General features: G+C 41.1%; 2 protein-coding genes across 2 annotated transcripts; both read left to right on the forward strand.

Moving 5' to 3' along the window:
• Positions 1-20,748: 20,748 nt before the first annotated feature.
• On the forward strand, positions 20,749-21,531 carry LOC134384394 (transmembrane epididymal protein 1-like). The gene has a single exon (XM_063105918.1). It carries the CDS (start codon positions 20,749-20,751, stop codon positions 21,529-21,531), a length of 783 nt encoding a protein of 260 aa, XP_062961988.1.
• A 5,419-nt stretch (positions 21,532-26,950) lies between these two features.
• RGSL1 (regulator of G protein signaling like 1) lies at positions 26,951-99,225 on the forward strand. The gene is given in 22 exon segments (XM_063106818.1): positions 26,951-26,963; positions 30,074-30,156; positions 37,950-38,024; positions 39,289-39,418; positions 48,423-48,584; positions 49,671-50,638; positions 57,838-57,900; positions 58,318-58,540; positions 60,731-60,838; positions 71,411-71,513; positions 76,861-77,054; positions 78,395-78,512; positions 78,931-79,045; positions 82,029-82,158; positions 90,283-90,457; positions 92,352-92,490; positions 92,726-92,850; positions 95,063-95,172; positions 96,936-97,028; positions 98,196-98,224; positions 98,226-98,263; positions 99,189-99,225. Coding segments are annotated over 22 exon segments (3,231 nt in total).
• Positions 99,226-140,778: the final 41,553 nt, after the last annotated feature.

The raw sequence follows: 140,778 nt of genomic DNA on the forward strand, positions 1-140,778 counted from the left end.
AGGACATTTACCTTTTAGCAAACAGTGGTATCACAATTACTTACACAATTGTTGCATGAATTGTAGTCCAAGTGGAGGGCAAGAGGTTGGAAGAGGAAGTGGTTTTGGTGAATTGATGCTATGGTGACAATAATGATCATAAAAATTGTGGAGTAAGCTGACTCCTTTTGGTGACCTAGAGCTGTGCTGTCCAATGTGGTAGCCACTAACTGCATGTGGCTATTTACATTTAAACTAAAATTAATTAAAATTAAATAAAATTTAAAATTCAGTTTTTCAGTCACATCAACCACGTTTCAAGTGTTCAGTAATTACATGTGACTAGTGGCTACCATATTACAGGACAGCACAGATATAGAACATTTTCATCATTGCAGAAAGTTGTATTGGCCAATGCTACCCAAGAGAGTGTACAGAGTGAAAAGAAAAAATTGAATGCCTTAAATGCTCAATTCAGAAGATGGGTGGAAAATGAGGAAGCCTTTATGCCCACTTTAAAGGAATTTCTCACTTCTTATGGTTGTAGGGCAGATATAGCAAAGAGTCATATCAAGTGCTGGATAGTATGTGCTGTACAGTGGCAGAGCCAATTAAATGCTTTCCCTCAAGTTGAGCCAGTCTCTAATGCTAAAGTCAAGCGCACTGGTGGGAGAAGTGAGGTGTTGAGATATGGAAGGGGGAAACAGGTGAGGCTGTTAACTTTGAACTTTCTAGTTCCCTAGGACCTCTCTTTCTGACTGAGGAAACCCCTCCTCCCACCTGAAAGAGAAAGCCTTCCTCTGCATAAACACCTTTCAATGACTGTGCTTGGGAGAGTTCCATGACAAAGGGATGCCAATCTTTTATAGGACTCACTCCCACCTCTCTGATGACTTCCAGGTATATAGCAAGAGTAGGTCCCTAGCCCAGACAAGGATGTACAAGACCAGGTCTGAGGTGAAAGAGGAAATTAATATACCAAAATAATTATAAGGCCTTATCAATAAGCTTTGTCCAGAATGTGGGGTGCATGGATATGAATTAATTCTAAAGATGTTTGACCATGTACAGGGAAACTGGAGAGTTGGTTAAGTCACATTTAACAATATAAAGGTACTTTCCTGAGATTATGGATTTAATATGTTGGCTTGAGCAAAAGCAGTGGTATAAAGTCTGCTAGGCTGGCCAGTTGAAACCTGGATTCAATGGTGGCCTACAGTCAGTGAAATTAACATACTGGAATTTCCCTGGCAAAGTCTGGAGAAACACTGCCTGTGACTATTGAGCACTTAAAATGTGGCCAGTGCAACTAAGGAACTGAATTTTAAATTTTGTTTTATTTTGATTAATTTAAATTTAACACTTGTGGTCAGTGGCTACTGTATCTAGTGCGGCTGTAGTTTAAGGAGTTGGAAGGCTCAGGGGAATGGCATGTGGGAGTGGACCTATAAAGGGCAACCTGCTCAGCATCTGCTCAATCATAACCCCAGTAGAGCCTGGAAGAGACTTTCTTTTTCATCTGAGTTCACTCTGGATCCATTCTATTTGCATCTATTGAGTTATTATCATTTACTTTTTAATAGTTTTTCCATTTCTATTTTTATTTTCTCTTTAACCCAAAAGTTATCTAGAAGAATGTCTTCTAATTTCCAAATAAATTGTGTTTTTTTCTTTCACTATTCTTTTTATGTTGATATTATTTCTACTTTTTAAAAATGTATTGTTTTTCTTTGTAAATGTTCCTTGAGCAGTATTCAGATCTTTTATACTCCTATTAATTTTTTATATGATATAATCCTTTCTTTCTTTCTTTTTTTTTTTTTTTTTTGGTGGGTGGCTGGTTGGTACAGTGATTGAACCCTGGACCTTGGTGTTATCAGAACCATGCTCTGACCAACTGAGCTAACTGGCCAACCCTGATATGGTTTTTTCTGAGATGAGTGGGTCATGTTTTTTGTCTATGCTTCTAGATTGTTCTTTTCTATTATTATTTCTATTAGTTTTTGTTTTATGCATATGTTCATGTATCCATAAATATAGTGCCACATTGTTAATGCATTAAGATTTATAACATTATATCTTCTTGGTGAACTGAATATAATAGAAAGAAGAAACTATTTGTCCCTCTTAATTGTTAATGCTTCTCCCATTTAGTTTTCTTTTGTCTGATATTAGCATTGTAGCATGTGCTTTCTTTTATCATTTTTCTAGTATAATTTAATGCCTATATTTCAACCTCTTTGTGCTCCATGGTTTTAAGCATACATCTTATAAATATTATACAGTTTGACTTTGTATTTTAATGTGTTCTGAAAATCTGTGTTACTTTGACAGGGAGATTTGAGATGCTTAAATTTATTGTGATCATTCATGTATTCAGACTTACATGGACTTATTATAGCCATTGATGTATTTGGACTTACTGATGTATTTTGGACTCCAGTTCTTCCTCAGAAAACAATTTCATAGGAATGAGTAACTTACATTTACTAGAATTAAAATATCTCCTTAAACAAAGAGAAGTCTGTTAGAATTGAAGATTAGAGGGTCTGAAGTTAATGACACATTACTGTGTTTCTACATTCTCCAACTTTCCTCACCCTTCCAGCTCCAAATTTGTAAAACTTTACAAACAATCCCACTGAATTGTAAGAAACTTGACATACTGTTTAGGTATGTCACACAGGCAAAGTTGTCCTTGGTTTCTCATAGCACCAGTAATTTGTGTGTCAGCCTTTATTATTTTGTTCCTCAAACAAATGAACTTTCATATATGAGACTTAATAAAAAATCAAGGCATCACTTCACTGGTATCTCACTTAGAGCAGTACCATCTAATGCAGCAGTTACTGGTTAGTGTCTTTTCTGCTTGCTAAAAAAGACTGGAACATTTTGAGTTATTCTAAGAAGCAATAGGGTGAGGTGGTTAGTAGAACAGACTGTAGGAATACCCTGCCACGGTTAGTATTTTAACTTTGTCATGTTTTCTGCAATTCAATAGTTGTAAGAGCTCAACATAATAGTGTGATTTCTCTAAGCCCCATTTTCCTCCTATGTAATATGGGGTTGACAACAGTATCCCCTTCTAGAATTACCATGAGGATTAGAAGTGATAATCCATGTAAAAACACTCGGCACAATCCTTGGCATGTAGTAAGAACTCAGAAAATGGTAGCTGATATTATTAGTAATAAGCATCTTAGTCCACGCCCAGGACTCTAGACAAGACTATTTTCACACATTTTGTAGTTTCCTTAAATCTCCAGAGAAGGAGAGCTGTGGAGTTCTCTATGAAGAGATATAATCTACTTCCCTTGGTTTTGTTAGCATCCTCAAAGCTGAGTGAAGATGTCTGTCCGTGAACAAAGCACCCGAAGTTCAAACAGTTGTATTCACTGGCCTTGGACTCACAACCTCTGCCCTATTTTTACCTGTTTTGTCTGCAGTTGCTGCATTAAGAAGACCTGGCTTTAATGAAATATTCAGTTCTGGATCTTTTCCTGTCCCAAATTAACTTTGATGAGCAAACAGGGAAAGATCAAGAGGGCTGCGGCTGGGACTTAGGGGAAACTTTGAAGCAGAGACCAGGATGGGGTAGATGCCCTCTGGCAATTGGCCAGCATTTGCTTTTGATGACAGCAAACCCTCAGATCTCATTCATCTGAGCTGCAAACAAGGAGGCTGTGGTACCAGAATACCAGAGATTTCAGCTTTTGCAATGGCTCAGTGTTCCTTATTCAACAAACAAGTGTCGAACACCTACTATGAGGAAGAAGCTTGCTCTAATGCTTTTATTAAATGCTTTGGGTAAATACTACGGTGAATTAGACACTGTCATCACCTTCAAGGATTTCAAGTTTGATTAGAGGAAATAAGATGGACATACATGGCCATATTTGGAGAAGGACTGTGATCTGTCATAAAAGAGATACAAGTACAGGCCGACCCGATGGCTCACTCAGGAGAGTGTGGCGCTGGGAGCGCCGAGGCTGCAGGTTCGGATCCTATTTAGGGATGGCCAGTGCGCTCACTGGCTGAGCGCAGTGCAGACGACACCAAGCCAAGGGTTACGATCCCCTTACTGGTCACAAAAGAAAAAAAAGAGAGATACAAGTTCTGTTGGGTAAAGGAAGGAGTATTGCTTCCACCTTGGAGGGAACTGAGATGGCTGTACGCAGGAAGTTAGATGGTAGTTGTCCTTCTGAGGATAGTGGGATCTGAGCAGGTGAGCAGGGGTCTTTTAGGTGGAGCACATAGTGTGAGCACTGGTAGGGAAGTCCAGGGAATGTTCTGAGAATGGCAAGTTGTATCTACCCTGTTTCTTCTATCTGTGTTTTTATCGGAAAATCTCTCAATCAAGTTGAGCCTCAGTTTTCCCGTAAGTCAAATGTGGCTAGTTCTATCTGTTCAGAATTATAAAGATTAAATGATTTGTACTGTAACAGGCAGAGTGTGTAGCTCATTGCATGTGATCAAATAAAGGTAATTAGTGTCTCTCACACCTGCTTCTGTTTCTCCCCTTTATTCCAGTCCCTAAGCTGACAAGAAGCAGATCCCCAAGAATTTCTACTGGGATATGGAGTTTGGGGGCAAAAATGGAGAACTGAAGATAACCCCGATGACTAAATAAGAACACTTAGGATTGCCACAGGCAGCTCCCAGCAGGGGTCGTTTCCTCCTGTCATAAAAGGACCCCTGTGTCCTGGAGAAAACAAGCTCTGGTCTGAAACCTTCAGTTTGGCCATCCCCACTGCCCCCTTCCTGGTTACAAACTCCTGGGTGGCATGGTCATCTTTTCCAAGTGTTCTGCCACGTCCACATCCCTAAAGAGCTCTTTTTTCAAAGATATTTCCTTCCCTGCCTCCCCAGTTTTCTGGTTGAAGACTTTCCCAGCAAGGAGCTTAAGAATCATCAGATGTTCTGTTCTTAGCAACATTGGTGTCCTGGACCTGGCTCAGGGTAGTAGGCCTCCTTTAGGGCCATATCTTGTTTTCTATTTTTGGTATTCAGTTCAACAAACATTTGAAATAGAGTCTTAACTGTAACTCATTCTTTTGTTTCTGAGTTTCAGCAGAGGCTTAAAGACTAGTAATGACACTGCTGATGGGAAGTCCCATTGTCATTCCAAGGGGAGGTGTTGGAGAAGTCAGGCAGGACTTTCCAAGGGGAGGCCTTGAATTGATGCTGCCAGCCTTGCTCATCGTCACCCAGCTCTAGCCCACGTAAGAAGCTGAGGTTGACCAAAGATTGGATTTCTCTGCAGAGAACGTCAGTGTCCTGTGTGTTCTCTGCACTCCAGACCCCACCAGATGGTGGGAGGGATGAGGGGCTTTAAGGGTGCTGAGTGGGGAGCAGGGCACATGTTCTCTGAAGCTTGAGGGATTGAGGGGCTACATCTGACCCTCGCTTGGGGAGTCGAGCAGCAAGAGGCTGTCCTGTGGCTGTGCCTCCCTGGGACAGAGAGGGGAGTGGCTCATGGTGGGGGTGAGGTGCATGCCACAGACAGAAGAGCAGGGTGTTCATATGAACCCTGTGGAAGCCAGCAGGACTGGGTTCTTGTTCAAGGGTTCTTCCCGGAGAAGACCCCCTGCAAGGGTGAAAGGGGCCTTAGGGGTCAAGGGGAGGAGTCGAAGGTGGCCATCTGGAGGGGGGGCATGGCAGGCCTGTGTCACTTCAGCGCAGGATCACTGAGGAAACCACAGAGCCACCTCTGGAGGGAGAAGATCACCCAGAGGCCATGGACAAGGGCACCAGCCTCGGAAGACTGTGCTCTTTCCCCAACTTCCTCTTCCCTGGACCCCGGGGAAAGGGGTCAGAAAGGGCAGCTAGAGAGTGGACAGGAGGTAAAGTGAGGAAGAGAGAAGCTGCCCAAGGCTCTGTCATAGCCACCTCCACCACCTCTGTAGACTTCTCAGCCTGAAGCAGCCCCAGCTAGGAGGGGAGGGGGTTTAAGTTAGACAGAAGTTTAAAGTCTAGAAATCACATTGAATTTGGATGAATTATTTGATGCATATACTGAACTGGACCTTTATTATCTGAGTGACTGAGATTTTGGTCCAGGAACAGAGAAAGTCAGTTCCACAGTGTAGGTATGTAAGGGTCGCACCCTAAATTCACACACTGAATTTGAAAGAATAAATTGCTTCCAGCTTGCTCGCTGGCAGGTTGAACTACTTAATCGTGTTAGGAGCTATGGGAAGTCACCAAGGTGAACAAGGCCCCATACCTGCAATCTAGGAGCTGGTGAAGAACAGTAACACTTTTCTAAAAAGCACACCCTTGTGGAGAAAAAGGAATCCTTGTACACTGGTGGGAATGTAGATTGTTACAGCCATTGTGGGAAATAATACAGAGCTTTCTAAAGAAATTAAAAATAGAATTACCATATGACTGAGTAAATCTTCTTCTGGACATCTACCCAAAGGAAATGAAATCACCACCTTGTAAAGATATCTGTGCCCCATGTTTATTGCAGTATTATTCACAATTGACAAGATATGAAAACAACCTAAGTGTTTGCCGATGGATGAATGAATAAAGAACTTGTAGTATACGTATATATGAATATTATTCACCCTTAAAAAATAAAGAGATCCTGCCATTTAGGACAATGTGGATTAACCTGGAGGACATTATGCAAAGTGAAATAAGCCAGACACAGAAATAAAAATACTGCATGATCTCACTTATATGCGGAATCTAACAAAAACAAAAACAAAAAAACAAAACTTGAAAACACAAAGAGTAGAAAGGTGGTTGTTAGTGGTGGGGTGGGAGAAATGGGATGATGGAGGTCAAAGGGGATAAAGTTTTTAGGATAAGTTATGTAGAACAAGTGTGGGGATTTAATGTACAGCCTGAGGATTATAGGTAATGAAATTGTATACTGAAAATTTGCTAAGAGTAGATTTTGGGGTACTTTTACCATTAAAAAGAGGTAACTATGAGATGATGGATATGTTAATTTGCTTGACTGTAGCAATCATTTTGTTATGTATATGTGTATCAAAGCATCATATTGGATCCCTTAAATATATACAATACAATAAATAAAGTCACACCCTGGAAAGCCCTATAGTAGCATTCTCAATGGAATGTAGGAGAATGGGAAAGAAATTCTATGTTAGGACCTGCGAGCCTTTGTACAGGAGGGAATCTGAGCTGGAGCAAATAGACCAGGTTGGCAAAGGCACTTAATACGGACGGTGCTGCTTGAGATAAGGCAGGTGTGTAAGAAAGAACAGGGATACCTGGAGGTCAAGAGCATGTAGGCTGTAACTGTGGCATGAGAATGAAAAATGGGGCATGTTAAAGATAAAAGCCATCAGACTTAAATTGTCACAGTGCTTTACAGTTTTCAAAGCTTTTTTGGACATCCTATTTCATTTGATAGTTACCACAATCCATGGAATGGGTGGGGTATGTGCTCCTAATACTTGCTTGACAAATGAAATAACTTTTTTAAAAATTAAATTCATTTTTTTAAATTTAATAAGTACATTCTAAGATGTTGTTGCAGGGGGGAGTGGGAAGGGGAGGAATGTCTGGCCCATGGATGACTCCATTGCTGGCCTGGTTGCTGGAGAGGGTGCGGGCAGGGGCCAGGGCTGAGACCCTTGGCCTCCCGTCTCAGATTTACCAGGGTTTCTGTTCTGGCTCCATCTCCGGCCTGGTTGTGGCTGGTGGTAGACGAGGGCAAGGCCCATGACCTTATCTTCAGAGCCCTGGGGGCTTCTACTCCCCGACTCTATCTCTGGCCTGGTTGATGAATGAAATAACTTTGGTTCAATGTTATTATCTTACCCAGCAGTATCAGACTAGCAAGTTACACAACTAGGATCTGAACAGTTCAGTGATAAGGTCTATTTAAAATTTTACTTTTGAAATCATAGGGGTATGTTGAGAAGATTATCTTGATTGATCCATTCACTCCACAGATAATTACATTTAAGTGAGAGGAGATAGATGATAATAAATAAACCCACAATTTATATATATAATATTAGATGCCAGTAAAGGCTAGAAAGAGAAATGAAGCAGAGAAACAGAATAGGATGTGCCAGGTATATGAGGGGTAGGGTGGTTGCTAATTTTAAAGGGGATTATCAGTGAAGCCCTATGTGATAATGGTGACATTTGAGCAGAGACCTGAAAAAGGTGAGCTGGTGAGTCATGCAGATATCTGGGAAGATTTGTCCCCAAAGAGGGCACAGCAAGTGCAAGAGCCCTGAGGCAGGAGGGCTCAGCATGTTTTAAGGGAACAATCGGAGTCCAGTTTTAGATATACTGAGTGTGAGATGCCTATTAGACATCTAAATGGAAGCATTGTTGACAGCTGGATGTACATGTCTGGGGTTCAGAAAGAGAGCCTGTGTGCTGGACAGAGTGAGCAAGGGAGAGAAGGGTGGGAGACCAGGACAGAAAGGAGCACAGGGAGCTGGATTACACAGAGATTTGCAAGACATCCTAGGGCTTTGCCTTCTGCCCTGAGTGAGATGGGGAGTCACTGGGTACTTTCAGCAGGGAAGTGACTTAATTAGAGCTACGTTTAAATAAGATCGTTTTGGGTGCTGTGTTAGGAAGCACCCAAATTTTAGGGACTCGGGAAAGAAACCTGGAGACCAGTTAGGAGGCCATGGCAATTATCCAGATGGGAGTTGATGGTGGCATGGACTAGGATGTGAGAAGTGAGGGTGGTGGGAAGTGTCACATTTTGTGTATTTTCTGAAGCAGTGTTGAGAGGATTCAGAGATCCACTAGATGTGTGGTATGGGAGAAAGAGCAACATCAAAGAGGACAGCAAGGTTTTTAGTCTAAGGAACTGGAAAGATGAATTAGCATTTTATTGAGATGGCAAAGGCTTCAGGAGGAATAGGATTTGGGGGAAAGACCAGGAGTTTATTTAGAGCATTTTAAGTTTGATACGGCTATCTGACATCAAGTATAGATGACAGTTGGTTATACACGTCTGGAGTTCAGGGAGATGTGTAAAAGTTGTCAGAATCAAAATGCAGTCCTGTGTGTTAAAAACTGTGACAAATAGAGCTGGGAAGGCCATGAAGGGGCATGGTTCTCACACACCTATGCCTGATAGCAAGAACTATCACAAAGGACTCTGTAAAATCACAGCCTTGCACAAAAGCCATCGCAACCTTACACAAAAAATACTTCTGTGAGGACATCTGTCCAGCAACTGTCTGTCTAAACTTGGACTGGCATCACCCTTGTTATTGATCCTGTAGCCAAGTATGATTATCCCCTCAAAATTATGTAATCCTTCATTATTTTTCCTTTAAAAATCTTTGTCTTCCTTTATCTCCCTGAATATACACACAGTTTACTGCAGTGCATGTGTTCCCATTGCAATGTTTTGTTCCTGATTAAGCTCATTATTCTTTTAGAGAGCCTCTCTGTTTGTTACTTTGGTTGAGAAAGGTCAAGACAAGAATATAGATTTGGGGTCTAGCATATAGTTCTGGTGGTTTTCAGAGGAGTAGTTGACAGGAACTATGAAGCAACCAAGATTTTACCCTATTTACAAGCTAATGAGATAGCCTGCCAGAGTTTCATGGATGCTGGCAGAAGACTAAAGACTCCTAGCTCATAGACAAGGGATCTTCTTACAGCAATGGCAGTAGTCAAAGTGCCTGCATTTTCCTGCCCCAGTTCCTCGAATCTCAGTTCACCAAGGCAGTGTGAAGAGGGCCAGCAGTGCCTGCACGTGCAGTGGTTTGCCTTATAGGAAAGGACTCTCGGGCTTAGGAAACCTGGATCTTTTATTATGGACAGGAAGCAGCCCTACTCTTTGCTCTGACAGGGTCACTATCTACATGTTCCAAAGCTGTTTACTATACAAATATTCTTGAAAAGACAGTCCAGAATAAAGCCAGCCAGTGTCTCTGTTCATGAGCCTTGAAGAAATGAGAGAGCTCCATAGAGAATTATCCCTAAACATGGTATTACGCTCCTAAGGAGCATTGTGGAAATTTTAAGGGGCAGTTTTGGTTTGCACAATGCTGCTGTTGTTTCATGGTCTGGGGCCAGGGGTATTAGATATTTCACAGTATATGGGACAGTATCAAACAAAAAGTATTATCTCATGTCCCGCATAAGTTTTGAACGTTCTGTCAGGCATTCATTCACCTAAGTGAAAACAAAAAACAAAGAAAACCCCTATAGTTATTTGAGTCTAGACCCTATCTCTACAAGGTGTTCTTCGTACAGCTTAATATACACTTAATATTAAATCATTTATATCAAAGGAATATTGTACTTTGTTTTGTTTAAAATTTTCTCAAAAGTTATCCACCATTAGGGGAAAAATACACTGCTGGCAGCAAAACGCATTCTTAAATCAGCACACTCGTGTCAGACTACATTTGTAGCTGACATGATTATAGTAATTTTGTGTATATATAAAAATATACTTATTCAGCCTTTATTTTATAAGGTCAAATATGAAGAAAATATTTTATTGAATATTAATTTATTTCTCTCAAGTAAAACTTCTTCATTAAAAGAAGGTATAATATAGTCAGATGCTTGTATCAAATATTGTTAAGTGGTTAATGAAGAAGAGGACAGAAAATTGACCATTGGATTTAGCAGTGTAGAAATCATTACTGATCTTGAAAAGAACAATTTCCGTAGAGAGGTGGGGTCCAGAGTCTGTTTGAAGTTGGTTCAAAAGAGCACGTGAGGACAGAAATTGAGACATGAGTATAAACAACTTCTCTGAGGAGATTTTCTGTAAAGGGGAGCAGAGAAATAGGGTGGTATGCAAAGCACTTAGTGCCTAGTGCATAGAAAGGGCTCGATGAACACTAGCCAAAGAGGGGCTCGATGACCCATGGGAGGTGCTCAGTAAATGTAGACCTACTGAATACATGCAATGAAGAAGATTGTAGGGGTAGAGGCTAGTCAGGAAAGCCTTTTTTGAGGTTTTTTTAAAATTTTTTTTAATTTTTATTTTTTGTGGTTTTTTTTTTTTTTTTTTTTTTAGTTTGAAAACAAATGATAATGTTAAAGGAAGAACACAGAGGTGGAGAGGGTGTTTCAACATGAGCCAAGGCACAAAGATGGGAGGAGTTTGGGGGAGGGCAGCCTGCCTGCCATAGAAGTAGGGGCAAAGGGGGACTTTGGGGGAGCCACAAAGCTTGAATAGAGAGACAACTGGCAGAAGACCAGATTGTGGCATTTCTGTAGGCTCTGATGAATCAACAGGGAGCCAGAGGTCTTGAGCAGTCAGGGACATAGTGGGAATGGAACACTAATTGTATTTTTCATACTCTGTGCTGTGGTTCTGTTCTGAGGGTTGAATTTGGGCAGGTAATGACTCATGCTCCAAACCATCTACTGGGAAGTGCATGTTTTATGTTTACTACAACCTTCAGTGTCTTCCCTGACTGAGTTAGGGCAGTCCTGGGAATAAAATCCTGGGGATAAAGATTAATGGGAAATAGAAACTCATTGCAAGCATTTAAGGGTGGGGTAGGGGGGAAAGGGACCTCTCAAGTGAATACATTTGATGCTGGCTTGAAAACACACTGTTTCTGTCAGGCAGGGGTGTGTATGACTTAGTGACCCCTCTTCCATTTCCATGAGAAAAAAGTGACCTTGCTGGGTATTTTACAGGCAGGGTAATTCATCTGTAACGTATGACCGGCCATGATGGGCAAAGTCTGTCTACCCAGGGGATGAGTGGTGAGGGTGGGTCCGAGAGCGGTAAGTGCCCAGGCTTTGGCCCTAGCTGGACCTGGGTCTGAATCCTGACTTTTCATCTCCTGGCTGTGTGGCTTTTGACAAGTCCCTAATTGTGAGGATTAGCTACCTACAGTGTTTGTTACATAAGAAGAATGTTTATTACTGCTGTTAATTTTTTAAAATGCCATTCAGTTCTGCCAGTCAGTAAATGATGGAGCAAGTGGAGAACTGTGGGGAGAAGGAGTGACACTTTCTGGCCTGAACTTGACACGTCTGCCCAGTTAAGCCCCCCTTAGCTGCAGAAAACAGTCTACTCTTTGAGAATCCTATTTTGTTCATGTGGTTCAAGTTATAAGCAAAGCTCTAACAGAAGATTGCAGTCATTTCTGCATTCTTTCTATTATGAGTCAATATCTTTTTTGATCCAGGGGCTTTTGACATAGAGAAGTTGGGCAGGTGCATAGCCGAAGGGAAAAAGCAGGCAAAGAAAATATTTGTAAATTGGTAACTTTTGGCTCTATCAGCAAGTTAGACCTACAGCTTTCTATTAGATTAGCAACTGCCTTTTTTTTTCTCTCTCTCTCTCTCTTTTCAAATAAACCTGTTTGACTAGGAATGAAAAATCTAAAGCTATGAATTGTTATCATGAGTAAAAAATTGAAGGCAATTTTAGAAGCTGGGCTATGAAGAAGCCATAGACCTTGGTGGGATGATCTAGAGCCCAGAGATGTTTCCATGAGTGCTATGGCCTTACTTGTACTGCTCCACCTGTGGAATCACCAGGGCTGCCTTGGGGTGTGATCTGAGGGTCCTTTACTAATCTCCTTCCCTAAATCACCTTTTTTCTTTCCCATCATCCCCTCCCCTGCCCCAAGCTAAGATATCTGAATTCTGTCACTGTGTGTAGACTCAGGGCTGGAGTCTGGAATCAGACTGCCTGAATAACACTTTATAAGCATTATTTTCAATTTTCCCAACACCCTAGTAACTAAGAATCATCATCACTCTTTTTAAATAGATGATGATTTTGAGGTTCATAGCAGCTAGATGATTTTCCAAGTTTATGTCATAAGAAAAATTAGGAATTCAACTACTGAGTAATCCAACTTTGAAAGCCAATTTTCTTTCATGACAATATGCTGCCAGCACGAGTGCTTAGAGAGAAGAGGCAGAGCGGAAAACGAAGGCACAGAGAAAGGAAAAATGAAAGGGTGCCCGAATTTACACTCCTATGCATGGAATCAGGTGTTAAATAGCGGAATTTCTGAGAGTAAATATACAGTTGTACTCCACAATCCTTTAGAAGATCTTACATGAGAAACTTCAAGTATCCAGAATATAGAGCATGTTCAAGAAAGAACAAAAGATCACCCTTAAGAATGTCAGCTGGAATCAATGTTCTAAAGTTTCAAGCAATGAAAATTATGCAGAGCCAACTCACTCAGAGCACCACCTCCTTGCCAAGAGTACTGTTTTGTTTTGCCACTGGGAGTGAATTCCAAGAGAATCTAAGTGGTTTGAAAAAAGGAAAAATGGCAGACCTTTCTAAAGCTGTCTGAAAGGTGCCAAAATCACGGTCTACAGGGGCTGGAAAGGACTTAGGAGTCATCGGGTCTATCTTCTCCATTTCATAGCTGAGGCCCAGAGACTCCCCAGGGTCGCACAGCTGGGGCCAGGCCAGGACTCCTGCCCCAACCTCTGTCCATTATTTTTCATTACTTCTCTACTTTCTCCCAGTCAGCTCCCATACAATCTGAATGAGGGGAATGCCGTCTCCCCAGAGGATGTTTGGATTGATGTGAATCTGTGTGAATTTTGCATCCACTCCTTACCAAGGTCACTCTGCAGAATTACTGCCAGGGACCAGGTGGCCTGGCACGAGATCTGAGAGTCGGCATCCTTTGCTTACTTCAAACATCAGCTCCTCATCCCTGAGGGGTCACTGAGGGCAAGGACCCTGTCCATGCACTGATCAGCTCTTGTTAGCATGGTAACAAGAGTAGTGAGGGACTCCCCACCCTGGCCAGTGCCAAGGAAAGTGCAGCACCTACAGGCTGGGTGGACTGCCCATCCCAAGGTGAGATTTGGGAGCTCTTCAAAGGTCTTGAAAGACCTTTGTTCCAGTCTATCCTAGGCTGGCTCTCCAGGTGCCCCCCCCCCGCAACTCTCTCACTTCCAGAATGCTCCTACCCTCACCTGCTCCCCACCCCCAAGTTGTCAGCCTGCTCAACTTCTTCTTTTTTTTTTCTTTTTTTTTTTAAAGATGACCGGTAAGGGGATCTTAACCCTTGACTTGGTGTTGTGAGCACCACGCTCAGCCAGTGAGCGAACCGGCCATCCGTATATGGGATCCGAACCCGGGGCCTTGGTGTTCTCAGCACCACACTCTCCCGAGTGAGCCACAGGCCGGCCCTCAACTTAAACTTCAATGCAAATGTCTACTGCTTTATAAAAATTTCACTGGACCACCACCCCCCCCCCATCAGTATTAACCACATCCTCCTCTAGGTTCCCACTGTACTTTGTTTATAACACCATCATACAATTTAATTCAAAATGGCTTTAGTTGGGTCTTTTCTACTAGTCAATGCTTTTCAAACTAGATGCTTACAAATCAACTGGGGATCTTGCTGAAATACAAATTCCGATTTGGTAGGTCTGGGATAGGGCGTAGGATTCTGTATTTCTAATAAGCTCCCAGATGATAATGACATTGGTAGCCTATGGACCATACAAACTGGCAAACCACTGCTTTTGAGTTCCTTCAGGACAGGTGATATGTCTTATTCATCTTTGTAATTCCTGCTTTTAGCAGAGTGTCTGGCTGATTGTAGGTGGTTAATATATATTTGCTGAATTGCAATGAAGTGGGTTAAGATTTCCAGGGTGTTTCTTTTAAACTCAAATATATGATTGGGCAATATTAGAATACTGTTGTAGCTGAGATGGCAGAAAGTGGGGTGGAAGAGGGTGGGGGGCTCACAAGGGGCAGGATAAATCCTGCGCAGGACCAAGACCTCAGCTTTACAGATCTAGAAACTCAATTGTACCCAACTATTTAGGTTCTGAAGGACTGGATGACACTAATGTATAAACCCGAAGTCCAATTTATTCATGAATATTGAAGGATATGTCTTTCCAGTGACTGAAACACTCATGCCCACTTAAGAGAACCTCCCTGCCACTCAACACACCTACTACGCCACCCACACTCTCCCCTTCCAGGCACCCTGGGGTCAGGGTTGCTGGGGACAACTTAAGTAGCACCTGCTGGTGACCACTGACTCAGAAAATAGATAACTGGATGAATTCATGGGGAAAATGCAGCAGGTAAAGGAAAAGCTTGACAAATTGTTCCTTCTCCAAAAACACTTAACTTCTGTAATAATCAGAGTACCTATTTTCTCCCAAATAAAATCTTTCTCCTTGGGCAGCACTGGGTAAAGTCAGAAAAATCCCTGCTTTTCATTATTTGTGTTTCTAGATCCATATTTACCAGCCTCTCTTCTTCAACCTTCAAAATAACTGATTCACTTATAGCATTTTCCAGTGGTGTTCTAGGCTTGAGAGACACTCAAGTGGGCATTGTAATGGTAGGCATGTGTGTGGCATTGGGTATCTCTCAGTTTGGGACACTTATGCAGCAGGGATGATTGTTCCCCTTGGATGCTGAGTCTTGTGTGTCCCCTAATTCTGGCCTCTCCCCCTGGTGTTGAGGGGTTGGGCAGTGTGGGACGGAAGATCAAGATCCAACCCCTGAGCCCACCTGAGCTCTGTCCTCTCCTTTGAGCTGGGGGCCCCAAGGGCAGATGTGGCTTGCTGGGAAGGAGGGTTTTGGAAGGCTGCAGGGCAATGCTGGCTCACTTATGATTTTGCCTCATGCTGAGCTAGGGTGTTCCTATGCTTTTGTTAACAGTTGTCTTGTGACCGAGCATTTCGTCATTTGTTACCAACTTACCCTCTAACCATGTGACATCCCGTGAGTCACTTTTCTCTGGGTTTCAGTTTCTTCATCTGTAAAAGGAAGAATTTGGAAGAAATGAGCTCCATGGTCTCATCCAGCCCTAAGCTTAACAACTTAAAATATTTATTTATTTAATATATAATATAAAATTTAAGTTAAAAGTATATTTATAATGTGCTCTAAAATACACTATTTCATGGAATCCCCACAATTTCACATTCACATATGAGGAAATTGAGTCTTAGGGAAGGTAAATAACTTGTCTTAAAATACCCACCCTGCAAATGACCAAACTGGCTCTCAAACACTGGTTGGACCCCTCATTCTCTTAATCACTGACTGATGCTATCTCCTGGGGCCTGGACCAGGAGGACTTTTCACTGATCCCCACCCTTGAGAGAGAAAGGACAGTCTCTGTCTCCCTCCCCTTCCCCTTCCTTGCTTCTTTCTCCTCAGGCTCTGGGCTGCTTTCACCCTCTTGGTGTTCTTTCTGAATTCTCCTTTCCTCTTTCAGCCTTCTCCCTCTTCCTCTCTTTCCCCTACCATCCCTCTCTAAGCCTCCTCCTTCTCTGCCCTCTCTCTCCTGCCCTGAGTGCCAGCCTCTCTCGGTAAACATTGCTGGGTCCTGCTTTGGTAAAGATGTGCCCCACACTCCTGGGTAAATATGTGAGTTGGTGAAGGCAGGAAGATGGTGTCCAGGTGTGGTCTAATGACCAGGGTGGTGGTTTCTAAGCATCAAGTGCAGGATAATCTGTATTGAAACCACCAGTGATGGGAGAGGGGTATGATTCAAAATGCAGATTCCTGGACTCCAATCAAGAGACATTATCCACTAGGGTCTGGGTGAAACTTGGTCATCTGCATTTGTAAAAAGCTCCCCCAAGATGATTCTGATGCGTGGCTGTGTTCACACCTTACTGTCAGGACCTGTGTCCACCAGGGCCTGTCTCTGAGGGTGAGCCAGAGAGTGGTGGAGTGTCCACAGGGGTCCAGAAAGGCTGTGTCAGGTGGAGGCCATGTGTGTAGGTCATGGAACGTCAATTAGTGAGTTTGGCACTTGCTCCTTCCCCATCCTGGGTGTCAGTGGCATATCCAGCTCAACAGGGAGAACTCCTTGCCCCTGCCACATGCGGGCAAGCAGAGTGATATTACATTTGCATAAAGAGAAGGTGATAAGAAAAAACATCAAAAAAGCCTTCTTAGGGAGACAAAAATGAAAAAAGCATTGAGAAACACTGGCTTATGCCAAGGAGTTTATGTCTCTGGCTGAGAAGTTATAATTGTGCCAACTCATCCACACCATTTTATTCTGCATCTCTGTGCCCACGGACAAAGGAGTCAAAGATAAGGTTTGAACTTGCACATCGTAGTCTCTCCAGCTTTTCACTGGGAATGATCATTGTATTTGTCCTGACTTCCACAGCCAGGGTAAACTCTCCTGTCATTGCATAGCTCCAGCCTTTTGTGCCTCGCGTTGGTGACCTGGCATCATTCACATGTACCTGTTTCGTCTTCGTAACTAGATTATGAAGCATTTTGTGGTAGAGACCATGTGCTCATTTGATAGTTCATCCATCCATCATATACTCATTGAGAATAATAAGGTATCAATATTGGTTCATAATTATAATAAAAGTGCCAAACTAATATTGTAAGTAAGATGTTAATAAAAGGAGAAACTGTGTGTGTGTTGGGGGTGGGGGGATGTGAACTGTCTGTACTTTCTGCGCAATTTTTCTGTAAAACAAAAACTGCTATAAAAATAGTCTGTTTCTTCAAACAAACAAACAAGCATTCATTGAGCACCTCCAGGCATGGGGCTAGATTCTAAACAAAGTTGACAAGACATGGTCTCTGACTTTAAAGACTTCCCAGTAAGTAAACAGTTATGAAATGACATGACAAGTGTAACGATAGAGACATGTATAGGTTACATAGAGAAGTATCCTGCCCAGCTGAAAGGGAGCAGTGCTTGAGCTGAGCCTTGAAAGAGAAAGGAGGAAGAGGAGTTTCCCAGATAGACAAGGGGTGGGAGACAGGAAGACCATTCCAGGCTGAACTGAAAGCTTCCAATATGCCTGGGAGCAATGGCACATGTGGGAAGGGGCTGGAAATGGACCAGGTCAAAGTATGAGGGGCCTTGAAGCTTACACTAAGAGCATGGGCTTTATCTACAGGCAATGGAATGCCACTGGAGAATTTAAATTAGCCAGTGTGGATAGGAATAGATGAGAATTGGAACCCAGTTGAGAGATGTTTTGATAATGCAGAGTTGGTGATGCTCAAACGAGGGCAGTGAGTGGGGATGGAGTGGAAGAAACTGAATGGAGAATTTACTTGGGAAAGAAAACCCAGAGAATTTGTTGATTAATGGGTTGTGTGAGGGTGAGCGAAAATTAGTACCACCACTGTGAAGGCAGATTTGTCACTACCTATTAATAACACTAGAAAAGGGAATAGTCTGTGGCCCAGAAATTTCATTTATGGCTATCTACCTTAAAGAAGAAATTTACTCAGCATTGTTTGTTAAAAAGAAAAAGTCAGATAGAGCAATATGTCCATTAATAAGGAACAGGATAAAGAAAATGACATTAAAAAGAACAAGAAGCACCTCCATGTAACAAAATGGTGTCTCCAACACATTAGATGATGGAATGAAAAAAAAATAATTAAAAAAAAGCCTGTTACAGAACGATGCATGTGATAAGTGCCCATGCCCTAGAAAAAAGTTCATTCTGGCATTTGGGAGAGCCCCTCTGCAAACGGTTGTCTTCTCATCTTTTCATCCTGCCTTGGGTTGAATGTTCCTCCAAAACTTAGCCCCCACTGTAACTGTTGAGGACGGGCAATCCTATTATGGAAATTGAAAGGTGGGGCCTTGAAGAGGTGATTAGATTGTAGGACCTTGATGTAGTGAATGAATTAATAATGGTGGTCAGGGGTGTGGTTCTGGGGGCTTTAGAAGAAGAGCACATGAGAAGTTCTTTCTCTCTGCTCCACCGTTTTCTGCCATATGAGACCCCTGCATTACTGTAAAGCCACCACTAAGAAGACCCTCACCAGATGTGTTCCCTGAACTTTGCACTTCCCAGCCTCTGAAACTGTAAGCAGTAAATTTTGTTTTCTTATAAATTACACAGTTCTAAGTGTTTTGTTATAAGCAACAGAAATGTACTAATACACACCCTAACCTATTAGACATCAAATCTCACTCACCCACACAGTGTTTCTACTTAGTCTTCTTATTTCCTTAAAAATTTTTAATATTGATTAGATACAAAATAACATTTATAGAATACATGCAGAACATTCAGAGTTGTGATACAATGAATACTGCTGTGCTCACCACTAACTCTAAGAACAGAAAAACATTGTCGTTATTTTCAGTGTCCTGTGTGTCCCTCTCAAATCTATCTTATCCTTCCCGTCTCAGAGGTAACCACTTTCCTGAGTTTTGTTTATAGTTCTGCATGTTTTCATGTTATTTCGTTTTGTGCTTTTGAACTTTATGTAAGGAACCATAAAGTACAAAAGACAAAAATGTATCTACAAGATCATTTTTAACTATTTGTGGATAATATGATTATGTAAAATCATTTAAGAACAGTATGGTAATCCAACAAGATGATTATTATGAAGATCAATATGAAGATTATAGTTTCTTATATCAATAATAATTGTAAAATAAAATAGAAGATCCATTCATAGTAGCAACAAAAGATAATTTACCAATCAATAAACCAAAATGCAAATATGTAGGATCTATATGAAAGAAAATTTGAGACATTCCCTGTACTTGGTTGGCTGTCATGAATAGTAATATAATCACTATATTCTAAATAAATGATTATTTTATGAGAGAAAATATTAGATGGCAAATGCGCACACATTAATGGGCTCTCTTTCTCATCAGTACTTACTGAAATGTAGATGCCCCTGACGGTGTTTCACATGTAGGACTCATTACCTTTGTAAGAATAACCCAGAAGTGTTATTGAAACGCTTATTGAAAAACACCACCCCAAGAGACTCCAAAGCTGTACCTCTGGGTAGAACCTAGGCACCTGCATTTTAACTTGGAAAACCACTGCTTCAGCCCAAAAGAAGGAATCTCAGATGGTGCCATCTCAGTTCTCCCTGGAGATCAGCAGAAGAGAGATTCTCAGGAGTAAACATTTTTCTGGCAATTCTCAAATTACATCAGGATAATTGGACACTCAGTATGTTTACTTGTGGCTCCTAAGGCTATTTATATCTAGAGGAATACACTTGTACCTAGTGTTTGCATGAGGTTATATGTGAGGAATCTTGAGGGATATACCCTACATTGTATGTTCTCTGTGCTTTCTCTGCCTTCTTCCTCATGTTCTGTGAATTTGGGAGGTGCTGTGGTCAGAATGTTTGTGTCCTATCAAATTCATGTGTTGAAATCCTAACTCCAAGATGATGGTATGAGGAGGTGGGGGCTTTTGGCAGAGCCCTCATGAATGGGATTAGTGCCCTTACAAAAGGGGCTCCAGAGAGCTGCCTTGCCCTTTCCACAATATGAGAATACAGCGAGAAGGCACCATCTGTGAGAAAGCAGGTCCTCCCCGTACACTGAATCTGCTGGCACCCTGATCTTGGACTTCCAAGCCTCCAGAACTGTGAGAAATAAATTTCTGTTAATTTATGGTATTACAGTACTCTGTTATAGTAGCCTGAATGAACTAAGACAGGAGAGAAGTAAAGAAGGTGGTGATGGGGTCAAGGAAAAGTGGGAGGAGAGGCAAGACGGGGGCTCTATGGCATAGTCTCTGCAAATGGCAGATGCTCAGGCATTGTGCCGGAGAATGTGTTCATTTCACTGTTTGCAGTGTTTAGCTGGTTATCAGTGAGCCAGAGCAGAAGACCAGAACGGAAACCATGACACCCACCCCAGCATAAGTTTGGGCTTCCTCCAAAACTATTTCCCTTCTGCATGTGAATGCAGTGGGCTGGAGAGAGGACATAAGTAGGCTTCAGGAGGCCACCTCCACACTCTAGAGCCTGAGGTGGCCCTCAGTGAATGGCCATTCCCAAGCATTTTGCTTCTGCCTTCTGTCAGACCCACCACCAGTTTCATGGGAGGGTTTGAGGGTCATCTGTATCCAGGGCTGTCTCTCTTCGTCTATGGAATTTATCATGCACGACTCGTCTCCAGGGCCTTGATATGCAACTCCCCTGTCCAGTATCCGCCACGCCATCCCTGGAGCAAAGGAAGATGGGCAAGGCTTCAGCAAATACACTATGTTGGATTGCTAAAGATCTTGAGTGCCTGCATTTTAGTAGCCCAAGAGTTGCACAGCATTCCTGGACAGTTCGTACTTATCAGCAAGATGTATCATCAGAGAAATTTTATGTACCGCAAACAGTGGCAGCACCTCACTCTCTATGTGGCCTTCTTCCTGACCGGGTGCATAGACTTGGTGAGCCAGAACCTGCTGCCCCAGAGGTGTGCTGTTCTGGAACAAGGTGCCCAAGCCCTGGGCGTGTTTATATTTCTGCCCCTGATGGTGTCTCACATGCAGGACACAGAAGGAGTGGAGCTGCAGTCTCACATCCTGCTCACCCAGGCCATGTTCCTGCTGACGCTGGTGGTGACTGCAGAGCTGTGGGCTCCCAACGTGCCACTGGTCTGGATGATGAAGGCCTTTTTGTACATGATCACAGGTTCTTGGCTGATGCAGATAGGCTTTATGCTGTACAAGCCAGTCTCGGGCTATAAATGGATGGATGATGACACAAATGACATCGCATTTACCACTATCTTCTTCTGCTGGCATGTGGCCTTCAGTGCCATTTTGATGATCTGGATCTATGGCTTTTCCTTTTTGTGGTACTGTTACATTTTTGTTCATGGCTGAACTTAGATGTGCCCCACATGGTTCCCTGTTGCCTGCATATTGTGGAACATCTGGGTGAGAAGTTGTGGGAGGTGGAGCTGTTAGAGAGGAAGATTGGGCGTCCTTCCTTCGGAGGTGTCCCACCCCGAGGCAGCAGACTCTGCTGGGATGGCATACTCCCCTCTCCCCTTCTGGCTTCTCTCAGACTCAGTTGCTGAGCAGTGTGCAGAGGAAAGGTGAATTCAACTACAACCTTCACACCCAGCTCCCCAAGTGTTTCCCTCCCTTCCCCCCACTCAGCTCCAGCCATGATGACCTGCTTGTCCTGCACCTCTGCATCCTTCACCCCCCCTCCTGTGAGAACATTAAATAAATTTACTATACCTTGCCTTTGGGCCTTTTTATTAATATCCTTCACCCTACCACATTGAACACCAACCGCTAGTCACATTTAGCACATCGCAATAATTTACCCTCATAATAACCACCTCTCCATCCTTTCTTGTTCTGGATCTCTTCAATGCTCATACTAAATCTAGACTGCTATTTTAGCTACATAGAACTCATGGAACTGTTCTTGAGTTCCTTCCTTTGATTGCTTTTTGATTTATCAAACAGAAAGACCCTTAAAGACTGCTTCCTTTCCAGGGCCTGGTGGAGCATTGCCCTGCACGTAGTGAGGGCTCACTGTCTGCTTCTGGAACTTTGCCATCCTGTCTCCCCAATTCTGGAGGCTGTCAGAATCTTCCCTCGGGCAATTCAGCCCATTGCTGTGTACACATATCATTCAATTTCCAAGTAGGAGACTCACCTGGACTTGCTCTTTTCTGGTTCTTATGTACGACAAAATCCAAATGGTTTGTTTATTCTGCATATTTTTCTTTTCAATCCTCACTCCTATCAGGGAAGTTTATAGGCAGGTAATCTAAAACTCAAAAATATTAAGAAAGTGGCTTAAGGTAGCTAGATATTTAACTATGTCACATAATGCTGTAGCTGAATATCCAGAGGGATGGAATTCTAAGTAGAGTCAAATTATTGGCGACTTGCAAAAGAATGTCTTTATGCTACCCTTTCTGCTTCTATCCCTGCTTTCCCCAGGATATGGTCAATCTATTAAGCTTCCTTCACTCCTGGTTGAGTCTAAAACATCTAGTTAAAACAGAGTGGGGCTGGGCAAGTATTCTGGAAGGGTCATTATCTTTTTGGTTTGTTTGGTTTTTTCTTCTAGTTCTTAGGAGAACTAGATGTATCCTTTGGTTCTGGCCCAACACTTCCTTGTTAATTTTCTTATTCAAAAGTTAAGGTGAGGGCGGAGCCCGTGGCGCACTCGGAAGAGTGCGGCGCTGGGAGCGCAGCGACTCCTGCCGTGGGTTCGGATCCTATATAGGAATGGCCGGTGCACTCACTGGCTGAGTGCAGGTCACAAAAAAGACAAAAAAAAAAAAAGAAGAAGAAGTTAAGGTGCAGCAGGAATGAGTTGTTTTCTGTTTGTCAGAGACCTTCACCCTCTGGTTTGGGGGAATGGTGAGCATTCTGAGTTATTATCGAGAGAGAAGGTGCTTCCCGGTGTCATTTAGGTGGGGCTCAGCCAGGTCTCAGAGTGCGGGAGGCATGCGTGTGCTGGACGTCTAGTGTGTGACCAGCAGGCAGCCTCCACGGCAGGCTCACACCCCGCATCAGTGGGATGATCAGGTGACAACACTGCTGTCCACCGGAGGTGATGAGGAGTTCCTTGCATGGAAATGAAAAATTCCTCAGGCATAGTTCAGTTTCCATGCTTCTCTCTGGTCCTGGGGACCAATGGAACTCCACGGTGCTCCCTGTAGTTTCTGCCCTTTTCCTCGTTGTCACCTCTGAGTACCATCCCTTGTTTCTCCCTCACAACCTTTGTGTTCTTTTCAGGCCTTGGCCCACCTTGCAGCTCCCCCTCTCCCTGTGCTAGTTGAACCTCATCTGGTGTCCTTGAGGTTGGGATGGTAGGAATCTGATTTTCCTCTACACTCTTTCCTGTTGGTGTGGCAAAACCCTGTTTTCTACTTCACTCAGGCCTCCCCTTTTTGATGCTCAGAGTATATTTTGCATTTTTCTAAACCTAAAAATTGACTTTTTGTTTTCATTTTTTATTTTCACTATTACAATCTGACTTCATCTTGAGGCAGTATCTTTGACTAAATAGAGGGAAAGTCATATTTTTTGTTGTTGATGAACTATTTATTTATTTATTTATTTGTTTTGCCTTTTTAAAAATTTTATTTTGTCAATATACAATGTAGTTGATTTCAAGTCATATTTAAATAGGGAAAAGTGCATATTTAAATAGGAAAAAAGTCATAATAAGGCCTTAAAAACAAAGCCCAAATATTAGCTTTTCAAGATATTATTTCTACACAACAATGAAAGTTGAAGCTATACCAAACCCACTGTTAGCCCTTAGACCTGTTCTGTTTTGAATACTTTTGAAGTCCTGTTAAATATCGATGAACTCACCTCTTGTAGTAAATTAATGCCTCCAAACATTATCATGTCTCACAACATGTATCTCCTAGGTGTATAGAGCCACAAAGAATTATAGCTAAGGCCTGATGTAACGGTGGGATATGCAGGCCTCCTGTCTGTATGATAAGGGCCTTCCTGGACTTCTCACATCACAGTGGGTATGAGCACTGTCACAGTAATCCTAATCACTTTGGAAAGTAAAACCAAATGAAGATAAATTTATGGAAAAACAGTAACAAAAACAACAAATCAATCACAGAGTAGAGTTTTGGGGAGAAGGGTGTAATCTTCACCACCTTCCACCAGAGGGCACCATCTTCACAAGAGCCTTGAAAGGGCACTTGCTCTCTGGTATTGAACTTCCAATCTAAAAGAAGTGAAGCGGGGTGCAGAGTCGGGCAGGAAATACCCATAAGCAAGTATTGTCCAAGCATCCAGTAATCATAATGTAGGTCTGTTTGTTTCCTAATAGACTTAGATGTGCGGAAATGAATAAGCACCGAATTAAATTGATGAGATAGAGATAAGATGTGTGTATATATCTCAAAAACCTCTTGGTCATTCAGTCTCTGACCACCCTTCCTATTGGGGTGAAAAATCATGCTGTGAGTCTTGGATGGACTGTCTCCCACGATGGAGGCAGTTGTTGGGGAAATCTCCATACTGTTTTCCATAATAACTGTACTAATTTACAGTCTCACCAACAGTGTAGGAGGGTTTCTCTGCATCCTCACCAGCATTTATTTTCTGTCCCTTTGATAATGGCCAGTCTAACTGGAATGGGGTGATATCTCATCATGGTTTTGATTTGCCTTTCCCTGGTTAGCAATGTTGAACATTTTTTCACATACCTCATATACCTGTCAGCCATTTGTATTTCTTCCTTTGAGAAATGTCTATTCAGCTCCCTTGCCCATTTTTTAATTGGGTTGTTTGGGTTTTGTTTTGTTTTTTTAGTAGTGAGTTGTTTGAATTCTTTATATACTCTAGATATTAGCCCCTTGTTGGACATGTAGTTTGCAAATATTTTCTCCCATTCTGTAGATTGTCTCCTGACTCTGTTGATTGTTTCCTTTGCTGTGCAGAAGCTTTTTAGTTTGATAAAATCCCATTTATTTATTTTTGCTTTGTAACCTATGCTTTTGAGGTCTTATCAGTAAAATTTTTGCCTATTCCTGTGTCCTGGAATATTTCCCCTGTGTTTTCTTCTGGAAGTTATATAGTTTCAGGTCCTACATGTAAGTCTTTAACTCATTTTGAGTTGGTTTTTGTATATGGTGAGAGATAGGGGTCTAGTTTCATTCTTCTACACATGGATATCCAGTTTTCCCAGCACCATTTATTGAATAAGTTGTCTTTTCCCCAACATGTGTTTTTAGCTCTTTTGTCAAAGATCAATTGGCTGTAACTATGTGGGTTTATTTCTGAGTTTTCTATTCTGTTCTGCTGGTCCACATGTCTGTTTTTATACTAGTGCCATGCTGTTTTGGTTACTATAACTTTGTGGTATAATTTGAGGACTTGATAATTTACATTTTTAACAAGAACCCTAGGTGATTCTTATTATTATAGCAGTTTGGTTGACATCTGGTGCCCTTTCCTTTTGGGAACTACAAAGTCTTGAAAGGGTCGTGGATCCAACCATTATTCACTTTAAGCCACTAGCCAGCGATGTTGGCTTTTCATCATTACCATTATTTGGAGTGATCTCCATTTGGTTGTTAACAGCTCCAATAGTCAGCCTCTTCGAGCTATGGGGGACAGCGGTTAGGACTAGAGAGTAGTTCCACATGGCTTGATTGAACACCAGTCTGAAAGCATGCTCTCTTAAGGAATGTGGGAATATATCACTATGGTATATGCCATTATTTCAGGAAGAGATCACAATTCTATTTCTTTTGCTTAGATTCTGATAACCCTTTTCCAAGGGGTGATAATTCAAGAAATAAAGTGATGTTGTACACCATTTAGAACTTCACCCTGAACTCTATTAAGATGTGTGTATTACACTAACTAGTGAATGAGGTCATTGATAATAGATTGAAGAAATTGCATAGGTTACAAACTCATCTTGGTATGTTAAAACCTCAGTAAGTAAAGAAAGAATCTCTTCTCACTAAAATCATGTTAAAATACAGTATCTGGTTTTTACGTGTACTAAAGAAAGTAAAACACTTTTTCAAATGTAAATGATACTTTATTGACAATTCCTTATTCACAACATTCCTTCCAACTTCCAAAGTTCTTTTTTTCATGAGACAACAAGGTTTTTTAGACATTATTAAGCTTTACAACAATCCTAGGACTTTTGAATTCTTTAAACCTTCTCTTGGGTGTGACAAGAAGAACTCTCTTCTCAGTAATTCTTAACTAAATTATTAACATTTATAGGGCTATTGGTCTTTTACCTTAATAATCACTTTCTGTTACAAGAGGACAAGAAAAACAAAGAATTGTTTAATGAGAAAACCAAGTACCTGACAACCCCTCAGAGAAAGGGCATTCAAGACTCTTACAGGTTGATGTTGTAAGTGGATGGACTAGCCCAGGACCTATAGTTTATTAAAATTATATAAAATGTAATAGCTTACAAGACCCTTGGGTGCCAAGTTTAGTGATGCAAAAGTCACCCTTGGGTGGGAGAGGATAGAGTGGTAAGGAGATCTTGGACATAATTACAAAGAACTTCTCAATGCACACAAACATTAGTACAGACTAAGTATAGGAAGAATTCAGCACGTTCAAGGGAATCCAGGAGATCAGGTAAGATAAGACTTATCCTCAGACTGAGGTCTGCACTAGAGATAAGTAGGCCACTGCTTGATGGAACCTGGAACCCCTCGGAGGCAGTGTCAGTATGTGTGCACAAAGGGTGGGATTCTGTTGGCTGGGGGCTAATTCTGCTCCTAACCCATCACAGTGTAAGGAACAGCATGGCAACATGAGCAACGCAGGTGAGTCTCTCAGAGGGATGACTCCAAGGCTTTGAGCCCCTCCAATAAGGCATACCACTCACCTTCCTAATGGTTAACACATCAGGGTCATCCACGGACACCACAAATTACTTTTATGTTATTCATGCCCTTTGCTTTCCTTCTCTCTCTTCTTCCTCCCCTTCCTCCTTCCTTTCACCACTAGATCTTTAAGAATAGGATAGGGTCTAATTCACAAACTAACACAAGAAGCAGAAAGTAAAACGTAGATAGGGCTATTGTGTGCCTTACCTCCTCCAGGGAGAAGGCTACCATGAGGGCTGGGATTATCCAGTGATTTCTTTTGTTGCCAAGTCCATATTAACGTGGTGTGCAATGAGTGCCGAAAGCCTTCCCAAATTATTAGGAAGTTTGAAGGCAGGACAGGTGAGAATGGGAAAACAGGAATGGAGAAATTGCAGGATGGGGAAGGGGAGGATGTTGAAAGCCTTTTTCCCATACTTCGTTAAGACTGTTTTGTTGATGGCAAGCCCCATCCTATTCAAGCCCTTGCTGCCAGCAGTGTGTGTGGCTATGGAAAACAATTGCTTGGGATATTTCTGCCAAACCCAACTTTCCTGCCCTCAGATGGTCTCAATAACACGGTCATTCAACAAGGCCGTGTCGGGCTCTATTAATGACAAGCAGACAAACAAAAACCCCAAAGACTGAAGATCATCTCTTGAAAGAACAATTCATTCAGCATTTGTAGAACTTAGGCATTGTGCAAACACGTTTAGAGCCTACAGGAAGAAAGATGAAAAAACAATGTCCCTCTACTCACAGAGCTTAGTCTAGTGAGGAAGACAGATATGTTAATGGATGAAACAGTATGACTTGTTAATTGTAATAATGAAAGATGTACATGATGGTGCAGGAAGGTAGTGGTGAATACTACCATTGTGGTAGATTCTACCATTCTTGGGTCACCAGGAAGATTATCTGTAAACCAGTTCTTGATAGGTGTCTAAGTAACTTGTGAAGCCTACTGGAGTTGAGAGGATATTTCAGACAATGGGAATGTGGGAACAAAGACATAGAGGTTTGACGTGAGAGTAGATAGCATGTGCAGGAAACGGCAATGCCTTGGTTTTGGCTTGTAAAACAGGAAGCAGCGTGGTGTGGCATGGCAGGAGATAAGGCTTAGAGCCGTCCCAAAAGCCAGATTGGGTAAAGCCTCAGATACTATACTAAAGAGTTTGGACTTTACCTTGTAGAACACTGAGGAGCCTTTGAAGGGTTTTAACAATAATTATATCAACAGATTATGGTGGCAGTGTGTAGAGGGTACTTGGAAGAGGCTGGAGCTAGGGAGACAGTTTAAGAAACCAATGCAATAGTTTAGACGAGAGATGATAGGGGCCTGAAATAAGAGAGTGACTTTATTAATGGAGAGGAGAGGACAGATAGCAGAGATATGTACAAGAAGAAACCACATAGTGTGGTCCTCCACTGCAAGTGGGTGGTGGAGAAGAGAAAGAGAGACAGAGAGAAGATGAGTCTCAGGTTTCTGGTGTGGACGGTTGAATGGAGTAATGGTTCCAGTAGCTGAGAGTAGGAATACAGGAAAAGGAGCATGTTGGGAAACGTGGACATGTGAACATGTTGAGATGAAAGTGCTTGATGGATGTGCATATAGAGATATCCCATAGCTCACTGGACATTTAAAACCAAGCCAAGGAGAGAAGTCTGGACTGAAAATACAGATTTTGGAATCATTCATATGGAACAGATTAAATAAATCAGGGAAAGGTCATAAAAAGAAGAGTAGAAGGTTGGGGAGGGATGCAGGAAAAACACATGTGAAAATTTAAAACACTAGAGATCAAGAAAAAGGATATCTGTGGACAGAGGGCAAGAACTGACATCAGCTTTGCTACTCAGGATAGTGTTTGGTTGTCTGGGCTTCTGTTTCTATTTTTATTATACAAAGACAACTGGCTGGTGTCAGGAAATGTGATGGAGACAGTTGCTTTTTTTTTCTCATGTTTTCATCCCTGCACTTAGCCACTGTGAGTGGCACTTTCTATCCTATAAGATGCTTAACTAGCCTGAGAGACAGGCCTAGCATATGATATTTAGACTGCTGATTTTATAGTCTTTCATTAGAAACCTTGGATATGATGGAGAAATGTTGGCCATGGAGAAGACAGTTATCTTATTACTCAGTAGTTGAACATTGTGCTCTGAAGAGCGTAGACAATGAATCTGGGTAAGCCTCATCCACCTACAGTCTATATGCTTGGCTTTATGACCTTCGACATTTTTCTCCTTGGGTTAACCTGGGCAGCACAATGATCAGACCTGAGAAGAGTAACAAATACTTGCACGACCAAATTAATATTCCAAAGAGCTCCTGTTAAGCTGTCGTGTTGGGCCCAAATGAACAGGTTGAAATTTGACTGTAATGTAAATTCCTGCTCGTGATTTCTGAAAAGTGACTGTATAAATAAAGTGTGGTAGAGTTAACAGCATAGTGTGAATATCCCGGAAGCTAGCTGCATTTCAGGGCACACTAATATAATATGCAATATAGGCAATGATTCTCTTGTGCTCTGTCCTGGGAAGCATTTGGAGTGCTTTGGTTGTGGACGCCACTCCAGCCAATGAAAGGGGAACCAGACAGAAAGGAGGTCACATGAAGAATGGTTGACACCTTGCTTAGTGACTAGCCAGAGGGGGTGGAGGTAAGCAGAAGGTTGTGATGTCTCTATAAACATTGGAAGAACTTTTTTATTTAAGAATGATGAATTAAGTTAGATGAATTCTGTTAAGCTTCAGATGGCAGAATTTCTACAAATAGAAGGTAAAGGAAGGTAGTTCATACTAGGAAAACATCTTTCTAACCATTTTATCTCTTCGTACTTGAAATCGGCAGCCCTTTGAGGAAGCGAGCTCCCCACGACTGGGAGTCTTTAAGCACAGTGACATTGAAAAGAAGAGTCCTGGAGAAGAGAAGAGATTGAGTGAGAGAACCCTAGAAGCCATCATGATGATGGGATTTGGCCATGTGAAATGATCTATTCAATTGCTTGGTATCCTCAGTCTGAATGCAATCCTAGTTCATGATTTTTTTTTTCCTTTCCATACAGAGATAATCAGTTCTACAAATCTTATAATTCTACTAGAGGATGAAATCTTTGTCGATTTTTTCAACACATTTCTTTCTCTTCCGGTAAGCATTCTCACACTTAAACCTAAAAGTTTCATTGACAACTGAATAGTGGATCTCACTGAGCTGAGTGCCTTTTTTTTGTTTTTCTGTTCTTTGTTATTTTGGTTTTTTACTAAATTTCTTACCAAATTAATAACTTTCAATTTGAGCAAATAAATATGAACCAGAACCACCTCTAAAATCTCCGGGAGCTTCCCATTGTTGATATAATCAAACCTAAATCCTCCACCTCCTTAATTACCTTTGCTTGTCCAGAGTTATTTCCCGTCACACTCTCTAGTGATACCCAATGCTCTACTGATGGTGGCTGTACCCTCGCTGAGTACGCCTGGCTTTCCTCTGCCTCTGGACCTCTTCTTGGGCTGTCTTTTGTTGTTGTTATGGTTGGGAATGCCTTCCCCATGTCCTACCTACCAAAATCTTAACTGTTCTTCAAATTTCTCCTTAAATTCTATTGTCCTTAAGAAATTCCTAGGTCCTCACAATTGGAACCTCCTAATGGGCACTTCTCCCTGCTTTCATGCCCCTTAGCACTTGCAGCTCTCTTGTGGTGTGAGTGTGTGTGTGAGAGTGTGTGTGTGTGTGTGTGTGTGTTTACCACTGGACTGTGAGACTGTGAATTCCTGGAGGACAAGGATGGAGGAGTATTCATTCTCTTGTACTCCCCTTACCAGGTGTTTAGCATATAACAATTGTTGAGTTGTTGACTGAAACCAAACCTATACATTTCCTCAGTCTGTGCAAGTAAAATAAACCTCAAACATCAAAATATTCTTTAAACCTAAGCCAAGACTAATCCCACACCTTTTTTGGTTTAAATCTTTGGTGACATTTTAACACGGATGCCTTATAAATGTGGTTTATCTCAGTGCACTCTTTTCCATGGGATGCCACCTATTAAAAGGTGAAATTTCAGACAAGTAAGAAAAACTCTATATTATCCCACAAATAGTTACTGGGTGGTTCTTTTGTGCCAGCCACTAGGCTCGGTTTTGGGGACACACATATTAATGATACCATCCCGAAAGGCTGGTATTTAAGGTACAGGTGACAGGATAAAAGTTTGTAGGAGGCAGTGGGAGTACAGTATGTAGGAGTGAGAAGCCAGTCTCACTTGGAAGAGTCAGACAAGGCTGACACAAGCCACGTCTTAAAAGAGGAGGAGGTATTGGACAATTGACTGAGGGCCGAAGGTGAGGAGGGAAGGATGGATAAAGAAATAGCATGAAAAGACTAGGGGGGTGAGTAGCAAGAGAAGCAAAGCCCTTATAGACAGAACAGAGAAAATAAAGGCACCAAAGTATACTATCCTGTGGCACTTTGGGGGAAACCCTAAGTAACTAAGTAAGGCCAAAGGAAAAGTGAAAGGGAAACAGCAGAGATAAGGCTGCCAGGCAGGCTAAGCCAAGCCTCTGAGATCAGCAGTCTGTGCTGAGGAGTTTGGACATAATCTTGAAGGCCCTCAAGAGCTATTAGAGGGTTTTAAGTAAAGGAGTAACATGATCATACTTTCACTTGTGAAAATTATTGTGCAGAGTTCTGGCCGAGGGGTTGGGGTGGTAGGTGACAATGATGGAGGAAGGGAGACTGGCTAGGACATCGTTTCAGTAGTATAGGTGGGAGGTGATGAGGGTCGAAAGGGAAAGGAATGAGGAGGATGGGACAACAGGAGAGATTTTTTTTCCTAGAGTTTTATTTACAGTACTTAAATGTCATAAATACAGTCTTTGCAATAAATAAAAAGAAGATAACATCATTTTGAGATGAAGTTAAGTGGTATGCTTAGAGTGAATTTTGTTATTAAATATTTATATTCTAATATAGTCATTGTGATGCATTTATTTATTTATTAGCATAGTCATCATTACAAATCATAATATTTCCCCATGCCCTCCACCTGACCTATCAGTCCCCAACCCACCTCTGTCCCTCCCCCATCTCTAGTATCCATAGCTTTGCTCTATCCTTCTGAAAGTTCAACATGTTATTGTCATCTTTGTCTTCCTTCCTTCCTTCCTTTCTTTCTTTCATTCTTTCGTTCTTTCATTCTTTCATCTTCCTTTCTTTCCTTCTTTCTTAGCACCCAGTTATGAGTGAGAACATATGGTATTTCTCTTTCTGTGTCTGGCTTTTTTCACTTAAGACAGTTTTCTCCGGGTTCATCTGTGTTGCTGCAAATGACAGAATTTTATTCTTTTTTATGGCTAAATAGTATTCCATGGCGTATATACACCACATTTCCCTTATGCAGCCATCCATCAATGGACACTTAGGTTGATTCCATATTTTGGCTATTGTAAATAGAGCTGCTATGAACATGGGAGTGCAGCTATCCCTTTGACATGATGCTTTCCATTCCTTGGGATATACACCCAGTAGTGGGATTGCTGAATCATATGGTAGTTCTATCTGTGATTGTTTGAGAAACCTCCACACTGTTTTCCATGATGGCTGTATTAGTCCCACCAACAGTGTAGAAGAGTTCCCCTTTCCCTGCATCCTTGCCAGCATTTGTTGTTCTCAGTCTTTTTGATAATGGCCAGTTGTGGATTTAATTATGTCCCCCCAAAACTCACTGAAGCTTGAGTTGTGTCTCCCAAGTTTTATGTATTAGAAACTTAGCCCCCACTGTGACTGTTAAGAGGGTGGGAAATACTATTATGACAATTGAAAGGTGGAGCCTTGAAGAGGTGATTAGATCATAGGAATATGATGTAGTGAATGGATTAATAACGGTGTTCATGGGTGTGGTTCTAAGGACTTTAAAAGGAGAGCACATGAGGAACTGTCTCTCTGCTCTACTCTCTCTGCTCTGCCATTTTTGCAATGTGATACCCTGCTGTCTGAAGTCATCACCAAAGAAAGCTTTCACCAGATGTGTTCCCTGGACTTTGGACTTTTTAGCCTCTGAAACTGTAAGCAATAAATTTTGTTCTTTTACAAATCACCCAGCTCCAGATATTTTGTTATAGGTCTAGCTGGGGTGAGATGATATCTCAATGTGGTTTTGATTTGCATTTCCCTGATGACTAGTGATGCTGAGCATTTTTTCGTCTACTTGTTGGCTGTTTGTATGTCTTCCTTTGAAAAATGTCTATTCATCTCCTTTGCCCATTTTTTAATTGTCTTATTTGGTTTTTTACTGTATACTTATTTGAGTTCCTTATATATTCTGGATATTAATTCCTTGTCAAATTTATAGTTGGCAAATATTTTCTTCCATTCTGTAGGTTGTCTTTCTGCTCTGTTGATTGTTTCCTTTGCTATGCAGAAACTTTTTAGTTTGATATAATCCCATTTGTTTATTTTTTCTTGTATTGCTTGTGCTTTTGGGGTCCTGTTCATAGTCTTTGCCCAGTCCTACAATCCTGGAGTGTTTCCCCTGTGTTTTCTTTCAGTAATCTTACAGTTTCAGATTTTATATTTCAATCTTTAATCCATTTTGAGTTGGTTTTGGTTTATGGTGAGAGGTTCAGGTACAGTCTCATTCTTCTGCATATGGATATCCAATTTTCCCAGCACCATTTATTGAATAGGCAGTCTTTTCCCCATTGTATGTTCTTGTTGCCTTTGTCAAAGATCAGTTGGCTGTATGTGGGTTGATTCCCTGTTTTTATATTCTGTTCCATTGAGTGTCTGTTTTTATGCCAGTACTATGCTGTTTTGGTTACAATATCTTTGTAATATAATTTGAAGTTGGGAAGTGTTATGCCTCTGGCTTTATTATTTTTGCTTAGTATTGCTTTGGCTATTCAGGGTCTTTTGTTTCTATTTCTGTGAAGAATGTCATTGGTATTTTGATGGGGATTGCACTGAATCTGTAGATTGCATTGGGTAGAATGGACATTTTCACAATGTTAATTCTTCCAATCCAATAGCATGATATATCTTTCCACCTTTTTGTGTCCTTTTTAATTTCTTTCAATTGTGTTTTGTAGTTTTCATTGTAGAGATCTTTCACTTCCTTGGTTAAATTGATTCCTAGGGTTTTTTGTTTGTTTGTTTTTTGGTGACTATTGTGCTTTATTGATTTCTTTTTCTTCTAGTTCATTATTGGAGTATAAAATCACTACTGACTTCTGGGTGTTGATTTTGTATCCTGAAATATTACCAAAATTGTTAATCAGTTCTAAGAGTTTTTTGGTAGAGTTTTTAGGTTTTTCTCTATATAAGATCATGTTGTCAGCAAACAGGGACAGTTTGACTTCATTCTTTCCAACCTGGATGCCCTTTATTTCTTTCTCTTGCATGATTGCTCTGGCTAATACTTCCAATACTATGTTAAATAAGAGTGATGAGAGTGGGCATCCTTGTCTTGGTCCTGTTCTCAATATCATTTCAGGATAATATTGGTAATTGGTTTGTTATATATGGCTTTTACTGTGTTGATATAATTTCCTTCTATACCTAATTTGCTGAGTCTTTATCATGAAGGGATGTGGAATTTTGTCAAATGCTTCTGCTGCATCTATTGAGATAATTGTGTGGTTTTTGTATTTTATTTTGTTGATGTGGTGTATCACATTTATTGACTTGCATATGTTGAACCATCCTTGCATCCCTGGGATGAATCCCACTTGATCATGGTGTATAATTTTTTGATATGTTTCTATATCCTGCTTGCTAATATTTTGTTCAGAATTTTTGCATCTTTGTTCATCATGGATATTGGCCTGTAATTTTCCTTTTTGTGTGTGTCTATGTCTGGTTTTATTATTGGGTGATGTTGGCCTCATAGAATGAGTTTGGGAGAATGGCTTCTATTTCAATTTTTTGGAATAGCTTGAAGATAATTGGCATTAAATCCTCCATAAAGCTCTGATAGAATTCAGCTGTAAGTCCATCTGGTCCTGGGCTTTTCTCTGTTGGAAGATTGCTGATTACTGTTTCAATCTCATTGCTTGTTACTGGCCAATTAAGGTTTTCTATTTCTTCTTGGTTCAGTCTTGGTAGTTTGTGTCTGTCCAGAAATTTATCCATTTCCTCCACATTTTCTTATTTGTTGGCATGCAGTTGTTTATAATAATCTCTAATGATTCTTCATATTTCTGTGGTATCAGTTGTAATGTCTCCCTTTTCATTTCTGATTTTTGTTATTTGGGTCTTCTCCTTCCTTTTTTTTTTTTTTTTTTTTTCTTTTTTCTTATTTTATTTATTTATTTATTTACTTACTTACTTACTTACTTACTTATTTTGTTAATCTAGCTAATGGTTTGTCTATTTTATTTATTTATCTTCTCAAGAAATCAATGTTTTGTTTTGTTGACCTTTTGTATCATTTTTTGTGTCACTATTTTATTTAGTTATTCTCTGATCTTCGTTACTTCTTTCCATCTACTACTTTTAGGATTGGATTGTTGTTGTTTTTCTAGTTCTTTGAGGTGTAGCATTAGGTCATTTACTTGAAGCTTTTCTATTCTTTTGATGTAAGCATTTATTGCAATAACCTTCCCTCTTCATACTGCTTCTGCAGTATCATACAGGTTTTGGTATGATGTATCTTTATTTTCATTAGTTTCAAGAAATTTTTTGATTTCATGTTTAATTTCTTCTTGGACCCATAGGTCATTCAGGAGCCTCTTGTTTAATTTCCATGAACTTGTATAGTTTCCAGAGTTTTGCTTGTTATTGAGTTCTAGTTTTAATCCATTGTGGTCTGAAAAGATACTTAGAATGATTTCAATTTTTAAAAATTTGCCAAAACTTGATTTGTGACCTAACATGTAGTCTATCCTGGAGAATATTCCGTGGGCTGATGATAAGAATGTGTATTTTGTAGTTGCTGGATGGAATGCTCTGTAGATATCTGCCAGGTCCAATTGGTCTAAAGTGTAATTTAAATCCTGTATTTCTTTGTTGACTTGCTGCCTGGAAAACCTGTCCAATGGTGAGAGAGGGGTGTTCAGGCTACCCACCATTATCCTATGAGGGTCAATTTCCTTTTTAAGGTCTGAATGTTTGCTTTACATATTTGGGTGTTCCAGTGTTGGGTACCTACATATTTATGATTGTTATGTCTTCTAACTGGATAGACCCCTTTATCATTATATAATGGCCTGCTTTGTCTCTTTTTATGGTTTTTGGTTTAAAGTCTATTTTATCTTATATAAGAATAGCTACTCCTGCTTGTTTTTTGTTTCCATTTGCATGGCATGTATTTTTCCATTCCTTCACTTTTAGTCTGTGTGTGTCTCTAAAGGTGAGGCAAGTCTCTTGAAGACAGCACATAGCTGGGTCTAGCATTTTAACACAATCAGTGAGTCTGTATCTTTTGAATGGGGAGTTTAATTCATCTACATTTAGAGTTGTTATTGACAGGTATTGCTCTACTCCTGTCATTTTATTGCTTTTCATTGAGATGTTTTAAATATCTTTTGTTCCTTTCTTCCCCTTTTATTTTTTATCTTTGATGTTAGTTGGATTTTTGAGGTGACATGATTGAGCTTCTTTCTCCTTCTTGTTTGCATTTTTGTTTTAATAGTGGGTTTTGCTCTTTATTATGTATCTGTGACAGTGATCATCATTTTTCAGATTCCAGATGCAGGATTCCTTTGAGAATTTCTTGCAATGCTGGTCATGTGGTGAACTCTCACAATTTTAGTCTCTCTGGGAAATACACTATTCCTCCCTCATTTCTGAAGGATAACCTTGCTGAATATAGTATTCTGGCCTGGCAACTTTTTCTTTTAGTATTTTGAATACAGCTGAGTGCCATGAAGCTGGGGTTGAGAGATGGGTAGCTGCTACTCTGCCAAGAGCTGAAATTGAATGTAGTTAACTGCAATTTACTGTCTAAGCCTTCCCTTGAAAGTTGCACACCTTCAATAGACATTATTCCCTTTTTACCAATGGATCTCAGAAGTTAAATGACTGACAAAATATTGGGGCTGTTAGTTTTGGGGAGATGGTCAGACTGATATAATGTGCTGAAAGCTCAGCTAGGAGTTAGAACTTCAGCGCCTCCAGTTTTCTACAAACACACCTGGGACACTTCGAGACATTTTGGTGGCTATGATGAGACTGTTTAAGCTTAGATACCTAAAATGTAGAAGCCCTTTCTCATCAACTTCAAAGCTGGTTGCCTAGGTGGCAGTCCCTTCTCCACAACAAAAGAGGACAGTAGCCTAGAATTACCTATCAATTTTGAACACTCTTAGTTCCTCCATATGTAATTTGTACCCCTAATCCTCATGTCTTCAGTCCTCTCTACCTTCTTCAGCTCAAGAGTTTAGGTAAATCTAAAGTTATTCCTCATTAGGAAAAGATTTTTGACCTTTGCTTTAACTTTCTGAGTGTGAAAGTGAATAATGCAATACTCAAATATGTTCTAATATCACGGTCCTTGGCATCTGCACATAAGCAAGATAACTCCCAGGTTGGGAGTTATGTCTTCAGTCCTCTCTACCTTCTTCAGCTCAAGAGTTTAGGTAAATCTAAAGTTATTCCTCATTAGGAAAAGATTTTTGACCTTTGCTTTAACTTTCTGAGTGTGAAAGTGAATAATGCAATACTCAAATATGTTCTAATATCACGGTCCTTGGCATCTGCACATAAGCAAGATAACTCCCAGGTTGGGGCAGGGTGGAGCCAATAGATAAATGAATCTTACAATTCAGTCTATTTAGGGCATTTCTAAGCAGAACAGGTTGATTCACTGGTATAAGCTTAAGAATTAATGTTGTTTAAAATAGGGATGCAATGTAACCTTTCCTCTCCTGGGCTACAGATGGACGATGCCATACACATGAAGAGAAGCTGTACCCCTTTGGCTGTTTACTGGCTTTCTTTTGCAGGTCTTTGGCCAGACACCATTTTACACTGTTGAAAATTCACAGTGGAGTTTGTGGCCAGAAGTACCTTGTGACTTGGTGAGTAATATTCTTGAATGGTAGAGGGTTTGGGGAAGAGGAAGGAGGAGCTGCATTTGAAGTGTGAATTGGAAAAGGGAGAGGCAAAGGAGTCCTAGAGATGACTGTAGAAGAAACTATAAAGCAGGTGAGTAGAACAAACAACATCAAGCCAAGTAGACATTTCTTCTTTTTACAATTTTACCTCTTGGGCAAGCAATTGCTGATGAATTCTGGCCTTTATATTCTAGTCCATAGTTAGCAAATGGGATTCATCTCTCATGTACACTGTGATTGTTGGGTAGTACATACTTGGAGTACTGTACTGAGAAGAACTTTGAGGCCACATCTAAGCTAGAAAATTGATTGGCAATGTCTGCCATAGGTGTAGGATAGGAAGTAGCAGCCCCTGGGCCACACAGTTATGATCAGATATGCATTGTTGGTGTAGATCAAGGTAAGATGCCACTCTACAATTTCTAATGACTACTCGACCATTCTCCTCCAGAGTCATGTCTTTCTCCTAATCTTTTTTCCCTTTTCCTGGTATAGCGTGTTTCTCTACTTTTTTCCCCTTCCTGTTCTCCTTTTCCACTGTGTAGACCTTAGACCTACCAATGGCTTCAATATGATCTACCCATGGCATGTGGGATTAGAGAGGTGACTAAGCCCTGCTTACAACAAGGTTTTGTTTTTCTCTGAGTTCTGGGGAGCTGAAAAGAAACACCCTACTCTAATTCTTATATGTGGTTTCCCTAGAATAACCCTGAAACTTAAACATTTTTAATTATTTTTCTCTCTTCTCTGGTGGCTTGATCCCTCAGGGATCTATCCTGTACTACAAATGATGTTACATATGAATCTTTGTGTGTTTTTCTACATGTGGTAGAAAATGCAACTGGTGGGGGTTGGGGGCTTGTGAGAAGTTATGAGTATGTTTACAAAGAAGCAAGTTGAGTAGATTATACCAAATACCACAAACCCAAACCTCTCCTGCTTCTTTTCTGTTAAGCAAGACTTTGATCTTTTTTTAAGCAACTTCACCCAGGAATAAGGAAGAATTTTTGATGAAACATCAAGCTTTTTATTTCCTACCCAGTCATTCACTTCTTTGGGAGCTTCAGGCCAAGTGTCCACTCCCTTTAGATACTATTTTTGATCAACACACCTTTCCTGCTGGCCACATATTGCAAGTTTGAGGTTATTAATTATCCCTTGCTAAGCTGTATTTCTTAGCAATTTGGTTCCATTTTTCTTTTCTGTTTCTATTTTATTTTGACTCTAGATTGCTAAGTACAAAGGATTATTGACCTGGTTGGGAAAATACCGGTTACCTTTCTTCTGTAAAACAAACTTGTGTTTCCATTACATTCTCTGTCAGGAGTTCATCAGTTTCATTAAGTCCCCAGAAGGAGGTAAGCATGGGGGTGTGTGTATGTATGTAGAAATATGGGAAGCCACATTTTATAATGATCTTATGCCTGTCAGTCTTACAATAAGTTACAAACCCTGGCTGCAATTGTAGGTATGCTGTGGCCAAGCCCGTGTTGCGGCAATAGGTAAAATCTTAGGCCGAAAAAATTGGTACCTAGAGCAATAAGCAGGAATCAGATGAGCTGGGCTATCTATCTCACCGTATTCAAAAACAAGACAGTTAATGGTGGCCATGGAATGTGATAAAATTGCCTAAAGTATATCCAGAATCAAAAAAATCTCACCACCTTCATCACTAACATCTAGCTTAAGCCATCATCCTTTTTCACCTGGGTACTGAAATAATCTTTTACTTAGTCACTTTGCTTCTACTCTTTTTTTTTTTTTATTGAATCAAAATTGATTATACATATTTTGGGGGTTCAACATTGAGATATGTTGATCAAATCAATATTACTAGCATATATATTGTTACAAATCATAATTATTCTTTATGCCCCTTGTCTGATCTCTCCCCGTCCCCTTCTCACTCCCCCCTCCTCCCTCTAATTACCCTAGATTTCTTCTCTCCTTCTGAAAGAATAATGGTTCCTCTGTTGATTTGTTGCCTAGATGATCTGTCCAATACTGAGATGTATGATCAGGTCCCCCAATGTTATCATAGAACAGATGCTTCTGTCATGGGCTTTGTGGAGAGAGACATCCTCTTCTTTTCTCTATCTCTGCTGGTGACTTTCCTTGTATCAATGCACTCCAGTGGCTGGTGGACCATCTGCATGGTGGTTGTGGCATCCAGCTGCTTTCACAGCAGCCGCGGTTATTGTGGTGGCTGTGGTGGGCCACCCACATGGAGGTAATGTTTTTGGCATGCTTCTTGGTGCTGGTGCTGTGCCTGGTTGTGGGGAGTGTTTGGTCCCTGGCTCCAAGCTTTGGGTCCCCGGGTGGGCCCCAGGGCACTGGCGTAGTGTGCCTGGTAGTGGGAGGGGAGTCTGGCCCCCAGATCCATGTCTAGGATCCCTGAGTGAACCCCAAGGCACTGGTGTAGTGTGCTTGGCTGGGGGAGTGGGTTCTGGTCCCTGGCTCCATACCCCAAGGCCCCAGGCAGGGCCTTGAGCACTGGCAGTGCACCTGGTTTGGGTGGGGGATCTGGTCCCTGGATCCATGCCCCAGGCCCCTGGGCAGCGCCCCAAGGCACTGGCAGTGTGTCTGGTTGTGGGGGATGTCGTCTGGTCCCTTTCTCTATGCCTCAGGTCCCCAGGTGGGCTTCGAGGTGCTGGCATGGTGTGCCTGGTTGTAGGAGGGGGGTCCGGTCCCTGGTTCCATGCCCCGAGCCTCCAGGTGGGGTCCCGAGGTGCTGGCAGTGCACCTGGTTTCGGCAGGTGCACACCTAGTAACAGATCATCAAAATATATGAAGGAAAATTGGATAGAACTAAAGGGAGAAATAGACAATTCTACAAGAAAACTGGAGACTTCAATATTCCACTCTTACTAGTGACTAGAGCAATGAGACAGAAGATAAATAAGAAAATAGAGGACTAAAACAACACAATAAAACAACAATTTTAAAAGACATACAGAACACTCTGCCCACTAACAACAGCATACACGTTCTTTTCAAGTACACACGGCACATTTTCCAGGATAGACAATATTAGGCCATAAATTAAGTTTCAATAAATTTTAAAAGATATTATACAAAGTATTTTCTCTGACTACAACTGGATGAAGTTAGAAATAAGTAACAGAAGTAAAACTAAAAAATTTACGAAATTGTGGAAATTAAAGAACATACTCTTAAACAACAAATGAATCAACAGAGAACTCACAAAGGAAATTAGAAAATATTCAGAGATGAGTGAAAATGAAAACACAACATATCATAACTTATGGGATGGAGTGAAGCAGTGCTAAGGAGAAAATTTATATCTATAAATGCTTACATTAAAAAAGAAAGACCTGGGGGTTTTCGGTTAAGATGGCAGAATAGATGGTCCCCAGTGTCACTCTCTCCCACAAATCAACCAGTTTGCAACTATTGAAAAGCAACGACAGCCAAGCTGGGGCCACTAGATTTCAGCGGGAGAAGAAAAGAGACCTGTGGAGTTCAAGAAGGCAGGAGAAGCCATGTTGAGAGAAAGGATTGCTCCTACCATTTCACATCCTGGTCACTTCAAGGCTGGAGCTGGAGTGAGCAGCCACAGACAACTGAAAAAAGGAGCCACTCAGAGGCCAGTGAGTCATCACAAGGGAACAGCACACAGCCTGTCCCATGGGAAGTGTTTAGAGTATGGGCGGTGAGGGAGATGGGCCCAGTGGCAGAACCCTGGGGCATAGCAGGGACAGCTGATCTTCCCTCCAATCAGCACAGGCCCACTCTGTGTAGAATGATCAGGAATATAGAACTGTGTGGGGTGCAGTTTGCTGAGAAGTCTCAGGCCCAGGCCAGAGTTTCTACACAATCCAGTTGTACTGAATCTCACACATCCCAGAAGTACCTATAAAGTCAACCATAAAAAGCTTTCCCCAGGGAATCAGCAGCAAAGCAGCAATTTAGCTTAACCACAGGGCTCAAGTGCTGGTCCCACAGGAAGTTCCCCTATTTTAGAAGTAAACAAAGGACAACAAATTAGTTCCTGTGCAGAGTTTAAGTGGTAGGAACAGCAAATAGCTCAACACAGAACTGAAAGAAAAATCAAAATACCCACAGAGACAAAGTTTGATATTAGCAAGTAAAAGTCTCACATCACCAAAGAACACCTATAAAACCTAGAAGGACTGGAATCCCTTTGGGCTCCCAAGCCAGGGACCAGGAAGGGCCAGGGGCTGCAGCCATGCCCCGCAACATCAGCAAACAGCCCAGCAATGACTACCGGGCCACTGCAGGAAGCACCCCAGGCTCCCAAGTCAGGGCAGGGGGGACCTCAGGCCTCAGCCATGCTCCTCCAACACCGACAACCAGACCAGTGACAACCACTGAGCTGCCACAAGAAGCATCCTGACTCCTGAGCCGGGTTGGTGGGGGCCCGAGGACCTTGGCCACACACCCCTGACACCACAACCAACTCAGTGACAACCACCAAGCCACTGCAGGAAGCAGCCCAATTCTTAAGCCAGGGTGGTGGGGGACTGAGGGCCTTGGCCATGCCCCTTTGACACTCGCAACCAGCTTAGTGATGATGACTGAACTACTGCTGGAAGCCCCTGGGTCTCCTAAGCTGGGGTGATGGGGGGCTGTGGGCTTCAGCCACACACCCCTGACATCTGCACCCAGCCCAGGAATGACCAAGCCACCACTGGAAGCCCCCCGGTCTTGCATGCAGGAATGAGGAGAGTGCCACAGGCCTCAATCATGCCCCTCCTCCTTCCTCCTTCTCCCACCCTATTGCCTACCCCCTTCTGTGTCCCCCTCTCCCCAACTGCTCTGCAACAACATCTTAGAATGTAAAAAAAAAAATTAATAAATAAACTTTTAAAAATAATTAACAATAAGAAAAGATCTGAAATAAGTAACTCAACTTTACAACTTAAGAAACTAGGAAAAGAAAAACAAACTAAACCCAAAGCTAGAAGCAGGAAAGAAATAGTTAAGATTAGAGCACATATCAACAAAATAGAGAATAAACAATAGAAAAAAATCAGTAAAGCCAAAAGTTGGTTTCTTGAAAAGATCAACAAAATAAATAAGCCTCCAGCTAGAAAGGATAAGAAAAAAGAGAGAAGACTAAATAATCACTAAAATAACTACAAATTACTAAAACCAAAATGAAAATGGTGGCATTACTACTGATTCTATAGAAATAAAAAGGATTATGAGAATACTATGACCAATTGTACACCAATAAATTGGTTAGCCTAAATGAAATGAATGAATTCTGAGAAACAGAATACTTACCAATACTGAATCAAGAAGAAATAGAAAATTTGAATAGACCTGTAACTTGTAAAGGGATTGAATCAGTAATCAAAAATCTCCTAGAAAAGAAAAGTCCTGAATATGATGGCTTCACTGGCAAATTCCACCAAACATTTAAAGAATTAGCGCCAATCCTTCTCAAACTTTTCCAGAAAATTGAAGAGGAGGGAACACTTTCAAACTCATTCTATGAGGCCAGGATTACCCTAATACCAAAGCCAGATAAAGATACTACAAGAAAAGAAGACTACTGATCAATATCTATGATGAATGTTGATGAAAAAATTTGCAACCAAATATTAGAAAAACCAAAGTTAGCATCATATTAAAAGGATTATATACCATGACTGAATGGGATTTATTCCTGGAATGCAAGGATGATTCAACACACAAAACTGAACAATGTAATATACCACATTAACAAAATGAAGGAAAAACCAATACGATCATCTTAATAGATGCAGAAAATGCATTTGACAAAATTCAACACCCTTTTATGATAAAAACACTCAACAAACTAGAAGTAGAAGTAAACTACCTCAACATAATAAAAGTCATATACGAAAAACACACAGTGAACATCATGGTCAACGGTGAAATACTGAAAACTTTCTTCTAAGATCAGGAACAAGGCAAGAATATCCACTTTCACTGCTTCAATTCAACATGGTACTGGAAGATTTTGCCAGAGTAACTGCGGAAAGAAAAGAGAGAGAGAAAAGGAAGGAAGGAAGGAAGACATCCAAATTGGAATGGAAAAAGTAAAATTATCTCTGTTCTCAGATGATATGAACTTTTGTGTAGAAAACTCTAAAGGTTCCACACACACACAAAAACCTATTAGAATGAATAAATGAATTCAGTAGAGATACAAAATCAATGCACACAAATCAGTTGCATTTTATACATTAACAATGAACAACTTGAAAAGGGAATTATAAAAATTCCATTTACAATAGCATCAGAAAGAATAAAATACTTAGGAGTTAACTTAACCAAGGAGGTAAAAGACTTGCACAATAAAAACTAAAAAACATTACTGAAAGAAATTGAAGAAGACATAAATAAATGGGAAGACCTCCCAGTTCATGGATGGGAAGACTTAATGTTGTTAAGATGTCAATACTGCCCAAAGCGATCTACAGATTCACACAATCCCTATCAAAATCCTAATAACATCTTTTGCAGAAACACAAAAGTCAATATTAAAATTCATATAGAGTCTCAAGGGAACCCAAATAGCCATAGAAATTTTAAAAAAGAGCAAAGCTGGAAGGCTCACACTTCCTAATTTCAACACTTACTATAATGCTATAGTAATCAAAAGAGTATTGTACTGGCATATGGACAGACATATAGACTAAGGGAGTAGAAAGAAAAGCCCAATAATGAACCTTCACTTATGTGGTCAAATGATTTTTGGCAAGGGTGCCAAGACCATTCAATGGAGAAAAAACCATCTTTTCAACAAATGGTGCTGGGAAAACCGTACATCTACATGCAAAAGAATGAAGGTGGACCCTTACATAATGCCCTACACAAAAATTAACCAAAAATGGATCAAAGGCCTAAATGTAAGAACTAAAACTATAACACTCATCAGAAAATGTATAGAAAAATCTACACAACATTGGATTTGACAGTGATTTCTTGGATATAACACCAAACGCAGAGGCAATAAAAGAAAATTGAACTTTATGAAGATTTTTTAAATGTGTGCATCTAAAGATACTTTCAATAGTAAAAAGGCAGCTCACAAAATGGAAGAACACATTTGGAAATCATATATCTGGTAAAGGACTGATATCCAGAATATATAGAGAATTCATAAAACTCAACAATAAAAAACCAATTCAAAAATGGGCAAAAATCTTGAATAGACATTTCTCCAAAAAGGAGTACAAATGACCAATAGCACATGAAAAGGTGCTCAACATCACTAATCATTAGGGCAATTTAAATCAAAGCTACAATGTGATACTACCTCACTCCCATTAAGATGTCTATCAAAAATAATAAATGTTGGTGAGGATGTAAAGAAATGGGAACCCTTGCAAACTGAAGGTGGGAATGTAAAATAGTACAGCCACTGTGGAAAACAGTATGGCAGTTCCTCAAAAATTAAAAATAGAATTACCATATGATCCAGTAGTTTAACTTTTGAATGTATGCTCAAAATAATTGAAGGCAGGGTCTCAAGGAGATATTTGTACACCCATGTTCATAGCAGCATTATTCACAATAGCTCAAATCTGGAAGCAACTCAAGTATCCATCAACAGATGAATGGATAAGCAAAGTGTGGTATTCAAATACGATGGAATATTATACAGTCTGAAGAAGGAAATTCCAACATATGCTACAAAGTGGGTGAAAGCTGAGGACATTAAACTAAGTGAAATAAGCAGTCACAAAAAGACAAACACTGTATGATTTCATTTATATGAGGTACTTAGTCAAAATCACAGAGACAGGAAGTAGAATGGTGGTTGCCAGGGGCTGGGAGGAGGGAAGAATAGGAGTTATTGTTTAATGGACATAGAGTTTCAGTTTTACAAGATGAATAAATTTTGGAGATGGATGTTGGTAGACATTAGATGGTGGTAGGAGATGGTTGCACAACATTATGAATGTATTTAATGCCACTGAACTGTTCACTTAAAAATAGTGAAGATGTTAAATTTTATGTTGTGTGCATTTTAACAGAATAAAAAAAATTGGGAAAAACTGTAATTCAGATCATGTCACTCCTCTGTTCACTGCCCATCCCCATCTGCATCCCCACCAACACCACCACTGGCTCCTGTCTCAGAGTGAAATCACACACCCCTATAGTTACCTTCAAGGTCCTAGAGACCTGGCCCCATTTTCTCTCTCACCTCATCTTCTACTGCCCACACCATTTCAGCCACATTGGCTTCCTTGAAGTTTGTAAAACATGCTAGACACATTCCCACTTCAAGGCTTAGCGCTGGCTCTTCTCTCTACCTGGAGTGCTATTCTTCCAGATATCCACATGGCTCCCTCTCCTACCTCCTCAAATCTTTATGCAAAGCTTTCCTCTTCAATGAAGGCTAATCTGATGCCTGTTTAATACTATACCCTATCCACTCGTTCAATCCCAGCCCCTAGCACTCCCAATCTCCTTTACCTGGCTCTACTTTTTCATTTTATTTTTTCTTTAGTGCTTATAACCTTCAACCTTACTAAATAATGTATTTATGATTACTATTTTTCTGTCTCCTTCACAAGAATATAAGCTCCTTGGGGGCAGAGATACTTGTTCTGTTTGCTGATGTATCCCATGTACTTAGAATGGTACCTGGCACTTAGTAGGCATGTAATAAATGTTCACTGAAAGAATGAGTTAATAAAATTTCCATCTAGGTTTCAATCAGTAACTTTTAGCTCACTAACCAGAGGAAACTAAGCATGTTCCACCACATATTTAGCTAAGATTTGGAGCATGCATGGAGTGAAGTGTTGTAAAAAATCACCTGCTATACTCAACTACCCCCTTCAATGCCTATACATAAAGGTTAAAATGCATAATAAGGGCAAAATCACTGTCAGGTGGGGACTGCAGAAGGGAAGGGGCCTTGGTTGGATGGTGTTTTTGAGCTGCGATTGTATGCATGCTGTGGACCCTTTGCATGTCACTTGACACATGTCACCAAATGGCCTGGTGCCTAGCTTCAAAAGCACCACATAATCAGGACCCAACTCACCTAACTGACCACCATTTTTCCTCACTCACACTGAGCGAATGAGGGTCTGCCTGTGTCCAAGGCTGAGAGAGGGGCTGCAGGCAAGAGCTCATTTCTTTCTCTTACTGTGGACTTTTCCTGGCAGCCAAGATGATGAGATGGAAAAAAGCAGACGAGTGGCTACTCCAGAAGTGCATTGGTGGGGTCAGAGGGATGTGGCGCTTCTGTTCCTACCTCAAGGGCAGTGCAGGTATGTTCTTGGAGTTGTTCCTGGGACCTTTGCAAGTTCTTAACAGTTTCCAGGTCACCCCAGAGCCCCAATAGACAGTTATGTGTGTCTATGATGAATATAAAAAATGTTTAATAATGCAGTTTGGAAAAAACATTTGTTTAAAATGATTTTTAAAACATTTGAAAACAGGGGTCCATACCATGAGGGGTCTTTAAAAGGTTCATGGAAAGATTGTATTATCTTTTAATTCCATTTTTCCATGAACTTTTTGAAATACCTTCATATAGGGTAGGATAAAAGCAATCAGCATCCCTTTCTTTCATTCATTCACTCATTTAACAATATTTGTCAAGCATGACTATGTGGCAGCCACTGTGCTGGTAGGTTGGGATACAAGGTGAGCAAGGGCCGTAAGTTTCTGTTTCATAAAGCTGCCCCTATAGCTGGGAGACAGACAAGGAACAAGTAAATATATCCCTGAAGTGAAAGTGGTGGGAACCACTACATCCTGTTCTACGGGGTCCAGTAGTTTCTCGGTGCTGGGTGGCCAACAGCTGGCACTGGCTAACACTCCAGCAGGATTATATTTCTTTCAGGGACAAGCCCTTATTTTAAGAGTGAAATCCTGGGTCTCCAGGGAGCAGGTAGGGGAGAACTGGACAGACTATATCTTTCACTTTGCCATTCAGAATTCGGCCCTGGCAAAGTTGTAAAAGAAGGAATGTGGTCTTTGGCACCTTTTGGTTCCAGCATCCTTCTGCAGCCTGCTCAGGGTCCATGTTCTTTTCCCCTGATCTTCAATTTTTGAATAAAATCCAAATGTCTCATGATCCATCCTCACAGTCTTGTAGTTTTCCATAAAGTGACAGTTTTCTAATAACAACAGTAACAAAAAGGTCACAAAGGATCACTGTCTGTTAAGTCCCTTCTCCCCGTGCCTCCCATCTTCTCCCACATTAGAACTTTTCTGGAGCTGGTGCCTTAACCCAAAGCAGTGAGTAATGGTGATGTCTGATCAAATAGATCAGGCCGGTGGGGGTGGGGACGGGAGTATCAGCTCCTTCCACAGATGCAGCAACCACAGGGGCAAGATTAGGGTGCAGCTCTGTACCTTCCCCTGTCCGATCTGTAGGTGAAGAGTTGGTGGACTTCTGGATCCTTACTGAGAAGATCCTGAGCATAGACGAGCTGGACCTGGAAGTGAGAGACTATTATCTGTCCCTCCTTCTTGTGCTGAAGGCCACCCATCTGCAGGAGGGCTCCAGGGTGGTAACTCTCTGCAACATGAACATCAGTAAGAATTATAATACATAATTGAGGTGAAATCTTTAGAGGATGCAACCAAAAATCAATCCTGTGCCTGATAATCCTCAGTCTCTTACTTTGCAGGCTTTCACCATCTCCATCCTGTATGTCTCAAGGCTGTCAGTGGGAACCGCAACCCCTAACTGGGGAAGGGTAGAAAGAGACCAGGTGTCTTCAGGCTGGTACTTGCCTCTTCCTGAGACATTACCTGCCAGTGAAGGTTGACTGGAAAGAGGGAAGAAGAATTGGGACAGGGTAACTGAAAAACTCCTGTGTCTTCTAAGCCTGCATAACTCTCAGTTTTTAAAAAAGTTGGGATCCTCTAGAACAAACTACAGCCCGCAGACCAAATGGAGTACATGTGGCCTGTGAGCTGAGAATGCTTTTGCATTTTTAAAGGGTTAAAAAAAAAGAAGACTATGTAATAGAAATTGTGTGTAGTTCACAAAGCTTAAAATATTTCCTATGTGGTTCTTCACATAAAATATTTTGCTGACCCCTTTTTTAGAACATCAGATCATCCGTACTGGTTTGTTTGCTTAAGTGAGGAGACATTGCTAACCCCAATACAAATGTGTTCCAGAAGATTTGTTGTTTGAGGTTAGTCATACTCCTCTCTATTCACATAAGTAATTGAGAACTGTTGACATTAAAATCAAGGCTAATAAGGACCCCCTCGAATTATCCAGCCTAAACCCCTTCCTTCAGTCATATCTGACCCTGAGGAATCTCCTTCAGAAGTACATGTCTTTTGTTCTGAATCATTTTTTCTTGTGCTTTTTGCTTTTCATTATAATAGCATTCACTAGTGTAAAAAGTAAACTGAGGAAGCCCATCAAATGGCATCAGTCTATGGGGAAGAAAGAAGGTAATCAGAGAAAAGAGTCACTGTGCACTGGGCAAACCCTAAAAATGTGTCCACTATGTATTTTACCTGTCCACAGCCCAGGATTGCATGAGGAACTAATGAAATTCTCTACACAGACATTGGGAAAAAATTTAAAATGTCTTCACCATCGTCATTATTGCCATTATCACATCATTTTTACACTTTATCTCTCTGTGTTCTTTCCAGAGTCCCTCCTAAACCTCTCCATCTGGCATCCCAACCAGTCAACCACCACAAGGGAGATCCTGAGCCACATGCAAAAAGTGGCTCTGTTCAAACTCCAGAGCTATTGGCTCCCAAACTTTTACATCCACGCCAAGATGGCCATGGCCAAGGAGAAGGCGTGCCATGGTCTGATGCAGGAATATGAGACTCGATTGTGCAGTGTTTGCTACACCCACGCAGGAGGGCTTCCTCTGAACATGAGCATCAAGGGGTGCCACCACTCCCAGAAGCGGTACTCAAGCAGAAAGGCCAGGAGGAAGATGTGGCAATTGACAGATCCCAGCTCTTGGTCTCTGGAAATGGACTGCAAACTAGATACCAACATTATGCCCCCACAGGAGAAGTGTCCTCAGAAGAAGGTGGTTCTACAAATGCCTTCCCTGAAAGTGCCCTCTTCAAAGGAGAGAATAATCAGTTCCCTGGAAAAGGATATTCACTGTGCCTGGAGGTCCAGCATGAATAAGAAAGCCAAGAGCCACCTCCACATGGAAGGCCTCTTTGAGACGAAGTTCTCTGCCCACCTAAGGACTGTCACCCCCTTCTTTAATCAGTGCTCCCAGATGACAATCAAGAAGGCCATCAAGGAAAGCCCCTCCTCCATGTACACCCACTGGGCCTTGAGTGCTGATGCCTGTGCAGGGAGTCCTTTCCGGGAGCACCTGAAGAAGCTGAATTTGAAAGTAGAGACCCAACTCCTGGACCTCTGGCAGGACCTGCACCATTTCCTCAGTGTCCTGATGAGTAATACGAAGAATGGAAATGCCATCTTTCGTTACATGCTTGGTGACAGAATCTGTGAGCTCTACCTGAATGAGCAGATCGGCCCACCCTTACCACTCAAATCCCAAACCATCCAAGGCCTGAAGGAACTGCTACCTTCTGGGGACATGAACCCCTGGATTCCCAAAGCCCAGAAGGAGATCTGCAAGGTAGGCCGTGCCTCACAGAAATGGGTTAGTATCTGGCAGATTAGGTCAAGACTGACCAAAAATCCTGTCTCGTCATCTACGCTGGCTAAATTAACAGTATAATTACCCAAATAAATCTTGACATAAGAGTTCATTTATCTCTAAGGCAAAAGTTTTACAACTTTCCAAGAACCAGCCAAAACTCTGAAGTATAATGGAGGGGGAGTGATCAATACCCATCTTCTGCTCCTTCTTCACTTCGTCCTTATTTTCAGTTTCCCAAACCATAAACCTCAGAGTATTCTACTGAGAGAAGTTTTAAGACACTGTTATAAGCATTAAGTATTGAAAAGCAGGGTTTTTCTCTTCTCTAGTAGCCATCAAGAAAATGGCCAGTTGGAAGGAGTTTATTCTTATCCTGAAACATTAGGTAAAAGTGAGGGAATGTCCTGAATACTCACAGGAGGTGAGGCCCATAGCATGACTATCATATCGTCAAGTGCATGGCAGAAAACAAATGGCAGAGTCAAGTTGAGTAACTGATGAGCACCAAATAAAAGGGTCAACTCGAAAAGGAATGAGAGGAGGAAAGTGAGAAAACCATAGGCACGGTGTAATGCCACAAGGCCAATAAGGGCAGGACACCTTTATCATCCCTAGGCCTCAAGAATTGAGGAGGGGGTGCAGACACTAGAACCTGGTGAGAAAGATCTGTATGGAGTGGGACACTTGGAAGGAGCTGCAATCTTCAGTTGAGGGATGGAGCCAGTCCACAGTGATCTAGCTGAGAAGGACCAGGAGAATAGATACCCCAAGCTCACTCACCTCCTGCTTTCCTATCTCCTGCCAGGACACCTCAGCTGAGGACCCCAATCAGAAGGCAAGGGAGGCTGTTGGTGTGGTTCATATAGGTTAATCTTCTGAGGCATGAGCAGGGTGAAGAAGGATAGAGAATAGATCTGGAGGAGCAAATGCATAAACAGTAAATTATTCAGTGCTCTATAGTGTATTTACCTCATAAAGCACATTCACACATATTGTGTCCTCTATGCTTTTCATCATCTCCAAGACGCAGACAGAGTGGTATTGATGCCTCTGTTATACAGATGAGAAAAATGAGACTCAGTGAAAGTAAACAATTAGTCCAAAGCCACACAGATGGCTAGTGGATAAACCAGGATCAGAACCCAGAAGTTCTTGGCTCCAAGTCCAGCATGATTTCCAATACATAATAATTATCCAAGCTTGCACATCCAGGTAGTGTCAGACCAGATCAGTCCAGTGGATCTACAGCCAAAGCTCTCCTTTGCAAAATTCTTGAGTAATAAATTCCCAAAGGCCTCCTTCCTTTTTTGGAGGCATTTGGGACTAGATTCTCAGACTGGGATTGCAGCTTCCTGCATTAGCAAAGTCCCACAACAAAGTCCCCTGCTTGAGACTTGGTCTTCTGCAAAGATATTGGAGGTATTTGTATGTAGATGAGACTGACCTATCACAGTTTCTCAGACTAAAAATCTTGACGTCATCCTTGACTCACCTTTTTGTTACACCCATGCCTAGTCTATTGGTGAATCCTGTTGGCTCAACCTTAAAAATTTATCCAGAAGTGAGCACTCCTCCCCTCCATTATTGCAACCACTCCCACCCAAGTCCCATCCTCTCTCACCTGGATTACTGCAGTGGACTTCTAACTGATGATTCTCTGTCTGCCCTTACCCCTCAGCAGGCTCATTTCCACACCAACCCCAGTGTTTCTGCCAAAACATAAACAGTGTAATCTAACTGAAATAGGTAAAAGAAAGTGTGTGAGGACCTTGAAAACAGATGGCTTTCTGACTCAGTAAAGCCATTTTACTTTCAGTAAAATCTAAAGTCCTTGCTAAAACTAACAAGGTCCTAGATGATCTACACTCCACCTTTCCTCCCTGGCTTCATCTACTATTTCTTCCACCCATGCTCATCACTCCAGCTATGCCTGGCACACTGCCAGCTTGGCTGTGCTGCTCCTGCTGTGTGACATACAGATGCCAGCATAGCTTAGTCTCCTGCTCCCCCAGGTCTCTATTCAGGAGTCATCTTCTCAGTGAGGCCTTCCTTGGCCCTTTATATAAAATTTCAACTGTATCCTCATTTTACTTTTCTCTTTAGCACTTATAATTTATCTAAATTCACACATACTCAGAGTGACATCAGCAATATGGTGGAATAGGAGGTCCCCAACCCTTGTTAACCCACAGAAATACTGATTTGGCAACTTTCCAGTGACAAAAGTACCTTTTGGGGAGCTTTGGGGCCAGGTAGGAGTTTGCAGCACCTCACTGGAGTTCAAGACCAAGTAAAACTGCTTTGAAAAGTCAGGTCCATGCCTATAGTAGCAGGCCTACCTGTCGTGGATCTGACCACAGATCCAGAATCAGACCCACTCCTCTTTGGACTGAGCTCCAGCCTCATTTTTCTGCAATCCCACCACCAGCTCCACCTGACCATGGTTCTGGGAGAAATCATGCATTCCTGAGATCCTGGCAATAGGCACATTGGCTGCAGACCTGACTGGACATGGAAGCAGTTTCACCTTGCTCAACTGTCGTCCTAGAAGCCATACTGTCTGCCCAGGGGCCAAATGGGAATTATGCCAACCTATGCCTTCAGTAACAGGCAGTATTAGTCTATTTCTGTTGCCTATAACAAAATACCTGGAACTGGGTAATTTGTAAGAAAATGAAATTTATTGCTTACAGTTTCAGAAGGCAGAAAGTCCAAAATCCAGGGAAAACATCTGATGAGGTGACTCTACAGCAATGCAGGGTGTCACATGGTGAAAATGGTGGAGCAGAGAGAGAGCGCTCCTCATGTACTCTCCTTTTAAAGTCCTCAGAATCATGCTCATGACCACCATTAAGTCATCAACTAATTAATCCATGTCCTAGGGCACTGTCCTCATAATCTAATGACTTCATCAAAGCCCCACCTTTCAATACCATAATAGGATTTTTTACCCTCATAACACTGTCATAATGGGAGCCAAGTTTCTAATACTAAATGTTGGGGGACACAATTTAAGCCTCAGTGAGTTTGAGGGAACATTAAATCCACAGCACAGGCCCACTGACCCTGGACCTGACTGTGGACCCCGAGGCATCCCTGTCTACCCATAGACCTAGAGGCAGCCATACCCAGCCACAGATGTGATGATGGCTCTGTAAGACTGCTGGCAAACCCAGTTTTATCCCTGTCCACTCATGGACTCAGCTCTAGCCCTGAACACCTTCAGACATGGAGGCAACCCCAATTGCCCATGGACCATGCTTCAGCTTCATCTGACCATAGATACAGCTCCAGCCCCATCCACCCACAGACTCAATGGCTTTATCTGGTGATCCAACAGTAGGTCTGCTTGTAGACACAGCCAATACACCAGCCCAGAATCTGATTGGGCTGGGTGCTAAAAGTCTTTATATGCCAAAACCAGCCTGTAAAGAGTGGAAGTGGTGACTGTTCCCTCAAATGCAAAGACACCAATGCATGGCTACAAGGAGCACAAAAAAATCAGACACACATGACACCACCAAAATTAATAAAGTCCAATAATTGGCCATAAAGAAATGGAGATTCATAGACTGCTTGACAAAACTTCAAAATAATCATCTTAAGGAATTTCATTGAGCTACAAGAGAACATAGAAAAACAACTAAACAAAACTAAGAAAAAAAAATAAGTGTACAAAATGAGAAATTCAATAAAGAAGTAGAAACCATAAAAAATGAACCAAACAGAAACCTGGAGCTGAAGATTACAATGACTGAACTGAAAAATTCAATAAAGAGATTCAACAGCAGACTTAATCAAGATGAAGAAAGAAACAATGAACAAAAAGACAGGTCATTTGAAATTATTCAGCTAGAGAAAAAGAATGAAGAAGAGTGAAGAAAGCCTATGGGACTTATGGGACACCATCAAGTAAACCAATATACACATTATGGAAGTGTCAGGAGAAGAGGAAGAGAAAGTGGCAGAGAGCTTATTTAAATAAATAATGGCTGGGGGTGGCCAGTTAGCTAAGTTGGTTAGAATGTGGTATTATAACACCAAGGTCAAGGATTCAGATCCCCATACCAGCCAGCCACACAAAATAAACAAAAATTAAAAAGAAAAAGAAACCTCCACCAGAAAAAGTAGGCCCAACAGATCTGCAGCTCTCTGTGTGTAAACGAAAGAATGGCTAAAAACACGAATCTAGGAAGAGAAATGGACATCCAGGTTCATGAAGCTCAAAGGTACCAAAATAGGTTGAAATCAAAGAGGTTTACATGAAGATACATTATATTTAAATTGTCAAAAGTCAGAGAGAAGGAGAACTTTGAAAGGAGGAAGGGAAAAGTGACTTGCCATATACAAAGGAGCCCTCATAAGACTGTCAGTGGATTTCTCAGCAGAATCCTTGCAGGCCAAGAGAGAGAGGGATGATATATTCAATGTACTGAAAGAAAATAACTGCCACCAAGAATACTTTACCCACAAAGACTGTCCTTTAAGAATAAAGAAGAAATAAAAGCTTTCCCAGACAAACAAAAACTAAGGGAGTTTGTCACCATTAGATCTGCCTTGCAAGAAGTGCTAAAGGGAGTCATTCAAAATGAAAAGATGCTAAACAACATCTTGATATGAAAAGATGCTAAACAGCAACATGAAAGCATATGAAAATATGGGTCTCACCACTTAAGGTAAATATAAGGACAAATACAGAATACAGGTGTACTTCAAAAAGTTTGTGGAAAATGAATTTAAAAGATAATACAATTATTTCCATGATCTTTTTGTAATATTGTGATGAAGGCCATAAATCATCTTTACCACTAGCATATAAATTAGAAGAAAATGTGTTAAGAATAACTGTAGCCACAGAAATTAGTTAATAAAAACACAATACAGAAAGAAGTAAACTTTAACATCTATTACATAAACTTTGGCAGGAGTAGTAAAGTCTGGACTTTCTGAATGCAATTGAAGTTAAGTTTTTATCAGCTTAAAACAGACTTATAACTATTAAATGTTTGTTATGACCCTTATTGCAATCACAAAAAGACACAATAGATACATAAAAGATAAAGAGAATATAATCAAGGTATATTACAAAAAAAAAATAAATCACAAAGGAAGACATCAAGAGAGGAAAAAAAACTATAAAACAGATATAAAACAATTAATGAAGTGGCAATAGTAAGTCCTTACCTATCAATAATCACTTTAAATGTAAATGGTCCAAACTCCCAAATCAAAAGACATAGAGTGGATGAATGGATAAAAATATGAGACCCAATTGTAGATTGTCTACAAGAGAATCATGTTAAAGTTACATACATAGGCTGAAAGTGAAGGGTTGGAGAAAGATTGCCCATGCAAATGTTAACCAGAAAAGAGCTAGGGGTGACTAAACTTATATCAGACAAAATAGACTTTAAGTCAAAAACTGTCAAAAGATATGATGAAGGTTATTATAAGAAAAGTATCAATTCAGCAGAAAGATATAACAAATATAAATATATATGAACCCAACAACAAATCACCAAAATATAGAAAGCAAACATTGACAGGTCTGAAAGGCAAAATAGCAATGTAATAATATTAGGAGACTTTAATACCACTCTCTCTACAATGGGTAGATAATCCATACAGAAACCAAATAAGAAAACAGCAGAACTGAACAACATTATAGACCAGTTAGACCTAATAGACATATATAGAACTTTCCATGCAACAGCAACAGAATACTCATTCTTCTCAAGTGCATACAAACATTCTCCAGGATAGATCACATGCTAAAGCACAAAACAAGTTTTAACAAATTTAATAATATAGAAAATATCTCAAATATCTTTTCTGATCAATGATGGTAAAATAAAGCTAGAAATTAATAATAGAAAATGAGAGATTTAAAAACACATATAATTAAAACACACTCTTAAACAACTAACAATAGTTTTATCAAAGAATAAATCAAAAAGGACATTAAAAAATATCTTGAGACAATGGAAAAAAAACATAACATACCAAAACTTATGAGATGCAGCAAAAACAGTACTAGAAGGGAAGTTTATAGCAATAAATGCCTACATTATAAAAGAAGATCGCAAATAAACCATCTAACTTTACACTTCAAGGAACTAGAAAAAGAACTAAGCCCAAACTTACCAGAAGGAAGGAAAAAATAAAGAGTAGAGAATAAATAAATAAAATTGAGTATAGAAAATCAATAAATCAATTTTTAATAAATGAAACTAAGAGTTGGTTTTTCAAAGACATACACATGACTTCCCCCATTCCTGCACTCTTCACATGAATGCTACATTTCAGCCACTCTGGAGTATTCTTCATTCTCAGACATATTCTTTCCCATCTCTGTGCTTTTGCTTAAGCGCTTCCCACTGCCTGGAATCCCCTTAACTTCCTTATGGAAAGTTATCCTGCAAGGTACAAATTTTACTTTAAATCTCCTTGCCTTTATTAATTCTTCCTGGATTTCCCTGGCTCAATCAGAAATAATTGTTCCCCTTTCTCTGCTCCCAGAAAACTTTGTTCACACCTGCATCGCAGCACGTGTCCTATCCATCTTCATCACACTGGAAGGTGAGCCCCTTAGAACAACACTTGTAGCATATTGATCTCTACATTTCCAGCAATTTGCACAGTACCTGACACACAGGAAATGTTTGTCAACTAAATAAATGAATGAAAGTGAGACTAGGGATAAATAAATCTAGCTAAGCACTAACTCACAGGTTTTGTTGTTGTTTGCTTTAATGTAATGAAATATTCTTCACAAATGGGTTAGATTTTCAAGTGTGAGATATAAGAATAGATACAACAAAAAGAGATGCTTGGTTTTCAGGGTCATTTTGAGAATCAAATGAGATAGTAATTTGGAAAGGAACCAAGTAATAAACAAATGTCAAGTAATTGTCCTGAAAATTATTTTCCTCTTCTTAAGTAAGTATTTATTACTATTCTCTGAAACATACAAAGAGGCTATGTGAGCTGCCATATTCAGAGAAATAAAGGAATGCCTCCTGGTTGGTCATAGCTAATGTTCATTGTTCCATTAGATCTCCAAATTAGAGAATCCAGAATCTGCAGCCTACTGAACTCCCAGGTAAATACAAGCAGGAAAGAGGCAGCAAGCTGAGTAATCACCTCATAATGCTTATGTTCTGTTTGGATTTCAGTTGCTTAGCCCCTGGTATGATGAATTCCTGGACGAAGAGGACTACTGGTTTCTCATTTTTACAGTAGGAGGGACTTTGGGTTGGGGAGGAATCGTGAGAGTGAGGGAAGAAAAGAGAGTAACTGCTGTTTCAGAAGACTTATTTGTTAATCTTATTTGTGAAACTGATTTTTCCTGGAGGCAACTAGAGATTGACATGATCCCTTATGTACTGAAAATAAACCTCTCAAAGAAAAAGACAGTGCATAAGCTGATTTTGAAGAAGTTACAATCCTGTAGAATGTCTTCCTTATAGAAAACAAGTGTGATTAGAAGAGGGAGGGGGTTGGTGTACGAAGGAGCAGTGGTTCTTACCAAATTGGAAACAATCAGCATAAGTCTGTGTGACAGGGAGGCATTGAGAAATGAGTTATTATGAAACTCTTCCTTCTGATCTAGTTTCTATAGCAAATACTGTCTGCTCCCCACTCCCTTCTCTTAGACTCAGACCAGGTTCATCCGTGCCAAGTGGCATAAAAGAGAATCTATAAGCAAAGAAGAGAACATTCTTCTTTATAAAAGAATACAGGAATCTCTGGAGTTGAGCCAGGCTTTGGCTAACATGGATGAAATGGATTCTATGCAGTGGCAAAAGATAGCTACTGAGGACCTGAGACAAGGTGGGTCTCTCCAGGTAGAGGTGAAGTCTCCAGTGTTTCTGTCAGGTAAGAGAAGTCACTTTAATTTTTTTTGACCCTTAGATATAGGCAACTGGGAAATATTAATATTTAACATTTTGTGATTATTTACTATGTGTCAGCACTGTGCAACGCAAAGATTACCTCATTTGATTTTCAAAATAACCTGAGAGATAAATACTAAGTAAATGAGGCACAGAAACCATGTGACCTTCCCAAGGTCACACAGTAAGTGGAAGAGTCAGGATTTGAATCCAGACAGGCTGACTGTAGGGCTCCTACTGAGGGAGCCAGAGCACTCAAATTTGGCCAGACTCTTGCCCACCAAAGCATCACCACAGTTAATGTTGAATAATTCATTTCCTGCATCTGATAAGCATGTTCCACCTCACAAAGCTTCTCCAGAATTAGGTCCAAGCGCATTACAATGAATATATTTTTAGCGGCCACCCCCTTCCTTAACATAACACTTCAGTGCACCCAGACACTGGAGATAAGTGGTTAGGAGTATAAGGCTCTGCTGTCCCAGAAGTCTGGGGTCATATCCTTGCTCTACAGTTGGCTATATATATTTGAGCGATGTATTTAAACTTTCTTTAACCCCAATTTTCTCATCTGTTAAATGGGAATAATAAGCTTGTTGTGAAGGTGCCCTGAGATCATCTATGAAAGCTATTAGCGCAGTGTTTGGCAATAGTAAGCATCCAATAACTGTTAGCCATGATTATTCAAAGTGAGCATACTGCTTTAATTATCTATGTTGAAGCAGTTGGAGTACTGCAGTATTTCTCAAGCTTCGATTCACAATAAACACATTTGACGTCATGATTCTTGTGTAAATATGTGTACATCCCTATTGGAAAAAATTTCGCAAAACAGTACCTGCCATTATTAGATAAGCTGATGTAGTCTAACATTCTCTATTTATTCTATTTCATGTTGTAAAAGCTAATAAGGACCCATTTCATTTTTTGACATACTAATGTTCTACACTTTGAACAATACTGATAGGAGTAAGCAAAAGCTTTGAAAATTCTTTTGTACCACTGACTTACTCTGTGAGCTCAGGCAAGTCACTTCATCTTTCTGAACCTCATTTCTTCATCTGAAGAATGAGAATAATATCCCCTCCTTTACAGGATTGTTGAGAGCATTAGAGATAATATATTTATACAACAAGCAGGTGTTCAATAAAGGGTACTTGTTACATTACCACAAAAATATTAGTACCCAAGATTTTTTTAAACCTCAATGTATACTCTATATACAAAGCAAGATGCCCCGGATGCTTGCCCTTCAGAGCCATGTTTGGGCATGAGTTATTTAAATCTAGCATGAACAGGACCTCTTTTTTACCTAAACGGTCCCGTCTTCTCTCTAAAACCTGAACCTCTTCCAGAACCTCTCCCAGGAATCAAGACAAAAGTAAAGAAAGGATAGCTGGTAAATTTCAACATAAACATGCTGGGCAGTTGGCATTACTTTGGTGGCTATGGAGTGCCAGGGGTGGCCAGGAAGAGTGCGAACCACCCTCCATGGAGACCCTTTCCCTCCCCTCAACACACATCATTGCTTTCTCTACCATTGCTTTTTTGGAGTCTGATAAACAGTCCCTTTTACATTTGCCCAAGCCAGGGCCCTGGCCCCCAGGTAGCATGATGCCTCCACTCAGGCTGTACCATAACACTCATTTGGGTGAGATATTTCTTGTATATGCATTAACAACTAGCTGCTGTTTCAAGTCACATCTCCGTCACCCAAGCACAACTCAAGCAGAAAATCTTCAGGTTTCCCTAAGGGCAGAATCTTCCCATTCTGGAGAAAAGGGGAAGTTATATTTCCTTGCTTCTAATTTGGCTTAAGGAACTTGTATTCTTTATGTAAACATTGTATTAAATAGGACTAGTATTCTATTTAAATAACATTTTATTTTTTTATTTTTTATTTTTTATTTTTTATTTTTTTAAAAGATGACCGGTAAGGGGATCTTAACACCTTGACTTGGTGTTGTCAGCACCACGCTCACCCAGTGAGCTAACTGGCCATCCCTACATGGGATCCAAACCTGTGGCCTTGGTATCATCAGCACCACATGCTCCCGAGTGAGCCACAGGCCAGCCCTTAAATAACATTTTAAAGGCAATACCTTTAACAAAAGTATATGAATCTTTGAACCAAGAATGGACAACTAGACTCTATTTTTTCCTTACTTCACAGACATAAATAAAATGTCCTTTAAGGAATTATGCTATAAGAATCCAAAGACAGCCATAGAGAAGATCAGCGATGACTACAAGCTGTATTGTGAGAAAGCTCCTCAGACAGGCAAGTGTGTAAACTCAGAGACAGATCTGAGCCAACTAGGTCTTCTCAAACCTAAGACAGAATCTCTAAACTCAAGAGGCACAAGCCAAAGAAGACCATGCTTTGTTTGAAATGGAGAGACATTCAGGGGATAATGACCATGTATGTATCTTTTTTTTTTTTTCTCCTATAAAGTTATAGAAGGACATCATGAAAATGAAATGCAGTTGTAAATGAAAGAAGAAGATGATGGTGATGATGAAGATTGTGCACCCCCACTTTCTTATCTAGTTATCACTTGGGGGTTTTAAATAATATGAATTCATCCTCTGCCAAGTTTCCCGGAGTCATAGATTTCTGGAAGGATGTTTGTAAGGGAGTGTTTTAGGGTGTAACACCTGTAAGGGAGTGAGGAAGGAAGGACTGGGCAGAAGTAGATGCTTCACTATGAGGCAGCTACAACAGACCTCAGCAGATATGATAGGAAACCCTGGAGCTAGGATGGCCCTTCAGAGCTGTCCCTCCTTGAAGGAAGGGACATGAGCTTTTATACCTCGACACTGACCCACATGGAATGTGGATGCCCCTGGGGAGGAAATAACCTTGGGTCGGCAGTTTCCTTTAGCTGAGGCAACTCCCAGAGGGGGCCTCAGCTTTGAGCCATCAGTAGCCATCACTCTAGGCAGAGGGGGAATGAGTACTGTGGTCCTAAAGGGAGGAGCTGGGTAGCACCCATTAGCACTCACTACTGTCCACTTGCTTTGTATAGAAATTTCACTCCGTCTTGGAGTAGCTCCTCCAGGAATCTGGTTGGTTTCTTTTCCTGGGGAACTTATTTAAAGAAAGTTGATATACACTACTATAGTTTGTATGTAGGCCACAATTAATACTCCTCTTTCTCTCCTGTGCTTCCCGTCCTAGACTCCCTTCATGCTCAGCTATTATCTCTGCTAGTTTTGGGGGGCTTGCTAAATAGGATGACCTAGACTCTCATCCCTGACGTACCCAAGCCCCTCGTCGTCATGACTTCTTAGGCTGCAGCTGCTTTGCTTGGCAATTTACCATTGAAATTGGGCCAGGAGTACCAAGAGTGGCAAATGAATTCTCCCCTGTCCTTGCTATACAGCTCATGATCCTGATGTTTAGGATCAATCACCCTACCAGTATGGTGACTCCTTTGCTTGCCTTCAGGCCTCTTGGCATAAGGAGCTTAAAGTAACTGAGTGTGTACTATGTCCCCTAGTTGAAGCATTCCTCTGCCAGGAATCAGGATCTCTAGACCAGCATTGTCCATTACAGGAGCCACTGGACCCTATGGCCACTGAGCATTTGAAATGTGACTGCTACAAATGGGTTAAATAAAACATGCTATTAAAATTAATTCTGGAGTTCTTCTGGTCAAGATGGTGGAATAGACAGTCTTTAGCATGACTCTCTCCTACAAATCAACCAATTTACAACTATAAAAAAGCAACAACAGCCAAGCTGGGGCCACTAGTGCTCAGAGGAAGAGGAGGAGAGATCTATGGAGTTCATGAAGGTAGGAGAAGCCATGATGAGAGAAAGAAAAAACTGCTCCCACCATTTCATGCCGTGGTTGCATCCAGGCTGGAGCTGCTGAGCAAACGGAGCTGGAGCTAGCAAAAGCTGCAGCTGTGCCCTTCAGATAAAGTTGCATGGAAGTGGCAGGGGAGAAGAGGTGGCCCTCCAGGCCACCAAGACCATTAATAGGGTTCCTGTGGACCCACATAGGAGCAAGGAGCCACAACAACTGAAAAAAAGGAGTCACTCAGAGGCCAGTGAGTCATTGCAAGGGACCAGTGCACTGCCCATCACATGGGAAGTGTTTGCAGCATGGGCAGTAGGGGAGATGGGCCCAGTGGGGGAACACTGGGGCACAGCAAGGACAGCTGACCAGAACCCCAATCAGTGAAGAACCAGTCAAAGGAGACTGGTCTGGAATATAGAATTGCATGGGGTGCAGTTCGATGAAAAGACTCAGGCCCAGATCAGAGTTTCTACACAACCCACGTGCACCGGGTCTCTGGAGAGCCAGAATTACCTATAAGGTCAACCATTAAAACCTGAGTTGTACAAAAAGCCTTCCCTAGGGAATCAGTTGCAAAGCAACAATTTAGCTAAACCACACAGCTCAAGTACTGGTCTCCACAGGAAGTTCCCCCATTTTAGAAGTAAGCAAAGGACAAAAAATTAGTTCTGGCCCAGACATACCACCAGCACCTCAATGCTGCCCAGGGACCTGAGGCATGGATCCAGGGAATGGACCCCCCCTCCACAACCAGGCACACTGCCAGTGCCAAGGAGCATCACCTCCCTGTGGGTGGCCCACCACAGCCACCGCAGTAACCATGGCTGCTGTGAAAGCAGCTAGATGTCACAACCACCATGCAGACGGTCAGCTAGCCACTTGAGTGCATTAACACAAAGAAAGTCACCAGCAGAAACAAAAGAAAAGAAGAGGAAGTCCCTCTCCACAAAGCCCATTCCAGAGTGACAGAAGAAGCATCTGCTCTACAATAATATTGGGGGACCTGAACACACCTCTCAGCGTTGGACAGATCATCTAGGCAACAAATCAACAGAGTAACCATTACTCTTTCAGAGGGAGAGAAGAAATCTAGGGTAGCAGTGGTGGGAGGGGCGAGGGAGAGGAGGATAGGGAATGATTGGACAAGGAGTATAAAGAATAAGTATGATTTGTAACAATATACATGCTAGTAATATTGATTTGATTAACGTATGTCAACATTGAACCCCCAAAATATGTATAATCAATTATGATTCAATAAAAATTTTAAAAAATTAATTCTCCCCTTTTCCTTTTAGGGTTTTAATGTGACTACTAGCACATTTTAAATTTTATATGTGGCTCACGTTATATTTCAGCTGGAGAGCACTGGTCTAGGCTCACAGAACCTAAAGCTGTGAGAATGACAAGGTTCCCAAAGTTATTCATAATACTGATAGTAAATGGAACACTTCTACTTTCATTCCTTGGTTCCCAGGACCAGGTACTCTACCTGTTGGGGACACAGCACCATATAATGGTCTTTGATTTATCCTAGAGGATGATGCCCCTTTTCTCCAAAGTATCATCTCCAACCTGGTTTCACAGCCACATCTTTAAAAAGCAGCTTCATTACTGTATCACGCCAGCAGCACTCAAAGATAATAGAACCAGTAGATCCCATTCTCGTGGGACACATTGGCCATTGCCACACCTGCTTGCTATAAGTGTGTCCCTTGGTCAGATGCAATGTTATATGAGCTCCCATTGAGGGATCAAACACTTATGAGCCCCTGGGTAGTGATGCTTACTGAGGCCTTGCAGGTAGGAATATATGTCAGTTCCAGTCAAGATGAGTTGCTGCTCCTTAAGAGTAGAAGGGATTCAGTATAATCAATTTGCCATCAAGTGGCTGGATGGTCTTTTTATTAGGTGTATCGGGGGCTCTGAATTTGTCTCTGTTGTTGGCAAGTTGAATGTTTGGCAGCACTGGCAGCTAACTCAGCCTTGGTGAGTATGTGGCACTTGCTGTTGGGGTCCATACATAGCCTCCATCCCTGCTTCCTAGCTACTCTGTTCAGTAGCTCATTGTGCCAGCACGAGGTGGCTTATGACAGAAACTTGCAGACATCAACTGGCCGAGTCATTCTGCCCACTTGGTTGTTTAGTATCTCTTTAATGGTAATTATTTTTTCGTGGGCTTTAAGATACAACATTCTTCACACTTCATGCTTACTCTCATAGATCCATCCACATGTGTCTCCCCAGACCTCCTTGTCCCCAGTATTATAATTTTTCTCCTTTCACCTGCTTGGACAGTTTCTTGTGCCATCTGACTCTGCTCATGACTGATTCCAGGTGCACATTTCCATTTTATGATGGGGTACTGTTGGTCCCACCTATGGCCTGTGGGTCTTGAGGAGCCCACCTTATGATGGGCAGCTCCGTATGCTCACTTGATATCACATGGACAAATTCTTTGACCTTACCATGGCTCAGTAGCACATAGGAATATTTTTTGAACAGTGTAATTTTCTGCTGAAAATGACATGACCTTGCTCCAGAACCCTAGGAATCTATTTCTTGATTCTCCTTTGTAGGTCTGCCATAAACTCCAAACATTGTCTTTTCCCACTGCTGCACTTCTAAGACCATGGGATCTGTTGACTTTTATCGCCTAAGTGGCAGGGCTGTTTACACGAGAGCCAGACCTGCTGCAAGAACATTTTTCTACTCTGAGCCCCCCTAAATGCTGGCAGACTTATGGTTCAAAGCAGCGTTTTCAAGTGTGAGATATGTGACTCAAGAACACAAAGAGTTCTGCTAGGTGTTGTGCTTCATTCTTAGTGGTGGGAGAAGCAAGATGCAATTATTTGTCTTTATTTTGGAGGGGATGTCCAGGTATGCACAAGACCACTGGATTTCAAAAACCTTTATTGATATGGTGGACCCCTCAATCTTGGTAGGATTTATTTACCTTTACAGCACACGTGTCTTACCGAGGTCTCCAAAATCCTTAGCTTTTCTTATTCATTTTCTCCAATTTATATGATATCATTGACAGTATGAATGTACATTGTAATTCTGCAGAATACCCAGGTGTTTCAGTTCCCATTGGATTATATTATAACAGAGGGCAGAAAAAGTTAATACAATAATAGGCAGAATAGTAAATATATATGTTGTTTGTCCATAAACGTGAACTGCTTCTGGTTCTTCTTTATGACAGGAATGGAAAAGATATATATCTTTTATTTATATATATGGGGGGTCTTCAAAAAGTTCATGGAAAGATTAGTATTACCTTTTAATTCTATTTTTCCACAAACTTTTTGAAGTACCCTTGTGTGTACATATATCCTGAAAATAACAACTAACTTATAGAGAACTTTCAAATACAGAAAAATAAAACAGTATTACTGAATGATTTGAGAGTCGTCGTCAACCTAACGCCCCTTCACCCTCAAATACATAGTGTATACCTTCTACAGACAAGGACGTTCTCCCACAAAGCCTCAATACAGTGATCAAAATCAAGAAATGAACACTGATACATTACCATTTAATTTTCATAATTCAAGTTTCACCAAATGTCACCTTACCATCCTTCAGTCTGGAAGAGTCTCTCAGACTTTCTTTGATTTTTATATCCTTGACACTTTTGAAGATTTCAAGGCTATTTTTATAGATGTCCCTCAATTTGTATTTGTCTAATGATTTCTCATGATTGGACTTAATGCATTCAGGGCATTCAGAAATATCATTGCTGTCCTTTTCATTGCAGCAGGTGGTGCTTAATTTTGCTTTGCTCCTTTACAAATGATGTTCCCTTTGATGGCTTGATTACTGTGGCATGCCTGTCAGGATTCTCCACAGTGAATTTAATCTTTTTCCCTTTATAATTAATAAGAATTATGTGGGGGAGGGCTATACTTTGAAATTATGTAAATATCTCACTCTTCATCACACTTTCAAGTTATTCATTTACATATTCATTCCATATGTATGGAATCAATTTCCTTTTTTATTCAATGGGTTATAATCTGTTACTACCATTATTTATTTTGATGTTCAATTTATCTCCAGTTTGGTCAATGGCACACATCTTTTGAGTTGGCTCTGTCTCCTTTTGACATGTTCTATTTATCCATATCTTTAGTCCAGGTAAAGGTTTATAGGTTTTGCTTTATCATTTTGAAAAACTAATACTTTGTTTCATTGACCTTTTGTATTGTTTTTTAAATCTCTAATTCATTTGTTTCTGCTCTGATCTTTGTTGTTTCTCTCCTACAGATTTTGGGTTTGGTTTGTTCTTGTTTTTCTTGTTCCTTGAAATGTATTGTTAGGTTATTTGAAATTTTTCTTCCTTTTTCATGTAGGCATTTATTGCTAACATAGATTCTGGTATGCTGTGTTTTCATTTTCATTTGTCCCCAGGAATTTTTTAATTTCCTTTTTGATTTCTTCTTTGACCCATTCATTGTTTAGGAGCATGTTGTTTAATTTCCATGTATTTGTACAGTTTCCAGTTTCCCTTTTGTTGTTGATTTCTAGTTTTATTCCATTGTAGTTAGACAAGGTATTTCATACGATTCCAATTTTTTAAAATTTGTTGACGTGTTTTGTGACCTAACATATGGTCTATTGTAGAGAATGTTCCATGTGCTGCTGAGAAGAATGTGCCTTCTGCAGCTATTGGATGAATGTTCTATAAGTGTTCATTAAGTCCAAATGGCCTGAAATAGTGATTAATTCTGATGTTTCATGGATAATTTTCTGTCTGGATGAGCCATCTTTTGCCAAAAGTGGGGTATTAAATTCCCCAACTATTATTGTGTTGGAGTCTATTTCTCCTGTTAAGTCCAATAGTAATTGCTCTATATAACTGGGTGCTCCAAAGTTGTGTGCATATCTATTTAGAATTATTATATGCTCTTGTCGAATTGATCTCTTTATCATTATATAACGACCTTCCTTATCTTTTTTTAGTTGCTTTGGCTGGAAGTCTATTTTATCTGATATAAGTATAGCTACTCCTGTTATTCATTTATGTGAAATACCTTTTTCTATCCCTTCATTTTCAGATGGTGTGTGTCTTTATAGGTGAAGTGAGTTTCTTGTAGGCAGCATTTTGTTGGTTCTTGCTTTATAATCCATTAAGCCACTCTTTGTCTTTTAATTGGGCATTTAATCCATTTACAGTTAGAGTTATTATTGATATATAGGAACTTGTTACTGCCATTTTGTTACTTTTTTCTGGCTGTTTTGTTGATCCTTTTTACTTTTTCGTGATCTTACTGTCTTCCTTTATGATTGACTGTATTTTGATTTCTCACTAATTATTTTTAGTATGTCTCTTGTAAGTTTTTGTGTTATGATTACCATGAGGCTTATAAAAACATGTTACAGTTACAACAGATTATTTTAGACTAATAACTTAATTTTGATATCTAAAAGAAAAAAAACAAAGCTTTGACATCATTCTCCCCCCACTTTTTGACAATTCATTGTTTCAAGTTACAGCTTTTAATATTGCCTATCTCTCATATTGTTGTTGTATATGTTAGTATCTTGTTAGGTTTGTCCTTTAGTCTTTATACTAAGGATGTAAACAGTTTATTCACCCCCCTTATGACACTGGAGTATTCTGAAGTTGTCTGTAAATGTACTTTACTGATAAGTTATGTACCTTCAAATGTTATCTTGCTGCTCCTTAGCATTGTCTTCTATCAGATTGAAGAACTTCCTTTAGCATTTCTTGTAAGGCAGGTCTAGTGTTGATGAATTCCCTTGGTTTTTGTAAGACTGGAAAAGACTTTATTTCTCCTTCAAATTTAAAGGTTAGTTTTGCTGGGTATAGAATTCTTGGCTGACAGTTTTTTTCCTTGAGCACTCTTAAGAGGGTTATTCTGAATTCTCTGTTAGACATTTCATAAATCTGCTGTTCCTCTGGGTTGATTGCTGGTGCTTTGTTCCCTTTGTTGGTTTCATATTTCTATGTTCTTTTTCAGTCTTCATGTTCTTACATTGATGCCTGGGAATTTCAACAGACTGCTACCTCTTCTACGTTTTATACATGTTTTTTGGAAGTATTAGACCTTTACTGGTTAATATCAGAGCTTTGTTTCTGGTCTGTGGGGCTTTTCTTTTCCTGTTATTGGTGGATTAATAGTAACTACTAACTCAAGTCCGAGTCTCCACAGAAAGTTCCACCCAATTTGGGATTAACCACAGCAGAGCACATTAGTGGTTTCACAGAACTGACATTGCTTATTAAAAGGAAATATTTCTCTTTTTCCTTGTTGTTTCCCTGATATTTTCTCTTTGTCTGTGCTTTTATGTAATTTTACTATGATGAGTCTAAATATTTATGTTACTTGTGGCTTCAGGACTTCTTTAGTTTTTGGATTTGATGTCCCTTGTCAGTTTTAGGAAATTTCCAGTTATTATATCTTCAAATATTTTTCCTCCTCCATTCTATCTTTTCTCTCCTTCTGATAATCTTATTACACATATTTTCAACATTGTAACCATTTGCCATATGTCTCATATGCACTTTTCTGTATTTTCCTTTTTCTTTTTCTTTATTTGTTTCAGTTGGATATATCCTTTTCTTATAACTTCTAGTTCAACAATTCTCCCTTCAGCTGTGCATAATTTGTCATTAACCTCACCTATTAATTCTTAATTTTATTAATTTCAATCATTATACTTTTGTTTCTAGAATTTCCATTTTTTCTTTTTATAATATTTAGTAATATTCAGTCTATGTCAGTATTTTTCTTCTTGTCTTTTAATTCCTTGAACTATATTAATAATAGTTATTTTTTAGTCCATGTTTGCATTTCTTCTGTCTATTTCAAATGTCGTGGGTTTTTTCCTCTTGTTTTTTGGTCAAGTCCTCTTAAACACCTTTTTATTTCTGCTTGATTTGTGAACATTGTTAGTGAAAATTTATGGAGCTAATTTGAAGCTCTGGGTGAAGTTATTTTCCTTCAGAGAGGATTTGATTTACTTCTGGCATACACTTATCTAACAGCATCCAGATAACCTCAATCCATTTAGGGACTGAGCTGGTTCAAAGCTAATTTTTATTCCCTTTGTTGATGAGCTATTTCTGGTTTCCCTTACTCTTTGGAATCCCAATTGAAAGCCTAGGGTGTTTATCGAGGCCCCTTCTCCTTTGCTCTTTTGCAGTTTTTGTCCCCTTCTGCTCTGAGAATCTCTCAAAAGCTCTGTGAAATTTCTCAGTAGTGATTTACGTAATTGTCAAATGTCTTGAGAGTAAAGTAGTGCCAAAAGTTTTGCTCATTTTCTAAAGGCCTATGGCTTTGTTTTGTGTCCCACTGTGGGTTTAACACCACAGATGCCTCTAGGGCAGCTAAAGTATTAGTGTCAGCTTTCCTTTCTGGTTTTCAGTATCCTCTTTGTTTCTGATCTAATTTGTTTTATTTTGTTTTGTCTTAGTTTCTTACAAATTTACTTATGACTCTAAAACTGAGGGTTTTTTTTAATCCAAGTGTTTTGTACTGGGAGAAGGTTTTTTGCTTTGTTTTGGGTTTTGGAGGGTTTTGTTTGTGTGTGTGCATGCATGTGTGTGTGCATGTGCGTGTGTGTGTGTGTGTGTGTGTGTGTGTGTGTGTGTGTGTGTGTGTGTGTGTGTGTTTGTGTTTGGTATCTAGTCTTGCATAGTCTGGATTTTATTTTTTCATCTATTTAATTTCATTTATTTAGATCCAGTATGTATTTCTTATTGCTTTCAATCCTTTCTGAATATTGTCTGTCAATGAAAGTATTACCAAACAACACAAGATTTTCTTGTGGGGGTACATCCTATTTAATAAACATTTTAAAGTATTGACTATATTACCAGATCATGTTCTAATTTTTAGGGGTGAGATCAATAATACATCATTCCTGCCTCTATTAGTCCGTTGCTGTTGCTTATAACAAAATACCTGGAACTGAGTAATTTAGAAAGAAAACTGTTTACAGTTTTGGAAGCTAGGAAGTCCAAAGACCAGGGAACATATCTGGTGAGGGTCTTCGTGGTAGCAACAGTGACATAGGGTATCACATTCTGAAATGGTGGAGCAGAAAGAGCAGAGAGAGAGAGAGAGGACAGTTCCTCATACACTGTCCTTTTAAAGCTCTCAGAACTATGCCCCTGACCACCATTTTTAATCCATTCACTACAGCATGGTCCTACAATCTAATCACCTCTTCAAGGCCCCTCATTTCAGTTACCATAATAGGATTTCCCACCTTCTTGACAGTCACAGTAAGGGCTAAGTTTCTAATACATAAAACTTGGGGGACACAATTCAAAGTCCAGGGACTTTTGGGGGGACATAATTCAATCCACTACACTTCCCTGGATGAGTTCCTAATTTACATTTTCTTCTACAACACTAACTTCAAAGAGTTCTTATAATACTGAGATCCACCGAATCTATTATTCTTCAGTAATGGTTTCTAGATGGCAATAGGGAGTCAGACACCCACCCTGAATTGTGTATGGTGTTCTGGAATACCACTTGAGAAGCTTTCAGTGGAAGCAGTGCTCTTGGGAAAGAAAGTGATTTTAGTTAAAACAAGAAGGCAGAGGGAACTCTTAAAGAAAAGGTCAAGAATCTGTGAGAATTTGCTGATTACAAAGAAAGAGCTCCAGGGGGCAAGTGGAGGGGTTTAGGTTTGGACAGTAGAAGTGTCAAGGAATACAGATAGTCATATAGAGTATGGTTCAGTGAAAATGACTGACTGGAGGAGGGATGATGTTTGGTGTTGACTAATGTAGTGAGGAGGAGTTAGTGCAATGGACTCGGTCTCAGCAGTCTCTCTGGGGAGGGTGAGCCGTAGGCCTAATGGCCAGCATATTTAGACAACAGCCTGGACTGATGTTAGTGTCAGGGGCATGAATCATCCCCAAGTCTGTTCTCAGCACTAATAGCTGGCGATGGAAGCAGTTGTGGGGACAGTGGTTTTTCCACATGTACTTAATGTCTGGTAAATGTCCTTGCCATTTTGTGTCTTCTTATTCTCTGCAACTTTGTGATTTTTCTTAGATTTTACAGTGGAAATTATCAAGGAACCAAGAGTCGTTGCACACTCTCATAGGAAAATGTCCCTCAAAAGAACTGGCATAAGAAAGCCCTCCATGAGACCCAGGTAAGGTGCAGGATCTGGCTGCAACAACATTTCCAGGCACAGGCTTTAATCTCAACATGTCTAATGCTGAACTTTCTGTGTGTAGTTTTCCAGATATTTTTCCATATATTGTATGAATACTCACAGACACTTTGTATTTTAAATCATTATTTATTTTCTAAAATTGGCTCCATGCAATATATATTACACAATAACTTCTTTTTAACTTAAATTTGATGGACATCTTTTTCATGTAAGTATGTATAGATCTACCCCCTTCTGTAGTATGAATGTAGCATGATCTACTTAATCATACCCTTTTTATAAATATCTGCATTATCTTTTTCATTGCTATAAATAGTACCACAGTAAACATCCTTATACATGTATCCTTGCCTATTTTTGTTTTTCTGAGTAATGTGCTACATAGTAGCCTCCTAACTGGTTCCTTACTTCCTGTTTCTTCCCCTTATAACTAATCAAAGAGTCAGCCTCTGGTAAGGTCCCACTGTTAGGCAAAGACTCTGTGGCCTTTTCTTCAGGAGTGCCCACCCACCTTTCTTTTCACTAACCTTAGCACCAGTGCCACCTATGCATAAAAATTTCTCCAAATGTTATGTCTGCTATGACTTTCCGCTCCTCTAAAGCCCTAAATCTCTAAAGTACAATACCAAGCACTTACCATGTACAATTTTTTACTGATCTTTATTTTTTAGGTATTGTTTTCTACCTCCTTGACTATAATTTTCTTGTAGGTTATGCCATTCATTCACTCACTTATTCATTTTTTATTCAGTAATTATCTATTAATGACTAGCTATATGAAAGTTTCTCATCTAGATAATGAGAATATACTAGTACAACAAATTTAATAGTTAAAGCCTCTGGCAGAATATTTTGCATAGAAAAAAACTCCCACGAGAATGCTTTCAATTACTGATAACATTCATTGAGGTTGATAAGTCTTCCATCTCTTCTAAACACTCTAATAGATCTTCTTCTCCTTCAGGTAACTGAAATAATTTCTTTAGGTTCAATCGTTTATCCATTCTGCTGTTACAATTTGTACTACTCACTGCTGTCCACTATGTCTATGAAAGACCTGTTTTGTTTTGTTTTTTTACTGGTAAGGGGATTGCAACCCTTGGCACGGTGTTGTCTGCACCACGCTCAGCCATTGTGCGCACCAGCCATCCCTATATAGGATACAAACCCACAGCCTCGGGGCTACCAGTGCCTCACTCTCCCGAGTGAGCCACGGGGCCGGCCCTCACAGAAGTCTTTTCTAAATCACATGTTCATAACATCATTAAGTTCTAGAGGGAATATTCCAGTTTCATGACTTCAGTTAAGACTGCAACAGAATGGCCCAGGGATACTGCAGTTTAAAGTCTCTTAAACTTCATTTCTAGCCCTCATTTAATGTAATAAGCAGTTATGGATCATGCACTGTGTCCTAGACACTATCTGAGTGCTAATGATGCAAAAAGAAGACATAGTTCTTCCCTTAATATAATACATAACTAAATAAAATACAAGGCTGACCTTTAGAAGTTATGACAAAATATTGGCTAATTAGTATGGGAGTATAATGGAAAGAGAAAAAAATTTTTGAGCGAGGGTTAGGAAAAGTTAGACTATCATAAGAGGCACTGAACTGCATGTAGGAATTCAACTGCAAAGAAATAGGAGTATTTTATGGGCACATTTACTCCACCCACAACCTGGAGAAATGACACAAAGATATAAACTCATGAATATAAAGGAAGTATTCAAAGACTTGAAAATAGTCCAGTAGTGTTGAAGCATTGAATGCATGAGGTGAAGAGACATAAAACATAAAATTACAAAGCCAAATTGAGATTAATAACCACAAGAAGATTTTGAGTGAATTATTAATGAATTTCTGCTGATTAAATGGCAATGAAGATTCATTGGTGTTTGTTAAAGCAGTGGGTGGCAGCAATACCCATTTATGCTTTTAAAAAATATTACTCTAGCAGAAATAGCAATGATAGTATTAGCAGTCAGAGACCCAGAGATTAAAGACTGAAATAATATTTGAAAGGTTGTTGCAGTCATTCAGACAAGTGATATTAAAGGCCTAAAGTAAACAGTAGCAGAGGAAACAGAAGGGAAGATATAGAAGTAAAAAAAACATGGAAGAGGAAAAATCAGACTTCTGGAATGACAGAGTAAAAACTTTGCAAATTATCTCCCCATAAAAGCAATGATAAAACTGGGCAAACCTGTCAAAAAAATTTTTTCAGAACTCTGTAAATTAACTAAAGGTACATAACAAATTGAAGAGTGTTCATGCAAGAAAACTACCAGACTTCAGTAAGAGCAGTGGAGTCTGAGCCACATTTTAACTCGGGATTGCTCACCATCACCCACAAGCATGATAGCCACGAATACCTGCAGTCTTACTGCCAGCGGAGGAGGCTGACATAGTTTGGAGCTGCACAGAAAAGCTTTTGACCAGAAGCAGTGTCAAAAACAATAGCAATCTTTGTGGCAAACAATTGGGAAAGCCACCATCAGAGTCACTTAAAGCAGTGATAATAGCTGGGGCAAGCAGTGAAACAGCCAAAAGTATAAAAGGGAGTGTAAAACAGCCAAAAGTGTGAAAGTATTAAAAAAATGTAAGGAAGAAGACATTCCTAGGAGGCTGTGATAAGGCTATGCAAATGCTCCTGAGAGACCAAATAGGGACCTGGTTATCTCCTTATGTTTGTTTGACCATGAGGCTCTGAAAGCTAGGATTAAAAAGAAAAAACAAGATTTAAAAAAAGAAAAAAAATCTAAGCAGACATTTCAGTGGCCACACACTGCAGGACAGACATACTCTATAGAATTAGTCCAGGTGAGTCACTTGATGAAAAACGAAATAGAAAAAGCAAACAGAACCATCAACAATACAAACCTTTGGTGGATGAGGGATGGTATATGGCATCAGATTTCAAGGCTGCTCCAATATGTTATCAAAACATCAGCTTTAAACAAAAAAATTATGAGACATACAAAAAACAAAACAAAACAAAAAATCAGGAAAGTATGGTCCATACACAAGGAGAAAAAACAGTCAATAGAAATTGTCTCTGAGGTGATCAAGATGTTGGACTCACCAAAGACTTCCAAGCAGCATGTTTAACAGACTAAAGGAAACCATGTTTAAAGAATTAAAGTATGGTGACAATAATTAATTAAATAGAGAATATCCATAATGAGTTAGAAACTATAAAATAGAACCAAATAAAAATCTGGAGTTGAAAAGTATAATAACTGAAATAAAAAATTTACTAGATAGAATCAACAGAAGATTTGAGTTGGGAGAAGAATCAGTGGACTTGAAAATAGCTCAATAGACACTATCTAGTCTGAAGAAAAAAATAATAAAGAAACATAAACAGAACCTCAGAGATCTAAGGGATGCCATCGAGCACACCAACGTACAAGTAATGTGAGTCTCTGAATGAAAGGAAAGGGAGAGAAAGGGGCAGGAAAAATGTATTTGAATATATAATGCTTGAATACTGCCCAAATTTGACTAAAACTTTGAATCAAGAAATACAAGAAACTTAATGAACTACAAGTAGGATAAACTCAAATAGATCCACACTTACTACTTTGTTGAAAGACAAAGAGAAAAATCTTGAGTGCTGCAAGAGAAAAATGACTCACATTCAAGAGAACTACACGATTAAAACTACTTCACATCAGAAACAATGGAGACAAAAGGTAGTAAGATGACATATTCAAACTAAACTCAAAGGGAGTAAATAATAACTATTCAAATGTAAATCAACAAAATAAAGAGAAAAAAGAGAGAAAATCCAGGCAAACAAATTTTTCTTAAGGATTAACAAAATTGATAATCTATTAGCTATATATAGTGACCAAGGGAAAAAAGTGAGATGGCACAAATCACCAAAATCAGGATTGAAAGAGGAGACATAACCACTGATTCTACAGAACTTAATAAGATTGTAAGGAAATGAAAGAAACAAATTAAACTAGTTAGATGCAACAGATAAATTTCTAGAGATACTCAAATTACTAAAGCTGATTCAAGGAGAAGTAGAAAATATGAACAAATCTATAACATGAAAATTAATTAAATTAGTAATTTAAATTTTCTTACATCGAAAAGCCCAGACACAAATAGCTTCCCTGGAGAATTCTATGAAATATTTTAAAAATAAATAATACCAGTATTCCATGAACTCTTTGAGGAAACAGAGGAAGGAGGAACACTTGCCAATTTATTCTATGAGGCCAATATCATCCTGATCCCAAAACCAGACAAGGACATCACAAGAAAGGAAAACTGCAGACCAATACTCTCTCTTGAATCTGGAAATAAAAATCCTCAACAAAATATTAGCAAACAAAATTTGGCAACATATAAAAAAGATTATACAGCATGACAAATTAAGATTTATCCTTGGAATGCAAGGTTGGTTTAATATCCAAAAATCAATGTAATATACCATATTAATAAAATAAGGGGGGAAAACTCACACGATTATTTCAGTTGATGCAAAAAAATCTTTTTACAATATCCAGCACATGTTCATGATTTTTTTTTTTAAACACCTCTCAAAATCAGAATAGAAGGGAACAATCTCATCCTGATAAAGGGCAATCTGTTAAAAACCTAGAGCTAATATCATAGTTAATGAAATAGATATATAAAGGAGGAAAACAAGTTGGTCAACATGTGGGTGTGTTTAGAGAGGTTTAAATAATTAACTATGACATAAAGGTGAGGTTCAATAGGCAGTAGAAATTTGGAAATGGAGCTCATGGAAACTGCAGATAGTTTTACCATATTAGTGAAAATTTAAACCACTTCCTCATATCAATGAAAATTGAAACCACAGATGAGGCACAGATTCTCAGGAAAACCATAAGGCAAAAGGAAAAAGGATTGAGGATGCAACATTAGGGGCACCTATATTCAAGGAGCAGGGAAAGAAAAATCAGCAAAGAAAATTTAGAAATATTGATCAATAACCACTGATCAGTCATGTTCTGCCTCACAGGAATAATTGCCAATTAGGAGTTGTTTTGAATCCATAATATAAAAAGAAAGTTCCCTCAAAAAAAATTATGCCCTTTTAAAAACCTCCCTTCCTCTTCCATTGGGGTTAGCAAATGATTGGACAAAGCTTAGGAAGGTTGAGTAAAAGTTCAAGTTCATCTTCAAGAAAATAGACAGATTTAACCAATTCATCTACCAGGCTCTTCACATGCAGCTAAAGGCCATACCGCCTGGGAGATGCCCTTCCCCATTTCCTAACTGGAACAGAATCCAGGGTCATCATCCCTTTCTCTCTACTAATAGTGCTATCTTGTTTTCCAGAACTTTTACAGAAGTCTTCCTAAATACACACCACTTGGAGTTCTTCAAGGAGTTCCTCAAAGAACAGAAGGCTGAAGGCCCATTGCAGTTCCTGATTGCAGTACAAAAGATCAGTTTGGAGTCCAGTGAAAAGGTTTACAAGTCTCTCCTTGAAAATTTAATCAAGACTTACTTCCATGGCAATCTCTCTCCCGGTATGCATAGTGTTTTAGGAGAATAATCTGGAAATAGCCCATCTCGTGTGAGCCCTTGGAGAGAGCAGAGCTAAGCAGCGGCCACGTGGGGGAGTATTGAGACAAAGATTAAGAGGGACAGTTAAGCAGAGAACAACAATAATCAATCCAAGCCTGTAATACTAGTAAAAGAAACCAAGTGCAAGATAGTTTCACATAAATCTTCTCATTTAATTTTATTTAATCCTGAAAATAGAATTTTGTTTAATCACCGTAGGATAGGGATGAATAGCTCCATTTCACTAATGAAGAAGGTGAAACACAGAGAAGTTAATTAGCTTCTTCAGTTGGTGGAACCTGAATTCAAATTTGTCATTTGACCATCAAATCGACTAGGCTGGCATTAGATACAAAAGGGTTAGCTGTATACAAAGTTGGAGTGGTCACCCACCATGGATTGCAAAGAGAGTTGTATGGGAAGGAGAACCGTACATCTGGAAATCTTTCAAAAATTTTGTCTTATTTTCTTGCCTAAGGCAAGAAGGTAAATCTGGCCCATGTAAATTCATGTTGCTCAGAAGCAGAAGTTACAACTAAAGTATTGACCTGTCATTCTAAAGGAAAACAAAAGAGGGTGAGCACGATCCCATCCTGGAGGTAAACAAATCTATAGCAAAGCAATGAAGATAGAGCCTCCTATTTTGTCACAGATAAACAGATGGGATTTTTGTGTGTCTGTTTTTTGCTTGCAGTAAACCAAAATAAAGGAATAAATTTTATGAGTATAGAGAGGTAAAATTAGCAAATCTTTATTTGTAAGAAATATTTACTTGTTGAATCTCAGCATGTCAAGTTCTATACATAATTTTGAATGAGCTAGACAAGAAAGAGGGGTACCCAGATCCTTGATAAGTTTTCAAGTCTCATTAATGAGTTCAACAGTCTCTGAACACCTGGAGAACCATATTGCCCTTACAATATTTATTTATAATCTTGGATTTCCCATTTTCCCCAGCAATTTAAATTTAATCCTTTATTCTTCTGCTCTCTCCCTACATCTTCAAACCAGTTGCAGAACTTCAAACCAGTTGTAGAAATGAGTCTTTTTAAAATGTCTTTTCCCTGAAGCACTCATCTCTGAAATTTGAATGGAACTAAATCAGGACAGTATTTGATATACAAATCCACTTGCACATAACATTCCAAATGTGCTTTGGAGATTTGCAAACAAATTGTGGAGGGGTCAGTGGTTAGCCAGATTGAGAATAGGGGGCTGTGAGACTGTAAGATGGAAAAACACCTCCTACCTCAGACATGGTAGAGGAGGAGGATGACTTTTTTCTCTCTCTTGCATTTTTTAGAAGATATCCTGCAATGTGATGCCCCTATTATCAAAGACATCACTCACATGCAAAATGTCACAATGTCCAAATTGTTTGTACTCCAGGACTGTGTCATGAAGTCTCTGGAAGAAAAGTGGTGAGTATGCTCAGTGAAGGCAAGGATTCTTTCTGGAGTTGCTCATTGGCTTCCGAAAGCTTCATCAAGACTCATAATCCATTCTCATAGCTCATTGCCAGAGCCTCCCTGCAAAAGAAAAAACCAAACTTATCTTGAACCCTCCTACCTACCTACCTGCACACACACATGCACACACACATATGCACACACACTTCTGTTCATTTGCCTTAAGAAAGAACGATATAATGTTGATCAGAAAGGATAGACTGATATTAGCTAAGAACCGAAATGGTAAGAAGAGTGTTTTTGAGTATCTCTCGATTCCCCAATTTCCATTGCTACTTCCTCCAAAAACTGGGGTAGATTTGCCTTGACTGTTATCTTTTATGTGCCAGATTTTTTGCCACCTCTGTTATCCTTTGTCTCTTTCTGGCAGGTTTAAAGATTACCAAGAGCTGTTCCCACCTCGTCCTCAAGAGGTGGAAATTGAAGTACAAACTACACATAGGAAGCCCTCAAAGACAGCAACAACTTACCTACAGGAATTGCAGGTCAGTGAGGAAGAAAGTGAACACAAGACATTGGAGAAAAGGAAACCACTGCCTATGTATTTTCAATCATACAAAAATTTTTTACTGTTAGCCTATTTAATCACTAAAACAATTACTATTGAGGGTAGGTTTTTATATCCCCATTTTACAAAGGAGGAATCTGAGGCTCAGAGAAATTGTTACACTGGAAATTTAGGGAAGACTCTCTCTTCTCTATCTGTGATTGGAACCAATTGGGTGATAGGCACAGGGGTTGAATACATGGAGATCAAAATGTCAGGTTTTTTAAACTGCTGAAAGCTAATTTACAGGACATGAGTTGCCCATGAAGCCAGGTAGTTTTGCCAAACCTCTCTGCACCCAAATTAGGCTTATTTACACATCTAGTCACTGGCATAACAACAATTTAGGCCTCTACTTACCAAGATGAGATTCTTACTGTATGACAAAGGGCAGGACTGAAACAAGCAAATCCCAGAGAGAGAATGCAAAGGGCTGAGAGCAAAGCATGCCCATTTTCTTCTTTCAGACTCATCAGTTGTCTAGCTCATTCTCCCATGGGAGGAGAGAAAAAGGTAAGAAAGAGGAGACAGGAATGTGACTCAGGAAAGTCTCTTTGTATGGTTTAAGAAAAAATATATATATACCCCCTTAAACAATTACTTGCTCAATGTATTTTAGAGTTGGTTAGTATCAGAAAAATTTGAGCCCAGCTCTGTCTAACTCCAAAGATCATGCTACAATACCTCTGAAAATAATGCCTAAGCGTTGATCCAATATTCCAGGGGTGAAAATTTGTTTTTCTCTCCTTTCTGCTCTGTATTTCCTCCATATATAAACCAACTCCATGTCAGGGCACCATGAATAATCATATAAAATATTTAAAAAATACTATATCCAGAATCCGGACACTTGTTTTAATTTCAGGTCTTCCGGTTGTTCTTAGATAAGATAAAAACAAACCAACATGTACTTAATGCCTACTTAGTGCCAAGCACTACACCAGGGTTTACATATATAATCACTAAGCCTCACCACAGCCCTGAAGGCTGTTTCTACCTTACAAATGGAGATATTAGACACAGGTTAAATAAATTGACCTAAATTACATAATTAGGGAGAAGCTAGGCTCCAGACTCAAAGTTTCTGATTCCAAATTCAGTGTAATAAATTATATTTATTTTTTATACGTCACCACTGGCTATCTCAAGCCATGGCTGTGTTGAGGTTCCTTGTTTGTATGTAGACTGAGACAACTGAACTAGTTGATAAGTAAGATTCTTTCTGATTCTAAATATCAATTTCTCAAGGGGTAAGGAAACTGGAAAGTGGTCACTGGATACCTAGTAAGAAACAGATGAAGAAATATAAAATGCATGTGCACGTGGGCGTGTGTGTGTGTGTGTGTGTGTGTGTGTGTGTGGTGTATGAGTGGGTGCATGTAATTATATTTTTCTTTTTTAAGTGCTTAAAGATAGTTTTACTCATTTCCTTATTTCCTCAACATTTCAAAATCTGCCTGAGCAATTACTCCCTTCTTGTGAGCCGCGCTTATCTCCATCCTGTTTCTTTTCGTTTTTAGCTCTCACACTCCTCCCAGTCACAGCATCTCAAATCTTCACTGTTGAAAGGCTGTGGTAGAAGGAGCAAGGGCAATGGCCCTAGGCACACCTGGTTGAAACCAGAATCTTCTACCCACCCAATACCTTTTTTTCTTTTTTTTTTTTTCCAATTTTACTTATATTTATTTTCGTGGGGTACGTTGTGTTGTTTCAATATACATGCATATCCTGCACAATGATTCACTTAGGGTAGATAACATAGTTTTGTCCCAATTAATTCACCCCTCATCCTTCCTCCACCCCCATCTCTCCCAGCCTCCGGTAACCATTATTCTACTCTCTCTCTCTTTTTTTTTTAAATGCTATTGCTTTGCCCCCCACAGATTTGTCACCCCACTTCCCCTGGGAGACAGAGCCACAAAGGATTACTCAAAGCCCATCTCTTCTGAGCAGTGAGAGACCCCAAAGTGGTTAACTTCCCCGGAACCCTCAAGCAAGAGGCAACTCTTCCTTGGGAAATTAACCCCGAATTGGGGTTCTCTTCCTGCATTTATTTTCCAGACCAGGAAGTTACAGGGAGAGAACATAGGTGGGGTTATAGTTTAAGAATATAGGCTGATAACTTTCAGTGAAACGAGCCAGATGACATTCCAGTAGACAATTAAGTGATCTTACAGCAATTTCTCAGTATCTTTACATAACAATCAGTAACTAGTCTGTCCTTGAGCCAGCAACCTTGCTGTGCCACAAATCTTTATCTTACACCAGAGACTTTATAGCCTGAGGAAAATTTCCAGTGCTCCGCAAGGTCAATATTTGAAACTGCAAGGCTTTGAAAAACCAGGCCTTGTGAAGTACCTATGCTTTATAGTATATTCCACAAAACACACAAAGTTTAACATCATTATTGAAAAAAGAATGCTTAAAAATGAATTAGAAAAATCTATGCAGAAATTTGGTGAAGGACATGAGCAGATAAGTCAGGTACCCCCCAGAGAAGTCATGCACCTGCAAAACACACATCGTTAATAAGAACATTCTACAATTTGCTTGCAGGCAGGGGCAGGGCAGGACTGACCAGCTCTCAGGATCCCAGGTGGCTGGTTCCCTTGCTGGCCTGGGTGTGTGGCAGCAGGGGCAGGGCTGAGGCCCATGGTCCCATCTCTCAGGACATCCGGGAAGGGCTTCGGGCTGGCTTCGTTGCTGGCCGGCTGTGGGTGCGGGGTCTGAGTACCCACCAGCTACTTAATCTGGGGCAAGTTACACAAACTCTCTGTCCTAAATTGTATCACCTTTAAATTGGAGCTAAAAATTAATCCTTTAGAGAGGTGTTGTGAAGATTAAATGTAATCAATACCAAGTAGAATCTCAGAGAACAGCGGCTATACTAATGTATATGTTATACCCCTCTCTTTCTCCAGAACAGAGGCTGGCTGAAAATGATTGGCTTTGTCAAGAGTTTTTGCAAGTACCGCAGATTTATGTCAAATCCTACTAGGTGCCTCGAATTTGTAGATTATCTTCACCTGGAAATGCAGAACAACAAAGAAAGTAAGTTGTTTGTCTATTTATTCCCCTTCCCTGTTGATATTTCAGCCTACTAGGGTTAGCTCAGATAAGAAGCTGCAGAGCTTATTGCTTTATGCCATGCCAGTGTCAACGTGGAGTCTGGCAAGAACCGCAGGTCCTGGGTGCAAACCAAGCCCAGGCCTACCTGGAAAGGGTGTGAGCCCAGCAGCCTCTGCTTGGGGAGCTAGCCAGTGTGGAGAACGACTAATCTAAGGCACTGAGAGATCTCACATTCTACATTTTTCTTATGTTGCTTAATTTGGTCTTTAAAAATTCTTTTAAAAACGTTTCTGCTTATAAAAATAATACATGCTATTAATAAACAGGTAATAAAAATTACAGGTATATATGGTGTAGGAGTGAAACTCTCTCAAGAGATAACATTGTCAATGCTTTGTAAACCTACCTCCTGAATGTTTTTCTATATGTATCTTAATATATATTTTTCCCACAAAATTAATGCTATATGTTCTATTCGTAACTTGCTTTTTTCACTTTTTAAAAAATTTTTATTATTATTAGCATATTGATTAGCTTTTTGCACTTAATAATGTATCTTGGATGTCATTTCATGTCAATAAATATATATATCTGCCATGTTGTTTTTGACTTCCATAAAGTGTCCATCATATGGATTTATTCAGCTGCTTGATTCATTAATTCATTCAACACATGTTTTAAGAATCTGCTCTATGGCAAGCACCTTGCCAGGTGCTGGGAATACAATAGTGAACATGCAGCGTAGGATCTGCCCTTGCAGCTCCTACAGATTTCAAACAGAAAATATGAGCCACAGATATTGGGTTTGAATCTGCCACTTTCTAGCGGAATGACCCTTGGAAAAGTGACTTTGTGCCTCTTTCCCCATCTGTAGAATGGGAATAATAATTGTTCCTATCTCATAGGGATGTTGTGAGTATTGAGTTAATACACGCAAAGAGTCTTAGAACTTATGCTTGGCAATAGTACCTGCTATAAAAGAGTTAGCCAGTATTACTGCTGTTACTATATAATTATGATGAGTGATCCCAATGATAATTGCAGGGAGACCCTAATTAGTTATGGGAGAGGGTCAGGGAAGACGTCTCCCGGAAAATGACATAAAGTTGAGTTTTCAGGAATGAGCAAGTTAGACAGGTGGGATGGGAGGGAGCAATTTCTAGGTATGCGTAGAACCTGAGAATAAGAGGATGGTGAGATTTAGGAACTGCAACCAGGCCGGTTGGACTAGAGATTAATGAGATGAGGAAAGTGCCTGAGATGAGACTGGAAAGATTGGTAGTGACAAATCACGTCTCTCTTGATGGCTTTTGTGTTGTTCCAACTTTCCAACTTTATGACCTTGCTTTCCAACTCTATGACCTTGCTTTCCAACTGTCCAACTTTATGACTTAATGCTGCAAAACGTACATATTTTGCAATTGTGTGTTTCTAAGAAATAAACTCCTTAAAATGGGATAATGGGTAAATGATTAAAAATAGTCAAATTTTGGCCCTCTAAAAACATTACACTGATTTATACTCCATTAGCATAGTGTCTAATTCCTCACATTCTCACCATCATTGGGTATTACGCATTTTAGAAAACTGCTGACCTGGTAAATGAAAAATAATATTTCATACTAACGTATAATTCTTTAGTACTTGAAAATCTTTATTGGCCATTTGTATTTTTTCAAACTGTTTATGTTCTTTGTCTATTTTTCAATTGGAATTTTAATATTATTATTATTTTGTAATTTGCAAAAAATTTTCATATATATCTTTTATGAACTGCCACACAACCAAACATTTGGGATTCAAGAATAGTGCTAGCTCTTTTGTTTCTTCTTTTAAATAAAATCAGCTCAAGCACTTACACCCCAGAAGAGTAGGACATCCACTTTCACCATTCTTTGACTTCCTAATTCCCAGCATTGCGTGAGAGCCCAAGAATAAGAGTGTTTAACCAAGTCACTGGGAGTTCTACCTGGTTTCCAGTTCCCCTAAGATGTAGGGAAGAGCCTCGTAAAACAGTCTTCCACTGATCCAAGTCTTTTATTTTGAAGTATAGCATCCATATGAATGACTGTATGAAAAACTGAATCCCCACCACCCAACCCAAGAAATAGAAAACTGAATAACCAGGTGACACATGTGCTCCTCTTCAATCAAACCCCCACATTACCCACCACAGATGTAAACTCTGTTTAGAACACAGGTGTTCATTTAATTGTCTTTTAAAATGTTCATGTGTTTTTATACTTCCCCCGTAGAATCCTAACTCAAAACCTCTGATTCCCACTGAAACTTTCATTCCACCAATTTTCTTGATTTTCTTAGGCCAGACAGTGTGTTTTTTTTTTTATCCTACCTGAGAAAACAGAAGCACTCAGAAGAGAACTTTTACAGCTCCCCTCCACTAAATTGCACAGTCAACCTCCCCTGTACTAACATGGTCTTGTCACAGTGGTAAGCTCCCTGTCCTCTCTCCTAACTAAGCATCTCTCCCCCATCATCTACTCAAGGGCGTTAATCCAGCAATTTTTTTGCTTCTTCTCTGCATCGTTTTAATTTTTTTCCCACTAAATTACTCAATCAGCACCAAATATGGAATAGTACCTCTTAACTAAAGAATTTCTCCCTGATTCTACATTTCCTTCCAATTATCTGGCACATTTGTCTGTTTCCCTTTTGAACAGAAATCCTCAAGTGTTATGCATTCTTGCTGCTTTTTTTCTTTTCTTCCCATTTATTTTTAATTACTTTTTAAAGTAACTTTTTAAGCTATAATTTACATACAACAAAATTCGCCAATTTTAAGTGTGTAATTTGATGAGTTTTGATGAATGTCACTACCCCCACAATCATGATGTAGAATATTTCCATCACCAAAAAAAATTTCTTTATGCCCCTTTTAAGTCAACATTCTCTCCCTTCCCCTACCACTCTCTGGTCTGGCAATCACTGGTCTGCTTTCTATCACTACCATTTAACCTTTTCTAGAATTTAATATAAATGGAATCATGCTGTATATAGCCTTTTGTGACCAGCTTCTTCTATATAGCATAATGCTTTTGAGATTCATCTATGCTGTTGTGTGTCTCAGTAATTCATTTCTTTTTATTGCTGGGTAATATTTCATTATACCGTACCGTGATGTGTTTATCCATTCACTAATAGATATTCGGGTTGTTTCTAGTTTGGAGTTATTATGAATAAAGCTTCTGTGAATATTCAAGTACAAGTCTTTGTGTGGATATATGTTATTTCTCTTGGGTAAATGACTAGGAGTGGAATTGCTGGGTCATGTGGTAAATTATGTCAACTTTGTAAGAAACTGTTTTCCAAAATGGCTATACCATTTTTTGCATTTCCATCACCAATGCAGGAAAGTTTCAGTTGCTTCACATCCTCACCAACATTTGATATTATCTATCTTTTAATTTTAGCCATTCTAGAGGATAGGTAATGGTATCTCATTGTATTAGTCCGTTTTGTGTTTCTTATGAAAAAGTAAATGGAACTGGGTAATTATAAAGAAAAACGAAGTTTATTGCTTACAGTTTCTAAGGCTGGGAAGTCCAAAGTCCATCTGGTGGTGGTGACAGTGACCCAGGGGTCTCACATTGCAAGATGGTGGAAGTAGAGAGAGCAGAGAGAGCAAGAAAGACAGACTCTCTTCTTCTTTTAAAGCCCTCAGAACCACATACCCTTGATCACTGTTTTTAATCCACTCACTACTGCACGGTCCTACAATCCAATCACCTATTTAAGGCTCCACCTTTCAATTACCTTAATAGGATTTCCCACCCTCTTAACAGTCACAGTGGGGACTAAGTTTCTAATATATAAACTTGGCAGACATAATTCAAGCTTCAGGGAGTTTGGGGGGGACATAATTCAGTCCACTACAATCATTATAGTTTAATTTTCATGTTCTCTAATGACTGATGATGTCGAGCATGTGCTCATGTGCTTACTTGGCATCCATATTTTTTTTTTCCGTACTGGTGTGTCTGTCTAAATCTCGTGCTCCATTTAAAAATTGGTTTGTTTGTTATCTTATTATTGAGTTACCAGAATTCCTTATGCAATCTGGATATGTTCTTTGATGGATACACGTTTTGCAAATATTTTCTTCCACCTTTTCATTTTTATAACAGCATCTTTTGAAGAGCAGAAGTTTTTAATTTTGATGAAGTCCGTTTAATCAATTTTTTTCTATAGTTTGTGCATCTTGTTTTCTATTTAAGAATCTTTGCCTAACACAATGTTAATAAGATTTACTCCTTTCTTTTCCTCTAGAAGTTTTATAGCAAAAAATGAATTGGGTCTATTAATGTGCTCTATATTCTGTTCCATTGATATACATGTCTGTTTCTATACCAATACTGTCTTTATCACTGTAGCTTTAAAATAAATTTGGGAAGGAGTAGTGTAAGTACTCCAGTGTTGTTGTTCTCTCTCAAATTGGTGATGTTCCATGAATTCAGATATGATGTATTTTAATTTATATTCAGTTCAAAATATTTTCTAATTGTCTTTTTGATATCTTCTTTGACCCATGCCAGATATCTTTCTGTTATTTTTTTTCTAATTTAATTCCATTGTGGTTAGAGAACATACTTTATAAGACCTGAATCCCTTTAAACTTACTGACACATTTTTATGGCCCCAAATACAGTCTGTCCTGGTAAATGTTTCATATGCATTTGGAAAAAAAATACATATTCTGCTGTTGTTGAGTGTAGTATTCTGTAAGTTACACCATGTTGACTGAGAATAGTGTTCAAGTCTACTCTGTCTTTACTGATTTTCTGTCTACTTATCCTATCGATTTTTGAGAGAAGGATATTGAAATCTTCAATTATAATTGTGGATTTATTTCTCCTTGCAGTTATACCAGATATTCCTTTACGAATTTTGAAGCTGTGTTATGGAGGGTCATAGATGTTTATTTAGTATTGTTATGTCCTTCAATTAAATGATCCATTTATCATTATGAAAGGAACTTCTTTAGTCTCAGTAATATTTTTTCTCTGAAATTTAGTTTGATATTAAGATAGTCACTCCAAATTTCTTTTGATTAGTGTTAACTTGTATATTTTTTCCATTTATTTATAAGCCATTTGTGCCTTTCATTTAATGTGCTTTTCCTGAAGCCAGCATATAGGTGAGTCTTGCTTTTTAAAGAAAAAAAAAAAATCTAACTTGACAACTTTAGCCCTTTGATTAGGATTTTCTAAAAACTTATTTTATTGAAGCATAATGCATATTTTGGGGGTACAGTGTTGACTATCATTATTTGTGTGTAATATGTGATGGTCAAATCAATATTAGCATATTCATTACTACAAATTAATTAGAATATTTAGAACATTTTCATTTCTTACTATTTGTTTTCTATTTATCCCATCTGTTCTTGTTCCCTTTTTCTTCTTTTACTGCCTTCATTTGGATTGTGTATTTTTTTATAATTCCACTTTATTTTATTTGTTATCTTATTAGCAATTACTTTTACTTTGTTACTTTATTGGTTGCTTTATGGTTTATAGTAAACATCTTTAACTTATCACAGTCTGTCTTCAAGTGATATCATACTACTTCATGGATAGTAAAAGAACATCAAAAGAGTATATTTTCATTTCTCCCCTCATGGCCTTTATGATATTATTGCCGCACATTTTATTTATCCATATGTTTCAAAGGCCACGATACACTGCTCTTATTTTTGTTTAAGTACACAATTATCTTTTGAAGAGATTTAAATAAGAAAAAAATCATGTATTTTCTCATGTAGTTACCATTTCTCTTCTTCTTCATTCCTTTGCGTAGGTTCATATTTTCCTCTGATACCATTTTTCCTGTGTCTAGAGGACTTCCTTTAATGTTTCTTATAATGCAGTCTGCTGGTGATGAATTATTTCAGCTTTTATGTGTCTAAAAATGTCTTTAATTTGCTTTTATTTTTGAGTAGTTTCCTCAATGCTTGAGCTGGTCAGTACTCTGCTGATTCCTCAAGGAACCTTCTACAGGTTTTCAGGATTCTCTCTTTCCTCATTGAACTCAGTCCTGCAAACTCTGATCTGGTCACCACTGGTCTCACTAAACTTTCAGGTCCGTCTCCTCAATTCAGAGTCCGCTGGACTTTGTCTGTGTTTCCCCTCCCTGGACTGTGGAATGGACCTCTCTCAAGGTGGTAAAGTGGGGCGATAGCTGGGTTCACCTCATTTTTTCCCAAATCTCAGTGATCACTGCTCTTAATTCCCTGATAATCAGTGTCTTGGAAACCATTGTTTCATATTTTTTATCCAATTTTTTTATTGTTTCATGAGGGAAGATAAATATGGTCCCTGGTACTCTATCTTGGACAGAAGTGGACAGAAATTCTAATAAAAAAGTTTTAGCAGAGAAGTAACAATATCCAGTTTGTGTTTTAGAATGCTTACTCTAACTGTAGTGTAGAGAATGTACTAGAAGGAAGCAAAACTCAGTACAAGAAGAACAGCCAGGGTTAGGACTAGGGTGAGGCAAGTGAGCCATGTAAGGCACGAAAGTTAAGGAGGCACTGACTCTCGGGGTCAAGTAAGTGCCAATGCTGCACTTGCACCTCTTCGAGAGTGAGTGCTTCCTTCAATTTTGTGTCCTAGATACTTCAGTCACTTTACCCTAGTCCTCACCCTGATAACAATGAAGTGGTTTTGCAATAAGTTAAGTGAAAGATGATGATTCTTTGAACAAATGTATTTGCAAGAAAGATGAACAGTGGGTACATTTGAAATATATTTAGAAAGCAGGATCAACAGGATTTGGTGACTAATTTGGACGTGAAAAGAGGAAGAAGTTGAATATGACTCCCAGGTAATAGTGAGCTAGAACTGCTCACACTGGTTGGTGGAGCCAATTGTTGAATATTCAGACATTTTGTGAGCCAGTTGGTAAACCATCAGTAGCTTGAACTCAATTACAGTGGGAACATTTACAATAGGAATCAGCAAATAATACAAATCAGGTCTCCCTCTCCCTCACCACCGCCAGTTTACAAGCATCCCATGACTTCTACAGTTTCTTGGGTGGATTTAGCATCCTCTTTCCTAAAATTCCTGACCATCATGTCAATTTTCACTACTACCTAGACTTTTTTTTTCCCCTTCAAATTCAAGTCTAAGAGAGAAAGAGAAAAGGTACCAGGTAGTAGTGTAGGGACCTTATGTCTTATTCAGTGCAGTGACCCTAGGACCTAGCACAGAGTCTGGGACACACAAGTTCTAGTTATTCATGAAATTCAGTTTTCCTCCGATCCTATGTATAATACTACACCAAAAGGAATCCCACTTACACCCTAGGAGCACCAAACCCACATAAGTAATTCCTGAACAGGACTTCAGAATAAAGAATTTACAGGAGAATAGTAAATTCTAGAGCTGGATTAGGCAATTTCCTTAAACCCAGACAGGCAATTAACCAGGGTCTATTTGTCAAATCCAGCCCAAAACTGTTCTCTTCTCAGACCTGAATCCATATGGAAGGATTTCTTTGGATGTATCTCAGTTAAGAAACTTTCTAAAATAAGCATGTCGTTTTTATGAGACATAATCCAAAACTTCTAGAACTTTCTATGCTCTCCTTTAGCCATTCCTGTCTCTCTTCTTCTCTAGCTTTCTACTTTTAGTTTCTTTAATAAACCTACTCTTTACTTTTGATGTTATGGCTTTTTCTCCGTGCTGCTTTCCCAGTCTACTCTCAAACTCCTTCCCTGATAAACCTTGAATAAGCATCATCAGAACCACACATTCCATTGTGAAGGTCACATCTGCCTATTCAGTTTTCACGGTATTCACAGAAACCGTGGGGATTACTGTAACTGTACACAGTATGGTTATATTTCTATTAGACAAGCACCAGGAAAACCTCCTTCAGTGCTAAGTTGATTTTTATTTTTGTTTTTCTTGTGTATAGTGTCATACCACCTAAGCAGATGACTTTTTCGGGAGTCCTTGAAGTCTAAGTAAAAGGTTGAACCCACTGTTAGGGAATGACTACTTCAATAGGCCCAAAAGATAGGTCCACAATCTCCTTTTTTAGAGGTGACTTGATCAAACCAGATTTCTCTTTTTCTTTTAGATTTCCCCGCATCACCCAACGTATCGGGACATCCAACCTTGCTCTCCACAAATGTCCGGAGTGCAGACCAGGAGAATGGAGAAACAATCCTTATGAAGCGCCGTATATTTGGCCACAGGATTATTATCATCAACTTTGTAATCAATGATATATATTTCTTTTCTGAAATGGAGAAGTAAGTTTCCCACCTTTCCTTCCTCTCATGGTTTTCCTTCCTTAATAACTCCCAGGAAAGACTGGCTTGACCTGTAAGAGGCACAGTGATTTCAGCCCTGCCACGCAGGAGTCTCCTTCTGAAAATCCCACTGAATGCTGACACTATAAATTCCCACCTTTCTTTCCTTTGAGTCCTAAAGTCTCTTCAGTATTCTAGAGTACCCAGTATTGAAATGCACTTACTTACTGACAGGAAGGGAAGTACTTTTTTCTCCATTATTTAAAACTATAAAAGAAGTCCTCTTATGTAGAACTATTGGACCAATAGTTCTTCAGTTAAATCTAGGAATGATAACAGTAAAAACTGTGTGTTTGTGTGTGTATGATATTAAACAGATTTTTTTAACGTATTCATGTGCATTCATTCACCTGCCAAACTTTTGATGGAAAGCCAAAACCAATCCACTAAGAGGAGGTTCATGTATTATTCTTGTGTACATTATACCCAAAATGCTGTCTACTAATTCAAATATTGATTTCTTTAAAGTGGAACAAAAATTTAAAGATTACTGCAAAACAGTTTAATCCTTTTGCCTTTTTTATACTTACTTTTTCGGTGTTTTAAATTGCCTAACTCAACAGCAATTTTTTAAAAAGCTACTTGCCTTTACTGAAATTCTCCAAAGTATTTAAATCTGTTTTCATAGAAACAGGAAATACTTTTTTTTTATGTTCATATATTCAAAGTTGTGAACTATAGTAACAAGTATAACAGGCAAAAATATTTGGGAAGAAACACAAATAACTCCTGGTAAATGTCTGCCTCAACTAATTAGAGAAGCGTGAGAGTGCACTAAAGATGGCCCACCCGTCTATGCAGTCAGCTTGCCACAGGCATCAGTCAGTGTGCTTTTCAGAAATACAGAGCACCCGCTAACGTGTGCCTCAGTTAGGGGAGTGTGGTTCAGAGGTCTTCCACTGCAATGAGGGATTTCGGTCAGGTACACAAATGCTGATTGATTGCTTACTCTTTATTGGACACTGGATTTGGCATTGGAGATGCCAAAAAAACAACTAAGATGTGTTCTCTACTCTCTGAGATCCCACAGACTAGTGGGGTAGCAGACAAGACCCAACTAAAAGTTAGGCAGTGTCTTGGGATGGGAGAGTCAGGCACAGTCAGTGCATTTAGACAACTGTGAGTCCTCAGTAGGGTGCCTTGGGAGACAGATCCCCCAAGCTGAATTTGAAAGGGTGAGTAGGGGTCAGTCATATAATAAGGAGTGTAGGGGGAGGCAAGAGGGGGGCAGAGTGAAGTACCAGAGTGAACAGGCTCCTCTCCTGCTATTCCCTTTCCCACCACCACCATCTGCTTCCTTTCTTGCCTTCTACAAACTATTCTCTGTACAGCAACCAGAGCCACCTTTAAAAAACGTAAGCCAGATTATGTCACTCTCCTGCCTAAGATGTTCCCGTGGCTTCCCATTGCCACTGGGATAAAGTCCAAACCTCCTCCCATTACCTAAAATGCTCTACACAAGCCGAACCCACTACATCTCAGGCTCACTTCCTGTCAGAACAGAAGAAGAAAGATCAAGACAGCACTTAGCCCTTGAGGTCGTCAGAGGTGAGACTGCTGCAAGGCCAAGATGGGTAGAGGAGGCAGAATGAGGTGAATAAGGGGTTTGTGGTGAAGAAATACACTGTAGGGAGCACTTAGTGTACTATCTGAGATGTGGTAGGTGCTCAGTATTTACATATGGATGAATTATGACTGAATGAATGAGGTCGCAACTTGGCCCAGAATTGGACATGCCTTTTTAAGGCCAGAAATAGTTCTGGGCCTGGTGCCCTACCTGGTAAATGTTTTCATCTTCTCCTTGCTTATTTCGTCTTTAACACTTCTTTTTTAGATTTAATGACTTGGTGAGTTCAGCTCACGTGCTGCAGGTCAACCGGGCATACAACGAGAATGACATCATCCTAATAAGGTCCAAAGTTAACATTATCCTCAAGCTCTTCCTGAATTCTGACATTCCTCCAAAGCTGAGGGTAAGGGGGACTCCCGCTCTGGCTTTTTGCCAAGAAGTATGTCCCCACAAGGACCCTGGAAGCTAACTGTCAGATGCCTCCTAAGTCCTGGGACAACTAGATGTTCTTTACCTAACAACTCCATGAAAAGCTTCTGCCTTCTGGAGATGGGGTCGTCTTGAGGGTCTGGGGAGCAAAAGAGGTTTTCCACCTTGCCTGGAGTCTCTGCCAGTAACACGTTCCCACTCTGGGGCAGGTGAATATCTCTGAGTCCCAGAAGGATGCCATCCTTGCTGCCATCACCGAGGGCCACCTAGATCAGAACATCTTCCATGGGGCTGTCATGTCTCTCTTCCCCATCATTATGTACTTCTGGAAAAGGTAACTATCCCTCTCTACCCAACAACCTCCAGGTCAGGAAAACATGTTTAGCTTTGTTTGCAGAGTTTTCTGTCTTTCTCTAGCCCTCTGTTTCATAGTTTCCAGTTTCATGGGGAAACTAAGATCGTGTTTTCTTAACCTACTCACTGCACTCTGCTCCTCACCTTGCACACTGAATCAGAAGGGGGAAGGCAGAGTGAGACTGGGAACAAGAATGCCTGGTTTCCCACCTCTCCTCTTCCTGTGTTCGTTTGGCACAAGGGTGTGAGGGTTTCTTAGGCCTAGTTTTCTCACCTAAGCGTGAAGTTTTCTTAGAACACAGCCACTTGGGGAGGAATTCTGTCAAGGCCAACACGACCACTTGTGCTTAAGGAACCTCATGGAGAGAGAAAAACAGAAGCTTTCCACTCTGCTATGCCCAAGTCCCTGTAATTACCACTGAGGGGACACAATTGCTAGATATTCCATTTTTCAAGAGGAGCTAGAAATAGATGAAGAACCAAAAATTTGAGGGGTTGGCCTGTGAAGGCCAAAAACAAAAGTGAAACAAACAATATATCTGCAGCCCAAATGTAACCCGTGGCCCACTGGCTCCTAAACTGTCAAGGTCTGGGCTGAGAGACTTGCCTAAGTTCTCCCAGCTGGTTGTTTACTCCTGTGGTCTAACCTATCTCCAGTTCATATCTTCCACATGGGGAATGACAGGGCTTGGGTGGCAGAGGCCAGAGGACAACTGGCTGAAATGTTTCCAGACAAGGCTGATTGGGATGCTTAGATTATTATGTGATTCCAGCTCCTAGGGTCCCCACTCCCCAATACACACACAAAACATGTTATTTTATTAAAATAGAAGTGTAAAGGTTTCCTATCACCAATCTTTATTTTTAAATCCCTAAGATAAAAAAATTATTCAATACAGAATTGAAATACCAAAATCTGAGTTCAAGATAAGTAATTTAGTCTTTGAATACCAATTGTTATCTAGCACTTAATTTTAGTTCTGCTAACCCGAACCAAAGAGAAATTTATCCTGAGACTTTTGGGGGATCAGGAAGCTCTGAGAAATATAAGTACATGGTTCTTCTGGCTTGAGTCAGTGCTCAGCTGTCTCCAAATATCTTTAGGAAGATTAGGGGTGATTTAGGGAGGTTTTGAATCCCTGATCCTCATGCAGTTGTTTCTTTACTAGCTTTCCTATGTACTTATAAAGAGATTTGTATTGTGCAAATTGTGTTCACATATATTATCTCAAATGAACCTCTCAGCTAGCCTATGAAATGGCTGGGGCAAAGTACTATTATCCCTGTTTTACCGATGAGGAGAATGAGGTTCAGAGTGGTTAGGGGACTTGCCTAGGATCCCCTGGTAAGTGATAAAACCAGGATTAGAAACCAGGTCTCTTGGTCTCTTACCACCATAAACAATGCATCAGTGGCCTCCAAGGGGAGAGAGACCCAGTTCACGAAATGGAAGGAGAGTAAGCAGCTGTGATAGAGTAACTGCCCTTGGGGCAGGGGAGGGGGAGGAGAAAAGCAGGCAAAACTACCAGAGCCAAGGTAGCATAGGAAATAAACCGAGTCTTAGCCAAGACTGACCTCCAAGGGGTCCAGTCCAAGTGCTGGCTGAGGACAGGGATAATGAGGGATCACAGGGCCAGGGAGCAAGAGACGGCGAGTGAAGTCTTCTAGGGGGCAACAGTTCTCAGGTCACAGTGAGTGCATGAGTCTGAGTTCACATGAGGAACCAGGGTCTATTCCAGGGAAAGGTGTTAGAATAAGGTGAGGGGATCAAGGTTCTCAGTAAGGGGCAGGATGGAAACCAAGGACCAGGACCCGAGAGGAGGCCAGTCAGATGCCCTGGCTGCCCCAGGTGGAGTTAGAGAGGGATCTCATTGTCTGATGCTCAAGCGAGCACCCCAAGGCTTAACCCCACCCCAGGTCTGGGGTTGGCAGATCCTTTACAGACTCCATTCACTAGTAGTTCCAGAAGGAAGTCCCAACATACTGTTCATGCCAGGCCCTTGCTGGAGCCATACCTGGACAAAGAGGAGGCTTCCAAAGAAGAGCCTTTGATGGGCAGCACTCCAAGCCCAGATGCTCTCCCCTCCTCTGCTGGACACCCCACACTCTCTGCAGTACTGGTCCCAGCCAGGTTGCCCTGTACTCATTGTTCCAGCCCCTTACCCTGTGACCAGAAGCTGTTCTTCTCACAGGTTTTGCTCCTGGAAGGCAATCCGTGGTTACTTACAGTACAGGGGGAAGAAGTTCAAGCACAGAAAAAGCCCTCCTAAGCCTGCCTACAAGTACCCTCCCTGCAGTGGAGGTAAGCTCCACCATGACCCACAGCCCCATTCTCTAGCAACTGGGACTTGTGAGGAGAAAGCGAGGGGCCGACTGTGAGAGTTCACTGGGGTGTTTGCTGGAGAGGAGGAGCTCTCATTAACTTGGCCTCGGGGAAGGGGAGCACTCAGCGTGGGGTGTGTTTTATCTGTGGCTAGCAGTGCTAGCAGGAGGGTACCCACCCCTGAACTGCTCCCCGCGGTAGCTACAGCGGCATGGTGCATACAGGGAGGTGGTGATCTGCTTTACTGGTAATTAAGAAGCTCCCTGCTCCAGCTGTCTCCCTTAAACCCTGCCATTTGAAAAGCATGTATTTTATAGTGTTAAGTGAGAATGTAATAAAAAACTGGATATAGATTATAGTTTTAATGTGATGAATATATACATCTTTACACATGTATAATTTTTATAAAAGTATGGGAAAAATTAGAAATAAAGATAAAAGCATTAATAGGGTTATCTCTGGCTGATGTGATTATGAGGGATTTATATATTTATTATTAATATATATTGTTTACATATCATACAATTGTATATTACTAATATATTTATATAAAAATATAAATAAGTAAATATGTATTTGTATATATAAATAAGTAAATATGTGTGTATTTGTATATATATGTGTGTGGGTACGTGTGTGTGTGTATATGTACATGCTTTTTTAGCACAAAGTCCTTAAACCCAGTCCCCTTTCCAATGCTAAAATACAGCTATGATTGGTACTTTAACAAAAGGGAATTTTAACAAGGAGGAGGAGGGTGCACAGGGCAGTACCTGGAGAGGACAAGGCTGGGTGTCTCTCAGTGGAAAGTTCTAGAAACCAAAGAGAACAGGTCTGTGAATCTGGGGACAGGACCAGCATCAGAACCAAATATGGACATAGAACAGGAGTACTAAAAATAGCAACTAACTGCCCCATGATGGAACTGAACATTCTCAATTCAGCTCAAACCTGCTTGATTCTCATGTCCATTTTCCCAGCTCTCACCCACAAGCACCCCACCCTCTTGGAGTGCAAGCAAGAGCCCCTGAGATCTAAATCCCTCTGAACTGTCAGGGAAGCCATTCTGGCTGGCTGCAGAGCCTGACTCCAGCCCCTGTGAGAGGATCCTCACCTCCCTGGCTGCAGCCGCCCTGATGATCCACGAACGTGACTCAGTATCCTTGTGTCTGCCTTGCAAAATGTCACATGAGCAGATAGAAATCAGTACTCTCTTCAGTACATGGAGGAAAATGTCCCTGTGGGTGGAAGGCTTATGTAGGGTGGGGGTGGGCATGGAGCAAGAGTAAGAGGAGAGGGAGGCAGGGAGGCAGGACAAGCAAACAATACTCATTCAGAGGAGCTCCTAGCCTCTGGCTTATTTCCTACAGCTGAGCTCCAGGGAGGTAAATGCCCAAATCTTTCCTGGTGTCAAAAGGAAGAAGAGGGTAGCAGGGTGTCCTGAATGAAGGGACCAGGGTTCCAGACCCGGACAGTCTTTAAGTATGAGCTGAGGGACCTTGAGTATGTGGCTTCCCTCTCTCAGCCTCAGATCCCCAATCTCAGATACAAGGGTTTGGGTTTCGATAATGTTCCATCATGAACATCCTGTAACCTAAGGAATGTCAGACAAGAGCCTTCTTGCTTACTTAGATTTATTTTTTTCAGATTTTTTTTTCCACCGCCATGCATGCCATTTTTTTCAGATTTTTGTCAGGTGTTGTTATGTAGGTTTTTATTGCTCTCTCTTCTCCCTTCCCCAGCGGACCACGGTGTCTTAAGGTTCACCTTACTCGGAGGTGTTGAGTGGCTGAGGCCTCAGCAGTGGGAAGTAGCATCCAGTCCAGCCCAAAATTGTGAGTTGGAGTTAAAACCCCACGATAATAGAAGTCTACTACTCAAGTAGAGGGTGATTCTAAGGCCAGCATGGCCAATCCCCTTATTGACAATAAAGAGACTGAGACCCCCAAAATGTGAAGTGACTTGCTCAAGATCACACAGATTGTGAGTGACAGAGATGGGGTGAGAAGTGCATCTCCTGACCTCCTTCCAGTACTCTGTGCACAGCTCTCATCTGCATAATCGTATCTCCTTGATTCTTTCATAGCCCCTTGAAGGCAGGTGCCTTAAGATTCTCTCTCTCTGCTGACTCCTCTGCCCATTTCCAGCCATGATGCATGATCTCTGTTAAGAGATCATCATAACATTCCAATTATTACTTTCTCATCATACTGAGACCACCTGCTAGCTTGAACTGAACTACCATCCCCCTACCTCCTGCTTTCTGGAAGCTTCTGCTGCTGATCCTCTATTCCTGTAACAAACCCTGTTGTCCTAGCCTTTGATATCGGCACCATGTTATATTCTTTTTCTTTCCCATCTTCATCCTGAAGGAGTCAACCCCACTCCCAGGCACTAACCCCGCCTTTGTTCCTGCATGGTCTCTGCCAACAAAACTTCCCTTTCTATCCCGATTGTCAGCTTCTATTTCCAGATTGGGGAAACTGCTTTTCTGCTTCTCACAGCCACAGTGTCAGCTTGAGTGGCCTGCCCACTTGTGTATGTTCCTTCATTGCTTAATGGGAGAGGCTATTAAGCCTGCTGGTATCCATAGGGTCCAAACAGCCCTAAGGTCTTGTGATTCTAGTGTTCATCTGGCCTGATCTCCTTATTTTACTCCCCTAGGTCTATATGGTTATCATCATGACCTTTGCACCCAGATGAAATGTCTCCTGGGGGGGGGAATATATATATATATTATAAAATATGTATATATTATTATTTTATATATATATATATATATATATATATATATATATATATATATATATATATATATATATATATATATCAGCATGCAAGCCAGGTCTCCTGAACATCCCTGCAGCATAGCTGCTTTACCTTCCCTTTTCCAATCCCTTCCCTGGAAAGTCTCCGGGATGGCCTTCCCAGGCTGGAGGACCTCCAGTGACTGTGTGTGTGTCATGAGTTCTGATGCAGTTTTTCTCTGTGTTTGTCTTTAGCTTCATCCAGCAACCTTACCCAGCCGAGACTTGGCGCTATCCACCGTGCAGCTGTGTCCCATCCAGGGGTAGGCATGAGCTGGAACTCCTCCTCTTCAATTCAGAGCTGCTGTGTCCAAGCCTACAGTGGAGACAGGGGATAAACTTCCCAGAGACCTAGCTGTGCATCCTGACACTCCTCGGCCTGTAGAACCAAGAACTTGAGCTTGCTGCCTCTGCAGGGGCCTGTAGTGGAGGCAGTTAGGGAGAGGTTTCTCTGTGGGGGTCTTTGCCCACCTCCAACTAGGACAGGCCCTTTTAGGAAGTTGGAGTCCCCAGCCATCTTCTAGGAGAACACTATTGCTGGAGGAAGCATGTCCTAGATGAGCTTTCATTATCGACTTCCTGAATACCCCAGCCCTTCAGAATAAGGAGCACAAGCTGGGAAAGAAAGAGAAGCTGTTCTTCTGCCTGGCAGGATATTGGCAATAAGAACAGAAAGGATTTGAGCCTGTCAAACCTGATTCAGTCTAACTCACTTCTGTACAAGCATCAATGTGAAGCTGATGCTAAGTTAGGGCTCTGGGAGAGTCCCCAGGGGTCATGGAAATCACAGCTGAGGAGCACCAAAGAATTGCTTGAAGGTCAAAGTTATAGACAGAAGCTTCTGTGAATGGCAAGCCTAGTTTCTTCACCAGCCATCCCACCTCTCAGACCTGTTTCCAGACCTGTCTTTACTGTCCCTGGAGCCACCCAGGTATCATTTGCCATTGCTGGTGCATGGAAGGCAAACCAGGTACTTGGGAGCTCTTTACTCTAGATAAGCAATGCATGCCTTCGGAGTTTACGAGCTCTTGGGGAAGACGGTGAGAATAAGAATGTGAGAACCTTATCCTGAAGGCAAAGGGCTAAGTTTGGGCCATTGCCATTTCTAAATGGCAACAAGCCAGCAGAGTGCACTAAAGTTCCCTCATGGCCATTGTGATAATGAGCTATTCTCCTCTCTCCCTTCAGACAAAAATTACCCTGCACCAAAAAGGAGAAGAAGTAATCATGTCAGGCCCCCAGCAGAGGCAAATCATCTCTCAGAGGCCTGCTAACGTTGATAGAACCTCTACTGGTGAGAACTGAAATGCCCTGGCACCATCCGCCCCTGGAAAGATCAAGAAAGGGAATGGGGTGACAGCCCAGATATGGCAGGACTGGACTGCAGTAGGTAAGATGTGGGCAGAGGGCAAGAGAGGAAGCTCCTCCACCCTCCCAGAGCCTGGGAGTCCTGTAGCCTTTCCTTGGTGGGTGGGGTCAGGAGACCTGGGCTCTAGGTGTCACTCTGCAGATGCATGGCCTCATGCACACCTGGCTCAGACTGTTGAATGCAGATGTCATTGAACGCTATTGAAGGCAAAGTACTGTTGTTATCAGCAGTGATGCATGGGGTCTTTTGATGCTAGGATCTCCCACTTGGACAGTGACTCACATCCATTGTCTCAGTAAATCCTCATGACAACCCCATGAGCATCCATGTCAGAAATCATTTACTTTTTAACAGATGAAGAAACTGATGCACAGAGAAGGTAAGTGACTTGTTCACAATTACTAGGTAATAACTGCAGAGTCTGGACTAGAACACACCACTTTTGATTCTTTGTCCTGTTCTTGTTCTTTTTGTTGTTGTTGTTCTTTTTTTTCTGACCAGTAAGGGGATCACAACCCTCGGCACGGTGTGGTCCGCACCACGCTCAGCCAGTGAGCGCACCGGCCATCCCTATATAGGATCCGAACCCATGGCCTCGGCGCCAGCAGCGCCACACTCTCCCGAGTGAGCCACGGGGCCGGCCCCTGTTCTTGTTCTTGGTAGCCATCTATGTAACTTTGCATGCACAAACAGAATAGTTCTTCCCTGGATTCTGTTCATTTGCCAACTAATAGGTAAAGAGGTTCTTTGTAAAGTTTTTGATATAAAGTCCTGAACAATTGTTTTAATTTTAGAATAACTAGGTCCATTTCCTGTCCTTTAAGAAAAATTAGGAGTAAAATGAGAGTCAGAATTTCCCAAACAAGGCTTCCACTTGAGATAATTGAGGAGAGGTTGGTTGGTCATCTCTATGGGCTTTTAGAACAAGGAAGGACTAGAAAGTTTATTGGAGAATCCTTTCAAATTTCCAGCCAAAGTTTCCTGCTATGCTGATGTCCTTTATTTCCTAGATTTTTCTCAAGGATGAAAAATATTGTGATGTCAGAACAGGGTTCATGGACACCTGGGACTATGAGGTCATCTGGTGGGGCTGTGATTGCAGAAGATCTCAGGCCCCTGTGAGAAGGTCCAGCATACCCACATTCAGTGTAAGGAAGGCCCAGGAGAAGGGGTGAGGCTCCCCCACCCCCACACACGCAGAAGGGCTGGGGCTAAAACAACACAAAATTATTATTTTACAGTTCTGTTGGTCAGAAGTCTGACCTGGGATTCGTTGGGCTGATATCGAGGTGTCAGGAGGGCTGTGTTCCCTTCTGGAGTCTCCAGGGGATGATCTGTTTCCTTCTCATTCAGGTTACTGGCAGAATTTAGCCTTTGCAGTTGTAGGACTAAGGTCTCATTTACTTGCTGGTTGTCAGCTGAGGGTCATTCCCAGCTTCGTAGAGTCCCCTTGCATTCTCTGGCTCATGGCCTCCTTCCTCCATCTTTAAAGCGAGCAAATGTGGGTCAAGTCCCTCTCATGCTTCGAGTTTCTCCTGGCTCTTCTATTATCACGTTTCTCTGTTCCTTCTTCTGCCTTCCAACTCCCCTTTTAAGGGGTCACCCAGATAATTCAGGATAATCTCTCTGTTTTAAGATTCTTAACTTTAATTCCATCTGCCAAATCCTTTGCTATGTATGGTAACATTTGCAGGTTTCAGGGATTAGGGTGCGGATATATTTGGGTCACCATCATTCTGCTTCCCACGGTCCTTAGACCAACTTCCTCAGAAAAGGATGTGCACACTCAGAATGATGGCCTCTAATGCGATTACTGCCTCCTACAGCCTTGGGCACAACATTTTATTCTCTCTCTTGTCCTATCTCTGACTATTCGTTCACAGTCTTCTTAATTCTTCCCCTGCTCTTTCCTTAAGTGCTCCCATGGCTGTACTGTTGAACTTACCTTTTTACAATACACACTCTCTCAGTGGATTGAAATCCCTAGCCCCAGCTTCTTCTCCAAATTCAGAATCCATATTTCCAATTACTTAATGGGACATTGTAAACTTAATGTATCCCAAACCAGCTTCGGCACCTTTATTCCATTTCTCCAATTGACCCGTCTTCCGAGCTAGAAAACTTAGTCATCCTCAACTCATTCCTCTGCCTCACCTCCTACACTTCATCTGCAGTAATGGGAAGTTCTGCCGATTCTGCCTTGAAAATGCCTCTTTTATGCAGTCTCACCTCTCTAGAATCCCCCGTGGCACTGCCTTAGTGGCACTTGCCTGGTGGCTCTGTCACGAGCACTGTGAAATCACCTCCTTGTCTTAGTCCCCTCACTCTCCCCTCCACAGACAGCCAACACATCTGCTGCATCCCATACATTAAGACCAAATCTGATCTGCTCATTTCCTCCATGTGAAAACCTTTATTCCCTTCCTTTGACTCATTGAAAAAGCCTCAAATTGTCAGTGGAACATACAAGGCCATTGGTAATCTAACCCTGATCCAGGTTTCCAGGTTCATCTCTTTCCTCTCTCCATCTCATCCATTCCACTCTCCCGCAGCATGGTTGTCTAGAATGCCCTCTCCTTTCTTCTGCCTCTGGTGATATCAGAAACCACAACTGTGACACCTCCTGGTTTTCTCCTCTCTCCTCTCACCCTCTCCTCTTTGTTTCTGAGACACATTTTCCTCTTTCTTAGAGTTACTTATTCATGTATGTGCCTCACCTACTAGACCATATACTTTTGTAGGTCAGAGACCATGGCCTATCTTTCTAGGTGACATGCAAATACTAGTTGCCCCATAAACATGTATTGAATGTGTGAGTACATGAACTATACTAGGTGCTGGGAATACAGTGGAGTTTACGCCTTCACTGACCTTACAGTCAATTAGAGTAGACAGTGCTATTACCAGAAAATCAAATCAATAATCAATTACAATTGTGACAAGCACAATAAAGAACAAATATCAAATGCTGTTTTCTTTATGAAATGTTTATATATTCCAATTATTCTTGATGCTTTAAGTACTTTCTATTTTTCAGGAAGCTCATACAACCAGTTCAAACTAAAGAGTGATGGAAAGAGGCAGAGGACAGCAAAAAGAGCAAGAGAGACTGAGACCTTCCTTCACCTTCAGAGGAGCCTTTTCAGATACATGTGTCAGAGACTGACATGAAATCTCTCCTCTTTCTACAGAAGGATGAAAAGCTGTCTGTCCCTCATTTTGAGTGCCTCCAGCTGATCCAAGTGTCTCCCCTGAGGAGAGGGCAACCCATGTGTGCAGCACCTCGGGGTGCCAGTCCTCATCCTGCACCTCAACCAGGGCTGCAGGTCATTAGCTGCATAAAGGATGTCCATAGTCACAATCTGTGGGCCTGCCATTGTCTTCTTAAGGAAAAGGGCACAGGGAAAACAGTATTTTGCTCATCAGAGGGCTCCCAAGGCATTCCCAATTCAAGGGATGAGTGGACATCATACTTCCCATCCTGGATCAAGACCACAGGCCAGCCAGTCTCATCTTGTAGCTTTGACACATGGGCCCTCCCCTGACCAACAGAGCCTGGACCAGGAGCCCTGCTTCCATTCCATCAGAGCTCAGGTTTTTCCAGGAAGCAGGCTGGCTTTAAATCCCTCCTCCTCTCCTAACTTTGTGATCACTAGCAAATTACTTAACCTCATTGAGTCCCAACACCCTTGTGTGTGAAATATAGCTGATAATAATCTACCTTGTAGCGTTGTTTGGGGATGACTTGAGATAATGTAGGCCAAGTGCACAGTCCGGGACCAGGCACAGAGTTGAGGGTGGGGGACATTGTCACTTTCCCTTTTCCACCTTTTCCATGAACTTCCCAGAACATGAAGGAAGTGGTTGACCAGGAATGCTATAGCTGAAGAGTTAATTCCTGGGGAAGTTCCAAATGCATTTCTCTAACAAGCTACATGATCCATGGGAGTGGAGTGGTCAGGACATCACAAAATGTTTGATTCCTGATACATATGTAGACCTTTGGAGGATTTCTATATATTACGTGTTTACTATTAATAGGGAGTAAAAAGACTTCCTTCTGTGCTCTCTACTGCACACCCTAGCCCCTAACAGGTACTTGAAATATTAGTGACCCTTTTATGCACACTTACTATGAGACAGCAGGGATAGGAATCATAAGCCTCATTCTGCAGGTGAGGTAATGAAGGAAGGAAGACGTAGGATGGCAGCCCAGACTTAACGTGTAGTAAGTGGCTTCAAAATCTCTGATGCTTCCTGGTGCTGTGCTGAGATTCTGTTCAGAAAGACTCAACAATTCGCTTAAGTGTTGGAAGAAAAATCAAAGAGTCTTTACTCGTCATTTTCCCTCAATAATTGTGTTTCTGTTAAAAACGTGGATTTGGGTAGGTGGGAGTGGGAACAAGTAGAAAAAAAGGTTGAAGCAATGTAAGACTGCCAGATTTGGCATATAAAAATAAGGACACCTCGTTAAATGTGAATTTCAGATAAGCAACAAATAATTTCCAGTATACGTATGTGCAAATATTACATGGGACATACTCATACGAAAACAATTATCTGTTGTGTATTAGTCCATTTCTTTTGCTTGTAACAGAATACCTGAAAGTGGGTAATTTATAAAGAAGTAGAATTTATTTATTACAGTTTCAGAGGCTGGGAAGTCCAAAGCCCAGGGAACACATCTGGTGAGGGCCTTCTTGGGGGAGGTGACTCTCCACTGAGATGCAGGATATCACACAACAAATGGCTTTAGCAAGAGAGAGCTAACCTGCTCATTTACTCTCCTTACAAAGCCATCAGAACCACACCCATTAAACCATCAACTCATTACTCCATGAATGGATCAATCCATTCACTAGGTCCTGGTCCTCATAATCTAATCACTTCTTAAAGGTCCCAACTTTCATTACCATAATAGGATTTCCACTCTCAACACTGTTACAGTGGAGATTAATACATGAACCTTTTGGGGACACAATTCAACCCATAGCATGCTGTCTACCTGAAATTCAAATTTAAGCATTCTATATTTGATCTAGCAACCACCACCCCCAACCCCCAAAATGGTATGAGCCTGGAAATCTGTATATTCAACACTGGGGCTGGAACTTGGGTGGTGGAGGGGTCCCAGCAGGGATGAGGGGAAGGTTTGCTTTGGTGAGGGGGTATTACCCTTCTCCAATCCTGCCCCTGGAGGCCCTATCCTGGACTTCATCAGGGTGAAGGTGAGATGCAGGTGCTGAGTCCCTACAAGTGCAGGGAGAATCAAAGACAAAGCCCAAGGGGCTACAGGAGAGAGGGAGGGAAGGGGAATCACAAGTTCTCCTGGCATCTTGAGGAGGGGAGAGGAAGGCTGTGTACAAAACTAGGCCTTCCAGTAATTTTGTACTTCAATTACCACTGGTCTAAATGGGCAGTGGATAGCCCCATCCGACAAATTCAATGCTAGTGATGGTATTGTTTCTGTGAGACATTATGATTCTGCTTCTGGCTACCATCTTTCAAAGAAATTTGGAAATCAAATCCATTCACATGCTGAGATCTAGCCACCTGTGTGTTGCCAAAGACAGCAGGGAAGAACAGAGGCCACAAGAGAACACAGGAAAGATCCCAACAAGAAGGAGATGGCACTCTCAAATTAGGATAATCTGAGGTCAGTTTAATAAAGCGACAATTTACAAAAGCACAGATAAGTGTAGGCTGTGAAGGGAGAGCATAGTACACTGAGTTAGTTACAGAGGTGCTCTGGGACCACCTCTATGTCCTAAGGACAGGGCGCCTGGTAGCTAGATCCACAAAGGAGAGAATTTTGAAAAGAGGACTTCTCTGCCAGCATCTTCACAGACCCAGGAAACCTGGGAAGGAGGAAACTGGGTGAATAAGTACCCAGACCTTATCCTTCTTCCTCCCTCTAATTTCCTGCTGAGGCTCCCCGTTGGCTGAACTCACTCACCAGCCAGAGAGTGAGGAAGCTCACTGATGGCCTCCATCCAAGTCAGCTGTGGGGACAGACACCAGGTGGAGAAATGTGGAGACTGGATCTGGAGCAGCCAATGGAGGATAAATGGAAATGTACGCAGTCCACACTAGAGTCAGGGAAGCTTTCTACAGGGACTTGCCTGATCCTAGGCAAGAGGGAGGGGTAGTGATCTACCCTGACACACGATCAGGAAGCAGGTGGGAGTGTGCTGGGAGTTGGTTGGGGCTAAAGGAGCTTCACACATCAACGTCTGGATGTGAGGTGAAGCCCAGCATGTTCTCAGACTGTAGGCAGTTTAGTAAGCCCTACATAGATGAGAGCCGAGAGCAGTGGAGAGAGGGATGGTACCTACAGGATTACAGAATGTCGTGGCTAGCATTTAATGAGCACTTGCTATGTGCAAGACAAATGCCTAACACTTCACGTGTGTTATTTAATCTTCCCAATAAACCTATGAAGTAAATACTATTATCTATATTTTATGGGTAAGCATCCAAGGTTCCACAGATGGTGATTGCAGATCTGGGATTTGAACCTGGAAGCCTATCTCCAAAGCTCACACTGTTAACAACTCTTTTTTTGCTTCCTGTATATTATATAACTGTGGTCCCTTAACCGGGCTGCATACTGGAATCCCCGGGAGAGTTGTTTTCTATATAGACTTAATTTTCTTAGAGCAGTTTTAGGTTCACAGCAAAATTGAGCAGAAAGTATGGAGAGAACCAATATAATTCCTGTCCCCACACACATAACCTCCCCACTACCAGTAACCTGCCCCAGACTGTTACATGTGTTGCAATCAATGAATGTACATTCACACATCATTTCCATCCAAAGTCCACAGTTTATATTACAGGTCACGCTCGGTGTGGTACATCCATGGGTTTTCACAAATGTATAATGAAATATATCCACCATTATAGTATCATATGGAATAGTTACATTGTTCTAAAAATCCTCGGTGCTTTCCCTGCTCATACCTCCCTCCCTCTTAATCCCTGGCAATCACTGACTTTTTACTGTCTCCATAGCTTTGCCTTTCCAGAACGTCATACAGTATGTAGCCTTCTCATATTGGCTTCTTTTAAAATGCATTTAAGTTTCCTCTATGTCTTTTCATGACTTGATAGCCCCCCTTTTTTTAATCACTGAATAATATTCCATTGTCTGGATGTACCACCGTTTATCCATTCACCTACTAAAGGTCATCTTGGTGGTTTACAGATTTTGGCAATTATAAATAAAGTGGCTGTAAACATCTCTGTGCAGGTTTTTGTGTGGACATAAGTTTTCAACTCCTGTAGGTAAAAACTAAGGAGCACAGATAAATGGATCCTTACGGTAAGAGTATATTTAGTTTTGTAAGAAACTGCCAAACTGTCTTCCATCGTACTGGTACCACTTTGCATTCCTACCAGCAATGAAATGAGAGTTTCTGTAACTCTAAGTCCTTGCCAGTAGTTAGTACTGCCAGTGTTCTGGATTTTGGCCACTTTTATAGGTGTGTGGTCCCATCTTGTTGCTGTTTTAATTTGCAATTCCCTGATGACATATGATGTTGAATATCTCTTCATATGCCTATTGGCTATCTGTAGATCTTTGTTTTTGGCAGGGTGTACAGTCTTTTGCCCATTTTTAAATTAGGTTGTTCATTTTCTTGTTTGTGAGTTTTAAGAGTTCTTTTTATATTTTGGAGAACAGTCAGTTATCAGCTCTGTTTGGGAGTGGAGAAATCTCTTCTATGATAAGATTAATCTTTAGAGGATTAATAACAGTTGTATCCTTTTGGAGGATCTGTCTTCAGACAGATAAGGAGAATTCAGAAAGCCTTGCCTTGCTTATTTATTGGTAATCAATATAACAAAATATTGATATATTTTGGGGAGGTATTTCCTGAACTCCTGCAATAGCTATCTGTGTTTAATGAACAATTTAAGCATAATTGTTAAGAATGAGTAAATTAGGTAAACGAAAATGGGATGAAATTTTGTCAATAAGATTGTTACAGTTTCAGGAATTTTCTTCAGTAACTTGAGGTTTTAAAGTTATGTTGAATTAAATGATAAATGTTTATGATATATCAAAGTCATTTTTAAGTTAAAAATACTGAAACTTGCCCTTCAACCATTCTAATTGTGTTGTGTATTTGAGGAAGAGAATCTGATTAAGACAAAATAGACTTCTCAATTACCTTTAATGATTGGGGTAGGCTACTAAAAATTATTCTGAAGAGAAAACAGCTGTTTACTACCTTAATTGACAAAATGTGGCTGTGTCTTGATTAACTGGAAAACACTGAGTAATAAAATGGGGAGCTGGTTGAGGCCGATAATTAATGAATGGCCACATTTATTCATGTAATAGATAGTTGACCATCTACTATATGTAACACATTGTTCTAGGGCCAGGGATATAATGGCAAACAAGGAAGACGTAGTCCCTTTCCTCACAGAGTGTCACAGGAGAAACAGACGCATATGAAGAAAAGGATAATTGTCCACTCACTAGTTATCTGCAAACAGATGAATGGTTGAGTTGAACTCCTTGTGTCAGCCCTTTCTGTTGTCATTTACCCAGTACCAAAACATAGCACTTGTCTCACAGGTCAGTGTTTGAAATGAGTAAATTCTGCTAGTGGTATATCTTCTTTTCATGCAGTATAGAGAAGTTACATGTATTTGGGTCTGTTAATAAACAGCTAGTAAAAATTGTTCTGAAGAGTAAACAGTTGTTTTATTATGAGGACACACGTTTCTAAAAATTATGCAATAGTACTCTTACAACTATGTGGCTCTCTGTATTGAATTATCACCTTGGTGAAATGAATATTATTTCACAATGAACTGTGACCTGGTTTTTATCAAGTGTTTTGAACTTTTGACATTTTTGACAAGCTCCCTAAGACTATATTCTAAAATTAAGTCTTTTTGACCTAGAATTAACCTTGGTATTTTCCATGTGGGCCCCTGGAGAGCCTCAAAGGATATAGCTCTCATCTTGTAGAGATGTTAAATTAATCAGGCTTATTTGATGTTGTAAATTGTATGGAAATCATTGCCAAATAATAAAGTAATGTTAAACCTTTTTGAGTTATATTATTATGGATGTGTTTCAGAAATTGGATGAAATTCATAGAAATCTAAAGGGACTTCTCAGAAAAAAATATCAGGCTGTTATTTTCTCTTCCCAAAAGAGAAAGACAGTTCTTGAAATTGACTCAACTCTCCCTTCAACTGAAAACAGGTGAGGTTTCTTTAACACCCTTGCCCATTTTTGCCTTTAACCCAAATAATGGAAATGCTGAGAGTTTAGTTCTTTTAAAAGGAGTCCCTGAGGAACTTTGGCCTAAATCCACAACAGACATTGGACGAATCCATTTGGCTCCTCTGCCAGAGATTTAAGTTAACCCAAACAAGCCCCTTCCTAATATCAGACAGTTGGTGTCCCCTTGGTTGAGCATTGATGTTCCATTGGTTGAAGTCGATGCTTTTATTTGGAAATTTGGGGACAGTTCTCCCATTCATGCCAACAAAGGCTTTTAGCCTTATGGGAGGTTGCCTACTGGTTAAGAGTTTTCCTATTGGTGAGGATTAGTAGTAGTGGTAGTAGTTAAGAGTAGTAGAAGTATGTGATTCTTTAATTCTAAACCTTGCAATGATTGTCCCCCTCTAGAACTCCAACTGGTTATATGTTCAAGAATTATAGGCCCTCCACTTAAATTTATCTGCAACAGTGAGCCTTCTGTACAAAAGATATTTTAAAATTACATTGACCTAAATTGGGGTTCTTTTGATATATCAAAACTGCAGCCATCAGCAGTCACAATTCTAGTTATTGTCTTAAAATGTTGTATTTAATAGAGATAATCAGGTTTCCTTGTCAATTGCTGGTTATAATGCTTCAGCTTGGTCATTCTAAGTCTTTATCATTCATGGTTATGGTTTTGATTTTCTCTAAAAGCGCTTTCAATAAGCTATAGTCCAAAAAGTGTTTCATCATTAAGAAGGTTCATGCAAAGGACTTGGACAAGTATAGGTTTTTAATAACTTTAAGGTATACCATTGGATTGGTGATTGTTTTACAAAACAAACCCAACATCAAGTAAGATAAGAATTAACTGAATACCAGGTAACAGCTTTGAAAAGATTTTTATGCTAGGTCAGCCAGAGCTGGGATTGTTGAGATGTACAATTTGAATGAACTCCTTAAGATTAATGCAAGTCAACTCTCCTGTGTTGATTTATTTAATAAATGGTGCAATGCACCTGATTTGGAAAAGTAAAATTGATACCTGAAAGGATGTGAACGCAATGTTGAGCATGGACTCACAGAGGGCCAGGATGGCAAATTATAAAATGGTTAAACAGGTGTTTCAGACACAATGGCATTTGCATTGTTCCTATCATCTTTAGTCTTTTGGAGAAGTTGAAAGGATAAAGAGCATTTTGAAATTAAAATTAGCAAGGTCAATTGGATTGCCTTGGCCAAGAGTACTAACATTAGCTTTAATGGATGAAATAGTCACTGGAAGGCCTGTGTCCTTAATAATGGAATCTCAAGTGTCTCTTGCTTTCTTGAATTCTGATATGACTAATTATTGCACAACTTTAATATATTGTGCCTGAGTGTATTTTCACCAAATGAAGAAAGCTTTCCATGATCCACTGACTGATGAAAAACAGACCTTTTATCATCTAGAACCCAGAGATTGGGTCTTCTAGAAACGGCATTAAAGAAGAACTACTCTTGAACCCTGATGGAAAGGACCATATCAGGTTCTTTTTACCACCCATACTGCAGTAAAGCTTCAGGGCCTTGAAATTTGGGTCCACATTTTACAACCTAAAAGGAGCCCCAAGATTCTTGGAACTGTGCACCTATTACAGACTTTAAGACAAAAATTGACCAGGAAAGTTTTTTCCCCAGAAGTAGATGACATCTTAGATGTGGACAGTTTTTCTCAAGACGTCAGAACAAAACTCCTCATCATAATGAGACTCTTACCCCTCTTAAGTTTTCCTTGCTTATGCCTATCTTTTCTTTTGTTCAACAGAACAATGTTATAACTAGAATTCTGGACCCACTTTTTCTCATTCCCTTTTAATTTAACCAATTATGAGGTACTAGGTTACTTATTAACTGAACAGGGAGGAGTTTGTGCAGTAATATTTTTGTTGCACATAGATAAATACATTGAATATTATAAATCTCAGTTACAAAAACTAACAAAATAGGCTATTTAGTTTATGATTGTGGCTAAGGAGCATCCTCCAAATTCTTGGTAATATCTTCCTCATAGTCAAAATAGTAATCTCTCTGGTGTGCTGTATACTCTAAGAGGTCTTCTTCAATGTCTATGGTCAGCCAGCTGCTGAACACTAAATGGTCTCTCTTTGATTGGAATAATAAAAATTGAAAGGAATATGAGATCAGGAGGACACCATAGTCTATGAATGACGTATTGAGATTAGTAATCTAGGATAACGGTGGCTGAGAGCAGCACTGATGCCCTAAATTTTGGCCACACTCTCAACATAGGTGAGATTATGACCTAAGGGGGAAGGCATTGTTAAGCAAATTCGTGGGAATCCATTATCTGGACTAGCCTTCTGCACTAAGCCTAACAGACTAAACTAATATAGAGCTTAACAACAGTAGCTGGGAATTAGTTAATTGCAGGAGGCTCTATGACCAATAAACCAATTAAACTGTAACCAATTAAGCTGTATCTACACCACACTTCCACTTTCTATAAATGCTGTCCGACCTGCTCCCATCTTTACTCTAAGAGTCACAGGGCTCTTGGGAGAAAATCTCATGACTGGATCTCCCTGAAGTTTTTATCTCTCACACTTGCCCACACAGAGCCTCCAGCAATTTGTCAATTAGTGTTCAAGTTTTCCTACCCAGTACTGGTTTCCACTGAGGTGAGTTTCTGTTCCAGTAAGCTGTGATTCTCCATATCTGCCTGTCTGTCTCTCCAGTTTGGGGGGTAGCAGTTTGCCCTGTGACCTCACTTCTCTGAAGGATCTAAGAAGAGTAGTTGATTTTTCAGTTTCTCCAGCTATTTATTTGTTGTTAGGGTAGAATGGTGACTTCTAAGTCCCTTAAGTGCCAGATCAGAAACGGGAAGTCCCTGGGAGTATTTTTTTTTTTTTTTTTTTTTTTTTAATACTGAAGCCTAGGCCCCACCCAAGGTTCTGCCTCAGTTGGTCTGAGATGGGACCCAGGTGATTCTAACATGCAGTCAGGCTGCAGAACTGCTGATATGCATCATATACACTTTATTGCAGAAGAAGGAATGAGGTAGGCAATAAGAATGGGCACAGAGGACGTTGTCTTTAGGTCAGCCATTTCTTTGGGTCTTATAAAAGAAATGTCCATACAACATTTGTTGTTGTGCTCCTGGCCTTGCTGTTCTCAATGCTCTCTATGTGCTTATGCCAATAATAAGGTAAGTAGACAGTTGTAGATTTTGCTTTAGTTGCCTTCCTGATGACAACTCAGCACTTCTGTGGTTTCAAGAATAGTGACAATTTGCTTCAATCCCTTTAGTCTACTGTGACTCCAGGGTCCTCTTCAGGAGCATGACAGTAAATGTGTAGTGCTCTTTTACCTGCCCATAATCCTGCCGACTGGGCCAATTGTTGAGCTAGGGCTGGGTCTGGTCTGGAGCTCACAGACCCCTCAAACCCATTGTCCCAACTGGGTCACCAGACCCCTCACACGCAGGTCTATGAGCTAAGTAACCAGCAAACAGGTCCTTGGAAGCCGTAGGTTGGAAAGCATGGCTGCACGGGTCCGCCCGAGGCAGTCGCCAGCCAAACTTCGGCGCCACACTTGTGCACTAACTCCACCCCCCCACACACACACACAATTTGTTTAGTGAACCACCCGCAACCTGCCCCAAGGCAAGGGAGCCTGACCAAACTATTCTATTTTCCCAACAATCCACCCCTTCAGGGTCTCTCGCCCTACAATCTACTCGTTCAGAACCTTCCGTAGTGTTCCCTCAGTGAGGATGAATGACCCTTACATTCACATATTACACATTCCATCCCAGTCCCAAAAGTCTTTAGCTTGCTGTGGCATCAATTCAAAAGTTCAAAGTCTCATCTGAGACTAAAGGCAAAACTCCTTTCAGCCATGAACCTGTAAAGAGTCAAAAACAAGTTTATCTGCTTACAAGATTCAGTGGGACAAACACTGGGTACACATTCCTACTCCAGAAGGGAGGAATAGAAAGGAAAAACAGGCCCCAAAGAAATCCAAAACCCAAACAGGGCAAACATTAAGCACACTGGGGCATCTGGACCCGTAAAGAGTTGGGCAACCTCACTCCTACAGCTCTGCCAAGTGCAGACCATTGAGCTGCCTGGTGCCTGCGGCTTTTCCAGGCTGGTGCTGCACACTGCCAGCACCCCACGGTTCTGGGTTCCTGGTGGCAGTCCCACCATCCTGGCTCTACTAGACATTTCCTCAGTGGGGATTCCCTGTTGGGGGCTCTGACCCCACTTTTCTGCTCCACATTGCTCCAAAGATGACCTCTGCAGCAGCTCCACCCCTGCAGAAAGTCTCCGCCTGAGCCCCCTGTCTTTTTCATACATCTTCTGAAATCTACGTGGAGGCTGCCACGCCTTCACTGCTCTCACATACTGCTGGCCAATATGCTTAACACAGCATGAATGCCACCAAGATTTTCAGCTTTTGCTCTTCGGAGGTGCTGAGGCAGAATTGCTCCAGCCAGAGCAGCAGGGGTATGGGGAGCGATTTGCCAAGGGCAACAGTGCACCAGGTCTGTCCTCTAGGACAACTCAGTTTTCTTAGGCCTCAGGGTCTGTAATGGGTGGGGCACCCTTCCAGACTTCTCAAATGCCTTTAGGGCTTTTTCCCCATTGTCCTGGTTCTTAGCATTTTGTTGCCCCATCCCTGGCTCCTGAATTACTTCAATCAGCTCCGCTTACACCAGCTATTCACTCAGTCTCAGGCAGTTTTTGCAGCATTCACCCACAATTCAAACAGCTGCATTCGCCCAGTCCATCAAGGAGTGGCCGCCCTGCCCCTGTGCATATCTGCTGCTCTCCTGTAACCGCTGCCATGGAGACAGGCTGGTAGTAACGGAGACTAACTTGTCCACATTTTCACCAAGTAAAAACATACTTGAAATTCTGCAGGGGTACCCATCCTTGGGTCATCTGCCCATCTGCATGTGGCACTCTTTTCTCAGGTTTATACAGCACCCATCCAGCCATCGGGTTTAAGTGGCACCCTTCAAGCCTTTTGCCTTTAGACAAACACAACATTCATTTACTACATCATCTCTAGAGCATGTTACACCATCCACCCCTAGGTCCCATAGCTACAGCAGCCAGGGGCTCTCCCTGTTTCTGCTGCTTTAATATCTCAATTTCTCGTGCACAACAGGTCATGCCTGGAGACACACGGTTTTCCCCAACTCACCACTGGGTTAGTTGTCTTCCCTGGTGTGAGAAGCAGGAGTCGCCAGTCACTGCACATCATCCTCCAGGACATTTATCCATGCTTCCAACAACTCTGCTTTCTGCCACAAATCTTGATCAGTTTGCAGTGTAGTGAGCAGTAGCCAGGCTCCAGTTAGCAGAAAAGTGGCCACCTGGCACAACATGCTCAAGGACAGCCACATTTCCTCCCCTCCCCAAGGGGTTTTGCATTGTAGTACCTTTTCTATGCTGCCTTGCAGTACAGTGTGCAGCAACCAGATCCCAGTCAACAGGAAAGTGGCCATAGAACAGCGCATATTCAAAAGTAGCCACATTTCCTCCTTCTTCCAAGGGCTTTTAGCTCCTGTACCTAATCAGAATCCTGTCGCAGGCTATGCCAATTGTTGGGCTCTTTTACCTGCCAGTAATCCTGCTGACGGGGACAATTGTCAAGCTAGGGCTGGGTCCGGAGCTCACAGACCCCTCAAGCCCATTGTCCAGACTGGGTCACAAACTCTTCACATACCAGGCTGGGTCCCCAGACCCCTCACACACTAGGCTGGGTCCCCAGACCCCTCACATGCCAGACTGGGTCCACAGACCCCTCACACACAAGTCTATGAGCTAGGTAACTGGCAAACAGGTCCTTGGAAGCCACAGGTTGGAAAGCATGGCTGCACGGAGCGGCATCTGCCCGAGGCAGTCACCAGCCAAACCGTGGTGCCACACATGTACACTAACTCTACACACACACACACACACACACACACACACACACACACACACACACACACACACACACACACACACAATTTGTTTATGGAACCACCCCCAACCTGCCCCGAGGTGAGGGAGCCTGACCAAACTATTCTATTTTCCCAACAAAATGTACTTTACCAGCTTCTTAAAAATAAGCATAATGATTTATTTCTCCCAAGGAAATATTTTTGAAACTTTTCCTCACATCTACATAGTCCTTCAATTTAGCCCAATCTTTGTGGCATTTTACTTAAATTATTATACCATCACTGGTAAAATTAAGGATTTTTCCATGCCTTCACCTTTCCCCGATCTTTATTAAAAAAAAAAAAAAGGAAAAGAAAGAATGTTGTAGTAGATACTCCATGAACGACAGTATGTAAGCAATATCATATTATTTGATTTTTAAAGAGATTTTAACAACCTTATTGCAAAATAATTAACCTACCATATAATTCACCAACTAAGGTTGCGCAAACCAATTTTTTTTTTTTTTCGCCACCGGTAAGGGATCGCAACCCTTGGCACAGTGTCGTCCACACCACGCTCAGCCAGTGCGCTCCATCCCTATATATGATCCGAACCAGTGAGCACCATCTCTATATATGATCCGAACTCGTGGCCTCCATGCTACCACTGCCACACTCTCCCAAGTGAGCCACAGGGTCCGCCCCCAAACCAATATTTTTAAAGTATATTCACAGGGTTCTGCAGCCATCTACACCACCTAATTTGAAAACATTTTTGTTGCTCCCCTCAAAAAACTCCCACACTCGCTAGCAGTCATTCCCCTTTTCTCCTCGCTGTCTTCCCCAGCTCTATCCTACCCTAAACCACCATCTGTCTCTATAGGTTTGCCTATTCTAGACATGTCACATAAATCAGATCACGCAGTATATGATCTTTTGTGACAGGCTTCTTTCACTTAACAGAATGTTTCCAAGTTCATCTAAGCTGTCACATATATCAGTACTGCGTTCCTTTCTATTGCTGAATAATATTCGTTGTAGGGATATACCACACTTTATCCATTTATCAGTTGATGGACATTTGAATTTTTTCCACTTTTTTGTCTGTTATGAATAGTGCTGCTATGGATATTCACGTACAAGTTTTTGTATGAATGTATGTTTTTATTTTCCTTCCATGTATATATCTAGGAGTGGAATTGCTGAATTATAACATAAGTCTATGTTTAACATTTTGAGTAAATGCCAAATTGTTTCTCACCAGCAATGTATAAGAGTTCCGATTTTTCCACAGCCTAACCAAAACTTATCACAGTCTCCCTTTTGTATTATAGTCATCTTAGTGAGTGTGATGTGGAACCTCACTGTGGTTTTCATTTGCAATTTTCCTAATGTCTAGTGATGTTTTACACCTTTTTGTAGGCATATTGGCTGTTTGTACATCTTTTATAGAGAAATGTCTATTCAAATCCTTTGCCCACATTTTAATTGGCTGTTTTTGTCTTTTAATTTTTAATTGTAAGTGTTCTTTATATATTCTGGATACAAGTCCCTTATCAGATATGTGATTTGCAAATATTTTCTCCCATCCTGTGGGTTGTTTGCACACCTTTTTAAAAATGTATTTCTTGAATGGAAACATAATTGATTATACATATTTATGGGGGACAGAGTTGACTATCAGTATTTGTGTACAGTATGTGATAATCAAACCAATATTATTAGTATGTTCATCATTACCAATTGTAATTATTCTTTGTGTCTCTTACGCAATTTCTCCCTAACCCCCTCCCCCTCCCCCTCCCCCTTTCCCACCTCTATTTAACTACAGGTCTGTTTTCTCCTTCTGAAAGCTCAACGTTTTATTGTGGTCTTTCTTTCTTTTGTTTTTATACTTTCTTGATAGTATTGTTTGCAACACAAAAGTTTTTGATTTTGATATAATCAATGTTTTCTATTTCTTCTTTTGTAATTTGCACATTGGTATTATATCTAAAAAAAAAAAAAATTGCTTAACCCAAAGTCACAAAAATTTAGTCCTATGTTTTCTTGTAAAAGTTTTACAGTTTTAGCTCCTCCATTTAGGTATATGATCCATTTTTGTGTATGGTGTGAGGAAGGGGCTCAATTTCTTTCTTTTACATGTGAATATCCAGTCATTCCCCTCCGTTTGTCAAAAAGACTACTCTTTCCCTTGTTGAATTGTCTTGGCACCCTTGGCAAAACTCAATACATGACATATGTAAAGATTTATTTCTGGACTCTTAGTTTTAATCCATTGACCAATGTCTATTCTTATGCCAGTACCATGCTGTCTTAATGACTGTAGCTGAGTAGTAAGTATTGAAATCAGGAAGTATGAGTCCTCCAACTTGGTTTTTTTGTTGTTGTTTATTTGTTTGTTTTTAATATTGTTTTGGCTAAGCTGGGTCTCTTGCATTTCCACATAAATTTTAGGATCAGCTTAAATTCTGCTAAATTAAAAAAATAAATAAATGCCAGCTGGATTTGATAGTTTTCATGGAGCCTGTAGTTCAACCTGGGAAGTATTGACATCTTAACGTTATTAAGTCTTCCAACCCATGAACATGGATTATCTTTCCATTTAACATAGTAAAACTTAGATTTATACACTTGCTCTTAGCCAAAAGGCCAAGAAGTGATAAAACTGAGATTTATATATTTTTTAGACTGAAATCAGCATTATAGGTATGTCTTATTGTGTATAACAGCTGAATTTGTTAATAGTTAAATGAAAATCTACTCTTCATATCAAATTATTTTTTTACAACTGAACAAAATTAATTTCCATGGAAATTCTTGGCCATGCTTTCCACACACATACAATTTAAAATGAAGCAAAGCCATATACAAAGAATGTTTCAGTTAAAGAGATGAAGGTTTTTCAAAAAAATATAACAATAAAGAAAATTTGAGGTGAAAGGATATAATTTTGGAAAAGGAGCAACTTTTCAAGCATAACACAAAAGCAAAAAACTATGATAAAAATATTGATATATTATAATTCTTAAAGATCTAAAGTTTCTGTTCTTCAAAATTTTCCATAAATAAAATTAAAAATACAACTAAAAAGGAGTGATATGTGAAACATATTTGATAAAGGAATTAATATCATTAGTGTATAAAGAGCTCTTTAAAAATGACAAAGTGAACACTTCAATATTTTTTAAAATGGAGAAAGAATATGAGCAGTCACATAAAATATTATTCACCAATAGAGGATGTAAATATTTGGCTTCAGAAATAATCAAAAAATTGCAAAATAAGACAGAAACAATTTTTTACCTATCAAATTGATAGAGCTATTTTCTTTTTTTTTTTTTTTTTTCTTTTAAATAAAGAGAATTCTTCTTAAGTGTGAGGAAAAACAGACACTCTTATATAGAGGAAGGGGAAGTTTAAATTGATACAAACCTTCTGAAAACCAATATGGCAAAATATATTAAACTCAACATAAAAACTTGTAAATCGGTTATTTCAATTGTAGATATTTAATTCTGAGGGAAGACTGCAAAGACTGACCTGTAATCTTAGTGTTGTTATAGTGGGGAAAAAAACACCAAATGTCCAACAAGAAAGGTAACTTTACATAAATAATGATACAGGCTACAGACAAATATTTAATAATAGAAAATATTCAGAATAGAAGTGGATGCAGAAGCAGCACTATGCTATGACTCGAGCTATTATTAATAGTATACAAACCCAAATTATTATGAAGATATAATATAATGCATATGTATATTTAAAATACCAGAAGTTTCACAGTGATTATTCTAAGTGTCAGGATTACAAGGTAGTATTTATTTTCTTCTTTCTTCTATTCTAAAATTAACTCTCCTACAATGAACTAAAATTAAGCCTACACATACGTATACACACACCTCACATGTTTCCAGTAATAACTATATTTTTTTATTTTTAAAAAGGTGAAGTTGTATTCATGACATAGCTCCTTACAGTATTACTTCTATTAAAAGTAGAAACAAACTAAAAATGAGCCAAATGCACTAGGATGTCAATTATGCAAAACTCTCATATGCATATGAACAAAGTCTGACATGGAATATGAAAATTAAAAGTTTGTATAGTAAAGACAGTGTGGTTTTTATTTCAGTTACTCTCATGACTTTATTCATCAAGTAATATGAATTATAATACCAATTAAATTTCTCACAAGACATTACTATTAATCTTTTTGCAATACATCTAATTACTCTTATTTTAAAAACTGAATTGTTAAAGTTCAAGTTGATTTTGATTCTGGCCATTTTCAACCCACCTCATTTATCCAAATTTTAAAAAATGAATAACACCCTACAAGTCTCGTTTTGATTTTGATTGACTTCTCTTAAAGAACATACAAGAATCTAAGCTAAATTGTGGCAAGACCCTGGCCTTGACCTGTCTCTGCCGTGGGCTTTGCAGCTTTGGGCAAATCATTGACTGTCCCTGTCTGAGTCCGTTTTGCTGTCTGTTGAGTGGGCATTACAATACCTAACTTGGGGCAAGGGGCAGGATGGGTGCTATTCTTTCCTTGGGCTGGTGGAATGTCACAACAGGGAACCTTAACTTAGTTTCTTACTTTGGGTCACTGGAGTGGGGATGCAAACCGAGGACACAGTTCAAGGAGAGTAGCAATTAAACTCTGCTCTCTAGAGACTCTTTGCTACCATATATGCTGGCATAAAAGACACACCGGTATATAACCCCAGTGTTTATGCTGAGGGAAAGATCTTCATGTATTTCCCACCCATCAGTCTTCCAAGATGCTCTGAAGGGCATCAGAGAAATGCCGGTCAGCCAAGAAGTCCTGGTATGGGATTCCAGGGGTGGGAAAGAAAGCTGCTTTCAGGGCTGCCATTCTGCCCACAAGGGGATGAGGGTGTGGATGGAGCAGGTGGAGGGAAGGTGACTTCCAGCCCCTAGCAAAAGGGGCAGAGGTACAGTACTGAGAAAAATATATCCCATAGGCCAATGACTTCAGCACACAGGAGTGCAGCCATCTCTAAGTGGGCATGGTGGGGGGATGCCACACACCCTTGTGGAACGGCAGTCTCCTCTATTGATTCAAACCTTCTCATAAATACTTTGTAATCCTAAGTGGGATCAGTTCTTCAAAGTTAATAAGTGAGATCTAGATAAGAATTAAAGGAGGGAGCCAATGTGGCATCGTATTGACAAGGGTGATTCAACAGAGAACAGAAGTGCCTTGTGGGCTGGAAAGCACAGTGCGAAGATCATTCTCAGCCAGCTGACTCCGGTTTATATGAAGGCTAACCAGCTCTAGCGGGAGGGAAGCATGTACAGTAAAGACCATGGGCTTCTGGACCAGACAGCATTCCTCTTCCAGGTCCTACTTACTGTGTGAGCCTGGGAAGATCATTTAGACTCTCTGGGCTTCATTTTCCCCACCTGTAAAATAGAGATATAATACTGTGTTTCAGGATCATTGTGTCAAAGCGGAAAAGGTGTAACAGATGATATAACACTGTACTCATAGTATGTGTTGAATAAATGTTAAGCCCAGCCCACCACCACCTCCATCACCACCACCACCTCCACAACCACCTCCATCAAACCACCACCTCCACCACCACCTCCATCACTACCACCACCTCCATCACCACCTCATCACCACCCCCACCTCCATCACCACCTCCATCACCTGATCACCACCACCACCTCCATCACCACCACCACCTCCACCACCACCACCACCTCCATCACCACCACCATCTCCATCAACAGCTCCACCACCACCACCACCTCCATCACCACCACCATCTCCATCAACAGCTCCATCACCACCACCACCTCCATCACCACCACCACCACCGCCCCCACCTCCATCACCACCTCCATCATCACCACCACCTCCATCACCACCGCCACCACCACCCCCACCTCCATCACCACCTCCATCACCACCACCACCTCCATCACCACCACCATCACCACGACCACCTCCATCACCACCACCACCACCACCACCACCCCCACCTCCATCACCACCTCCATCACCACCACCACCTCCATCACCACCACCACCACCACCACCACCTCCACCACCACCACCACCACCACCACGACCTCCATCACCACCTCCATCACCACCCCCACCTCCATCACCACCTCCATCACCACCCCCACCTCCATCACCACCTCCATCACCACCACCACCTCCATCACCACCACCACCTCCATCACCACCACCTCCATCACCACCACCACCACCACCACCACCACCTCCATCACCACCACCACCTCCATCACCACCTCCATCACCACCACCACCTCCATCACCACCACCATCTCCATCACCACCTCCATCATCACCACCACCTCCATCACCACCGCCACCACCACCCCCACCTCCATCACCACCTCCATCACCACCACCACCTCCACCACCACCACCACCACCACCACCTCCATCACCACCACCATCTCGACCACCACCACCACCACCACCACCACCTCCATCACCACCACCATCGCCACCACAACCTCCATCACCACCACCACCACCACCACCACCACCTCCACCACCACCACCACCACCACCTCCATCACCACCACCACCTCCACCACCACCACCATCACCACCACCACCACCACCACCTCCATCACCACCCCCACCTCCATCACCACCTCCATCACCACCACCACCTCCATCACCACCTCCATCACCACCACCACCTCCATCACCACCACCTCCATCACCACCACCACCACCACCACCACCTCCATCACCACCACCACCTCCAACACCACCTCCATCACCACCACCACCTCCATCACCACCACCATCACCACCACCATCTCCATCACCACCTCCATCATCACCACCACCTCCATCACCACCACCACCACCACCCCCACCTCCATCACCACCTCCATCACCACCACCACCTCCATCACCACCACCACCACCACCACCACCACCTCCATCACCACCACCATCTCCATCACCACCTCCATCACCACCACCACCTCCATCACCACCACCACCACCACCCCCACCTCCATCACCACCTCCATCACCACCACCACCTCCATCACCACCACCATCACCACGACCACCTCCATCACCACCACCACCACCACCACCACCACCTCCATCACCATCACCACCTCCATCACCACCACCACCACCACCACCACCACCTCCACCACCACCACCACCACCACCACCACCTCCACCACCACCACCACCACCACCACCACCACCACCTCCATCACCACCACCACCTCCACCACCACCTCCATCACCACCACCACCTCCACCACCACCACCACCACCACCACCACCACCTCCACCACCACCACCACCACCACCACCACCACCACCTCCATCACCACCACCACCTCCACCACCACCTCCATCACCACCACCACCTCCACCACCACCACCATCACCACCACCACCACCACCACCTCCATCACCACCCCCACCTCCATCACCACCCCCACCTCCATCACCACCCCCACCTCCATCACCACCTCCATCACCACCACCACCTCCATCACCACCCCCACCTCCATCACCACCTCCATCACCACCCCCACCTCCATCACCACCCCCACCTCCATCACCACCTCCATCACCACCCCCACCTCCATCACCACCCCCACCTCCATCACCACCTCCATCACCACCACCACCTCCATCACCACCACCATCACCACCACCACCTCCATCACCACCACCACCACCACCACCACCACCACCTCCACCACCACCACCACCTCCACCACCACCTCCATCACCACCACCATCACCACCACCACCTCCATCACCACCACCATCTCCATCACCACCTCCATCATCACCACCACCTCCATCACCACCACCACCACCACCCCCACCTCCATCACCACCTCCATCACCACCACCACCTCCATCACCACCACCATCACCACGACCACCTCCATCACCACCACCACCACCACCAACACCACCACCTCCATCACCACCACCATCTCCACCACAACCTCCATCACCACCACCACCTCCATCACCACCACCACCACCACCACCACCACCTCCATCACCACAACCATCTCCATCACCACCTCCATCACCACCACCACCTCCACCACCACCACCATCACCACCACCACCACCACCACCTCCATCACCACCCCCACCTCCATCACCACCTCCATCACCACCACCACCACCACCACCACCACCACCACCACCACCACCTCCATCACCACCTCCATCACCACCACCACCTCCATCACCACCACCATCACCACCACCTACCTCCATCACCACCACCATCTCCATCACCACCTCCATCACCACCACCATCTCCATCACCACCTCCATCACCACCACCACCTCCACCACCACCACCACCACCACCACCACCACCACCTACCTCCATCACCACCACCATCTCCATCACCACCTCCATCACCACCACCACCTCCATCACCACCACCATCACCACCACCACCTCCATCACCACCACCACCACCACCACCACCACCACCTCCATCACCACCACCATCTCCATCACCACCTCCATCACCACTACCACCTCCATCACCACCACCACCACCGCCACCTCCATCACCACCACCATCTCCATCACCACCTCCATCACCACCACCACCACCACCTCCATCACCACCACCACCACCACCACCAACTCCATCACCACCACCATCTCTATCACCACCACCACCACCTCCATTACCATAGCCACCTCCACTAACCCACTACCTTCACCACCTTTATTACCTCTACTTCCACCACCAATCCTATGGGTTGTCTACTTACTTTTCACAGGTTCAGAACAAAGGATGATAAAGCATGTTACTCAACTATGTCTTGGAATCTCTTGGAAGGAAGACCAAGTTTTTGATGAGGTCCTGAGTCTCATAAAAGTCACTTCCCTCAGACATTCTGATGCCATGTTATGCTCACTTTAGCCAAGATTTCCACAAAAGGACTCTTTTCATTTGAGACCACACACAGGACAAGCCTTTCAAGTTCCTACAAAGAAATTGTGATTGCCCCTATATCATTTCCAGACCCATCACTTTCTACATCAGGCAGGTCTAAAAGTCAGGTAAGGAGGCTGCCAACAAATAGCCGATTGATCAGAGGCAGAGAATCAAAGGTAAGGTATTGGCCCCAGAACATCCCTGCACATGAGATGAGAGAGAATTCTGGGACAGCTCTAACCAGCACCATCCAAATCCAAGGCAACCAGTGGCCTTGTTGCTGATCAACAACTGGAATTTATCCCTGCCTGTGCCCCATAGGTCTGTCTGACTTGGTGGTTAAGAGCTTATGCTCTGGACTCAAATAAAGGTAGAATTCCCACTCTGCCATTGCCTAGTTGTGTGAGCATGGGTTCATATCTCACCTCTTTGAACCTCAGTTTCCCCATCTGCAAAACTAGAATGATGGCATCTACCTCATAGAGAGCTGAGAATAAACTAAAATATCTTAAAATGTCTAGCACAACGCCTGGCACATAGTAAAGGCTCAAAAAGTAGGAGTTGTTGTTATATCATGAATCTAACTAAAAAATCTGGAAAAAAACAATCTATGTGCACTTGGGGCAGGCCTTTGCCCCACTGTTAGTTATAGGACAGTGAGTATGCGATTCTCTCCATGATAGGTTATAGATGCCACATAATGTAGATCGGGGAGGCTGTAGACACATTATCCAATTCCTCCGGAAAACACGCATTTATCATCTTCTTTCAGACTCTCTGTTGCTCTTGGTGAGGATTTCAGCATTAAAAATAGGTAAAAACTAGCCCTGTAGAAGACTGCACACTGCCCCTGAGCTCTGTGGCTGGCCCCAGGTGACCGGTGGGACCTCTCCAAGGGAGTGCAGGGCCGGTGGGTGGCCCAATTTCCTTCCTTTGAGGAGGATTGATTTCAGCAAAAGTGTACCCACAATCTGCCCATTACAAAAGATCCCCTCCCTCTAGCCTCTGCAGAAGAGGGCAGGTTCCGGCAAGCAGCCCTCTGGGAGAGCAAGGTGCTGGGCCACACAGAGGGAGGGATGGCAGCTCCTGGTCGGTTAATGAGATGACGATGGAGGTGAGAGTTAATAGGTGAAGGAATTGGGGGCATTTAGAGAACTCAAGAGATCAGAAAGAGAAGAGAGAACTGAGGAAGACCTGGCTGTGCTAACAGAAATGATCGTCCTGTTCTGGAAACCAAGGACATTGAGTATCCCAAGTCAGGGGGAGCCTGGTTATAGGACAGCATTGGTTATGGGGGCAGTGAAAAAAAAGCTTCAACCTGAAGCCCAAAACAAGGGACTTGGGCCTTCTCAGGAATCTAGAGTGTTGAGAAAGCCTTCAGCCATGGCCTTGAGGTTGAAAGCAAACCCACAGGCAAAGGTAACCACAAGGATCAAGGGGAGGCAGGAAATGGCAACTGCAAGGGCTGGGGTTGTCACCACATTGATAAAACATTCTGAGACAGAGTAGCAGTGCCTGAGCTCAGCTCTCCTTCATCTCTCAATTCAGAGTCCTCATCACAGTCAGCCAAACAACTTTGTTCTTGGAATCTCACTGATAGGGAGATATGAAACAGCCCAGCCGAAGCCTGCCATGTTGTCAGGGAACAGAGGAAAGCAGGGCATCAGGGCTCCGGTTGCCGTGTCCATTTGCATGAGTCGTGTCCTGCTGCAGGGATGAAATGTAACTGTGAGCTCTGATTCAGGAGCTGGATCTACACAAAGGAAGGGACGTCTCTATCTAATTCACATAGACGTGCCTTATGAGCAATATCCTCATCTGGTGTTAAAGAGTGTTATTCTTCTCAGGGTAATTATTTAGCTTTTTCTGGTTGCAGACCCAAAGCTACAGCCGGTTTTTAGTAACTTTTCGCTGTCCCTTTTGAGTCAGTGCTTGGTCTTGACACCTATTAGCCCCTGGACTGCTTTTAGACCCTCCCCTCTTTGTTTCACATTTAAGACAATCCCATCCCACCCCAGCCCCAGATCTTGGGACCCAGATCTCTTTTCACAGCCCTGTACCTCCCACATCAGCAGATGGTACCTCTTGCTTCTGCCTGTCCCTGCAGTATGTACCCCTGTGACCTCACCTACCATGCCAAATTACCATGACTGCAGGTGGGCCTGCCTCCCTGAATGACTGTGAGCTTTCTGGGAGCAGGTACAATGTGTCCCTCATCTCTGTTTGCTCAGAACCCAGCACACAGCTGGTGCTCACTGCACACCAATGAGGTAAATTTGAGCATGAAAAACCAGTAAATGTAAGCTGTCCATTTCCAAACAATCGTGGGAAACTGGCAGATACCTGTAAAGCAGATTTCCCCTTTTTAGAATATATTTGCTACTTCTCATTGCTTCTGCTGTTCTTGTTTTTGTTTTCTGATTTCATGATTTATTGTATCATTACAGTAATCAAGACAGTGTGGTAGTGGTGTAAAGACAAACACATCAATGGAGCAGAATAAGCATCCAGAAATAGACCCACACATACATGGTCACGTGATTTTCAACAAAGGTGTAAAGGTAATTCAGTGGAGAAAGGATAGTCTTTCCAACAAATGATGCTGGAACAATTGGTTATCCATGTGCAAAAAAAAAGTAAAACTAAAATAAAACTTTGATCCATACCTCAGAATATACAGAAATTAACACAAAATATATCATGGACCTAATTGCAAAATCTGAAAATGCAAAACTTCTGGAAGAAAACATAGGAGAAAATCTTTTTGACCTTGGGTTATGGAGAGATTTCTTAGATTTTAGCACCAAAAAAATGATACATAAAAGAAAAAAAGATAAATTAGACTTCATCAAAATTAAAAACTGCTGCTCTTCAGAAGACTGTGAAATTAATAAAAAGACAATTTGCTTCCGTCTTAATCTCCTCTCTCTCTCTCTTTCTCTCTCTCCACACTTCTCTGTTCTCTTTTTCCTCCCTCTTCTGCTTTTCCCTAAGCTTTGTCTCCTCTTTCTCTTTATCCTACTTCACCTCTTTTCTTTTCCTCTCATGCTCTAATTCCTCTGCATTCCCTCCATACTTTCCTTCTCTCTCCTTTCCCCCACCTTTCTCTCCCCAAATCCCAGCTTCTTGTCCTTCCTACGCCTGTCATTTATTTTACTTTCTGTTCCCTCTTTTCATTAAATGCATCATAAAAACACCAGGTTGGAAGCCATTGCTAATTGTCCCTCTTTATTTATTTATTTATTTGTTTATTTATTTTGGCTGCTGGCCAGTACAGGGATCTGAACCCGTGACCTTGGTGTTATAAGGCTGTGCTCTAAACAGCTGAGCTACCAGCCAGCCCCCACTAATTGTCGCTCAATATCTCTTCTCCTCTTCTTGTTTATACTGGTAGAACTCCCTAGTTTTCGCTGGGCTCCTGGTTATTCAAGTAGAAACTGTTAGCCGGCACCGGTCTGGCTGCCTGCCTGCTTTAAAAGCAAACCACTCGGAGGGAGTTTCAAGATGGCGGCGGCTGCGGCGGCTGGCGCGGAGTAGCTGAGGTGGAAAAGGTGGCCACTGGGCCTCAGGCAGCCGGGAAGCTTGTGGACCTTCCTCTGGCCATCTCTTAAGGGAGGACTGCTGCTGCTGGCCGGTCGTGGGGGCTCAACACCACTTTGCCCCCGGCAGGAGAGGCTGCCTCATTTACAGGCAACAGCTTTGAAGTGTGGAGCAGGAAAAGAACTGATTCTTAGCTGCAAAAGCGAGTCTTGAAACAGGGAACACGGTGCCAGGGCTGCTGTGGATGCAGCCAGGATCCCGGAGGCCGGGGCCGCACTGAAGGCGGCCAGCTGCCCTATTCAGGATTCGAGGTTTCAGGCCGGCATTAAAGAAGATTCCTGGGAGCGCCCGAGCGGCGCCGCGACTGAACAGCCCGAGGCGGCAGCGCCGAGAACACGGAAGGCAACAAACCAGAGACAGAGCGAGCGCCCGACCTGGCACAGCACTGTGAGTGATCCCTGGCACAGCTCTGTTCGGGGGGTGGATGCCCACGCGGCTTCCGCCTGCACCACCAGGCCACTCACTGCCCCGGTGCTGCCTCCATTTTCCCAGGTGCGGGCAGCTCCGCCCTGCTCGGCCATCACTGAGCCCATTTGCTTGGCCTGGCGCGGGGCTTTCCGGACCCTGCGGGCCGGCCTCCTCTCCCACTCCCTCCACGGTTCTCTGGCGGGGGTGTGGGGCGTCCCGACCAGTGTTGGGAGGGCTAGGAAATACGGGCGGGCCGACTGTCACTCCACCACACCCTGGACTCCGCCCCGGTAAACTTCCTGTTACTGGGAGGCAGATACCATCTCTGCGACCACCAGTTTGGAAAAAAGCCTAACGAATTTCTGGTTGGGAATAGTGTGGTAGGAGAGTTCCCAGGTCCGCTTGAACCTGCCGGAGAGCAGGCTGCAGGCGGGCACTAGACTCGGTTTATACCGGGGGGATACAAAGGTGAACAAGACCCGAGAAAGATCTACACAGTGCTACAAAGGCACCCAGAGAGACCGGTCGTCTGTGCCTAGCAGAAACCTGGTAGACTTCCTGGGCGAGGCAGTGCTGAGCAGGGTCTTGAAGGCCCAGCTGATAGACGAGGGGTGCAGAAGACACACCCCAGCCCAGCACAGTGTGCACAGAGGGGGGAGACGTGCGGCCAGGGAGGCGGAGACTCGACAGAAACCACACACCCGGTGGGGTCGCCACTGCACGATCTAACAGCCTGGGCCAGAGCACACAGAACGGGGAGAAGTCCTGTACAGAAAGTGAAAGCTCAACAGAGATCACACACCCTGTGGTACGTGATCCACCAGCCCAGCAGAGTACAAGCTGACCAGAAAGGTGGATCCCCGGAGAAGCCCAAGACCCGAGGCAACCACACACACAAGACACTAGAGGCCAACTGAGCAGTCACGGTGGGAGCCATACCAAATTGGCAACCACAGCAACATCCTAGTTAGTCATTAGTCTCAAACCGGTGGACTGTGAAACCCCCTGCCACAATGAATAAACACCAAAAAAAAGACACCAGAAATACAAAAAATCAAGAAAGTACACCACCAAAAGTTAATAAATCTCATAATCTAGATCCTATAGAACAAGACGCCCTTGAAATAACTGACAAGGAATTTCGAGTGATAATTCTAAGGAAACTGAATGAGATACAAGAAAACTCAGCTAGACATCATGATGAAATGAGGAAAAGTATACAGGATCTGAAAGAGGAAATATACAAGGAAATCAATGTCCTGAAAAAAAATGTAGCAGAACTTGCTGAACTGAAGAAGTTATTCAGCGAAATAAAAAACACAACAGAGAGTTTAACCAGCAGGCTTGTCGAAGTTGAAGAGAGAACCTCTGAACTTGAAGATGGGCTGTTTGAAATAACACAAGCAGACAAAAAGAAAGAAAAAAGAATCAAGGACATGGAAGAAAATCTGAGAGAGATATCAGACAACCTCAAGCGCTCAAATATCCGAGTCATGGGTATTCCAGAAGGGGAGGAAAATGGAGATTCCATTGAAAACATATTCAACAAAATAGTGGCAGAAAACTTCCCAGGTATAGGAAAAATCACAGATCTTCAGATCCAGGAAGCTCAACGATCTCCAAACGTATTCAACCCAAAAAGGCCTTCTCCAAGACATGTCATAGCCAAATTGGCAAAACTCAGAGACAAAGAGAGAATCTTAAAAGCTGCAAGAGAGAAGCGTCAAATCACCTATAAGGGAGCCCCAATCAGGTTAACATCAGACTTTTCATCACAAACCCTAAAAGCTAGAAAGGAATGGGATGATATTTTCAAAATACTAAAAGACAAAGATTGCCAGCCAAGAATACTCTACCCTGCAAGGCTATCCTTCCGAAATGAGGGGCAAATAGTATATTTCTCAGACAAACAAAAACTGTGGGAGTTCACTACCACAAGACCACCCTTACAAGAAATCCTCAAGGGAGTACTGGGTTTGGTTCCTGAAAAATAACTACCACTGCCATAAAAACCTAAGAAAAATCTAAACCTGCTAGTACAATAAAAATGGCATTCATGAAGAGAAAACAAGCTAACAAAAACACTATCTACAACCTAAGGAACCAACAAACAAAGAAACCAAACAGTAAATCAGAAAGCAAGGAACAAAAGACACCTAAGACAACCAAACAACCAATAAAATGCTAGGAATAAATCAACACCTTTCAATAACAACTCTTAATGTGAAAGGCTTAAATTCCCAATTAAAAGACACAGATGGCTGACTGGATCAAAAAGCAGGACCCAACTATATGCTGCCTACAAGAGACCCACCTCACCCATAAAGATTCACCCAGACTAAGAGTGAAAAGATGGAAAAAGATTTACCATGCAAACAGAAAAGAAAAACGAGCTGGAGTGGCTATTCTTATATCTGACAAAATAGACTTTAAACTAAAAACCATAAAAAGAGACAATGAGGGACACTACTTAATGATAAAAGGACTGATCCATCAAGAAGACATAACAATCATAAATATGTACGCACCCAATGTTGGAGCAGCCAGATTTATAAAACAAACTCTATTAGACCTAAAGAAGGAAATAGACACTAATACCATAATAGCAGGGGACCTGAACACTCCACTGTCAATATTAGACAGATCATCTAGGCAAAGAATCAGTAGAGAAACACAAGATCTAAACAAGACTCTAGACCAATTGGAATTGGCAGATATCTACAGAACATTCCACCAACAACCTCAGAATATTCATTCTTCTCATCAGCACATGGATCATTCTCCAGGATAGATCACATATTAGGTCACAAATCAAGTCTCAATAAATTCAAAAAAATTGGAATTATCCCATGTATCTTCTCAGACCACAATGGATTAAAACTAGAAATTAATAACAAACAAAACTCTGGAAACTATACAAACACATGGAAATTAAACAGCATTTTACTTAATGACATATGGGTCCAAGAAGAAATCAAGCAGGAAATCAAAAAGTTTATTGAAACTAATGAAAACAATGATACATCATACCAAAACCTGTGGGATACTGCAAAAGCAGTATTGAGGGGAAAATTTATTGCATTAAATGCTCACTTCAGAAGAATGGAAAGATGGCAAGTGAACAACCTAACACTTCACCTTAAAGAACTAGAAAAACAAGAACAATCCAATCCTAAAGTTAGCAGATGGAAAGAAATCATTAAGATCAGAGCAGAACTGAATGAAATTGAAAACCAAAAAACAATTCAAAAGATCAACGAATCAAAAAGTTGGTTTTTTGAAAAGATAAATAAAATTGACAAACCATTAGCATGGCTAACAAAAAAAAGAAGAGAGAAGACTCAAATAACAAAAATTAGAAATGAAAAAGGCGATATTACAACTGATTCATCTGAAATACAAGGAATCATTCGAGACTACTATAAACAACTATACGCCAACAAATTTGAAAATCTGGAGGAAATGGATAAATTTCTGGACACACACAAGCTCCCAAAACTGAACCGTGAAGACGTAGAAAATTTGAACAGACCTATAACAATAAAGGAGATTGAAGCTGTTATCAGAAGGCTCCCAACAAAGAAAAGCCCAGGACCAGATGGATTCACAGCAGAATTTTACCAAACATTCAAAGAGGAATTGACACCAATTCTTTACAAACTATTCCAAAAGATTGAAACGGACGCAAATCTCCCAAACTCATTCTATGAAGCAAACATCATCCTGATACCAAAACCAGGTAAAGATATAACCAAAAAAGAAAACTACAGGCCGATATCCTTGATGAATATAGATGCAAAAATCCTCACTAAAATACTAGCAAACAGAATACAGCAACACATACGAAAAATTATTCATCACGATCAAGTGGGATTCATCCCAGGGATGCAAGGTTGGTTCAACATACGCAAATCAATAAATGTGATACACCATATTAATAAACTCAAACACAAGGACCATATGATCATCTCTATAGATGCTGAAAAAGCATTTGATAAAGTTCAGCACTCATTCATGACAAAGACCCTCTATAAGTTAGGTATAGAGGGAAAGTATCTCAACATAATTAAAGCCATATATGACAAACCCACTGCCAATATCATCCTGAATGGGGAAAAGCTGAAAGCTTTTCCTTTAAGAACAGGCACTAGACAAGGATGCCCACTCTCACCACTCCTATTCAACATAGTGTTGGAAGTACTAGCCAGAGCAATCAGAGAAGAGAAGGAAATAAAGGGCATCCAGATTGGAAAAGATGAAGTCAAACTGTCCCTGTTTGCAGATGACATGATCCTATATATCGAACAGCCTAAAACCTCTACAAAAAAACTGTTGGAATTGATAAATGATTTCAGCACAGTAGCAGGATACAAAATCAACACACAAAAATCAGTAGCATTTCTTTTCTCCAATAGTGAACATGCAGAAGGAGAAATCAAGAAAGCCTGCCCATTTACAATAGCCACCAAAAAAATAAAATACTTAGGAATTGAGTTAACCAAGGAGGTGAAAAATCTCTATAATGAGAACTACAAACCACTGCTGAGAGAAATTAGAGAGGATACAAGAAGATGGAAAGATATTCCATGCTCTTGGATTGGAAGAATCAACATAGTGAAAATGTCCATACTACCCAAAGTGATATACAAATTCAATGCAATCCCCATCAAAATTCCAAAGACATTTTTCTCAGAAATGGAAAAAACTATTCAGACATTTATATGGAACAATAAAAGACCACGAATAGCCAAAGCAATGCTCAGCAAAAAAAATAAAGCTGGAGGCATAACACTGCCTGACTTTAAGCTATACTACAAAGCTATAATAACCAAAACAGTATGGTACTGGCATAAAAACAGACACACTGACCAATGGAATAGAATAGAGAATCCAGAAATCAACCCACACACTTACTGCCATCTGATCTTTGACAAAGGCACCAAGCCTATTCACTGGGGAAGGGACTGCCTCTTCAGCAAGTGGTGCTGGGATAACTGGATATCGATATGCAGGAGAATGAAACTAGATCCATACCTCTCACCGTATACTAAAATCAACTCAAAATGGATTAAGGATTTAAATATACACCCTGAGACAATAAAACTTCTTAAAGAAAACATAGGGGAAACACTTCAGGAAATAGGACTGGGCACAGACTTCATGAATACAACCCCAAAAGCACGCGCAACCAAAGGAAAAATAAACAAATGGGATTATATTAAACTAAAAAGCTTCTGCACAGCAAAAGAAACAATTAAAAGAGTTAAAAGACAACCAACAGAGTGGGAGAAAATATTTGCAAAATATACATCTGACAAAGGATTAATATCCAGAATATATAAGGAACTCAAACAACTTTACAAGAAGAAAACAAGCAACCCAATTAAAAAATGGGCAAAAGAGCTAAGTAGGCATTTCTCTAAGGAAGATATCCAAATGGCCAACAGACATATGAAAAAATGCTCAACATCACTCAGCATCCGGGAAATGCAAATCAAAACCACATTGAGATACCATCTAACCCCAGTTAGGATGGCTAAAATCCAAAAGACTATGAACGATAAATGCTGGCGAGGCTGTGGAGAAAAAGGAACTCTCATACATTGTTGGTGGGACTGCAAAATGGTGCAGCCTCTATGGAAAATGGTATGGAGGTTCCTTAAACAATTGCAAATAGATCTACCATACGACCCAGCCATCCCACTGTTGGGAATATACCCAGAGGAATGGAAATCATCAAGTCGAAGGTATACCTGTTCCCCAGTGTTCATCGCAGCACTCTTTACAATAGCCAAGAGTTGGAACCAGCCCAAATGCCCATCATCAGATGAGTGGATACGGAAAATGTGGTACATCTACACAATGGAATACTACTCAGCTATAAAAACGAATGAAATACTGCCATTTGCAACAACATGGATGGACCTTGAGAGAATTATATTAAGTGAAACAAGTCAGGCACAGAAAGAGAAATACCACATGTTCTCACTTATTGGAGGGAGCTAAAAATTAATATATAAATTCACACACACACACACACAAACCGGGGGGGGGGGAAGAAGATATAACAACCACAATTATTTGAAGTTGATACAACAAACAAACAGAAAGGACATTGTTGGGGGGGAGAGGGGGAGGGAGAAGGGAGGGAGGTTTTGGTGATGGGGAGCATTAATCAGCTACAATGTATATCGACAAAATAAAATTAAAAAAAAAAAATATTAACACCTCTAAACACAAGGAAGTGAGCAGAGTCACACTCAGTAGGATGGGGCTCAAACAGTCACACCACTCAGACCAGGACTGAGAACTCCGAGAGAGTTTCCTGAAGAAACTGTCTGATTAAAACTGCCTCATCCCAAAATTAATTTTTTTTAAAAAAGGATTCTTGATGTAAAACAAATTTTAAATATTTACGAAAACACCACACTTGCTAACTGAAAACTAATTTTGCCAATATTATAAACACATTTTGAATAACAAAAATAAAAGATTTGTAATTATTAGTCTTAACTTAGACTGTATATTAAATAGCTCTATATTGAAAATCAAAAAAAAAAAAAAAAAAAAAGCAAACCACTCAAAAGTCAAATGTTGGTGAAAATAGAAGTCATCTTTTATTGAGGAACACCAGTGATCTGAGGAGAGATGTTAAGCTAACCCATCTCTCCAGTAAACCTAAAGGAAAACGGCCAGACTAAAGCCATCTCCAAGATTCAGATTTACGGAGGGGGGTTTTTAAAGAGGGGCTCGAGGAAATGGAACATAGGAAATGAAAAGCCAGGAGGGAGGGACATGAGCTGCAGGGGCTCTGTGCAAGGAGCCAGGTGCAAGGTCACACCAAGACTCCATCTGGTTCCTGCTTCCATCCTTGCTGTTATCTCATGGCCCTGCTGGAGGGGTGGAATCAGCATAGCTTTATTGATGTGTTTTTTAGTTTCCCAGTGTCCAGATAGTATGTGCAAGTCTGCAGCTTCAGGCTGGCTGGAAAACAACTTTATATTCATGTAAATAATGTCATCTTGCCCCATAAACAAAGGTTCAAAATATCAAATAACCATGGGATAAGAGGGAACTCAGAGAAATGCACACCAAGAAAAAAAACTGTGTCCTTTAAAAATCTTTTAGAGCCGGTGTGGTTTTAGGTCCCAAAGTGACTTCAGTCCTGCTCACTCCAGCAAAACTTCATTCCCCAACCTTTCTTGCAGCTAGGTGAGAACATGTAACTAAGTTCTGGAAAAGGGATGGAAGCAGAAGTGATGGAAGTAATTACTTGCCCTGCTCTTCCTCTTTCTTTTCTTTTCTACCTATACTCATTCTCTTGATAATCATTTCTCCTTGTAAGGCTTCTAATACTCACTAGGTGACTCACAAATTTTTCCCCAGCCAATCTCTCGCTAAACCCCCACTACTCACATCTAATTCTATGTGAATCTTCCATTTAAATGTCTACAAGGAATGTCACATTTAGTGTATCCAAAATGAAACTCTGGATCTCGAAACCTCCTCCAAGAGCCTTTCCATGTCCATTAACAGTAGCCTCATTCCTCTGGCCACTCGGGCCAAAATCTTACAGTGATCCTGGACTCCTCTCCTTGCCTCCGACCATACCTCATTCCAACAGCAGATCCTGTTAACTCGATCTTCAAAATACATTCACAGTCTGACTACTGGAAATCGGCTTCGCTGCTGTCACCCAGTGTAGGCTGCCAAAGTCTTTTGCATGGACTAGTTAATAGTCTCCTAACTGATCGCCCTGCTTGCACTCTTGCCTTCTGCAGTCTGTTCACAGAGAAGCCAGACTGAGTCTTTTAAGTCACATCATGCCGCTCCTCTGCCCACAGTCCTCTAAGGGCTTTCCATCGCACTCGGTAAAAGCCCAACCCCTCACGTCTGCCTTGAGGCCCTCCCTCATGGTTTCCGGATTGCTCTCTGTCTTCCCTTCACCTTCCCCCCTTCTGCGCACTCTGTGTATGACTTACCACACTTTTATATTCCTTAAACAGGTCAGGCATGCACATGCCCCAGGACCTTTGCTGTTCCCTCTGCTTCCTTCCCCCAAACATCTCCAAAGCTGACTCTCTTGTTTCCTTCTAGTCTTTGCTTAATTATCTCCCTCTCGATGAAGTCCACCTGACCACCATATGCTCCCAACATCCTTACCCCACTTAATTTTCTTCCTGGTTACTCCCATCTTCTGTACACCATATCTTTACTGATGTTTATTTCCACCCCCGCCCCCACTCCCACCCCAGCCCCACCCCTGAAGGCAGGGGCTCTGATCTGATTCTTTCACTGTAGTATGTCTGGTATCTTAAACACCCAGCATAGGCAAACACCGTTCTCTAGGTGACTCACAGGGCATAACTTCCTTCTTCCTGGACTGCTGAATAGCTGAGGCTTTAATATGAAGGAAATAAACTTCTACCTTGTTTGAGTCACTGTATCATTTGGTGTCTGTTAAAAGAGCTAAACAACATCCCACCTGATTATCTCAATGTTATGAAATATCTTTTTAAAAAGCAAAGCCTTCTAACTAATACTCAAAGAATTTTCAGGAGAGAGAAAGAATAATATTCTCTGTGTTTATGTTTCTCGTTGCTTTGGGCTCACCCCTTCTGTAGACATCAAATCACTTCAACATTCTTGTGTTAAATTTGTGTAAGGCAATATGAGTGACTAATATACTAATAATAACAAAAATAAATATTAACACAAAAATTAGTAAGAATGAATATTATTAACGTTTAATCCTGTTAATGGTTTTCTAGAGCTCAAACAATCCAATTCCTCTGCTTTTTCTCTACCTACTTCTTTCCCATTGTTAGTACTTAGTCTAAGCAAACAAGCCCTAAAGCAATTGAAAGATTACACAAACAAAAAACACTATGGAGGAGATGAGATTTTGCACATTCTTTTTTTCTTTTTTTTTTTTTCTTTAAAATTTTTGTTTCCTGTGATGGGAGAAGAGGGGAGAGGCATGAACATTTGCTGCAAGCCTATTGCGTGCTAAGCAATGTCTTAGTCAGTCTGCGCCATTTGGTTCCTGGCGAGAGCTCACTCTGTGGCTTGCTGAGGGCTACCTTCTTGGTGTGTGCTCAGGTGGCAGGGAGAGAGAAGAGAGATCTCTCTCTTTAGTTTTATATCAGGCCATTAATCCCATCATGTGGACCCCACCTTCGTGACCTCACCTAACTCTAATTACCTCCCAAAGGCCCCATCTTTGAATACCACCACACTGGGCTTCAACATACCATTTGGGAAGATATGGTTCAGTCCACAGCAGTGACTAAGAACAGCAAGTAAAATTGAGCATGTAGTAAATGCCAGGCACTGTACTAGGTACTTAGGCAATTCTGAGAGAAAATCCCCACAGAAACAATCCCCAAGGAAAGCTGAATTTCCCAGCATCTTGAAAGCATCTTGAAATCCCACTGCCTCCTAAAGTGGACAGGGAGAATTGCCCTAACAGTCAGCTCAAAGATGTACCTCTCTCCCGGGCTACAGCTCCAGCAGAAACCCACCAAAAAAATCCAATTTGGAAGGTTCTACTCAATTCCAGTGAATTCAAGAAGCATCTCCTATGCGCTTATAACATGCCAGGCATTGCGCAAAGCACTGAGATGACCTCTTCTCACCCAGGTCAGTTGGAAAGACAGGTGTAAATACACCTACTTCCCAATATAGCACACAGAGCAGAGCTTTTGCTTCAAACAGCAGCACAATGGTACCAGAAGAAAGAATGTCATCTGAAAACTGAAACTTAAGAGGAAGCTGGGCTGGGGGAGGAAACTGACTGGGAGCCCACAAGCTTGGGTACAAGACTTCTTGTATGTTCCACAGGCCAAGGGGAGTGAAGACCCTAAGAGCTGCTGCTCTTATGCACAGAGATGCCTACATGAAATAATGTGAGGGTTGCCAGAAATCATACAAATATCCTTCCCTACCCCCTGCCATGATGCCTGGAATGCCACCTTTTAAATTTTTTGTCAGGGTCATAAGTCTCTTCGCTCATAAAAAACCCATGTTGATATGCCAGAGCGCCCTGGGAAGGAAGAATCCACTAATTCAATAAAACGGATTTTATTGAGCTCTTATTCTGTGCCAAACACAATGAATAAGAAAAAATTGTGACCTCTTCAATGCTCACATTTTAAAGAAAGGCACAGGCTTAGAACTAGATATTTATAACTCAGTGGTATGTTGCAATCATAGAAGCATTCATTTCTCCATTCAATAAATACTCATTAAAACCTGCTTTGTTCTGGACTCTGTGCTAGATATTGGGGGTAGGATATGATGGTGAATAAGACAGAATACATCACTGCTGCCATGAAACTTGTGTTCTCATCGAGAGATTTTTAAAAGTACATACACAAGTAAAGTTGATCATTTCAGATAGTGATTCGTGCTACAATGTTTTTTAAAAAGGGGAGTTGGATAAGGAAGGCCCATCTAAGGAAGTGATGCTGTAGCTGAGGCCTAGAAGATGGGAAGGAGTCAGCATGCGAAGTCTAGCAGGACAAAACTTACCAGAGGGAACCGCAAAACCAGTGGCCCCAAGGGGGCACAGTCTCGCCATGCTTGAGGACAGAAGTAAGGCCAGTGTGAATGGAGCATAAGTCTGCAAGACCGGCGAGAGAAAGGCAGTGAGCACAGAGCTGTAGACTTTGCCACTTCACATACGTGACGGTGAACAGGTCAGGTTTTCTCCTAACTGCAATGGAAACCCAGAGGAGGATTTTAAGCAGAGAAGAGACCTGATCTGATTTGCATTTTTTAATGATCACTTTGTAGAGAATGAATTCTTGGGGGACAACTATGGAAGTAAGAAAATTGGTTACAAGGCTCATGCTTCAGTCCAGATGAGAAATGCTGATGCTTTGAGCCAGGCAGTGGAGACAAAGAGTTGTGGAGTGATTTGGGATTTATTTTGGTGGCAGAATTAACTAGATTTGTTAATATCTTGGATGTCAGGGAGGGGAGCATGAAAAAAGCAAACAAGACTGATAATTTGGGGGCAATTAGGTGGATGGTAGCTAACATCAAGAGCTAAAAGCTAAATTTCAAAGCCTGGATATCATTTGCCTACTTATGATAGTGTTAGTCATGGTATTCAAAGAGATCATCTAGGGAGAAAGGGCAAAAAGTGAATTGCTTGAAGATTAGGTTGGAGGCACTCAATGGTTAGCAGTTGAGCAGAAAAGGAGCTGGCAAAGGACACTGTGGAGAAGCAACCAATGTGGGGGAGAAGTCAGTGAGTGTAGTGTTGAGAATGCTAAAGGCAGTTTCAGGAGCTGTAGCCAGGTGAATACGCTGTAGTTGTGAGGTTGATGAAGACAGGAAAGTGACCCAAGGGATCGGGCACTATGAAGATCATTGGCAACCTTGACCTTCTAGTTGTCAATGGAGAGGAATGAGTCAAATCCCTGAAATATCTACACAATGACCAGTGCAGCCTGCCTGAGCTCACTGTCTTTGGCACTCCAGACAGTACCCTATGGACTCACTGACCTGGGTTTGCATTCTGGCTCTTACACTTACTACCTGTGTTAACTTGGGCCACTTACCGGTCCTTTCTGATTGTTAGTTATCTCTTCTCTCAGATGAGAATAACCACATCTTACAGCATCGCCATGGATATTTCTGGATGTCATATGTAAAATCCTTAGGCACTGGAAGATAGTAGGTGCCCAATAAGTGGTAGCTTTATTTCTTTTTCCATCATCATCTCACCTGTGTTATTTGTCCAGTATATTCTGGGTGGGCAACCTCCTCCCTTCTCTGTGTAACTGGCACCTCTGCTTGGCAAGCCCTGGCACAGAATTACCTTGCCAAAGTAAGTACCTAATAGCTACATGCTCAATAAAACGTCTGTGGTAATGACAACTGAATGAGGGATCTTTGAAGACTGTGAAGAAACTCAGAATTAAAAGAGGGTGAAACGATCAGTTTTCTTCCTTCTCTCTCTACAAGGACATCATGGCCCACATCTTTCCATAATTGCTGGAGAGCTGAAAATAGGTTTCTTTTCTAATTTTTAAAAAGCAGGATGTCCTTTCTTAAAACTTACCCAGGAATTACTTATTGGGTATTTTCTCTTGTAAATATTACTACTTTGTAAAGTGGAAATGTCATTCAAAGAAAATCAGACTTAATAAGATGATTCAAAGTTTTATTGAGAATGATTCACAAATGGGCATTTTGATTGACATATCCAAGTACTCACAACAAATCAGACAACCAAAGCTTACTTTTAAAACCTAAAGCAATTTCACTGCTCATAAAATCTTTAATAAAAGCCTAAAGTTTGTTTCTTCCAGCACTTCTTAACTTCATTAATTACTGGACACCTCCTTTTCAGAAAGAACGAAAGATACTGTTTTATTCTCATTACAAAGCTCCATCTTAACTACCACAATGATTAGTGGAAGAAACATCAGACTCAGCACCAGAAAATCTGTTCAAGTCAAGACAGTGACACTTCCTAGCTATATGTCCTAGAGTAAATCAAAGTGTTTCTAACCTTAATTTCCTCATTGGCAAAATGAGAATAACAATGCTTACTTTATAGGATTGTTTTGAAAACCAAATACATAAAATACGCAAATGTAATGTATAAATTATAACATACGATAAAAATGTAACGTAGTATTATTATTCATGTACAAAGATGGTTCATTCATTCTTCAAGGAATATTTATCAAGCATTACTGGATAAGCAGGCATTTTGATAGGTTGTGAAGAAACAGATTTTTATAAAGGTAATCATTGGCCTTAAGGAGCTTAGATTCCAGTAGGAAAACCAACACCACGAGGTGGAAGCATTGCTGATGTGGCTCTGAGGAGCCAGAGAAAGCTCTCAGACTGGGGGATGGAAAGTGAGAGTTGCTGGAGGACTTCCTGCAGGGCTGACACCAGAAGGGACTGCCTCACTACAGATCCAGCAGAAGCAAAACCAATCCCAGTCACTCCTCTGCAGGGTGGTCCACACACTCCATAGTCCAGGGCCTTGAACCAGTTCAAAAGTGCTTAAGCTCCATAAGGCAGGCTTTCTCAATCTCAACACCACTGGAATTTCGTTCTGGACAATTCTGTGCTGTGGACTGTCCTGTGCACTGTAGAATGTTTAGCAGCATTCCCAGCCTCTACCCACTAAATGCCATGGCACCCCTTCTTCCTCCAGCTGGGACACCAAAACTTCTCCAGGCACTGCCAAATGCCCCCTGAGGGGCAATTGCCTCCA

Source organism: Cynocephalus volans, chromosome 8, assembly GCF_027409185.1.
Source record: "Cynocephalus volans isolate mCynVol1 chromosome 8, mCynVol1.pri, whole genome shotgun sequence".
NCBI classification, from domain to species: domain Eukaryota; kingdom Metazoa; phylum Chordata; class Mammalia; order Dermoptera; family Cynocephalidae; genus Cynocephalus; species Cynocephalus volans.

Coding starts and splice junctions, on each gene's coding strand:
- LOC134384394 (XM_063105918.1), top strand. CDS start 20,749: ATGGGAGGGTTTGAGGGTCATCTGTATCCAGGGCTGTCTCTCTTCGTC.